Raw genomic sequence first — 144,179 nt, forward strand, 5'->3', positions numbered from 1 at the left:
TGGAAGTATGTATCTAACTCTGTGCAAGTCAGACTCTGGTATGGGAGTATATATCTATCTCTGTGCTGTCAGTTTCTGTTTTTTCTGGAATTTTCTAATTTACTGGCATTCTTTGATGATATAACGAGCATGGTGGATAGAGGTGTACCAATGGATGTGGTGTATTTAGATTTCCAAAAGGCATTTGGTAAGGTGCCACACAAAAGGTTACTGCAGAAGATAGAGTTACGCGGAGTCAGAGGAAATGTATTAGCATGGATAGAGAATTGTCTGACGAACAGAAAGCAGAGAGTCGGGATAAATGGGTCCTTTTCGGGTTGGAAATCGGTGGTTAGTGGTGTGCCACAGGGATCGGTGCTGGGACCACAACTGTTTACAATATACATAGATGACCTGGAAGAGGGGACAGAGTGTTGTGTAACAAAATTTGCAGATGACACAAAGATTAGTGGGAAAGCGGGTTGTGGAGAGGACACAGAGAGGCTGCAAAGAGATTTAGATAGGTTAAGCGAATGGGCTAAGGTTTGGCAGATGGAATACAATGTCGGAAAGTATGAGGTCATCCACCTTGGGGAAAAAAAACAGTAAAAGGGAATATTATTTCAATGGGGAGAAATTACAACATGCTGAGATGCAGAGGGACCTGGGGTTCCTTGTGCATGAATCCCAAAAAGTTAGTTTGCAGGTGCAGCAGGTAATCAGGAAGGCGAATGGAATGTTGGCCTTCATTGCGAGAGGGATGGAGTACAAAAGCAGGGAGGACCTACTGCAACTGTATAGGGTATTGGTGAGGCCGCACCTGGAGTACTGCGTGCAGTTTTGGTCCCCTTACTTAAGGAAGGATATACTGGCTTTGGAGCGGGTACAGAGACGATTCACTAGGCTGATTCCGGAGATGAGGGGGTTACTTTATGATGATAGATTGAGTAGACTGGGTCTTTACTCGTTGGAGTTCAGAAGGATGAGGGGTGATCTTATAGAAACATTTAAAATAATGAAAGGGATAGACAAGATAGAGGCGGAGAGGTTGTTTCCACTGGTCAGGGAGACTAGAACTTGGGGGCGCAGCCTCAAAATACGGGGGAGCCAATTTAAAACCGAGTTGAGAAGGAATTTCTTCTCCCAGAGGGTTGTGAATCTGTGGAATTCTCTGCCCAAGGAAGCAGTTGAGGCTAGCTCATTGAATGTATTCAAGTCACAGATAGATAGATTTTTAACCAATAAGGGAATTAAGGGTTTCGGGGAGCGGGCGTGTAAGTGGAGCTGAGTCCACGGCCAGATCAGCCATGATCTTATTGATTGGCGGAGCAGGCTCAAGGGGCTAGATGGCCTACTCCTGTTCCTAATTCTTATGTATTGGTCTGGGAGAATGCATCTATCTTGTGCCTGTCGGTCTTTGGTATGGGAGTTTGCATCTATCTGTGCTGTCAGTCTCTGGTATGGGAGTATGTATCTATCTGTGCCTGTCACTGTCTGATATGGGAGTATGTATCTATCTCTGTGCCCGGTGTGGGATTATGTATCTATCTCTGTGCTCGTCAGTGTCTGGTCTGGAAGTATATATCTATCTCTGTCCCTGTCAGTCTCTGGTATGGGATTATGTATCTATCTGTGTGCCTGTCCGTCTCTGGTATGGGAGTATTTATCTATCTGTGTGCAAGTCAGTCTCTGATATGGGAGTATGTATCTATCTTTGTTCCTGTCAGTCTTTGGTATAGAAACATAGAAAATTGGTGCAGGAGTAGGCCATTCAGCTCTTCGAGCCTGCACCGCCATTCAATGAGTTCATGGCTGAACATGCAACTTCAGTACCCCATTCCTGCTTTCTCGCCATACCCCTTGATCCCCCTAGTAGTAAGGACTACATCTAACTCCTTTTTGAATATATTTAGTGAATTGTCCTCAACAACTTTCTGTGGTAGAGAATTCCACAGGTTCACCACTCTCTGGGTGAAGAAGTTTCTCCTCATCTCAGTCCTAAATGGCTTACCCCTTATCCTTAGACTGTGACCCCTTGTTCAGGACTTCCCCAACATTGGGAACATTCTTCCTGCATCTACCCTGTCTAAACCCATCAGAATTTTAAACGTTTCTATGAGGTCCCCTCTCATTCTTCTGAACTCCAGTGAATACAAGCCCAGTTGATCCAGTCTTTCTTGATAGGTCAGTCCCGCCATCCCGGGAATCAGTCTGGTGAACCTTCGCTGCACTCCCTCAATAGCAAGAATGTCCTTCCTCAAGTTAGGAGACCAAAACTGTGCACAATACTCCAGGTGTGGCCTCACCAAGGCCCTGTACAACTGTAGCAACACTTCCCTGCCCCTGTACTCAAATCCCCTCGCTATGAAGGCCAACATGCCATTTGCTTTCTTAACCGCCTGCTGTACCTGCATGCCAACCTTCAATGACTGATGTACCATGACACCCACTTCTCGTTGCACCTCCCCTTTTCCTAATCTGTCACCATTCAGGTAATATTCTGCCTTCCTGTTTTTGCCACCAAAGTGGATAACGTCACATTTATCCACATTATACTGCATCTGCCATGCATTTGCCCACTCACCTAACCTGTCCAAGTCACCCTGCAGCCTCTTAGCTTCCTCCTCACAGCTCACACTGGCACCCAGCTTAGTGTCATCTGCAAATGTAGGGATATTACATTCAATTCCTTTGTCTAAATCATGAATGTATATTGTAAATAGCTGGGGTCCCAGCATAGAAACATAGAAAATAGGTGCAGGAGTAGGCCATTCGGACCTTCAAGCCTGCACCACCATTCAACAAGATCATGGCTGATCAGCCACCCCAGCACCAACCCCCCACGCCCCTTCCACAACCCCCGACCCCCCCCGGTTGCATGGACCCTTCCAGCACCCCACCAGTCACTGCCTGCCGTTCTGAAAATAACCCGTTTGATCCTACTCTTTGCTTCCTGTCTGCCAACCAGTTCTCTATCCATGTCAATACATTACCCCCAATACCATGTGCTTTAATTTTGCACATCTCTTGTGTGGGACCTTGTCAAAAGCCTTTTGAAATTCGAAATACACCACATCCACTGGTTCTCCCTTATCCACTCTATTAGTTACATCCTCAAAAAATTCTGGAAGATTGGTCAAGCATGACTAATCTCTCCACATAATTGAAGTCTCAGGTATCATCCTGGTAAACCTCCTCTGTACCCTCTCCAACACCTTGGCATTCTTCCTAATGTGTGTTGCTCAGAATTGTACACAATACTCCAGCCTCACCACTGATTTGTAATGGGTTAGCATTGAACTCCTTGTTTTTATGTTTAGTGCTCCATTTACAAAGTGAAAGATCCCATACACTCTCTTAAATGTCTTATCAGCTTACCCTTCCATCTTCAAACATTTGTGGATATTTACCCCCAGGTCTCTCTGCTCTTACATCCCCTCAAAATAGTACCGTCTACATTATACTGCCTCTCCATGTTGAACTTCCCAAAGTGTATCATTTCACACTGAGCTATAATAAATTGCATCTGCCATGTTTCAGTCCAGTTCACCAGTCTGTCTGTGCCTTTCTAAAGGCTGCTGCGATCCTGCTCACCATTTACTACAATCAACTTTCTTGCCCTCAGCAAACCTCGAAGGTCCACTCCCGATAGCGAAGACCAGGTCATTTTAAATATAACCAGAAAAGCAAAGGCATCAATTGTGACACCTGGTTGACCCAATGTAAACTTCTCCGCAGTTGGAGAAACATCGGTCCACCACTGCTCTCTGCCCCCTGTCCCTCAGCTAATGACAGATCCAATTTACCAGTCCCTTTAACACCATGTGCTTCAATTTTACAAACAAGTCCATTATGTGATACTTTATCAAATGGCTTTTGAAAGTCCATGTATACAACCTCTACTGCACTTACCTCAACACTGTGATACTTAATTTACTCTAAAAACACACACGATTCAATGTGACTGTGTGTTCAGAGACAGAAACTGATCTTATTTCATGTCCCACTGCACGACCTCCTGCTGGATAATTGTGCTCGGTGGTCAGACTCTCCCAATCTCATTCCCATCATTTCCTGCCTTACCTTGTAATCTTTGTGCACTTGTCTACAGGACCAGTGTGTATCTGAGTCAATGGGGCTCTCTCTGACCTTTCTCCCCAGTCCATCCCCAGGACCAGTGTGTATCTGAGTCAATGGGACTCTCTCTGACCTTTCTCCCCAGTCCATCCCCAGGACCAGGGTGTATCTGGGTCAAAGGGAATCTCTCTTACCTTTCGCCCCTGTCGATCTATGAAAGCTCTTTGAATCAGAAAGGTTATCTCTGGTCGGTGCTCTCACAATCCTGTGCTGGTTCACCGGCCATTGTTCCTCAGTCTACAGTCCCTGTTTCCTTCCACCTGTGGAACTTTCTCAATCACTCCATCATTCACCGGAAGATCTAATAATGGCAGGGCAGAAAATGAGACAAATATTGACGGTGTGCAGTGGAATGTAATATATATTTTTCTGATGCTTAATAAAACTGAAAGTTCAGGGTTGAGTATTCTTGTTGGAGTTTGTCATTTCCCCGGCAAGCCCACGGGAGCATCACACAAATTGCCAGAGTTCTTGACAAAACTGCGGAATTTACTGTCTATTGCTTAGACAAACCGGCACTGTGTGATCTCACTGAGTCCATCCTCCCCGGGTTACACACTGTCTGATCTCACTGGTTGCCGGGTTACACACTGTCTGATCTCACTGGACCCATCCTTCCCGGGTTACACACTGTCTGATCTCACTGGGCCCATCCTCCCCAGGTTACACACTGTCTGATCTCACTGGGCCCCCGGGTTACACACTGTCTGATCTCACGGGCCCATCCTCCCCGGGTTACACACTGTCTGAACTCACTGAGCCCATCCTCCCCGGGTGACACCAGTCTGATCTCACTGGGCCCCCGGGTTACACACTGTCTGATCTCACTGGGCCCATCCTCCCCGGGTTACACACTGTCTGATCTGACTGGGCCCTGGGGTTACACACTGTCTGATCTCACTGGGCCCCCGGGTTACACACTGTCTGATCTCACTGGGCCAACCCCCGGGTTACACACTGTCTGATCTCACTGGCCCCCGGGTTACACACTGTCATGATCTCACTGGGCCCCCGGGTTACACACTGTTTGATCTCACTGGGCCCCCGGGTTACACACTGTCTGATCTCACTGGGCCCCCGGGTTACACACTGTCTGATTTCACTGGCCCCCGGGTTACACACTGTCCGATCTGACTGGGCCCTGGGGTTACACACTGTCTGATCTCACTGGGCCCATACACCCTAGGTTACACACTGTCTGATCTCACTGGGCCCCCGGGTTACACACTGTCTGATCTCACTGGGCCCCCGGGTTACACACTGTCTGATTTCACTGGCCCCCGGGTTACACACTGTCTGATCTCACTGGGCCACTGGGTTACACACTGTCTGATCTCACTGGGCCACCGGGTAACACACTGTCTGATCTCAGTGGGCCCCCGGGTTACACACTGTCTGATCTCACTGGGCCCCCGGGTTACACACTGTCTGATCTCACTGGGCCAACCCCCGGGTTACACACTGTCTGATCTCACTGGGCCCCCGGGTTACACACTGTCTGATCTCACTGGCCCCCGGGTGACACACTGTCTGATCTCACTGGGCCCCCGGGTTACACACTGTCTGATCTCACTGGGCCCACGGGTTACACACTGTCTGATCTCACTGGGCCCCCGGGTTACACACTGTCTGATCTCACGGGCCCATCCTCCCCGGGTTACACACTGTCTGATCTGACTGGGCCCTGGGGTTACACACTGTCTGATCTCACTGGGCCCATACACCCCAGGTTATACACTGTCTGATCTCACTGGGCCCCCGGGTTACACACTGTCTGATCTCACTGGGACCCCGGGTTACACACTGTCTGATCTCACTGGGCCCCCGGGTTACACACTGTCTGATCTCACTGGGCCAACCCCCGGGTTACACACTGTCTGATCTCACTGGCCCCCGGGTTACACACTGTCATGATCTCACTGGGCCCCCGGGTTACACACTGTTTGATCTCACTGGGCCCCCGGGTTACACACTGTCTGATCTCACTGGGCCCCCGGGTTACACACTGTCTGATCTCACTGGGACCCCGGGTTACACACTGTCTGATCTCACTGGGCCCCCGGGTTACACACTGTCTGATCTCACTGGGCCAACCCCCGGGTTACACACTGTCTGATTTCACTGGCCCCCGGGTTACACACTGTCCAATCTGACTGGGCCCTGGGGTTACACACTGTCTGATCTCACTGGGCCCATACACCCCAGGTTACACACTGTCTGATCTCACTGGGCCCCCGGGTTACACACTGTCTGATCTCACTGGGCCCCCGGGTTACACACTGTTTGATTTCACTGGCCCCCGGGTTACACACTGTCTGATCTCACTGGGCCACAGGGTTACACACTGTCTGATCTCACTGGGCCACCGGGTAACACACTGTCTGATCTCACTGGGCCCCCGGGTTACACACTGTCTGATCTCACTGGGCCCCCGGGTTACACACTGTCTGATCTCACTGGGCCAACCCCCGGGTTACACACTGTCTGATCTCACTGGGCCCCCGGGTTACACACTGTCTGATCTCACTGGCCCCCGGGTGACACACTGTCTGATCTCACTGGGCCCCCGGGTTACACACTGTCTGATCTCACTGGGCCCACGGGTTACACACTGTCTGATCTCACTGGGCCCCTGGGTTACACACTGTCTGAGCTCACTGGGCCCCTGGGTTACACACTGTCTGATCTCACTGGCCCCCGGGTTACACACTGTCTGATCTCACTGGGCCCCCGGGTTACACACTGTCTGATCTCACTGGGCCCCTGGGTTACACACTGTCTTATCTCACTGGCCCCCGGGTTACACACTGTCTGATCTCACTGGGCCCACCCCCGGGTTACACACTGTCTGATCTCACTGGGCCCCCGGGTTACACACTGTCTGATCTCACTGGGCCCCCGGGTTACACACTGTCTGATCTCACTGGGTCCCCGGGTTACACACTGTCTGATCTCACTGGGCCCAGCCCCGGGTTACACACTGTCTGATCTCACTGGGCCCCCAGGTTACACACTGTCTGATCTCACTGGGCCCCCGGGTTACACACTGTCTGATCTCACTGGGCCCCCGGGTTACACACTGTCTGATCTCACTGGGCCCCCAGGTTACACAATGTCTGATCAAACTGGCCCCCGGGTTACACACTGTCTGATCTCACTGGGACCCCGGGTTACACACTGTCTGATCTCACTGGCCCCCGGGTTACACACTGTCTGATCTCACTGGGCCCACCCCCGGGTTACACACTGTCTGATCTCACTGGGCCCCCGGGTTACACACTGTCTGATCTCACTGGGCCCCCGGGTTACACACTGTCTGATCTCACTGGGCCCCCGGGTTACACACTGTCAGATCTCACTGGGCCCCCGGGTTACACACTGTCTGGTCTCACTGGGCCCCCGGGTTACACACTGTCTGATCTCACTGGGCCCCCGGGTTACACACTGTTTGATCTCACTGGGCCCCCAGGTTACACACTGTCTGATCTCACTGGGCCCCCGGGTTACACACTGTCTGATCTCACTGGGCCCACCCCCGGGTTACACAATGTCTGATCTCACTGGGCCCACCCCCGGGTTACACACTGTCTGATTTCACTGGGCCCCCAGGTTACACAATGTCTGATCAAACTGGCCCCCGGGTTACACACTGTCTGATCTCACTGGGACCCCGGGTTACACACTGTCTGATCTCACTGGCCCCCGGGTTACACACTGTCTGATCTCACTGGGCCCACCCCCGGGTTACACACTGTCTGATCTCACTGGGCCCCCGGGTTACACACTGTCTGATCTCACTGGGCCCCCGGGTTACACACTGTCTGATCTCACTGGGCCCCCGGGTTACACACTGTCAGATCTCACTGGGCCCCCGGGTTACACACTGTCTGGTCTCACTGGGCCCCCGGGTTACACACTGTCTGATCTCACTGGGCCCCCGGGTTACACACTGTTTGATCTCACTGGGCCCCCAGGTTACACACTGTCTGATCTCACTGGGCCCCCGGGTTACACACTGTCTGATCTCACTGGGCCCACCCCCGGGTTACACAATGTCTGATCTCACTGGGCCCACCCCCGGGTTACACACTGTCTGATTTCACTGGGCCCCCGGGTTACACACTGTCTGATCTCACTGGCCCCCGGGTTGCACACTGTCTGATCTCACTGGGCCCACCCCCGGGTTACACACTGTCTGATCTCACTGGACCCCCGGTTACACACTGTCTGATCTCACTGGGCCCCCGGGTTACACACTGTCTGATCTCACTGGGCCCACCCCCGGGTTACACACTGTCTGATCTCACTGGGCCCCCAGGTTACACACTGTCTGATCTCACTGGGCCCACTCCCGGGTTACACACTGTCTGATCTCACTGGGCCCCCGGGTTACACACTGTCTGATCTCACTGGGCCCCCGGGTTACACACTGTTTGATCTCACTGGGCCCCCGGGTTACACACTGTCAGATCTCACTGGGCCCCCGGGTTACACACTGTCTGGTCTCACTGGGCCCCCGGGTTACACACTGTCTGATCTCACTGGGCCCCCGGGTTACACACTGTTTGATCTCACTGGGCCCACCCCCGGGTTACACACTGTCTGATCTCACTGGGCCCCCGGGTTACACACTGTCTGATCTCACTGGCCCCCGGGTTACACACTGTCTGATCTCACTGGGCCCCCGGGTTACACACTGTCTGATCTCACTGGCCCCCGGGTTACACACTGTCTGATCTCACTGGGCCCCCGGGTTACACACTGTCTGATCTCACTGGGCCCCCGGGTTACACACTGTCTGATCTCACTGGGCCCCCGGGTTACACACTGTCTGATCTCACTGGGCCCCCGGGTTACACACTGTCTGATCTCACTGGGCCCACCCCCGGGTTGCACACTGTCTGATCTCACTGGGCCCACCCCCGGGTTACACACTGTCTGATCTCACTGGGACCCCGGGTTACACACTGTCTGATCTCACTGGGCCCACCCCCGGGTTACACACTGTCTGATCTCACTGGGACCCCGGGTTACACACTGTCTGATCTCACTGGGCCCACCCCCGGGTTACACACTGTCTGATCTCACTGGGCCCACCCCCGGGTTACACACTGTCTGATCTCACTGGGCCCACCCCCGGGTTACACACTGTCTGATCTCACTGGGACCCCGGGTTACACACTGTCTGATCTCAGTGGGCCCACCCCCGGGTTACACACTGTCTGATCTCACTGGGCCCACCCCCGGGTTACACACTGTCTGATCTCACTGGGCCCACCCCCGGGTTACACACTGTCTGATCTCACTGGGCCCACCCCCGGGTTACACACTGTCTGATCTCACTGGGCCCACCCCCGGGTTACACACTGTCTGATCTCACTGGGCCCCCGGGTTACACACTGTCTGATCTCACTGGGCCCACCCCCGGGTTACACACTGTCTGATCTCACTGGGCCCCCGGGTTACACACTGTCCGGGTCAGCACATTCCCCGGGACCTGATGATGACAGTAATCTAACCTCGGTTTCTGTGCTCACTTACAAACACTTTAATTTAAACTTTAAAGTCCCGCCCTGTGTGAGAGCAAACATCAGATCTGACACTTCCGCATTTTCCCTCATGTAGATGGCAATGCTCCATTTTCTGTGCACAGTTACAAAGCGGCACTGTTACACTTTAAAGTCCCTCCCGGTGTTTGTTCAGCTCTCGGGCTGAGCCGCCCGCTCTCAGTCCGTGAGCCCAGTTCCCCCAGTGACAGAGCGCGGCCCCGGTAACCCTGGCTGCACACAGGAGATTGACAGCCCCTTGCACCAATCCCAGTTCCGCTCCACCACAGAGCCCCGCCCAGAGGACTGCAGAAGATGCCGCGCGGGGTCACGTGGCTCCTGATTTGAACCCGGAGCAGTTGAACTGTCACTCCGCGAGCCCGGCAGCGCGCGGGACATGGCCCCGCCCGCCGTGTGTGACGTCAGGGCCCCGCCCACACAGCCCCTGAGCTCAGCAGCGGGAATGCTGCAATCTGAGAGAATAAAGACAGAAGGTGCTGGAAACACTCAGCCGCTCAGGCAGCTTGTGTGGGGGGATAGAGAGAGAATTAACCTGAGGGAAGCTCATTGTTATTGCCCTGACATTCAGGGGCACGCTGCTTTACCTGCTGTTGGGGGAAGTGCAGCTGAAAGATTTATTGACAATATACAGGACTGTTTCCTGACTCAACATGTTAATGAAGTAACTGGGGAAAGTTATATATTGGATCTGGTGCTTAGTAGTGAGCCTGACCTGGTGTGGGGGAACATCTGGGCAACACTGATCACATTATACGCTCCCAATTGGCCGGGAGAACCAAAGGGACTGAGAACCTGCGACTCGCGCCACATTTCAGACGGGCAAACTTCTCCAAAATGGCAGAGGACTTGCAACAGGTAAATTGGCCAACCCCCCTCGGTGCTGATGCGACCGATGTTGAATATAAATGGAAAGTTTTTCAGAATACGATTAAAAATGTTGAAAACCAACATGTAGACAAAATCAAAAGATAGACATGTGGTGAGAAAAAGCCAAGGTGGCCGACTGGCTCTGTACAAAGACAAATCAGATATAAACAGAAATGTCTCTATAAATTAAATCATTTAACACTCAAATAAATAGGGTGAATACAAGGAACAATTAAAGAAAACGAAGGCTGCTATTCGATCAGCAAAAAGGCTAATGGGAAAAAGGATTGTGGACAACTGTGGCAGTCATGGGAAGAGCTTTTTGAGTTATGTGAAGAGTCAGAGAACTATCAAAAACTGTTTTGGGCCACTGAAGGGTGTTCAAGGACAGGTTACAAAGGACTCACTGAGTATGGCGGAAATATTAAATGAGTACTTTGCATCAGTATTCACCCTTGAAAATCATGCTCAAATATTAGAATTTAATAATACTAGTTTTATCAGTAACATTAACTTATATAACCAGATTGTTTTAGAAAAAATTAAGAACTTGAAAATAGATCGAGCAGCAGGGCCGGATAATACCCCCCCGAGGGTCCTCCGGGAGATGGGACATGTGCTGTGCGAGCCCCTGGCCTGTATTTTAAATAGCTCACTGCAATCTGGAATGGTTCCTACAGACTGGAAGGAGGCTAAGGTAGTCCCCATTCAAAAAAATGTGACAAGGCAGACCCGGGTAACTATAGGCCCATCAGTTTAATATCAGCAATAGGCAAGATGCTTGAATCAGAAGGGATGCAAGATATGAATACTTGGATAGGGAGGGACAGATTGGGGACACCCAATATGGCTTCATAAAAAAAAGAGTTCATGTCTCACAATTTTAATTGTATTTTTTGAAAAAGTTACAAAGTTGGTGGATGAGGGAAGCCCAGTAGACATTGTCTACTTAGATTTGCAAAAAGCTTTTGACAGGATACCACACAAGAAGCTTCTCGATAAGATGGGAGCCTCTGGTATTAGTGGAAATATATTGAGCTGGATACAGATCTGGCTGGCAAGATGCAGGTAAAGAGCAGTTATAGATGGATTTGGATCTGTTTGGAGACCGCTCACCAGTGGTGTCCCGAAGGGATCAGTGCTGGGACCGTTGCTTTTCACTAATTATATTAAGGATCTGGATTTTGGGGTTGGGGGCACAGTTTGCAAATTTGGAAATGATACCAAGATCTGTGCAAGTGCTAGAACTGTGGAAGAGGCTCGTCTGATTCAGGCAGATCTTAAAGTGTTGGGAGTCTGGCCTCATGACTGGAAAATGATGCATAACTTAGATAAGTTCAGTGTTATGCATGTGGGCAGGGCAAATGCTCAACATTCGTAAACCCTCTCGGGAAAGGCATTAAAGATGGTGGAGATAGAAAGAGATTTGGGCATTCTAGTGCATACATCCTTAAATGTACATGAGCAATGCTGTGCAGCGATAGCTAGAGCAAATAGGGTGTTGGGTGTATCCATAGGACAATGGAGTATAAGACGAGGTGTACTGTTTTGTCCTGATACAACACCTTAGTCAGGCTGCACTTGGAAAACTGTGTCCAGTTTTGGTCTCCTCACATGGTGGGTGATATTGAGGCTCTGAAAAAGGTGCAGAAGAGGGCCACTAGACTAATTCCAAGTCTAAAGTATCTTAGTTATCAAGATAGGTTAAAAGAGTTGGGACTCTTTTCCTTAGATCAGCGTAGACTTAGGGGGATATGATTGAGGTTTATACGATAATGAACGTGAAAGTGTTCCAGCTGACTGTTTATTTCAATGAAGTAGGTTAGGCAGGACCAGGGGCACAAATTTAAGTTGTATAAGACTACATCTAGGTTAGATGTCAGGAGGTGCTTCTTTTCCCAGAGAACAGTAGACCTCTGCAACAAGCTGCCCTCTCATGTGGTGGATACAGACTCACTGAATTCCTTCAAGCAAAAGCTGGATTTGTTTGTGGATGCGGCGGAGATTAACACTTACAGAAGGTAGGTACTGCAGAGAATTTAATGGCCAGAGTGATCTCCTGGACTAGTTTCAATCGCTTAGATGGGTCGGAGAGGAATTTCCCATATTTTATTTTCCCAAATTGGCCTGGGTTTTTTAAATGTTTTTTTGCCTCTCCCAGGAGATCACATGGATTCGGGTGGAGTGGAATGTATATGCTGTGATATATCGCAATTGTGTGGGACAGGCTTGATGGACCAGATGGTCTTTCCCTGTCCGTCATTTTTCATATGTATTGAAACACTTCCTCGACACCTTCCTGTCGAAGATTACAAGAGCAGGTGCAGCACTGGTTAGATTCAGAGTAAAGCTCCCTCTACACTATCTCTTCAAACAATCCCAGGGCAGGTACAGCACGGTTTAGATACAGATAAATTCCAGACCCCAAATTAGAGCCCTCATGCCCCATGGTGACAGGCCCGGGTAAGCAGGGTCACTGGCCGCCATCTTGCACAGGGCGGGTTCAGGGCGCATGCATGGTTCAGCAACAGAGAATGGACGGGGCTTCAGGGTCTCTGTTCCCAACTGGGTCCCAGTGCCCGAGAGATGGAGCATCCTGGGTAACAGGTTTTTCATCATCTTAGAATCAGAGACTGGTTACAACACGGAAGGAGGCCGTTTTGCCCATCAAGCCCATGCCGGCTATCTGCAAGAGCGTCAGCTAATCCCACTCCATCTACTCTGTCCAGACCCTTCATGATTTTGAATACCTCTGTCAAATCTCCTCTCAATCTTCTCTGCCCTGAGGAGAACAACCCCAGCTTCTCCAGACTATCCACGTAACTGAAGTCCCTCATCCTTGAATCATTCTCATAAATCTTTTCTGCACCCTCTCCAAAGCCTTCGCATACTTGCTAAAATGCGGTACCCAGAATTGCCCCATCTCAGTCAACAAGCTCCTCGCTGGAGTGAAACTAAACTACAGAACCAGTGGGAACCTGTTCAACTTTCGTCGTCTCCAGGCCAGGTCCAAGACCACCCCAACCTCGGTCGTCGAGCTACCATACGCGGACGATGCCTGTGTCTGCGCACATACAGAGGCTGAACTTCCAAATCATAGTCAACGTATTTACTGAGGCGTACGAAAGCATGGGCCTTACGCTAAACATCCGTAAGACAAAGATCCTCCACAAACCTCCCCCCCCCCGCCCCCGCCCCCCAGTCATCAAGGATCCACGGCGCGGTCCTGGACAACGTGGACCATACGGGAACCTCTTATCAACAAGAGCAGACATTGACAACGAGATTCAACACTGCCTCCAGTGCACCAGTGCAGCCTTCGGCCGCCTGAGGAAAAGTGTGTTTGAAGACCAGGCCCTCAAATTTGTGACCTAGCTCATGGTCTACAGGGCTGTAGTAATACCTGCCCTCCTGTATGTCACAGAGACATGGACCATGTACAGTAGACACCTCAAGTTGCTGGAGAAATACCACCAACGATGTCTCCGCAAGATCCTACAATGCCCCTGGGAGGACAGATGCACCAACATTAGAGTCGTCGACCAGGCCAACATCCCTAACACTGAAGCATTGACCACACTTGATCAACTCCGCTGGGCAAGCCAGACATGAGACTCCCAAAGCAAGTGCTCTACTCGGAACTCCTTCACGGCAAACGAGCCAAAAGGTGGGCAGAGGAAATGTTACATGGACATCCTCAAAGCCTCCCGGAAAAAGTGCAACATCCCCACTGACACCTGGGAGTCCCTGGCCAAAGACCGCACTAAGTGGAGGGCATGCATCCGGGAGGGCACTGAGCACCTCGAGTCTCATCGCCGAGAGCACACAGAAATCAAACGCAGGCATGGGAAAGAGCGTGCGGCAAACCTGTCACACCCACCCTTTCCCTCAACGACTTATCTGTCCCACCTGTGACAGGGACTGTGGTTCTCATATTGGACTGTTCAGCCACCTAAGGATTAATTTTTAGAGTGGAAGCATGTCTGCCTCGATTCAGAGGGCTGCCTATGAAGATGACCCAGAATTGGACACAATATTCCAGTTGAGGCCGAACCAGTATTTTATGCAGGTTCAACATAATATCCACACTTCTGTACTCTATACTTCTATTCATGAAGCCTAGGATCCCATAAGCCTTTCTAACTGCTTTCTCAACCTGCACTGCCACCTTCAGCGATTGGTGCACATATACTCCTGGGTCTCTCTGTTCATGCACCCCTTTAAAATTGTATTCTTTAGTTTGTATTTCCACTCCTCTTTCTTCCGACCAAAATGTATCACTCTTGAACTTTTCTATGTTAAATTTCATCTGCCACATGTCCATCCATTCCACCAGCCTGTGTATGTCTTTCAAGATCTATCACTATCCTCCTCACTGTTCACTGTACTTCCAAGTTTTGTGTCATCTGCAAATTTGGAAATTGTGCCCTGTACACCCAAGTCTAAGTCATTAATATAGATCAAAAAAAGCAGTGGCCCCAGTACTGACCCCTGGGGAACACCACTTCCTCCAGTCTGAAAAACAACCGTTCACCACTACTCTGTTTGTGTCACTTAGCCATTTTCATATCCATGCTGCACTGTCCCGATTTTGCTGGTATTGGTAACACGCCCAGGCTCACTAAACACAAAACCTAGTCTGTTAATCACTTTCAGCTACTGAAAGTACCTCACAGCATCTCTTCTACCTCCAATATGTGAATAGAGCATCACGGCTGCAAACCTGGATAAGTTTATATCCACTCAGCAAATCTATTTAAGAAAAGCCTGTAGACCGATGAGACACTGTTAAGGTGCCAGTGTGCTGCTGGTTTGCTCGGCATTTTGCCTGTAATGGACTCTGTATTTTGGTCTCTGTATTTAAGGAAGGATATACTTGCATTGGAGGCTGTTCAGTGAAGGTTCACTAGGTTGATTCCAGAGATGAGGGGATTGACTTATCAAGAAAGGTTGAGTAGTTTGGGCCTATACAAATTGGAGTTCAGAAGAATGAGGTGATCTTATCAAAACATATAAGATGAGGAGGCTCAACAAGGTGGATGCAGAGAGGATAGTTCCACTCATATGGGAAACTAAAACTAGGGGACGTAGTCTTAGAATAAGGGGCCGCCCAATTAAAACTGAGGTGATGAATTTCTTCTCTGATGGTTGTAAATCTATGGAATTCTCTGCCCAAGAGAGCTGTGGAGGTTGGGTCTTTGAATATGTTAAGGCAGAGATAGACAGATTTTTGAGTGATAAGGGAGTAAAGGGTTATGGGGAGCGGGCAGGGAAGTATGGCTGAGTCCATGATCAGATCAGCCATGGTCTTATTGAATGGCGGAGCAGGCCTGAGGGGCCAAATGGCCTACTCCTGCTCCTATTTATTTTCTTATGTTCTAACTGAATATTTCTCCCAGTGTAACCTTGTCTGTAATGAAATGTGTCTTTTAATAAGCCTCAGGTCCTTGCTCATGTCTGCTGTAGATTCCGGAGTTGATTCCGGAGATGAGGGGGGTCGACTTATGACGATAGGTTGAGCCTATACACATTTGAGTTCAGAGGAATTAAGTGATCTTAGTGTGGCCCTGAAGGAATGTGACCAGGCTGAAATTCTGTTCCCCCTGTATGATCCTCCCACCAGATTGTCCTTTCTTAGCTCCAGCCAGGTGATGCAAAACATTCAGGGTGGGAAAGACAAAAATCCACAGCAATATGTTGAAAGCAACACTAATTTATCTGTCTATATATCAAATATTAAATTCCAGTTCAGCTACAGGAGTTATTAACATCAGCGTTACAAGAGATATAAACCCCAACTGTCAGAATGAACACAATTCAGTCCAGGATGTGATTAACAGCAGCAACAGCAGAATCCAACCCCTGCAGTCACTTGTGAACTCGCTGGTGTCTCAGCAGGTGGAATGACCGAGTGAATCTCATCCCACATTCAGAGCAGCTGAACGGCCTCTCCCCAGTGTGAAGTCGCTGGTGTATCAGCAGGTGCTGTTTGCTTTTAAAACTCTTCACACAGTTAGAACATTTAAAAGGTCTCTCCTCAGTGTGAACTCGCTGGTGTCTCAGCAGGGCGAATAACTGAGTGAATCCCTTCCCACAGTCGGAGCAGGTGAACGGCCTCTCCAGAGTGTGAACTCGCTGGTGTGTCAGCAGTCTGGATGATACAGTGAATCCCTTCCCACACTCCGTGCAGATGAACGGCCTCTCCCCAGTGGGAACTTGCTGGTGTCTCAGCAGGTGGGATGATGCAGTGAATCCTTTCCCACAGTCGGAGCAGGTGAACGGACTCTCCCGAGTGTTAACTCGCTGGTGTGTCAGCAGTCTGGATGATACAGTGAATCCCTTCCCACACTCCGTGCAGATGAACGGCCTCTCCCCAGTGGGAACTTGCTGTGTCAGCAGGTGGGATGATGCAGTGAATCCCTTCCCACAGTCGGAGCAGGTAAACGGCTGGTACATTTTCAGCTGGGACGGGTAGTTGAATCGTTTCCCACAGTCCTCACATTTACATGGTTTCTCCCCAATGTGACTGCGCTTGTGTCTCTCCAGGTTGGATGATTGGCTGAAGCCTTGTCCACACACAGAGCACGTGTACCGTTTCTCCCCACTGTGAACGGTGCCTTCTGCTTCCATGGTCAAAAGCTGATGATATTCCGGTCCCGATGTATTGAGTGACTGTCAGATCTTGAAGTGATGTTTGATTTGAGCTTCCAGTCGACAAATCCTCCCCTTTTAATACCCTATAAAGTGAATTTCAAACAGGAAAAACGGAGTGTGAGAGGGAACCCACAAAAACACAAAGGCAGGTTGTGAAATTGAGCTTGATGAATCTGGTCATTTGTGGGGCCGGCACTAAAAAAAAGTGACAGTGAAAGCTGCCGGATTGTCATAAAAACACATCTGGGTCACGACTGTCCTTCAGGGAAGGGAACCCACCTCCCGTGACAGTCCCACCTGGGAAATTGTTGGTCCCACTGGGCCCAGAAGTACTGGAGGTGAAACCCAGCAGCTTCTCCCTCCTCCCCACTCCAGCTCAAACTGATGCAACAAACAGACCCACACAGGAGGTCAGGGAGAGACTTCCACATCCAGCGCCCTCCCTGATAGAGCGACTGGGAATTGCTGGGCCTTCTGCATAAATGCAAGTGGTGTGCGGGTGGCACTGCCCCCGGGGTTTGCTGGTTCCAGGCTTGGCGACTCTGACTCAGGGCCTGAGAGCTGCACTCGATGTTGCCCGGGGCCTGAGAGCCGCACTGGATGTTGCCCGGGGCCCAAGAGCTGCACTCGATGTTATCCGGGGCCTGAGAGCCGCACTCGGTGAAAAAACAGGCAGACAAAAAGCAGGAAACTGTAGACCAATTAGCCTAACATCTGTTGTTGGGAAAATGTTGGAGTCTATTATTAAAGAAGCAGCAGCAGGACATTTGGAAAAGCAAAATTCGGTCAGGCAGAGTCAGCAAGGATTTATGAAGGGGAAGTTAAGTTTGACAAATTTGCTGGAATTCTTTGAGTATGTAATGAACAGGGTGGATAAAGTGGATGTGGTGTATTTGGATTTCCAGAAGACATTTGACAAGGTGCCACATAAAAGGTTACTGCACAAGATAAAAGTTCACGGGGTTGGGGGTAATATATTAGCATGGATTGAGGATTGGCTAACTAACAGAAAACAGAGAGTCGGGATAAATGGTTCATTCTCAGATTGGCAATCAGTAACTAGTGGGGTGCCACAGGGATCGGTGCTGGGGCCCCAACTATTTACAATCTATATTAACGACTTGGAAGAAGGGACCGAGTGTAACGTAGCCAAGTTTGCTGATGATATAAAGATGGGAGGAAAAGCAATGTGTGAGGAGGACACAAAGAATATGCAAAAGGACACAGTTAGGCTCAGTGAGTGGGCAAAAATTTGGCAGATGGAGTATAATGTTGGAAAGTGTGAGGTCATGCACTTTGGCAGAAAAAATATCAAAGAGCAAGTTATTATTTAAATGGAGAAAGATTGCAAAGTGCTGCACTACAGCGGGACCTGGGGGTACTTGTGCATGAAACACAAAAGGTTAGTATGCAGGTAAAGCAAGTGATCAGGAAGGCCAATGGAATCTTGACCTTTATTGCAAAGGGGCTGGAGTATAAAAGCAGGGAAGTCTTGCTACAGTTATACAGGTTATTGGTGAGGCCACACCTGGAATACTGCGTGCAGTTTTGGTTTCCATATTTATGAAAGGATATACTTGCTTTGGAGGCAGTTCAGAGAAGGTTCACTAGGTTGATTCCGGAGATGAAGGGATTGACTTATGAGAAGAGGTTGCGCCTCTACTCATTGGAATTCAGAAGAATGAATGAGAGGTGATTTATCGAAATGGATAAGATTATGAGGGGGCTTGACAAGGTGGATGAAGAGAGGATGTTTTCACTGATAGGGGAGACTAGAACTAGGGGGCATAATCTTAGAATAAGGGGCTACCCATTTAAAACTGAGAGGAGAAATTTCTTCTCAGAGGGTTGTAAATCTGTGGAATTCGCTGCCTCAGAGAGCTGTGGAAGCCAGGACATTGAATATATTTAAGATCGAGATAGACAGTTTACTAACCGATAAGGGAATAAGCGGTTATGGGGAGCGGGCAAGGAAGTGGACCCGAGTCCATGATCGGATCAGCCATGATCGTATTAAATGGCGGAGCAGGCTCGAGGAGCCATATGGCCAACTCCTGCTCCTACATTTTATGTTCTTATTTTCTTATATTGTGCGTGTCTGGTATATGAATGTGGATTGACTCTATCTGCCCATCTCTGGTATGTGGATGAGGGTTAACATAGAAACATCGAAAATAGGTGCAGGAGTAGGCCATTCGGCCCTTCAAGCCTGCACCGCCATTCAATGAGTTCATGGCTGAACGTGCAACTTCAGTACCCCATTTCTGCTTTCTCGCCATACCCCTTGATCCCCTTAGTAGTAAGGACTACATCTAACTCCTTTTTAAATATATTTAGTGAATTGGCCTCAACAACTTTCTGTGGTAGAGAATTCCACAGGTTCACCACTCTCTGGGTGAAGAAGTTTCTCCTCATCTCGGTCCTAAATGGCTTACCCCTTATCCTTAGACTGTGACCCCGGGTTCTGGACTTCCCCAACATTGGGAACATTCTTCCTGCATCTAAACTATCTAAACCCGTCAGAATTTTAAACGTTTCTATGAGATCCCCTCTCATTCTTCTGAACTCCAGTGAATACAAGCCCAGTTGATCCAGTCTTTCTTGATATGTCAGTCCCACCATCCCGGAAATCAGTCTGGTGAACCTTCGCTGCACTTCCCTCAATAGCAAGAATCTCCTTCCCCAAGTTAGGAGACCAAAACTGTACACAATACTCCAGGTGTGGCCTCACCAAGGCCCTGTACAACTGTAGTAACACCTCCCTGCCCCTGTACTCAAATCCCCTCGCTATGAAGGCCAACATGCCATTTGCTTTCTTAACCGCCTGCTGTACCTTCAATGACTGATGTACCATGACATCCAGGTCTCGTTGCACCTCCCCTTTTCCTAATCTGTCACCATTCAGATAATAGTCTGTCTCTCTGTTTTTACCACCAAAGTGGATAACCTCACATTTATCCACATTATACTTCATCTGCCATGCATTTGCCCACTCACCTAACCTATCCAAGTCACTCTGCAGCCTCACAGCATCCTCCTCACAGCTCACATTGCCACCCAATTTAGTGTCATCCGCAAATTTGGAGATACAACATTTAATCCCCTCGTCTAAATCATTAATGTACAATGTAAACAGCTGGGGCCCCAGCACAGAACCTTGCGGTACCCCACTAGTCACTGCCTCCCATTTTGAAAAGTACCCATTTACTCCTACTCTTTGCTTCCTGTCTGCCAACCAGTTCTCAATCCATGTCAGCACACTACCCCCAATCCCATGTACTTTAACTTTGCACATTAATCTCTTGTGTGGGACCTTGTCGAAAACCTTCTGAAAGTCCAAATATACATCAACTGGTTCTCCTTTGTCCACTTTACTGGAAACATCCTCAAAAAATTCCAGAAGATTTGTCAAGCATGATTTCCCTTTCACAAATCCATGCTGACTTGGACCTATCATGTCACCTCTTTCCAAATACGCTGCTATGACATCTTTAATAATTGATTCCATCATTTTACCCACTACCAATGTCAGGCTGACCGATCTATAATTCTCTGTTTTCTCGCTCCCTCCTTTTTTTTTGAAAAAAGTGGGGTTACATTGGCTACCCTCCACTCCATAGGAACTGATCCAGAGTCTATGGAATGCTGGAAAATGACTGTCAATGCATCCGCTATTTCCAAGGCCATCTCCTTAAGTACTCTGGGATGCAGTCCATCAGGCCCTGAGGATTTATCGACCTTCAATCCCATCAATTTCCCCAACACAATTTCCCGACTAATAAGGATTTCCCTCAGTTCCTCCTTCTTACTAGATCCTCTGACCCCTTTTATATCCGGAAGGTTGTTTGTGTCCTCCTTAGTAAATACCGAACCAAAGTACTTGTTCAATTGGTCTGCCATTTCTTTGTTCCCCGTTATGACTTCCCCTGATTCTGACTGCAGGGGACCTACGTTTGTCTTTACTAACCTTTTTCTCTTTACATATCTATAGAAGCTTTTGCAGTCCGTCTTAACGTTCCCTGCAAGCTTCCCCTCGTACTCTATTTTCCCTGCCCTAATCAAACCCTTTGTCCTCCTCTGCTGAGTTCTAAATTTCTCCCAGTCCCCGGTATTTCTGCTATTGCTGGCCAATTTGTATGCCACTTCCTTGGCTTTAATACTATCCCTGATTTCCCTTGATATCCACGGTTGAGCCACCTTCCCTTTATTTATTTTTATGCCAGACAGGGATGTACAATTGTAGTTCATCCATGCGGTTTCTAAATGTCTGCCATTGCCCATCCACTGTCAACCCCTTAAGTATCATTCGCCAATCTATCCTAGCCAATTCACGCCTCATATCTTCAAAGTTACCCTTCTTTAAGTTCTGGACCATGGTCTCTGAATTAACTGTTTCATTCTCCATCCTAATGCAGAATTCCACCATATTATGGTCACTCTTCCCCAAGGGGCCTCACACAACGAGATTGCTAATTAATCCTCTCTCATTACACAACACCCAGTCTAAGATGGCCTCCCCCCTAGTTGATTCCTCGACATATTGGTCTAGAAAACCATCCCTTATGCACTCCAGGAAATCCTCCTCCACCGTATTGCTTCCAGTTTGGTTAGCCCAATCTATTATGTATATTAAAGTCAACCATGATAACTGCTGCACCTTTATTGTATGCACCCCTAATTTCCTGTTTGATGCCTTCCTGTGTGTGTCAGTTTCTAATACAAGAATGTGGGTTTTATCCTGTACCTGTCAATTTCTGCTAATTGCCTGTGGGTTTCATTCTGTATCTTTCCATTCCTGGTGTGTGAGTGTGTGTTTTGTGCTGTATCTCTGTTCTGTGAATGTGAGCTCTACTCCACACCCGTCATTCTCCAGTATGTTCGTATTGTTTTATTGTGTACCACCAATTCCTGGTAGGGAATTCGTTTTACTTTCTGTCAATTTTTGTTGTGGAGGTGAGTGTTTATGCTGAATCTGTCGGTCTCTGGTAAATGAGTCTGAATTTCACTCTGTATCTATCTGTCTCTGGTATGTGAGTGTGGGACTTTCTCTGTATCTCTCCATTTCTGTTATGGGAGTCTGGGTTTTATTCTGTACCTGTCAAGTTCTGATATGTAATTGTGGGCCTTACTCTATACCTGCCAGTTTCTGCTTAATTGAGAGTGGGCTTTTCTTTGTACGTGTCAGTTTCTGGTATGGAAGAGAGGTCTTTACTCTGTACCTGTCAAGTACTAAGTGAGTATGGCATTTCACTGTGTCTGTCAATTTATGTTATGGGAATATGGATTTTAATATGTCAGCCTCTGATATGCGAGTGTGGGTTTTATACTGTATCATAGTCTCTGATATGTGTGTGTGGGTTTTATACTGTATCTCTCAGCCTCTGATCATGAGTGTGTGGGTTTTATACTGTATCTCAGTCGCTGATATGCGAGTGTGGGTTTTATACTGTATCTTCAGTCTCTGATCTGTGAGTGTGTGTATTATTTTGTACCTGTCAGGTTTTGGTATGTGTGTTAAGGTTTAATCTGTGCCTCTAAGTTTCTGCTGTGTTGGTCTGGGTTTAATCTGTACCTATTTGTTCCTATTACTTGATTGTGTGTTTTAGACTGTACCTGCCAGTTCCTGCTGTACGAGTGTGGAATTTGCTCTGTATCTGCCTGTCTCTGGTATGTGAACGTGAGTATCAATTTTACTTTTTACCTGTATTTCTCTGATATGGGAGTGAAGATTTTGCCTTCTACCTGTCATTTTTCTGGTGTGTGCGTGTGGGTTTTACTCTGCCCCTATCAGTTTCTGCGATGCAAGTACCAATTTTACTTATTGCCTTTCAGTTTTTGGATATGTGCACATGGGATTTACACTTTACCTGTCACTCTCTGGTGTGCAAGTGCGGATTTTATTCTGTTACTGTCACTTTCATAAATGTGTGTGTGTGTTGTATACTGTATCTGTCAGTCTATGGTACAGGAATGTGGGTTTTGTTCTGCACCTGTCGTCATCTGGTATGTTCGGGGGGTTAAATACTGAATCCGTCGGATTCTGAAACGTGAATATGGCTTTTGCTCTGTACCCGTCAGCTTCTGATATGCGAGTATGGTTTATACTATCTATTTGTTATTTTTTCCGATCGGTGTTTTATTCTCTACCTGCCAGTTTCTGGCAAGTGAGTGTGGGTGTTTTTAATGTACCTGCCAGTGAGATCGGTTTCAGTGGTGAAATAGCATCTGATTTTACTGCTCCTCGTGACTAAGATTCACAATGTAACTCTGCCACTTCGGATCACTGTGCGACTGACTGATTCTGCTGCCTGTGATAATAGGATTGAGGCCAGTTCTGTGTCCCTATGCTCTGTAAATGATAATATACTTACTGTATGGGAGAAGGAGCTGCCTGAACTGTTCCTCGTGTTCCGGGTGGAGGAACATTTGTTCTGGCTGGTTGAAGAATTTTGCTCTGAGAATAATAATACAAGAACAATATTAGTCATAAGATATAGATGCGGGTGAAGATTATGATGTATCTGAGGGAGCGACAATGTATCACTCGATCACCAGCAACACGGTTCTGGAGAAGTCAATGCACCAGACAATATAACCAGTTTTAAAATATCTTCTCCCACACTCCTCTCCTGCAATAGATGCACTTTGTGAAACTCCTCACATCCTCACTGCCAGGCTGTGTTTCCACTGTTCACTGTCCATGAACAACAGACACGGTGAGATTGGAACTGAATCAGGAACATTCACTGCTGCTTTCTTTCCCCAAATCAGTAATGATTTGAAAGAGCGAGGTGATTTACTTTCTCTGTTACCTTACACTGTCCAAACACAGCCCGAGAATGGCCTCTCCCTTCCCCCACTCACTCCATGTTCCGGAACTAGTTCCTGCTCCACTCTGCCTCTGACAAACAAACAGCCCCCGCCGGAACTAAACCAGGAACGTTCACTCCTGGTTAGGAGAGAGAAAGCAGCAAAGATTGTAAACAGCAGATTCTGCCCATTCTGTCTCCCTTCCCCCTGGACACACACTGTCCACACACAGCCCGAGAATGGCCTCTCCATCCCCCCACTCACACCACGCACTGACACTGGTTCTTGCTCCACTCCGCCCCTTACACACAGCCCCCGACTCCCGCTGAACTCTCCCCAGACTCAGTGCCGGTCTCTGAGCCCATCTGCGGACACGCTCCCAAAGCGCTGCGCTGCGCTGCTGTAAGGAGGCTGCTGCTCGCTGCCTTACCCCGGGGCCGCGGGCTCTCCATTTCCGGCTGTTTGAAACCATCTTCTTCCGCTCACTGAGTGAATGGTGATCACAGGCAGGATTGGGGGAGGGGACGGCGCATGCGCTCTTCTGCTCACTGGATATCGACACAGGGGGCGGGGCTAGACCGCGCATGCGCAGCTCTCTGCAATAATTCAGCCTGAAAAAATCAAAATGCACTTTTCCCAATTTACTTTTATCAAAATCTGACAAAGGAACTGGGCCTGGGGGGAAAGGACAGAGAATGATTAAAGCTGGGAGCCTTGCCCCTTGGAGATGCTCAATTTCGGATCATTCCGTGCAGGGTGTTTCTCTCTCCATGAGCCCATCTTCACAAAGCAATCCTGCAGAAACATCGGAGGGACGAGGGAGTGGGAGTGTTTGCTGGGACCGTGCAGGAGTTAATATCTGACAGAAAGAGTCCGAGATTAGTTTAAACACTCTCACTGTGAGTAATATCGAAGTGTACAATCAAGAGGTTATAGGTAGGGAGGAACTTATTACAATCACTGTCACTAATGAAGTAGTACTCGGTGAAATAATGGGACTAAAGGCGGACAGGTCCCCTGGACCTGATGGCTTACATCCTGTGGTCTTAAGAAATGTGGCTGTAGAGATAGTGGATGCATTGTTTGTAATCTACCAAAATTCCCTGGATTCTGGAGAGGTCCGAGCACAAATGTAACACCCTTATTTAAAAAAAGAGGCAGACAAAAAGCAGGAAACTATCGACCAGTTAACCTAACATCTGTCATTGGGAAATGCTGGAGTCCATTATTAAGATGGCAGTAGCAGGACATTTGGAAAAGCATGATTCAATCAAGCAGAGTCAGCATGGTTTTATGAAAGGGAAATGATTTTGACAAATTTGCTGGAGTTCTTTGAAGATGTAACAAGCAGGGTGGATATGGGGGAACCAGTGGATGTGGTGTATTTGGATTTTTAGAAGGCATTCGATAAAGTGCCACATAAGAGGTTACTGGACAAGATAAAAGCTCACGGGGTTGGGAATAATATATGCTTGGATAGTGGATTGGTTAACGAACAGAAAACAGAGAGTCGAGATGAATGGGTCATTTTTAAGTTGGCAAACAATAACTAGTGGGGTGCTGCAGGGATTGGTGCTGGGTACTCAACTATTTACAATCTATATTAATGACTTGGACGAAGGGACTGAGTTTAATGTAGCCAAGTTTACCGATGATACAAAGATGGGTGGGAAAGCAAATTGTGAGGAAGGCACAAAAAATCTGCAAAGGGATATAGACAGGCTAAGTGAGTGAGCATAAATGTGGCCCATAAGAACATAAGAAATAGGAGCAGGAGTAGAACATATAGTCCCTCGAGCCTGGTCCGCCATTTAGTGTGATCATGGCTGATCCGATCATGGACTCAGGTCCACTTCCAGATGGAGTACAATATTTTGAAAATGTGAGGTTATCCACTTTGGCAGAAATAATAGAAAAGCAAATTATAATTTAAATAGAGAAAAATTGCAAAGTGCAGCAGTACAAAGCGATCTGGGGGTCCTCGTGCATGAAGCACAAAAAGTTTGCATGCAGGTACAGCAAGTAATCAGGAAGGCAAATGGAATGTTGGCCTTTATTGCAAGGGGAATAGAGTATAAAAACAGAGAAGTCCTACTACAACTGTACAGGGTATTGGTGAGGCCACACCTGGAGTACTGTGTACAGTTTTGGTCTCCGTATTTAAGGAAGGATATACTTACAATGGAGGCTGTTCAGAGAAGGTTCACTCAGTTGATTCCGAAGATGAGGCGGTTGACTTATGAGGATAGGTTTGAGTAGATTGGGCCTAAAAACATTGGAGTTCAGAAGAATAAGAGGTGATCTTATTGAAACTTATAAGATAATGAGGGGACTTGACAAGGTGGATACAGAGAGGATATTTCCACTCATGGAGCAACTAAAACTAGGGGACATAATCTTAGAATTAGGGGCTGCCCATTTAAAACTGGGATGAGGAGGAATTTCTTCTCTCAGAGGGTTGTAAATCTATGGAATTATCTGTGCCAGAGAGCTGTGGAGTCTGTGTCATTGAATATATTTAAGGCAGAGACAGACAGATTTTTGAGCGATAATGGAGTAAAGGTGTTGTGTTTGGAGTAAGTGTGAACACTGTGAGCTCAAAGTAAAGTGTGACCTTAGTCTTTCATTGCAGGTCTCCAGAGTGCCTCTCCAACCTGGGAAGCCTCCTTAAATAATCGTGCTCCCAAAGGATTATGGGATCCTTGGGACTCCAGGGGATGAGCCCTCTGGTGGCTGTACAGAGTAAATACAAGTATACAGAGGAACAAAAGGTTTATGCGGAGCGGGCAGGGAAGTGGAGCTGAGTCCATGATCAGATCAGCCATGATCTTATTGAATGGCAGAGCAGGCTCGAGGGACCAAATGGCCTACTCCTGCTCTGATTTGTTATGTTCTTGTGGCCCTGAACGGCAAGATTGCAGACAGTACAACAGACAAGCGAGTGACAAATGTGAGACACTGTTTCTCTCACTCTCTGACACTGTCCCGCAGTGTGAGATTCATAACGTGTCTGTCTCTGGTACAATATCAGTGAGAGAGGAGACTGCATCTTCTGTCTCTCTGTTGCTATCACAGGTCAGTCTAGAACTGATACTGTGCATGTCTTTCTGTGCCTCACCGTCCTACCTCGCACGCTTCTGTCTCTCGCTCAGCTCTCTCCCCTCGCTCTGCCTCTCTGTTGCTATCCGCGCTCTCTTGTACTGGTTGTGAAGGCGGGATACTTTTATTTAGCGTGATGTGGAAACACTGTTGGAAGTGCAAGAAAGATAATGTCTCTGTTTCTCTCTCTGGTGCAATACGTGAAGGTGTGGCACTTTTACTGAGCGTATTATGGAAACATAAGAACATACGAACATAAGAATTAGGAACAGGAGTAGGCCATCTAGCTCCTCGAGCCTGCTCCGCCATTCAACAAGATCATGGCTGATCTGGCCGTGGACTCAGCTCCACTTACCCGCCCGCTCCCCGTAACCCTTAATTCCCTTATTGGTTAAAAATCTATCTATCTGGTACAAAGTGTAAAACTGATACTGTATCTGTCTCTGTGTCTTTTCCGCTGGTGCTGTACATTAATGTGTGATACTATTATTGAGCGTAATATGGAGACACAGTTCAGGAGTTTAAGATTGATACTGTGTCTGTCTCTCTGTTGCTCTCTCTGATAGCCATCTCTGGGTGTTGAGTATGGGATTGATAGGACACCAGTTACTCTTATATGTCCCTCATTTTCGGAGGAGAGAGACAAAGAGAGGCTGCAGGGGCGGTGAGCTCATAATTTGTATTTTCATGTTAGTCAAACATATTTCTGCATTCGAACAATAGCAACTTAAAAGCAGATATGGGTTAAGCTAGCCACAGCTGTGATTGGCTCCTGCCCCTGAATCTGGGAACAGACACTGTGAGGAGCGCCGGCCTCAGAGTGTTTAACAATTACCGAGCTGGGAAACTACAACTGACCCGAGAATCGGCAGCAAATCCGAGTGGAGAGGAAAACCTGTGCTGGGAACAGATTTCTCATTCCCAGAAAGTGCTGTGAATGTGCAGATTTCAACATTGTGTGAGCGAGAGTGTGTTAAAGGGACGGGCGGGTTAGACTAATGTCACTGTGTTTGTGTGTCCGCTCTCATCGCCGGATTTCAGAGTCCCTCTTGTGTAAAATTCAAAGATTTCCCTGTCACAGGATCGCCCTGCTGCCCTGCTCAGGCCTGAAGTGGGAATGAATCAGAAAGTTTGATTTGATTTCAAATTTCAGTCAAAAACAGAGAAAATATCCGCGATCGGCTGAGAGAGCGCGACCAGTGCAGCAATGAAATGGGTTTAAATCGAAATTGCTGCCTTCAATTCGGATGGAACTTTCTCGGCTGCAAACATCCCAGTCTTCGGGACAGAAAGAGGCCAGTCTGGGAATGTGGAGGGCTCGAGTTGAATTGGAATCGGAGAGTTAGTGAGGAGAGAGAAACACAGAGAGGCTGGAGGGGCCGGGAGCTGACAGCAGGATGTCTCCTCCCCGTCCGCTCGCTGCCTTTAAGTTGCTCTGTGTCGCCGCCTCTCGTTTCATTTCTGACCCAGTTCTGACTGTCAGAGAGATTTTCCAGAGTCGCGGACATGACTGATACTGCAGCCGCCGAAACGGCTCCTCCTGCCGCCGTCGCTCAAACCAAGGCTCCCAGCAAGAAGAAGAAGGCGGCTCCCCGCTCCGGGCCAGCTGGTCCCAGGTTGGGTGACCAGATCCTCAAGGTTGTGGCCGATGGCAAGGATCGCAGGGGAACGTCCCTGGCCGCGATAAAGAAGGCTCTGGCGGTCAAAGGCGTCGACGTTGAGAAGCGCGGCTTCCAGATCAGGTTCAGTATCAAGAAGAATGTGATGAATGGTTCCCTGAAGCAGATCAAGGGCACGGGCGCCTCGGGCTCATTCAAAATCGCAAAGACGGATCCCCAGGAAAAAGTGGGAAAGAAGGTGAAGAAGCCAACAGCCAAGAAATCTCCAGCAAAGAAAGCAGCAGCCAAGAAATCTCCAGCAAAGAAAGCAGCAGCCAAGAAATCTCCAGCAAAGAAAGCAACAGCCAAGAAATCTCCAACAAAGAAAGCAACAGCCAAGAAATCTCCAGCAAAGAAAGCAGCAGCCAAGAAATCTCCAGCAAAGAAAGCAGCAGCCAAGAAAACGAGCACCAAGAAGGCGCCAACTGCAAAAAAGACAGCGAAACGGCCGGCTGGGAAGAAGGCGGCGGCGAAGAAGCCCAAGAGCCCCAAGAAAGTGAAGGCGGCCAAAAAGGTGGAGAATCCGAGGCTGAAGGCCACGCCCAAATCAACAAAGGCCAAGAAAGCAGCGCACAAAAAGTAAATAAAAAGGCAACTTCTAAACGTTTAAACCCAAAGGCTCTTCTCAGAGCCACCCACGCCTCTCAGAAAAGAGCTGATCGCCTCCCCCAGTGTCTGAACCCACCCCTTCCCCAGTGTCTGCACCCACCCCTCCCCCAGTGCCCACAATAAAACACAGAGAATGGGATGTCCGGCCCGGGCCTCACTGTAACTGGGGTTTGAGTCCGGCTCCAGTCTCAGTTCCTGGTCACTGTCATTTCACAGATCAGGGGGAAGAGTCTCTGAGACAGTGGGACTGGCGGCGATACCCCGCTTCACAACTCAAACCCCAAACACCAGATTCTCCAAATCAGCTGGAATAAGGTGTTTGTAAAGTGCTGAACCGGTCTGTGAGAGGAGATGGAATAAGGTCTGAGATTGACAGGGAACGGAGTATATAGGCGGGAATATTTCTGATTGTTAATTGTACCGGGACCTTATTTAAAAGCTTCTAGTCCCTGGAAGCCTTGAATATGAATTCCGAGTCTGTAAGGGTTTGTGCAGAGCGCTGTGTATCGGTTGGCGGTTGCAGAAAGCTGGAGGTGGAGCTGGAAGATCAGAGGCGGCGCTCTGCTCTGTCTCTCAATCTTGATTCTGTCTCCTCCCCTGCCGCGCTCTCTGTTTAACCTCTCACTCTGTCTCCTCCCCTTCCCGCCTCTCTCACTGCGCTTTCTCAGTCAGGTCGGGGCCAGCCCTGTAACAAAGAAGCCAGGAGCAGTTGGTTCCTCATTCAGGAACAGTTTGAGTGAAGAATCATCATGTCTGGATGAGGTAGGATTGTGGGAGCAGCACTCCCTCTCCATTGCAGGAAAGAACCTGGTAATCAGGAGTGAGGTGCTCTCAGTGTTGTTGTACGTAGCGCAGGTCTGGCCCATCTCACGCTCCTGTGCCGCGGTAGTCACCCAGGCCGTCTTCAACTTTGTCTGGATGTCCAAAATAGACTGTCCGCAGAGACACGATGTAAAGTCTCTGGGCAGTGGAAGAAAGGATGTTCCGAAGTGGCCACCTTTGTGTGCGGCTGCATCAAGCTGTGCATGAACCCCCGGTACGCAAACACCAAGTGTTACTACGTGCTCAGGTTCTACCTGTTCCCGAAGGATGGGTCTGGCCATGCTGCTGCGAAATGCCCCCACCAGTTGGACCATGCCTGTCCACCTGTCCCGTGGAAAAGATTTTCAGAAAAAAAACCTTTGACCACATGGCCATAAAGCAGTAGTCAGCACATAAGGTCCTGGACACCCTATGAAAGAAGGAGAGGGTGGACCCTGTCGGGTGGTTCCCCGAGCAGACTGTCGAACTCGTTTGGCAGAACGTCTCATCACCGGAGCTTTCACACAAGCACCAAGATGTAGCTTGGTTGGCGGTGAGGAGAGCCCTACCCGTCAGATCCTTCATGCACAGCCGGCGTCTCAGCAGCACTGCATGGTGCCTCTGAGTCAGCTGCGGGACGGACGAAACTGTCACCCATCTCCTTCATGATTGCGCCTTTGCAAGGCAGGTCTCGAAAGAGATGCTGTGGTTGCTGTCGAGGTTCATCCCAAGCAGTTCCGTAACACAGATGGACTGTTCCCAGCGACACACACCGAGACAGACATCATCTGCTGCTGGAGGGTCATCAACTCGGTGAAAGACGCACTTTGATCTTACCGAAATTTGCTGGTCTTCTAGAGCAAGGAGATGTCCACGTCTGCGTTTTGCAGACTAGCGCACTCCAGGATCCAGGAGTACGTACTGAGGGACGCACTAAAAATTGGTACAGTCGCTGCAAAGGCACGTGGGGAAGAGCCACAGTTTAAAGCCCTTCTGCCACAGGGGCAGAAATCAGTATAAAACTCCCCTCGGGCTGTACTTGTAAACTTTCTGTATACATAGAGCACCATGATCTGAAAACACCTACCTAGTGCCATGTATAATGCAAGTTCTCTTTAGTAATGTATGTTGTAAAGAATTGTAACTGTACCCTCACTCATTCTGTGTACCGTATAGTGCCACATGTAACGTAACTTGATGACTGTATTACGGATTGCACTCAATTGTACCTTGTAATGTAAAGCAAGCAAATGTATTGAACGGAACTGCCGTCAGCATCTAAATGCATTGTATGGAATTGCTGACCGCATCCAAATGTACTGAACTGCTTTCCAATGTATAGTGCAATTTTTTATATGGATAAAGTATATTTTGAAATTAAAAAAATGTCTGGAGGAGGTAAAGGACTGGGCAAAGGCGGAGCCAAGCGGCACCGTAAAGTGCTCCGTGATAACATCCAGGGCATCACCAAACCCGCCATCCGCCGCCTGGCTCGCCGTGGCGGTGTCAAGCGGATCTCGGGTCTGATCTACGAGGAGACCCGCGGGGTGCTGAAGGTTTTCCTGGAGAATGTCATCAGGGACGCCATCACCTACACCGAGCACACCAAGCGCAAGACGGCCACTGCCATGGATGTGGTGTACGCTTTCAAACGGCAGGGCCGCACTCTCTATGGATTCGGCGGCTGAACAACTCCACCCTTTCCACCCAGCACAACACAAAGGCTCTTTCAAGAGCCACCCACCGCCTCACAGAGAGAGCAGTGAACTGGGGATGGGAGGGTGGACAGTTTGGTTGGGAAATTATTTCAGCTATTTAATTAAAGGAAAGAAACACTTGCATATATATAGCGCCTTACACGGCCATCGGACTTCTCAAAGCCAATGAAGTACTTTTGCAGTGTAGTCGCTGCAGGAATATGAGATTATTAAATATTTGAGAACGATATTTTTATATGAGATCAGAAACTCCTGGTGTCCCGGTCACAATCAGCGGGCGGGGATACACAGTCTCCCCTCACAGATAATCCTGTCATGTTGTGAACTTTGTGTGTGAGAATCGGTGAAACGGGACGGCACTGGCGGGATGGATGCGGGACTTTGTGTTTACAGGATGCAGTGACCGGGGAATTATTCCCGCCCGGTACTGGGAATGGGACAGAATTAAAACCGGAAAGTTAAAGAGAATGGGATTGGTGATTTATAATGGGGCACCATCGAGGTTATAAAGAGCCGGATTCTTAAATTGCTGGCGGGAAATTAGAGTTTCTTTAATCTCTGTTCGTTGAGACTCTGAAATTGGCGGGCTGTTTGAAATTGACGAACTGTCAGTTTCATTTCAGTCAATCATGGCCCAGTAATCCCCGCCCTTCCCTTTCGCTCTCGGTGATTGGTTGAAACATGATTGGCGGTCGGGTTATGACCAATCACAGCCCGGGGGCGGACCCTGACAGACACTTTAAAAGGACCATTCCCAGTCTGTGTGTCCCAGATTGTGCTGAGATCGGTTCAGAAGATGGCCAGGACCAAGCAGACAGCGCGCAAATCGACCGGAGGGAAAGCTCCTCGCAAACAGCTGGCGACCAAAGCAGCCCGGAAGAGCGCTCCGGCCACGGGCGGAGTGAAGAAGCCTCATCGCTACAGACCCGGCACCGTGGCTCTGAGGGAGATCCGCCGCTACCAGAAATCCACCGAGCTGCTCATCCGCAAGCTGCCCTTCCAGCGCCTGGTGCGGGAGATCGCTCAGGACTTCAAGACCGACCTGCGCTTCCAGAGCTCGGCCGTCATGGCCCTGCAGGAGGCCAGCGAGGCTTACCTGGTGGGGCTCTTTGAGGACACCAACCTGTGCGCCATCCACGCCAAGCGAGTCACCATCATGCCCAAAGATATCCAGCTGGCCCGCCGCATCCGCGGGGAGCGCGCCTAGACTCCCCCTGCCCGGGCTCCAAACTTTAGCACCAAGTGCAACAACGGCTCTTTTCAGAGCCACCAAATCAACAAAGGAAAGAACTGCGACCGTCTCCACGCAAACTGGCCTGTGTACACATCGTGCACGTCTTGTAGTGTTGCTATAACTGGGGCTTTATACAGTGCAGGCGGTGATCCAGGTATCGATGCGAGTCAGATGCCCAGTGTACCGACTACACCCGACCAATGGGGGGCGCTAACTATAAGTGGGAGATCTGATAGTGAATTGATCCCTTTGCACAGACCGGGATAGATTCCAGAGGGGACGAGCTTCCTGTAATCTGTATCTCACCTTTAACCCAGCTCTTCATGCGGGCACAGGTCGGATACTATTTGGGATATTTTAAATTAGCCATGAGCTGCAATTCCATCCTTTTGTACGCAAATTTAAAAAGGGTAAAAGTCCTCATGGATCAATGTGTTCAGAATGTACATATTTCTCCCTATGGAATTATTGCCCCTATAAAAGTCAGTGAGCCCATCAACCACTCATTCCTTTATACTCGGCTCTTATCAGCCGGTTCATATACGGCTGTGCCAACATGTTCAATGACTAGCGGTCTCACGTTCAGCTTCCGTCTATTTTGTATTAAATTAGGTCGGACAGTTGTGTTCCACAGAACAGAAAGCAGCCCTTTCACAGATAGTGTGGGTGGCTCTGAAAAGAGCCTTTGGGTTATTAGATTAAATCCTGTCCGCTTTACTTGCTCTTGGGCGCACTGGCGGTTTTCTTGGGCAGCAGCACAGCCTGGATATTAGGCAGCACCCCGCCCTGAGCGATGGTTACCTTTCCCAGCAGCTTGTTGAGCTCCTCGTCGTTGCGGATGGCCAGCTGCAGGTGTCTGGGGATGATGCGGGTCTTCTTGTTGTCGCGGGCCGCGTTGCCGGCCAGCTCCAGGATTTCAGCGGTCAGATACTCGAGCACAGCAGCCATGTAGACCGGGGCTCCGGCACCCACACGCTCAGCGTAGTTCCCCTTTCGCAGGAGCCTGTGAACACGGCCCACAGGGAACTGCAGTCCGGCCCGGGAGGAGCGAGACTTGGCCTTGGCCCGAACTTTACCGCCTGTTTTTCCTCTCCCAGACATTTCCACAATCCACACGTTCCGAAAATGAATGAGAAACTCCTCCCACATCTGCCTTTCTTGTACCTTCTGGAGGAATGCAGGGAGCGAATTTGTGATTGGTAGCTCGGTGGTGCATTTCATTGGTCTTTTCAGGTGACCAATCACAGTCTGTTTAGCCCACCAATGAAAGTAGGGCGGAAATTACTGTTTCCAACAGTCAGAATATCGATTTTAATTCAAAAACCCCGCCAAGAAATTTAAAACAGCGGATTATGTTAATATAAATCCACCATTCGTCAAAGATTTCCCAACACATTTTAATTAATTTTGTCTTTTACATATTCCCCTTGCAAGTTCCAGGCTGTTACAATCAGGATTAAATTCGGGTACTATTTCAAACTGTCTAATAGGCGGGAATCAATCCCCACCGATTCTGTAACGGGACACATTCCAACTCAATCTTTGTAAAAGTTGGGTTTCACAGATTATCGATCGATCCCTCGCAAAGGCGGGAGTGAGCCCAGAACTGGGTGTCCTTTTGTGAAAAGAAAAGAGAGATAGTGTTCAAACTGCCCCGGTTCTGGTCTCTAAGAACTCCCATTCTGGGTTGTTGCACTGCGGGGAGTGTCGGCTTAATAAAGAGACTGACCCGCAACAGGAATTGAAAAATAAACTGGAAAAGGGCTTGCGAGAGAGAATGTGTGACTGAAATCTGAGTCTCAGCCCCTCAACAAGCTCCTAATTCGGCAGGCGGTGTAAATGAACGGGTCTGAGAGCACAGGGAAACAGCGACCAGGGGCCGTGATGGTAGTTGGCGGAAAATTTCAGCGATGCTAAGGTGGAACCGGACAGTGAAACTGATATCTGAGAATTCAAAACTAAATCTGCAGCTGGATGTGTAAAAGTTCTCAAACATACTCGTTCTCTACCACAGAAAGTTGTTGAGGCCAATTCACTAAATATATTGAAAAAGGAGTTAGATGTAGTCCTTACTACTAGGGGGATCAAGGGGTATGGCGAGAAAGCAGGAATGGGGTACTGAAGTTGCATGTTCAGCCATGAACTCATTGAATGGCGGTGCAGGCTCGAAGGGCCGAATGGCGTACTCCTGCATCTATTTTCTATGTTTCTAGGAAATAATTACAGTAAACCGAGTCTAAAGGGAGATGCGTTTGTGCAGCTCTTTGAGAGGTTGTGGGTGGCTCTTAAAAGAGCCGTTGTGTTTGGGGTTTGATCTCTCAAGACAGCGGGCAGTCTCACTTGGAGCTGGTGTACTTGGTCACCGCCTTTGTCCCTTCCGACACGGCGTGCTTGGCCAGCTCCCCGGGCAGTAGCAGGCGCACGGACGTCTGGATCTCCCGGGAACTGATGGTGCGGCGCTTGTTGTAATGGGCCAGACGGGAAGCCTCACCCGCGATGCGCTCGAAAATTTCGCTCACAAACGAGTTCATGATGCCCATGGCCTTGGAGGAGATGCCGGTGCCGGGATGAACCTGCTTCATCACTTTGTAGATGTAGATGGCGTAATTCTCCTTCCTCGACTTTCTGCGCTTCTTGCCGCTCTTCGCTGGGGTTTTCTTGATTACTTTCTTGGCGCCTTTCTTGGCGGGACCTGTTATCTTTTCGTCTTTTTTAAAAATTTCAAAATATACTTTATTCATGTAAAAAATTTGTACAGTACATTCAAAAGCAGTTCAGTACGTTTAGCTGCGGTCAGCAATCCCACACACTACATTTGGGTGCTGACGGCAGTTCCGTTCGATGCATTTCCTTGCTTTTCATTTCAAGTACAATTTGGTACAATACGGGATACCTTGTAGTACATTCAACAAAATTACATTACATTAAACGGAATGGGTGACGGCACATTTACATTTTTTTTTCTTTCTTTTCAACGTGCATTACGAAACAGACCTTACATTGTACATGGCACTACATAGATGTTGACAGATCATGGTGCTCCATGTACATGAAAAAGAAGTTGCACGTACAGCCCGAGGGGAGTTTTGTACTGATTCCTGCCCCCGGGTTTACCATGGCAGAAGGGCTTTAAACTGTGGCCCTTCCACACCGTGCCTTTGCGGCGACTGCACCAATTTTAAGTGCATCCTTCAGCACGTAATCCTGGATATTGGATTGCGCCAGGTTCTCTTTTCGTCAGCCATCGACTCGTTCAGTCAGGCGCAGATTTGGGGAAACTCTGCTCCGAGCCCGTATTATATCGGCAGCCTCACACTCCGCCCACAGCCCTATGCTAATGAGGGATGGGTGAAGGCAATGGTTGTGATTGGCTTGTCAATATCCATTGTTCTGTATCTCTCTGGATGTTTAAAGAGACCAATCAAATTTGTTGCTCGCCACAATCTCAAATTCTTGAATGAGGTCATCAGTTGCAACACCTCCTGATTTATACTCTGTTCTTTATGTGTTTCTATTCTGCTATCAGGCAAAAATCTTACGAGGAAGGTCCATGCATTTTTTCCTTTTTTTATATATATATATTATATATATATATATAATATAATCTGAACAGCAAGCTCGCTGCTCTGTTTGCCGATCTAGATTTTTACATGTTCAACAGACATTGACCGGATAATACCCGAGATTGACTGAGGGTGACTTCTGGTCAGGAAACTCCCAGTTTATCAACCGTTGGGACTTAACATTATGTAGAAAAATACTGACTTGGATTGATATGGCACCTTTCACGACCTGCTTCACATCCAATGAAATACTTTTTGAAGTGTCGGCACTGATGTAATGTAACGCGGCAGCCATTTTGGGAACAGCAAGCTCCCACAAACAGCAACATGATAATGGTCAAATGATCTGTTGTGTTGTGTTGATCGAGGGATAAATATTGCCTATGACACGCGATAACTCCCCATATTGCTATGAGATGTTTTGCGTCCAGCTGAGAGAGCAGACGGTGGCTCGGTTTAACGTCTTATCCGATCGATGTCACCTCCGACAATGTAGCGCTCCCTCAACACTGCACTGGAGTTTCAGCCTAGATTTTTCTGCTCAAGACCCTGGAGTGGGACTTGAACCCACAACTTTCTGACTCAAAAGTGAGGGTGCTCCCAACTGAAGCACAGCTGATAAGATTGTGATCAATTGATCAGTTTCTTCAGACAGTAACCAGCCCTTTCACAGATAGAGTGGGTGGCTCTGAAAAGAACCAACGTGGTATTAGATTAAATCTTGTCCACTTTACTTGCTCTTGCTGAAACCAGCCTTGGATTTCTTTGTCAGAAGCACTGCCTGGATATTGGGCAGTTCAGCCATGATCCTATTGAATTGTGGAGCAGGCTCCAGAGTCCTTTTGGCCTTCTCCTATTTCTTATAGCTGTCAGTCACTGATATGTGAGTGTTGTTTTTTTACCTCAGTTACTGGCAGGCGAATTTGGGTTTTATTATACACCTGTCAAATTCTGGTATGTGATTATCATTCTGTTTCTGTGATATGTGTGTGGGTTTATTCTGCACTTTGTCAGTTTCTGTATGGGAGTGCGTGTTTTATTCTCTACCTGGCAGCCTCTGGTATGATAGTGTGGGATTTCATCTGTACCTGTCCATCTGTGGCTGGTATCTGAGTGGGGTTTAATCTGTCATTTCTGGTATGTGAGTGTTGGGTATAATCTGTACCTGTCATTTCTGGTATGTGATTGTGGGGTTTAATCTGTACCTGTCAGTTTCTGGTGTATGAGAGTGGGGTTTAATCTGTACCTGTCAGTTTCTGATATCTGACTGTGGAGTTTAATCTGTACCTATCTGTTTCTGGTATGTGAGTTGTGTGTTTTATTCTGTACTTGTCAATTTCTGGTATGCAAGTGTTGGATTTATTTTATACCCATCAGTCTCTAGTATGCGAGTGTGGAGTTTAATCTGCATCTGTCTGATTCTGGTATGTGAGAGTTGGGTTTCATCTGTACCTGGCAGGTTCTGATATGTAAGTGTGGGGTTTATTCTGTACCTTTCTGCCCAAGTATGTGAGTGTAATGTTTATTCTGTACCTGTCAGTGAGTGTGGGGGATATTCGGTACCTCTTTGTTTCAGGTGTGTGAGTGTTACATTTAGTCTGTACCTGGTTCTTTCTGGTATACAAATGTTGTGTTTAATCTGTACCTATCAGTTTCCACTTTGTGAGTGTGGGGTTATTCTGTAGCTGTCTGTCTCTGGTACATGAGTGTGGGATTTAATCTGTACCTGTTAGTTTCAGGTATGTGAGTGTAGGGATTAATCTGTATCTGTTAGTTTCAGGTATGTGAGTGTAGGGATTAAACTGTACCTGTCATTTCTGGTATGTGAGTGTGGGTTTAAACTGTACCTGTCATTTCTGGTATGTGAGTGTGGGTTTAAACTGTACCTGTCATTTCTGGTATGTGAGTGTGGGTTTAAACTGTACCTGTCATTTCTGGTATGCAAGCGTGGGTTTAATCAAAATCTGTACCTGTCAGATTCTGGTGTGTGAATATGGGTTTTATTCTGTATCTATCATTTTCTGGTATGTGTGGATGGGCTTTTCTCTATCTTTCTGGCCCTAGTATGTGAGGATGGGATTTCATCTGTACCTGCCAATCTATGGCTGGTATATGAGAGTGGAGTATAATCTGTACCTGTCACTTTCAGGGATGTGAGAGTGGGATTTAACCTGGACCTGTCGTTTCTGGTGAGTGTTGGGTATAATCTGTACCTATAGGATTTCCTCGCTTTCTGTCAACTTCTGCTTTTACCCTGAATTTGTCAGTTTCTGGTAGGGGAATGCGGGTTTCACTTTGTACCTGTCAGCATTTTATGTGTGAGAGTGGGATTTTCTTTGGAAATATCTGTCTCTGGTGTGTGAGGGTGGGATTTTCCCTGGAAATATCTGTCCTTGGTGTGTGAGGGTGGCATTTTCCCTGTATATATCTGTCTGGTATGTGAGGAGAGAATTTTCCCTGTATATATCTGTCTCTGGTATGTGAGGGTGGGATTTTCTCTGTAGATATCTATCTCTGGTGTGTGAGGGTGGGATTTTCTCTGTGCATATCTGTCTCTGGTGTGTGAGGGTGAGCTTTTCCCTGTATAGATCTGTCTCCGGTATGTGAGGGTGGGATTTTCCCTGTATAGTTCTGTCTCCAGTATGTGAGGGTGGTATTTTTGCTCTTTGTATCTGTCTAGTGTGTGAGGGTGGTACTTTTCCTGTATATCTATATATATATAATCTCCGGTATGTGAGGGTGGGATTTTCCCTGTATATATGTGTCTCTGGTGTGTGAAGGTGGTATTTTCTCTCTATATATCTGTCTCTGGTGTGTGAGGGTGGGATTTTCCCTGAATATGCTGTGCTGGGGCCCCAGCTGTTTACATTGTACATTAATGATTTGGACGAGGGGATTAAATGAAGTATCTCCAAATTTGCGGATGACACTAAGTTGGGTGGCAGTGTGAGCTGCGAGGAGGATGCTATGAGGCTGCACAGTGACTTAGATAGGTTAGGTGAGTGGGCAAATGCATGGCAGATGAAGTATAATGTGGATAAATGTGAGGTTATCCATTTTTGTGGTAAAAACTGAGACAGACTATTATCTGAATGGTGACAGATTAGGAAAAGGGGAGGTGCAACGAGACCTGGGTATCATGGTACATCAGTCATTGAAGGTTGGCATGCAGGGACAGCAGGCGGTGAAGAATGCAAATGGCATGTTGGCCTTCATAGCGAAGGGATTTGAGTACAGGGGCAGGGAGGTATTGCTACAGTTGTACAGGGCCATATCTGTCTCTGGTGTGTGAGGGTGGGCTTTTCCCTGTATATATCTGGCTCTGGTGTGTGAGGGTGGGATATTCCCTGGAAATATCTGTCTCTGGTGTGTGAGGGTGGGCTTTTCCCTGTATAGATCTGTCTCCGGTATGTGAGGGTGGGATTTTCCCTGTATAGGTCTGTCTCCAGTATGTGAGGGTGGTATTTTCGCTCTTTATATCTGTCTAGTGTGTGAGGGTGGTACTTTTCCTGTATATCTATATATATAATCTCCGGTATGTGAGGGTGGGATTTTTCCTGGATATATCTGTCTCTGGTGTGTGAGGGTGGGATATTCCCTGTATATATCTGTCTCTGGTGTGTGAGGCTGGGATTTTCCCTGTATATATCTGTCTCTGGTATGAAAGAGTGGGATTTTCTCTCTATATATCTGTCTCTGTTGTCAGGGTGGGATTTTCTCTGGAAATATCTGTCTCTGGTCTGTGTGGGTGGAATTTTCCCTGTATAAATCTGTCTCTGGTGTGTGAGGGTGGGATTTTCCTTGTATATATCGTCTCTGGTGTGTGAGGGTGGGATTTTCTCTGTATATAATCGGTCTCTGGTATGTGAGGGTGGGATTTTCTCTGTGCATATCTGTCTCTGGTATGTGATGGTGCGATTATCCCTGTATATATCTGTCTCTGGTATGTGATGGTGGGATTTTCCCTGTATATATGTCTCTGGTGTGTGAGGGTTAGATTTTCTCTGTATTTTTCTGTCTCTGGTATGTGAGGGTGGGATTTTCTCTATATATCTGTCTCTGGTGTGAGGGTGGGATTTTCTCTGTATATATCTGGCTCTGGTGTGTGAGGATGGAATTTTCCCTGAATATATCTGTCTCTGGTGTGTGAGGGTCGGCTTTTCCCTGTATATATCTGTCTCGGGTGTGTGAGAGTGGGATTTTCCCTGTATATACCTGTCTCTGGAATGTGAGGGTGGGATTTTCTCTGTGCATATCTGTCTCTGGTATGTGATGGTGGTATTTTCACTGTATATATCTCTCTCTGGTGTGTGAGGTTCGGATTTTCTCTGTATATATCTGTCTCTAGTGTGTGAGGGTGGGATTTTCTCTATATATCTGTCTCTGGTGTGAGGGTGGGATTTTCTCTGTATATATCTGGCTCTGGTGTGTGAGGATGGAATTTTCCCTGAATATATCTGTCTCTGGTGTGTGAGGGTGGGATTTTCCCTGTATATATCTGTCTCTGGTGTGTGAGGGTGGGATTTTCCCTGTAGAGACCTGTCTCTGGTATGTGATGGTGGGATTTTCACTGTATATATCAGTCTCTGGTGTGAGGGTGGGATTTTCTCTGTATATATCTCTCTCTGGTGTGTGAGGTTCGGATTTTCTCTGTATATATCTGTCTTTAGTGTGTGAGGGTGGGATTTTCTCTGTATATATCTGTCTCTGGTGTGTGAAGGTGGGATATTTACTGTATATATCAGTCTCTGGTGTGAGGATGGAATTTTCCCTGTATATATCGGTCTCTGGTATGTGAGGGTGGGATTTTCCATGCTTATATTGGTCTCTGGTATGTGAGGGTGGGATTTTCCCTGAATATGCTGTGCTGGGGCCCCAGCTGTTTACATTGTACATTAATGATTTGGACGAGGGGATTAAATGTAGTATCTCCAAATTTATGGATGACACTAAGTTGGGTGGCAGTGTGAGCTGCGAGGAGGATGCTATCAGGCTGCAGAGTGACTTGGATAGGTTTGGTGAGTGCGCAAATGCATGGCAGATGAAGGATAATGTGGATAAAGTTGAGGTTATCCACTTTGGTGGTAAAAACAGAGAGACAGACTATTATCTGAATGGTGACAGATTAGGAAAAGGGGATATGCAACGAGACCTGGGTGTCATGGTACATCAGTCATTGAAGGTTGGCATGCAGGTACAGCAGGCGGTTAAGAAAGCAAATGGCATGTTGGCCTTCATAGCGAGGGGATTTGAGTACAGGGGCAGGGAGGTATTGCTACAGTTGTACAGGGCCTTGGTGAGGCCACACCTGGAGTATTGTGCACAGTTTTGGTCTCCTAACTTGAGGAAGGACATTCTTGCTATTGAGGGAGTGCAGCGAAAGTTCACCAGACTGATTCCCGGGATGGCGGGACTGACATATCAAGAAAGACTGGATCAACTGGGCTTGTATTCACTGGAGTTCAGAAGAATGAGAGGGGATCTCATAGAAACGTTTAAAATTCTGACGGGTTTAGACAGGTTAGATGCAGGAAAAATGTTCCCAATGTTGGAAGGCCAGAACCAGGGGTCACAGTCCAAGGATAAGGGGTAATCCATTTAGGACTGAGATGAGGAGAAACTTCTTCACCCAGAGAGTGGTGAACCTGTGGAATTCTCTACCACAGAAAGTTGTTGTGGCCAATTCACTAAATATATTCAAAAAGGAGTTAGATGAAGTCCTTACTACTCGGGGGATCAAGGGGTATGGCGAGAAAGCAGGAATAGGGTACTGAGGTTGCATGTTCAGCCATGAACTCATTGAATGGCGCTGCAGGCTCGAAGGGCCGAATGGCCTACTCCTGCACCTATCTTCTGTGTTTCTGTGTTTCTGTATATCTGTCTCTGGTGTGTGAGGGTGGGATTTTCCCTGAATACATCTGTCTCTGGTATGAGAGAGTGGGATTTTCTCTCTATATATCTGTCTCTGGTGTGTCAGGGTGGGATTTTCACTGGAAATATCTGTCTCTGGTCTGTGTGGGTGGGATTTTCCCTGTATAAATCTGTCTCTGGTGTAAGGGTGAGATTTTCCTTGTATATATCTGTCTCTGGTCTGAGGGTGGAATTTTCCCTGTATATATCTGTCTCTGGTGTGTGAGGGTGGAATGTTCCCTGTATTTCATCGGTCTCCGGTGTGTGAGGGTGGGATTTTATTTGAATATATCTGTCTCTGGTGTCTGAGCATGGGATTTTCCCTGTATATATCTGTCTCTGGTATGAGAGAGTGGAATTTTATCTCTATATATCTGTCTCTGGTGTGTCAGGGTGGGAGTTTCACTGGAAATATCTGTCTCTGGTCTGTGTGGGTGGGATTTTCCCTGTATAAATCCGTCTCTGGTGTGTGAGGGTGGGATTTCCTCTGTATATAATCGGTCTCTGGTATGTGAGGGTGGGATTTTCCCTGTATATATCTGTCTCTGGTGTGTGAGGGTGGGATTTTCCCTGTATATACCTGTCTCTGCAATGTGAGGGTGGGATTTTCTCTCTCTATATATGTCTCTGGTGTGTGAGGGTAGGATTTTCTCTGTATTTTTCTGTCTCTGGTATGAGAGAGTGGGATTTTCTCTCCATATATCTGTCTCTGGTGTGTCAGGGTGGGATTTTCTCTGGAAATATCTGTCTCTGGTCAGTGTGGGTGGGATTTCCCCTGTATAAATCTATCACTGGTACGTGAGGGTGGGATTTTCCCTGTATAGAATCGGTCTCTGGTGTTTGAGGGTCGGATTTTCTCTGTATATATCTGTCTGGTGTGTGAGGGTGGGATTTTTTCTCTATATATCTGTCTCTGGTATGTGATGGTGGGATTTTCCCTGTAGAGACCTGTCTCTGGTATGTGAGGGTGGGATTTTCTCTGTATATATCTGTCTCTGGTACGTGATGGTGGGATTTTCCCTGTATATATCTGTCTCTGGTGTGAGGGTGGGATTTTCTCTGTATATATCTGTCTCTGGTATGTGAGGGTGGGATTTTCCTTGTATATATCTGGCTCTGGTGTGTGAGGATGGAATTTTCCATGAATATATCTGTCTCTGGTATGTGCGGGTGGGATTTTCTCTGTATAGAAACATAGCAACATAGAAAATAGGTGCAGGAGCAGGCCATTCAGCCCTTCTAGCCTGCACCGCCATTCAATGAGTTCATGGCTGAACATGAAACTTTAGTACCCCTTCCTGCTTTCTCGCCATACCACTTGATCCCCCGAGTAGTAAGGACTTCATCTAACTCCCTTTTGAATATATTTAGTGAATTGGCCTCAACTACTTTCTGTGGTAGAGAATTCCACAGGTTCACCACTCTCTGGGTGAAGAAGTTTCTCCTCATCTCGGTCCGAAATGGCTTACCCCTTATCCTTAGACTGTGACCCCTGGTTCTGGACTTCCCCAACATTGGGAACATTCTTCCTGCATCCAACCTGTCCAAACCCGTCAGAATTTTAAACATTTCTATGAGGTCCCCTCTCACTCTTCTGAACTCCAGTGAATACAAGCCCAGTTGATCCAGTCTTTCTTGATAGGTCAGTCCCATCATCCCGGGAATCAGTCTGGTGAATCTTCGCTGCACTACCTCAATAGCAAGAATGTCCTTCCTCACGTTAGGAGACCAAAACTGTACACAATTCTCCAGGTGTGGCCTCACCAAGGCCTCGTACAACTGTAGCAATACCTCCCAGCCCCTGTACTCAAATCCCCTCGCTATGAAGGCCAACATGACATTTGCTTTCTTAACCGCCTGCTGTACCTGCATGCCAACCTTAAATACTGATGTACCATGACACCCAGGTCTCGTTGCACCTTCCCTTTTCCTAATCTGTCACCATTCAGATAATAGTCTGTCTCTCTGTTTTTACCACCAAAGTGGATAACCTCATATTTATCCACATTATACTTCATCTGCCATGCATTTGCCCACTCACCTAACCTATCCAAGTCACTGTGCAGCCTCATAGCATCCTCCTCGCAGCTCACACTGCCACCCAACTTAGTGTCATCCGCAAATTTGGAGATACTACATTTAATCCTCTCGTCTAAATCATTAATGTACAATGTAAACAGCTGGGGCCCCAGCACAGAACCTTGCGGTACCCCACTAGTCACTGCCTGCCATTCTGAAAAGTACCCATTTACTCCTACTCTTTGCTTCCTGTCTGACAACCAGTTCACAATCCACGTCAGCACACTACCCCCAATCCCATGTGCTTTAACTTTGCACATTAATCTCTTGTGTGGGACCTTGTCGAAAGCCTTCTGAAAGTCCAAATATACATCAACTGGTTCTCCTTTGTCCACTTTACTGGAAACATCCTCAAAAAATTCCAGAAGATTTGTCAAGCATGATTTCTCTTTCACAAATCCACGCTGACTTGGACCTATCATGTCACCATTTTCCAAATGCGCTGCTATGACATTCTGAATAATTGATTCCATCATTTTACCCACTACTGAGGTCAGGCTGACCGGTCTATAATTCCCTGCTTTCTCTCTCCCTCCTTTTTTAAAAAGTGGGGTTACATTGGCTACCCTCCACTCGATAGGAACTGATCCAGAGTCAATGGAATGTTGGAAAATGACTGTCAATGCATCCGCTATTTCCAAGGCCACCTCCTTAAGTACTCTGGGATGCAGTCCATCAGGCCCTGGGGATTTATCGGCCTTCAATCCCATCAATTTCCCCAACACAATTTCCCGACTAATAAAGATTTCCCTCAGTTCCTCCTCCTTACTAGACCCTCTGACCCCTTTTATATCCGGAAGGTTGTTTGTGTCCTCCTTAGTGAATACTGAACCAAAGTACTTGTTCAATTGGTCTGCCATTTCTTTGTTCCCCGTTATTACTTCCCCTGATTCTGACTGCAGGGGACCTACGTTTGTCTTTACTAACCTTTTTCTCTTTACATATCTATAGAAACTTTTACAATTGGCCTTAATGTTCCCTGCAAGCTTCTTCTCGTACTCCATTTTCCCTGCACTAATCAAACCCTTTGTCCTCCTCTGCTGAGTTCTAAATTTCTCCCAGTCCCCAGGTTCGCTGCTATTTCTGGCCAATTTGTTTGCCACTTCCTTGGCTTTAATACTATCCCTGATTTCCCTTGATAGCCACGGTTGAGCCACCTTCACTTTTTTATTTTTACGCCAGACAGGAATGTACAATTGTTGTAATTCATCCATGCGGTCTCTAAATGTCTGCCATTGCCCATCCACAGTCAACCCCTTAAGTATCATTCGCCAATCTATCCTAGCCAATTCACGCCTCATACCTTCAAAGTTACCCTTCTTTCAGTTCTGGACCATGGTCTCTGAATTAACTGTTTCATTCTCCATTCTAATGCAGAATTCCACCATATTATGGTCACTCTTCCCCAAGGGGCCTCGCACAATGAGATTGCTAATTAATCCTCTCTCATTACACAACACCCAGTCTAAGATGGCCTCCCCCCTAGTTGGTTCCTCGACATATTGGTCTAGAAAACCATCCCTTATGCACTCCAGGAAATCCTCCTCCACCGTATTGCTTCCAGTTTGGCTAGCCCAATCTATGTGCATATTAAAGTCATCCATTATAACTGCTGCACCTTTATAGCATGCACCCCTAATTTCCTGTTTGATGCCCTCCCCAACATCACTACTACTGTTTGGAGGTCTGTACACAACTCCCACTAACGTTTTTTGCCCTTTGGTGTTCTGCAGCTCTACCCATATAGATTCCACATCATCCAAGCTCATGTCTTTCCTAACTATTGCATTAATCTCCTCTTTAACCAGCAATGCTACCCCACCTCCTTTTCCTTTTATTCTATCCTTCCTGAATGTTGAATACCCCTGGATGTTGAGTTCCCAGCCCTGATCATCCTGGAGCCACGTCTCCGTAATCCCAATCACATCATATTTGTTAACATCTATTTGCACAGTTAATTCATCCACCTTATTGCGGATACTCCTTGCATTAAGACACAAAGCCTTCAGGCTTGCTTTTTTAACACCCTTTCTCCTTCTAGAATTTTGCTGTACAGTGGCCCTTTTTGTTCTTTGCCTTGAGTTTCTCTGCCCTCCACTTTTCCTCATCTCCTTTCTGTCTTTTGCTTTTGCCTCCTTTTTGTCTCCCTCTGTCTCCCTGCATTGGTTCCCATCCCCCTGCCATATTAGTTTAACTCCTCCCCAACAGCACTAGCAAACACTCCCCCTAGGACATTGGTTCCGGTCCTGCCTGTATATATCTGTCTCCGGTATGTGAGGGTGGGATTTTCCCGGTATATAAATATATAGTCTCGAGTATGCGAGGGTGGGATTTTCCCTGTATACATCTGTCTCTGGTGTGTGAGGGTCGGCTTTTCCCTATATATATCTGTCTCTGGTATGTGATGGTGGGATTTTCCCTGTATATATGTCTCTGGTGTGAGAGGGTAAGATTTTCTCTGTATTTTTCTGTCTCTGGTATGTGAGGGTGGGATTTTCTCTGTTTATATCTGTCTCTGGTGTGAGGTTCAGATTTTCTCTGTATATATCTGTCTCTGGTATGTGAGGGTGAGATTTTCGCTGTATAAATCTGTCTCTGGTGTGTGAGGATGGAATTTTCACTGAATATATCTGTCTCTGGCATGTGCGGGTGGGATTTTCTCTGTGTCTATCTGTCTCCGGTATGTGAGGGTGGAATTTTCCCGGTATATAAATATATAGTCTCCAGTATGCGAGGGTGGGATTTTCCCTGTATGTATCTGCCTCTGGTGTGTGATGGTGGGATTTTCCCTGTATACATCTGTCTCTGGAGTGTGAAGGTGGGATTTTTACTGTATATATCTGTCTCTGGTGTGTGAGGGTGGGATTTTCCCTGAATATATCTGTCTCTTGTGTGTGAGGGTGGGATTTTCCCTGTATATATCTGTCTCTGGTATGTGAGCGTGGGATTTTCCATGCTTATATCGGTCTCTGGTATGTGAGGGTGGGATTTGTCCTTTATATATCTGTCTCTGGTGTGTGAGGGTCGGCTTTTCCCTGTATATATCTGTGTCGGGTGTGTGAGAGTGGGATTTTCTCTGTATATATCTGTCTCTAGTGTGTGAGGGTGGGAATTTCCCTGAATATGCTGTGCTGGGGCCCCAGCTGTTTACATTGTATATTAATGATTTGGACGAGGGGATTAAATGCAGTATCGGCAAATTTGCAGATGACACTAAGTTGGGTGGCAGTGTGAGCTGCGAGGAGGATGCCATCAGGCTGCAGAATGACTTGGATAGGTTTGGTGAGTGCGCAAATGCATGGCAGATAAAGTATAATGTGGATAAATGTGAGGTTATCCACTTTGGTGGTAAAAACAGAGAGACAGACTATTATCTGAATGGTGACAGATTAGGAAAAGGGGATGTGCAACGAGACCTGGGTGTCATGGTACATCAGTCATTGAAGGTTGGCATGCAGATACAGCAGGCAGTTAAGAAAGCAAATGGCATGTTGGCCTTCATAGCGAGGGGATTTGAGTACAGGGGCAGGGAGGTATTGCTACAGTTGTACAGGGCCTTGGTGAGGCCACACCTGGAGTATTGTGTACAGTTTTGGTCTCCTAACTTGAGGAAGGAAATTCTTGCTATTGAGGGAGTGCAGCGAAGGTTCACCAGACTGATTCCCAGGATGCCGGGACTGACATATCAAGAAAGACTGGATCAACTTGGCTTGTATTCACTGGAGTTCAGAAGAATGAGAGGGGATCTCATAGAAACGTTTAAAATTCTGACGGGTTTAGACAGGTTAGATGCAGGAAGAATGTTCCCAATGTTGGGGAAGTCCAGAACCAGGGGTCACAGCCCAAGGATCAGGGATAATCCATTCAGTACTGAGATGAGGAGAAACTTCTTCACCCAGAGAGTGGTGAACCTGTGGAATTCTCTACCACAGAAAGTTGTTGAGGCCAATTCACTAAATATATTCAAAAAGGAGTTAGATATAGTCCTTACTACTCGGGGGTTCAAGGGGTATGGCGAGAAAGCAGGAATGGGGTACTGAGGTTGCATGTGTGAATGTTTCAAATGTATAGAGACATTGAAGTTGAGAATGTGGGAATTGTAAAGGGCCAGTATAAGCTAACAAAGAATTCATGGAGGAATAGCCATGACATCTCGGACTCGAGACTGCGAAATGTTACAACACTAACACATATTGAAACAAAACCCACAGCTTGCAGAAAAACCTCAAGGTCTTATTAAATCATGTTATTAACCTGAAACATTAACAGAAGGTCTTTGTTTAAAATAAGACCATACTTATGTCGGCTTATGAGTGGACAAAGGGAAAGAGGGACCAAAAGAGATAGGTTGAACTAGGATGTCACTCTAGCCCTATCTTGTTATCTTTTGCCGAGAATGTATAACTGTTGTCGCTTTACGATGTAACTTCACTTATCCGTAGGGAGTGTGTACGCTCGATCGAGAATGTATATCCCCTGTCTGATACGTCTTGCCGGCCGGTAAAATAAAGACTGCTTTGTTCAAATCACAAGAGGTATTCGACTCAGTAATTTTACTGAACCAGATTGAGAGAAAAGAATCCACATTTACACATGTTCAGCCATGAACTCATTGAATGGCCTACTCCTGCACCTATCTTCTGTGTTTCTGTATATCTGTCTCTGGTGTGTGAGGGTGGGATTTTCCCTGAATATATCTGTCTCTGGTATGAGAGAGTGGGATTTTCTCTCTATATATCTGTCGCTGGTGTGTGAGGGTGGGATTTTCCCTGTATATATCTGTCTCTGGTGTGTGAGGGTAGGATTTTCTCTGTATATATCTGTCTCTGGTATGTGAGGGTGGATTTTTTCTGTATATATCGGTCTCTGGTATGTGAGGGTGGAATTTTCCCTGTATATATCTGTCTCGGGTGTGTGAGAGTGGGATTTTCTCTATATATATCTGTCTCTGGTGTGTGAGGGTCGGCTTTTCCCTGTATATATCTGTCTCGGGTGTGTGAGAGTGGGATTTTCTCTATATATACCTGTCTCTGGTGTGTGAGGGTGGGAGTTTCTCTGTATATATCTGTCTCTGGTGTGTGAGGGTGGGATTTTCCCTGAATATGCTGTGCTGGGGCCCCAGCTGTTTACATTGTACATTAATGATTTGGACGAGGGGATTAAACGTAGTATCTCCAAATTTGCAGATGACACCAAGTTGGGTGGCAGTGTGAGCTGCGAGGAGGATGCTATGAGACTGCAGAGTAACTTGGATAGGTTAGGTGAGTGGGCAAATGCATGGCAGATGAAGTATAATGTGGATAAATGTGAGGTTATCCACTTTGGTGGTAAAAACAGAGAGACAGACTATTATCTGAATGGTGACAGATTAGGAAAAGGGGAGGTGCAACGAGACCTGGGTGTCATGGTACATCAGTCATTGAAGGTTGGCATGCAGATACAGCAGGCAGTTAAGTAAGCAAATGGCATGTTAACCTTCATAGCGAGGATTTTTGAGTACAGGGGCAGGGAGGTATTGCTACAGTTGTACAGGGCCTTGGGAGGTATTGCTACAGTTGTACAGGGCCATATCTGTCTCTGGTGTGTGAGGGTGGGCTTTTCCCTGTATAGATCTGTCTCCGGTATGTGAGGGTGGGATTTTCCCTGTATAGGTCTGTCTCCGGTATGTGAGGGTGGGATTTTCTCTGTATATATCTGCCTCTGGTATGAGGGTGGGATCTTGTCTGTATATATCTGTCTCTGGTATGTGAGGGTGGTATTTTCGCTCTTTGTATCTGTCTGGTGTGTGAGGGTGGGATTTTCTCTGTATATATCTATCTCTGGTATGTGAGGGTGGGATTTGTCCTGCATATATCTGTCTCTGGTATGTGAGGGTGGTATTTTCACTGTATATATCTGTCTCTGGTATATGAGGGTGGGATTTTGTCTGTATATATCTGTCTCTGGTATGTGAGGGTGGTATTTTCTCTGTATATATCTGTCTCTGGTATATGAAGGTGGGATCTTGTCTGTATATATCTGTCTCTGGTATGTGAGGGTGGTATTTTCGCTCTTTATATCTGTCTGGTGTGTGAGGGTGGGATTTACTCTGTATATATCTGTCTCTGGTGTGTGAGGGTGGGATTTTTCCTGTATATAAATATATAGTCTCCACTATGTGAGGGTGGGATTTTCCCTGTATGTATCTGTCTCAGGTGTGTGAGGGTGGGATTTTCTCTGTATATATCTGTCTCTGGTGTGTGAGAGTGGGATTTTCCCTGAATATGCTGTGCTGGGGCCCCAGCTGTTTACATTGTACGTTAATGATTTGGACAAGGGGATTAAATGTAGTATCTCCAAATCTGCAGATGACACCAAGTTGGGTGGCAGTGTGAGCTGCGAGGAGGATGCTATGAGGCTGCAGAGTGACTTGGATAGGTTAGGTGAGTGGGCAAATGCATGGCAGATGAAGTATAATGTGGCTAAATGTGAGGTTATCCACTTTGGTGGTAAAAACAGAGAGACAGACTATTATCTGAATGGTGACAGATTAGGAAAAGGGGAGGTGCAACGAGACCTGGGTGTCATGGTACATCAGTCATTGAAGGTTGGCATGCAGATACAGCAGGCAGTTAAGAAAGCAAATGGCATGTTGGCCTTCATAGCGAGGATTTTTGAGTACAGGGGCAGGGAGGTATTGCTACAGTTGTACAGGGCCTTGGGAGGTATTGCTACAGTTGTACAGGGCCATATCTGTCTCTGGTGTGTGAGGGTGGGCTTTTCCCTGTATATAGCTGTCTCTAGTATGTGAGGGTGGGATTTTCCCTGTATATATCTGTCTGATATGTGAGGGTGGGATTTTCTCTCTATATATCTGTCTCTGGTATATGAGGGTGGGATTTTGTCTGTATATTTCTGTCTCTGGTATGTGAGGGTGATATTTTCGCTCTTTGTATCCGTCTGGTGTGTGAGGGTGGTATTTTTCATGTATATCTATATATATATATAATCTCCGGTATGTGAGGGAGGATTTTCCCTGTATATATCTGTTTCTGCTATGTGAGGGTGGGATTTTCCCTGTATGTATCAATCTCTGGTATGTGAGGATGGAATTTTCCCTGTATATATCTGTCTCTGGTGTGTGAGAGTGGGATTTTTTCTGTATATACCTGTCTCTGGTGTGTGAGGGTGGTATTTTCCCGGTATATATCTGTCTCTGGTATGTGAGGGTCGGCTTTTCCCTGTATATACCTGTCTCTGGTGTGTGAGGGTGGTATTTTCCCGGTATATATCTGTCTCTGGTGTGTGAAGGTGGGATTTTCCCTGTATATATATCGTCTCCGGAATGTGAGAGTGGGATTTTCCCTGTATATATCTGTCTCTGGAATCGGAGGGTTGGATTTTCCCTGTATATATCTGTCTCCGGTATGTGAGGGTGGGATTTTCGCTGTATATATCTGTCTCTCGTATGTGAGGTTGGAATTTTCCCTGTATATATCTGTCTCTGGTATGTGAGGGTTGGCTTTTCCCTGTATATATCTGTCTCCGGTGTGTGTGAGTGAGAATTTCTCTGTATATACCTGTGTCTGGTGTGTGAGGGTGGGATATTCTCTGTATATATCTGTCTGGTGTGTGAGGGAGAGATTTTCCCTGAATATGCTGTGCTGGGGCCCCAGCTGTTTACATTGTACATTAATGATTTAGCCGAGGGGATTAAATGTAGTATCTCCAAATTTGTGGATAACACTAAGTTGGGTGGCAGTGTGAGCTGCGAGGAGGATGCTATCAGGCTGCACAGTGACTTGGATAGGTTAGGTGAGTGGGCAAATGCATGGCAGATGAAGTATAATGTGGATAAATGTGAGGTTATCCACTTTGGTGGTAAAAACAGAGAGACAGACTATTATCTGTATGGTGACAGATTAGGAAAAGGGAAGGTGCAACGAGACCTGGGTGTCATGGTACATCAGTCATTGAAGGCTGGCATGCAGGTACAGCAGGCGGTTAAGAAAGAAAATGGCATGTTGGCCTTCATAGCGAGGGGATTTGAGTACAGGGGCAGGGAGGTATTGCTACAGTTGTACAGGGCCTTGGTGAGGCCACACCTGGAGTATTGTGTCCAGTTTTGGTCTCCTAACTTGAGGAAGGACATTCTTGGTATTGAGGGAGTGCAGCGAAGGTTCACCAGACTGATTCCCGGGATGGCGGGACTGACATATCAAGAAAGACTGGATCAACTGGGCTTGTATTCACTGGACTTCAGAAGAATGAGAGGGGATCTCATAGAAACGTTTAAAATTATGACGGGTTTAGACAGGTTAGATGAAGGAAGAATGTTCCCAATGTTGGGGAAGTCCAGAACCAGGGGTCACAGTCCAAGGATAAGGGGCAATCCATTTAGGACTGACATGAGGAGAAACTTCTTCACTCAGAGAGTGGTGAACCTGTGGAATTCTCTACCACAGAAAGTTGTTGAGGCCAATTCACTAAATATATTCAAAAAGGAGTTAGATATAGTCCTTACTACTCGGGGGATCAAGGGGTATGGCGAGAAAGCAGGAATGGGTTACTGAGGTTGCATGTTCAGCCATGAATTCATTGAATCGCGGTGCAGGCTCGAAGGGCCGAATGGCCTACTCCTGCACCTATCTTTTGTGTTTCTGTATATCTGTCTCTGGTGTGTGATGGTGGGATTTTTCCTGAATATATCTGTCTCTGGTGTGTGAGGGTGGGATTTTCCCTGTATATATCTGTCTCTGGTATGTGAGGGTGGAATTTTCCCTGTATATATCTGTCTCTGGTGTGTGAGGGTGGAATTTTCCCTGTATATAAATCGGTCTCTGGTGTGTGAGGGTGGGATTTTCTCTGTATATAATCGGTCTCTGATATGTGAGGCTGGGATTTTCCCTGTTTATATCTGTCTCTGGTGTGTGAGGGTGGGATTTTCCCTGTATATACCTGTCTCTGCAATGTGAGGGTGGGATTTTCTCTGTGCATATCCGTCTCTGGTATGTGATGGTGGGATTTTCCCTGTATATATCTGTCTCTGGTATGTGAGGGTGGGATTTTCCCTGTATATATCTGTCTCTGGTGTGTGAGGGTGGGATTTTCCCTGTATATATCTGTCTCTGGTATGTGATGGTGGGATTTTCCCTGTATATATCTGTCTCTGGTGTGAGGGTGGGATTTTCTCTGTATATATCTGTCTCTGGTATGTGAGGGTGGGATTTTCCTTGTATATATCTGGCTCTGGTGTGTGAGAATGGAATTTTCCGTGAATATATCTGTCTCTGGTATGTGCGGGTGGGATTTTCTCTGTATATATCTGTCTTTGGTGTTTGAGGGTGGGATTTCCTCTGTATATATGTCTCTGGTATGTGAGGGTGGGATTTTCCCGGTATATATCTGTCTCTGGTATGTGAGTTTGGGATTCTCTCCATTTATCTGCCAGTTTCTGAAATGTGAGTGTGGGTCTTGCTCTGTACCTGACAGTTTCTGCTTAATTGAGAATTGATGCCGCCTATCTCATACCGTTTAATTCAACACCTTTCTTGTCTGTCACTGCTGCTGTAACTACATTCGTTGTTTTACTATTACTTTCACTTGGAGTATCCTTGGCACTGTTTGGGACCCGAACTCTGCTCTTCCCCCAATGTTTTGGACATTTAACTACCATTTTTACTGTAGTTTTTCACTGAGTACTCATTTATTAGTTTGAAGTCCCTTTTAGTTTAATTTTGTTAATTTTAATTTACAAATGGGATTGACAATTGTCTTGTTGTAAAATCCTGCTGCAAGATCCCATAATTCAGTTCTGACCTGCGACGGATATTAAAAGTACCTCTGTTGAGATGGCGAAGAATCGAACCTGGGTCAACTGCTTGAAAGGCAGCTATGCTCAGCACTATACCACCATTGCCCACACATCAGTCATTTTGTATTTGCAGACAAACTGCTTCTTACGGGTCTTCAGCGGGACAAATAAATTGCTGTGCAATCATTTTAATCAGAATGTAAGCACGGTGCTGGGACACCTTCCCTCCAATTACAAATGGTCACTGTCAATAGTAATCTTGCTTGGACTGAGCCCTCACCCCATTTATTAGTTTAAAGTCTGGACTGAGTCCTCACCCCAGTTACTTTTTCTTCAGTCCCCTCTAGATTAAACAATAGTTATCACCAAAAATAAATGAAACCTCAATTTTATGTGATAAATAAATGGATGATGAATGTGCTTTGTAAATGTTAGAGAAATGGCATTTGCTGGAAGGCACTCGTGTTCGGTTCTAAACTGCGACATGGTGACATAAACTGTATTAAATGGAGCCTGTTTGTGCTGGCCGAGAATGAAACCCGAGTCAACCCCTGGGAAGGCAGCTATGCTCAGCACTATAGCACCATCACACTAAGTTTAACATGTAAACCTCTGTATTGACAGACCACTCACCATGGGTCTTTGGAGCTTTAGTCAGGACTAACTGCAATCATTGTAATCTGAACGTAAACAAGGTGTTCAGGTTATTTGTCTCCAGCTTAAAACAGTTACTGATGAATGGTTATCTTGTTGCACTACTGGCTGGCAGCCAGGAGATGGCACCAGCCTCCAATAGTTTGGCTGTTGTGGATTGTGTACACACCCAGACCGCTGTGAGTCTGGTGCTGCCCGGGGAGCTGGCCAAGCACGCCGTGTCGGAATGGGACAAAGGCGGTGACCATTGCAAATAAATTCACAACACAGGAAAAAGCATTAAAAAAGCAACGGCTCTTTTAAGAGGAAACCGCAGTGTTAATTTAGTCGATTTATTCATTCTGCTATCGTCCTTTTATAAAATAATGGTACAACACAGAGTGTGTGAGTTTCACCCTGTATCTATCTGTCTCTGATATGTGAGTGAGTTTCACTCTGCACCAGTTCTGGTGTGTGAGTGTGTATTTTATTATGTAACAGCTGATTTCAGCGAAGTGGGTGTGTGGCTTACACTGTATGTATCAGTTTCTGTTTGTGAATGTGGGACTTAATCTACCTGTCAGTTTCTGATATGCAAATCTGTGTTTTACTCTAACTGTCAGGTTGTGAAAAGTGAGAGCGGGTTTTATGCTGTAACTGTCAGTTTCTAGTTTGTGAATGTGGTTCCACTCTGTATCTGTCAGTTTCTGATGTGTGAGTGAGTTTTACTCTGTACCATTCATTTACCACTACATGAGTGTGGGTTTTCCTTTCTACCTGTCAATTTCTGCTGTGGAAGAGAGGGGTTTACGTGAGTGTGGGTTTTAGTCTTTATCCGTCAGTCCCTGTTTTGTGTGTGTTATTTTTTTCCAGTATCTTCTCTTTCTGGTCTGTGAATGTGGGTTTTATTATGTACCTGTCAGTGTCTGAAATGAGAATGTGGGTTTTACTCTGTACCTGTCAGTCTCTGGAATTACATTTGTGGGTTTTATTCTGTAACTCTCATTTTCTGGTCCGCGAGTGTGGGTATTCCTCTGTATCTGCCAGTTTCTGGTGTGAGTGGAGGTTTTACTTTATATGAATAGAAAACCAGAATATTGTTTAAAACCTGAGAGATTAGTAAATGTTGCAATTCAGGGGGATTTGAGAGTCATTGTACGTGAAACATTGAAAGTTAACATGTAGGTACAGCAAGCACTTAGGAAGGTGAAAGGTGTAGGTCTATACACTTGGAGATGAGAAGAATGAGAGGTGATCTTATTGAAACATACAAGACCCTGAGGGGGATTGACAGGGTAGATGCTGAGAGGTTGCTTCCACTGGATGGACAGTCCAGAACTAGGAGTGTTAGACTCACAATAAGGGCTCAGCCATTTAGATCTGAGATGAGGAGAAATGTCTTCACTGAGAGGGTTGTGAATCTTTGGAATGCTCTATCCCAGAGGGATGTGGATGCTCAGGTGATGAGTGTATTCAAGACTGAGATTGACATTTTGTTTGATACTAAGGGAATCAAGGGATATGGGGATAGTGCGGGCAACGGGAGTTGAGGTAGAAGATCAGCCATGATCTAATTCAATGGCGGAGCAGGCTCGAGGGGCAAATCATAGAATCATAGAAATTTACAGCATGGAAGGAGGCCATTTTGGCCCATTGCGTCCGCGCCGGCCGACCAAGAGCTATCCTGCCTAATCCCATTTTCCAGCTCTTGGTCCGTAGCCCTGAAGGTTACGGCACTTTAAGTGCACATCCAAGTATTAAATGTCGTGAGGATTTCTGCCTCTACCACCCTTTCGGGCAGTGTGTTCCAGACCCCCACTACCAGCTGGGTGAAGACATTTCCCCTCGTATCTCCTCTAAACCTCCCCCCAATTACATTAAATCTATGTCCCCTGGCTGTTGACCCCTCTGCCAAGGGAAACAAGTCCTTCCTTTCCACTCTATCCAGAACTCTCATAATTTTATCCACCTCAATCAGGTCTCTCCTCAGCCTCCTCTCTCCAATCTTTCCCCATTGCCAATATTCTCCAGTCCAGGCAACATTCTTGTAAATCTCCTCTGCACCCTTTCCAGTGCCATCACACCTTACTGTAATGTGGTGACCAGAACTACACACAGTACTCCAGCTGTGGCCTAACCAGTGTTTTATACAGTTCAAGCACAACCTCCTTGGCTCTTGTATTCTATACCTCGACTAATAAAGGCAAGTATTCCACATGCCTTCTTAACCACCTTATCTACCTGGCCTGATACCTTCAGGGATCCGTGGACATGTACTCCAAGGTCCCTTTGTTCCTCTACACTTTTCAGTGGCGTACCATTTAATGTGTATTCCCTTGCCTCGTTAGCCCTCCCCAAATGCATGACCTCACATTTCTCTGGATTGAATCCATTTGGCACTGTTCCACCCACCTGACCAGTACATTGATATCTTCCTGCAATCCACAGCTTTCTTCTTCATTATTAACCACACAGTCTATTTTACTGTCAGCTGTAAACTTCTTAATCATACCCACAACATTCCAGTCCAAGTCATTGATATATAGACCCAGCACTGAGCCCTTCGGAACCCCACTGGATACACCCTTCCAGTCACAAAAACACCTATCAACCATTACCCTTTGCTTTCTGCCTCTGAGCCAATTTTGGATCCAACTTGCCACTTTGCCCTGGATCCCATCGGCTTTTACTTTCGTGACCAGTTGGCCATGTTGGACCTTATCAAAAGCTTTGCTAAAATCCATAAACACTACATCACATGCACTGCCCTCATCGATCCTCCTGGTTACCTCCTCGAAAAATTCAATCAAGTTAGTCAGACATGACCTTCCCTTCACAAATCCATGCTGACTGTCCTTGATTAATCCCTGTCTTTCCAAATGAAGCTTTATCCTGTTCCTCAAATGGCCAACTCCTGCTCCAATTGCTTATGTTCTTATATGAGTGTGAGTTCATTCTGCACCTATCTGTCTCTGGTATGTGAGTGGGAGTTCACACTGTACCTATCTGTCTCTGGTATGTGAGTGTGAGTTCATTCTGTATCTATCTGTCTCTGGTATGTGAGTGTGAGTTCACACTGTACCTATCTGTCTCTGGTATGTGAGTGGGAGTTCACACTGTACCTATCTGTCTCTGGTATGTGAGTGGGAGTTCACACTGTATCTATCTGTCTCTGGTATGTGAGTGGGAGTTTCACTCTGTACCTATCTTTCTCTGGAATGTGAGTGTGAGTTCACACTGTATCTATCTGTCTCTGGTATTGAGTGTGAGTTCACTCTGTACCTATCTGTCTCTGGTATGTGAGTGTGAGTTCACACTGTATCTATCTGTCCCTGGTTTGTGAGTGTAAGTTCACTCTGTATCTATCTGTCCCTGGTTTGTGAGTGTGAGTTCACTCTGTATCTATCTGTCTCTGGTATGTGAGTGTGAGTTCACTCTGTATCTATCAGTCTCTGATATGTGAGTGTGAGTTCACTCTGCACCTATCTGTCTCTGGTATGTGAGTGTGAGTTTCACTCTGTATCTATGTTTCTCTGGTATGTGAGTGTGAGTTCACTCTGTATCTATCTGTCTCTGGTATGTGAGTGTGAGTTCATTCTGTACCCATCTGTCTCTGGTATGTGAGTGGGAGTTTCACTCCGTATCTATCTGTCTCTGGTTTGTGAGTGTGTGTTCACTCTGTATCTATCTGTCTCTGATATGTGAGTGTGAGTTCATTTTGCACCTATCTGTCTCTGGTATGTGAGTGGGAGTTTCACTCCGTATCTATCTGTCTCTGGTATGTGAGTGTGAGTTCATTCTGCACCTATCTGTCTCTGGTATGTGAGTGTGAGTTTCACTCTGTATCTATGTGTCTCGGGTATGTGAGTGTGAGTTCATTCTGTATCTATCTGTCTCTGGTATGTGAGTGTGAGTTCACACTGTATCTATCTGTCTCTGGTATGTGAGTATGAGTTCATTCTGTATCTATCTGCCTCTGGTATGTGAGTGTGAGTTTCACTCTGTACCTTTCTGTCTCTGGTATGTGAGTGGGAGTTCACTCTGTACCTATCTGTCTCTGGTATGTGAGTGGGAGTTCACACTGTATCTATCTGTCTCTGGTATGTGAGTGTGAGTTCATTCTGTATCTATCTGTCTCTGGTATGTGAGTGGGAGTTTCACTCTGTACCTATCTGTCTCTGGTATGTGAGTGTGAGTTCACACTGTATCTATCTGTCTCTGGTATTGAGTGTGAGTTCACTCTGTACCTATCTGTCTCTGGTTTGTGAGTGTAAGTTCACTCTGTATCCATCTGCCCCTGGTTTGTGAGTGTGAGTTCACTCTGCATCTATCTGTCTCTGGTATGTGAGTGTGAGTTCAGTCTGTATCTATCTGTCTCTGGTATGTGAGTGAGTTTCACTCTGTATCTATTTGTCTCTGGTTTGTGAGTGTGAGTTCACTCTGTATCTATTTGTCTCTGATATGTGAGTGTGAGTTTCACTCTGTATCTATTTGTCTCTGGTTTGTGAGTGTGAGTTCACTCTGTATTTATCTGTCTCTGGTATGTGAGTGTGAGTTTCACTCTGTATCTATGTGTTTCTGGTGTGAGTGGGAGTTTCATTCCGTATCTATCTGTCTCTGGTATGTGAGTGTGAGTTCATTCTGTACCAATCTGTCTCTGGTGTGAGTGTGAGTTAATTCTGTATCTATCTGTCTCTGGTATGCGAGTGTGAGTTTCACTCTGTATCTATCTGTCTCTGGTATGTGAGTGTGAGTTCATTCTGTACCTATCTGTCTCCGGTATGTGAGTGTGAGTTTCACTCTGTATCTATGTGTCTCTGGTATGTGAGTGTGAGTTCACTCTGTATCTATCTGTCTCTGGTATGTGAGTGTGAGTTCATTCTGTATCTAACTGTCTCTGGTCTGTGAATGTGAGTTCATTCTGTATCTATCTGTCTCTGGTATGCTAGTGTGAGTTCACACTGTATCTGTCTGTCTCTGGTATGTGCGTATATGCTTTTCTCTGTATCTATTATGGGAGTCTGGGTTTTATTCTTTCCTTGTTCTGTTCTGATATGTTAGTGAGTGTCCTACTCTATAACTGCCAGTTTCTGCTTAATTGGAAGTTGCTTTTCCTTTGTATCTGCCAGTTTCAGGTATGGGCGAGACGTTATAACCCTGTTCCAGTCAATAACTGGGAAGTGAGGATGGTCTTTACTCTATCTGTCAGTATCTGTTCGGTGAGTGTGGGTTTTACTTTGTACATGTCACTTTCTGGTATGTGATTGGGTACTTTATTCTGCACCTGTTGATTTCAAGTTAGTGGGTTAGTAATTTACACTGTATGTATCTTTCGCTAGAACATGAATGTGGCATTTACTCTGTATCTGTCAGTATCTAAGTGTAGGTTTTATTTTACCTGTCAGTTTCTGATATGTGAGATTCAATAGATGAGTGTGGTGCTTAATCTCTGCCAGTCAGTTTCTGATTTATGAGGGTGTGTTTTATTCTGTACTTATCAGTCTATTGTATGTGAATGTGCGTTATGATCTGTATTTGTCAGTTTCTGGTATGTGAGAGTGGGGTTTATTCTGTACCTGTCAGTTTCTGATATGTGAGTGTTGGTTTAATCTGTACCTGTCAGTTTCTGGTACGTGAGAGTGGGGTTTATTCTGTACCTGTCAGTTTCTGATATGAGTGTGTTGGTTTAATCTGTACCTGTCAGTTTCTGGCTTATGAGTGGTAGTTTAACTTGTAACTGTCAGCTTTTATGTATGATACATGAATATGGGCTTTATACTGTATGTGTCTCTCATATGCGAGTCTGTGTATATTTCTGTAACTGTCAGATTTAGGTATGTGTGTGGGGGTTTAATCTGTGCCTCTCAGTTTCTGGTGTATTTGTCTGGGTTTAATCAGCACCTATTAGCTTCTGCAATTTGGGTGTATGTTTTAGACTGTACCTGTCAGTTCCTGCTATATGAGCGGAGATTGACTCTGTATCTGCCCGTCTCTGGTATGTGAACGTGAATATCTGTTTTATGTTCTACCTGAATTTGTCTGATATGTGAGTAAAGGTTTTACCTTTCTGATAGGTGTGTGTGGGTTTCACTCTGCATCTGCCAGTTTATGAGATGGCAATATGTCTTTAGCTCAGAAACTGTCAGATTCTGCAATGCAAGTATCAGTTTTATTTTTTACCTCTGTTTTCTGACATGTGACTCTGGGATTTACACTCTACCTGTCACTCTCTGGTGTGGAGTTTACTCTGTGCGTGTCACTTTCATCTATGTGGGTGTGGGTTGTAGATTGTATCTGTCAGTCTATGGTACGGGAGTGTGGGTTTTATTCTGCACCTGTCATTTTCTGGTATATTCGAGATGGCTTAATACTGAATCTCTCCTTTCCTGATACGTGATTATTGCTTTTGCTCTGTACCCGTCAGCTTCTGATATGAGAGTATGGTTTTTACTTTCTAACTTATATATTAAGGTATGTGATTGTGTGTTTTATTCTCTACCTGCCAGTTTCTGGCAAGTGAGTGCGGGTGTTTAATCTACATGTCAGTTTGATCTGTTTCAATGGTGAAACAGCGTCTGATTCTACTGCTCCTTGTAAGATTCACAATGTAACTCTTGTACTGTGGATTACTGTGGGACTGACTGCTTCTGCTGCCTGTGATAATAGGATTGAGGCCAGTTCTGTGTCTCTGCGCTCTGTGAGTGATAATGTACTTACTGTGTGTGGGAAGGAGCTGCCTGCACTGGTTGACAGTCCGTGTATGCCAGCAGTGTGGATTGACACTGTGTCAGTGTCTATCTGTTCCTGTGTTTGTGAGTAAGTGAGTGAAATGGATCTGTCTCTCAGTGTGATATGTTTGGACTTTAAAACAACATCTTATTGTACTGCTCCAAGTGACTGTGGGATTCATAATGTAACTCTGGAAATTCGGATCACTGTGGGACTGACAGCTTCTGCTGCCTATGACAATAGGATTGAGACCAGTTCTGTGTCTCTGCGTTCTGTAAGTGATAATATACTTACTGTGAGTGAGAAGGAGCTGACAGCACTGTTCCTTGTGTTCCGGGTGGAGGAAAGATCACATTTATTCAGGCTCAGTGAAGTACTTCTCTCTGAGAATAATAATACGAGAACAATATTAGTTATGATATGGACAGGTGAGTGAGAGAATAAAAAAAGTAAAGTTATAATTAACATGTTTGTTTATAATAAAGTAAAGTATCTGGAGAGGGGAAACCACGATACAAACAGCACTGGTCCATGAATAGGACCACCCGATTGGAACAGTTCAGGTTTAAATCTCCCACGGGACTACTTGTAAAATTCTGAATCTCTTCCTGGAATATAACTATAGTACCTGGGCTGTACAACACTTGTTTTCAGACTTTTGAAACCGAGTTGAGGGCCTGTGTAGTTAACAGAATGTCACAGAGCCCAGATCCTGATGTATCTGAGGGAGCGACAGGCTCTCGATCACCAGCAACACGGTTCTAGACAACTCAATGCACCAAAACAAAATAACCGATGCTTGAAATGTCTTCTCCCACACTCCTCACCTGGTGTCTGCAATAGATACACTTTGTGACACTCCTCACATCCTCACCGTCAGGCTGTGTTTCCACTGTTCACTGTCGAAGAACAACAAACACGGTGAGATTGGGATTGAATCAGGAACATTCACTACTGATTTGGGGAAAGAAAGCAGCAATGATTTGAAAGAGCGAGGTGACTTACTTTCACTGTTACCCCACACTGTATACACAACTATTTTCATAAAACATTAAATCAAGTGCCCCCTTATTAAAGGGGCATTAAAACAGACAAATTTAACTTTGGCATTAAATGGATCAAATTAAAATTTGGTTTCCGGGAGTGATGATGCACTCCAGTCCCTCCGGCGCCCACCTCTCACAGAAGGCCGCGAGCGTACCGGTGAACACCGCGTGCTCCATCTCCAGGGACACCCTGGCTCGAACATAACCGTGGAAGAGAGGCAGGCAGTCAGACTGAACACCCCCTCGACCGCCCGTGGCCTGGACCGGTTAATGGCTACCTTGGCCATGCCCAGGAGCAGTCCTACGAGGAGGCCTTCCAATCTGCCTGCTCCCCTCCGCACAGGGGGCCCAAAGATCAGGAGCGGGGGACTGAAGTGCAAATGATTAACGAGTGTCATCCTTATGCAGGAGCATTAAGCAAACTCTACCAAGTAACGTTCATTGGTTCATGTGCAACGGCCTGCGGAGAATCATGAGATGCTACTGTAAGAACTGCTTACAACCAGAGTCATCAGAGGACCATTTTATCCTCAAGTAGAAAGTAAGAGACTGTCCACACACAGCCCGAGAATGGCCTCTCCCTTCCCCCACTCACTCCATGTTCCGGAACTAGTTCCTGCTCCACTCTGCCTCTGACAAACAAACAGCCCCCGACGGAACTAAACCAGGAACGTTCAGTCCTGGTGAGGAGAGAGAAAGCAGCAATGATTGTAAACAGCAGATTCTGCCCATTCTGTCTCCCTTCCCCCTGGACACACACTGTCCACACACAGCCCGAGAATGGCCTCTCCCTCCCCCGACTCACACCACGCACTGACACTGGTTCTTGCTCCACTCCGCCCCTTACACACAGCCCCCGACTCTCCCCGGACTCAGTGACGGTCTCTGAGCCCATCTGCGGACACGCTCCCAAAGCGCTGCGCTGCTGTAAGGAGGCTGCTGCTCGCTGCCTTACCCCGGGGCCGCGGGCTCTCCATTCCCGGCTGTTTGAAACCATCTTCTTCCGCTCACTGAGTGAATGGCGATCACAGGCAGGGCTGGGGGAAGGGAGGGCGCATGCGCTCTTCTGCTCACTGGGAATCGACACAGGGGGCGGGGCTAGACCGCGCATGCGCAGCTATCTGCAATAATTCAGCCTGAAAAAATCAAAATGCACTTTTCCCAATTTACTTTTATCAGAATCTGACAAAGGAACTGGGCCTGGGGGGAAAGGACAGAGAATGATTAAAGCTGGGAGCCTTGTCCCTTGGAGATGCTCAATTTGGGATCATTCCGTGCAGGGTGTTTCTCTCTCCATGAGCCCGTCTTCACAAAGCAATCCTGCAGAAACATCGGAGGGACGAGGGAGTGGGAGTGTTTGCTGGGACCGTGCAGGAGTTAATATCTGACAGAAAGAGTCCGAGATTAGTTTAAACACTCTCACTGTGAGTAATATCGAAGTGTACAATCAAGAGGTTATAGGTAGGGAGGAACTTATTACAATCACTGTCACTAATGAAGTAGTACTCGGTAAAATAATGGGACGAAAGATGGACAAGTCCCCTGGACCTGATGGCTTACATCCTTTGGTCTTAAGAAATGTGGCTGTAGAGATAGTGGATGCATTGTTTGTAATCTACCAAAATTCCCTGGATTCTGGAGAGGTCCGAGCAGATTAGAAAACCACAAATGTAACACCCTTATTTAAAAAAGGAGGCAGACAAAAAGCAGGTGTATTTGGATTCTCAGAAGGCATTCGATAAAGTGCCACCTAAGAGGTTACTGCACAAGATAAAAGCTCACGGGGTTGGGAATAATATATGCTTGGATAGAGGATTAGTTAACAAACAGAAAACAGAGAGTCGAGATGAATGGGTCATTTTTCAGTTGGCAAACAATAACTAGTGGGGTGCTGCAGGGATTGGTGCTGGGTACTCAACTATTTACAATCTATATTAATGACTTGGACGAAGGGACTGAGTTTAATGTAGCCAAGTTTACCGATGATACAAAGATGGGTGGGAAAGCAAATTGTGAGGAAGGCACAAAAAATCTGCAAAGGGATATAGACAGGCTAAGTGAGTGAGCATAAATGTGGCCCATAAGAGCATAAGAAATAGGAGCAGGAGTAGACCATATAGTCCCTCGAGCCTGGTCCGCCATTTAGTGTGATCATGGCTGATCCGATCATGGACTCAGGTTCACTTCCAGATGGAGTACAATGTGGGAAAATGTGAGGTTATCTACTTTGGCAGAAATAATAGAAAAGCAAATTATAATTTAAATAGAGAAAAATTGCAAAGTGCAGCAGTACAAAGTGATCTGGAGGTCCTCGTGTATGAAGCACAAAAAGTTTGCATGCAGGTACAGCAAGTAATCAGGAAGACAAATGGAATGTTGGCCTTTATTGCAAGGGGGATAGAGTCTAAAAACAAAGAAGTCCTACTACAACTGTACAGGGTATTGGTGAGGCCACACCTGGAGTACTGTGTACAGTTTTGGTCTCTGTATTTAAGGAAGGATATACTTGCAATGGAGGCTGTTCAGAGAAGGTTCACTTAGTTGATTCCGAAGATGAGGCGGTTGACTTATGAGGATAGGTTTGAGTAGATTGGGCCTAAAAACATTGGAGTTCAGAAGAATAAGAGGTGATCTTATTGAAATTTATAAGATAATGAGGGGACTTGACAAGGTGGATACAGAGAGGATATTTCCACTCATGGGGCAACTAAAACTAGGGGACATAATCTTAGAATTAGGGGCTGCCCATTTAAAACTGGGATGAGGAGGAATTTCTTCTCTCAGAGGGTTGTAAATCTATGGAATTATCTGTGCCAGAGAGCTGTGGAGTCTGTGTCATTGAATATATTTAAGGCGGAGACAGACAGATTTTTGTGCGATAATGGAGTAAAGGTGTTGTGTGTGGAGAAAGTGTGAACACTGAACTCAAAGTAAAGTGTGACCTTAGTCTTTCATTGCAGGTCTCCAGAGTGCCTTTCCAACCTGGGAAGCCTCCTTAAATACCTGTGCTCCCAAAGGATTATGGGATCCTTGGGACTCCAGGGGATGAGCCCTCTGGTGGCTGTACAGAGTAAATACAAGTATACAGAGGAACAAAAGGTTTATGCGGAGCGGGCAGGGAAATGGAGCTGAGTCCATGATCAGATCAGCCATGATCTTATTGAATGGCAGAGCAGGCTCGAGGGACCAAATGGCCTACTCCTGCTCTGATTTGGTATGTTCTTGTGGCCCTGAACGGCAAGATTGCAGAGAGTACAACAGCCAAGCGAGTGACAAATGTGGGACACTGTTTCTCTCACTCTCTGACACTGTCCCGCAGTGTGGGATTCATAACGTGTCTGTCTCTGGTACAATATCAGTGAGAGAGGAGACTGCATCTTCTGTCTCTCCAGAATAAAACGGGACTTCACAGGTCAGTCTGGAACTGATACTGTGTATGTCTTTCTGTGCCTCGCCGCCCTACCTCGCACGCTTCTGTCTCTCGCTCAGCTCTCTCCCCTCGCTCTGCCTCTCTGTTGCTATCCGCTCTCTCTTGTACTGGTTGTGAAGGCGAGATACTGTTATTTAGCGTGATGTGGAAACACTGTCGGAAGTGCAAGACGGATAATGTCTCTGTTTCTCTCTCGGTGCAATACGTGAAGGTGTGGCACTGTTACTGAGCGTATTATGGAAACATAAGAACATAAGAACATAAGAATTAGGAACAGGAGTAGGCCATCTAGCTCCTCGAGCCTGCTCCGCCATTCAACAAGATCATGGCTGATCTGGCCGTGGACTCAGCTCCACTTACCCGCCCGCTCCCCGTAACCCTTAATTCCCTTATTGGTTAAAAATCTATCTATCTGGTACAAAGTGTAAAACTGATACTGTATCTGTGTCTTTTCCGCTGGTGCTGTACATTAATGTGTGATACTATTATTGAGCGTAATATGGAGACACAGTTCAGGAGTTTAAGATTGAAACTGTGTCTGTCTCTCTGATAGCCGTCTCTGGGTGTTGAGTATGGGATTGATAGGACACCAGTTACTGTTACATGTCCCTCAATTTCGGAGGAGAGAGACAAAGAGAGGCTGCAGGGGCGGTGAGCTCATAATTTGTATTTTCATGTTAGTCAAACATATTTCTGCATTCGAACAATACAACAACTTAAAAGCAGATATGGGTTAAGCCAGCCACAGCTGTGATTGGCTCCTGCCCCTGAATCTGGGAACAGACACTGTGAGGAGCGCCGGCCTCACTGACTGAGCTGGGAAACTACAACTGACCCGAGAATCGGCAGCAAATCCGAGCGGAGAGGAAAACCTGTGCTGGGAACTGTAAATCTGGGAACAGTTTGTGCTGTGAATGTGCAGATTTCAACATTGTGTGAGCGAGAGTGTGTTAAAGGGACGGGCGGGTTAGACTAATGTCACTGTGTTTGTGTGTCCGCTCTCATCGCCGGATTTCAGAGTCCCTCTTGTGTAAAATTCAAAGATTTCCCCGTCACAGGATCGCCCTGCTGCCCTGCTCAGGTCTGAAGTGGGAATGAATCAGAAAGTTTGATTTGATTTCAAATTTCAGTCAAAAACAGAGAAAATATCCGCGATCGGCTGAGAGAGCGCGACCAGTGCAGCAATGAAACGGGTTTAAATCGAAATTGCTGCCTTCAATTCGGATGGAACTTTCTCGGCAGCAAACATCCCGGTCTTCGGGACAGAAAGAGGCCAGTCTGGGAATGTGGAGGGCCCGAGTTGAATTGGAATCGGAGAGTTAGTGAGGAGAGAGAAACACAGAGAGGCTGGAGGGGCCGGGAGCTGACAGCAGGATGTCTCCTCCCCGTCCGCTCGCTGCCTTTAAGTTGCTCTGTGTCGCCGCCTCTCGTTTCATTTCTGACCCAGCTCTGACTGTCAGAGAGATTTTCTAGAGTCGCGGACATGACTGATACTGCAGCCGCCGAAACGGCTCCTCCTGCCGCCGTCGCTCAAACCAAGGCTCCCAGCAAGAAGAAGAAGGCGGCTCCTCGCTCCGGGCCAGCCGGTCCCAAGTTGGGTGACCAGATCCTCAAGGTTGTGGCCGATGGCAAGGATCGCAGGGGAACGTCCCTGGCCGCGATAAAGAAGGCTCTGGCGGCCAAAGGCGTCGATGTGGAGAAGCGCGGCTTCCAGATCAGGTCCAGTATCAAGAAGAATGTGATGAATGGCTCCCTGAAGCAGATCAAGGGCACGGGCGCCTCGGGCTCATTCAAAATCGCTAATATTGATCCCCAGGGGAAAGTGGGAAAGAAGGTGAAGAAGCCAGCAGCCAAGAAAGCAGCAGCCAAGAAATCTCCAGCAAAGAAAGCAGCAACCAAGAAATCTCCAGCAAAGAAAGCAGCAGCCAAGAAATCTCCAGCAAAGAAAGTAGCAGCCAAGAAAACGAGCACCAAGAAGGCGCTAACGGCAAAAAAGACAGCGAAAGGACCGGCTGGGAAGAAGGCGGCGGCGAAGAAGCCCAAGAGCCCCAAGAAAGTGAAGGCGGCCAAGAAGGTGGAGAACCCGAGGGTCAAGGCCACGTCCAAATCAGTAAAGGCCAAGAAAGCAGCGCCCCCCCAAAAATAAAAAGGCAACTTCTAAACATTTCAACCCAAAGGCTCTTCTCAGAGCCACCCACGCCTCTCAGAAAAGAGCTGATCCCGGAATCAATTAATCCCTGTCTCGGGCTCAGATTCCAGATAGAAATCATTGAAAATGACCTCGGGATCCCTCGTGACTCGTTGGCATTGGCTGCAACCCACCGCGTCCACAGTGTTTGCACCCACCCCTCCCTCAGTGTCTGCACCCGTCCCTCCCTCAGTGTCTGCACCCGCCCCTCTCCCAGCGTCTGCACCCACCCCTGCCCCAGTGTCTGCACCCACCCCCCCCCCCCAGTGTCTGCACCCATCCCTCCCCCAGTGTCTGCACCCACCCCTCCCCCAGTGTCTGCACCCACCCCTCCCCCAGTGTCTGCACCCACCCTCCAGTGTCTGCACACACCCCTCCCCCAGTGCCTACAATAAAACACAGAGAATGGGATGTCCGGCCCGGGCCTCACTGCAACTGGGGATTGAGTCCGGCTCCAGTCTCAGTTCCTGGTCATTGTCATTTCACAGATTCAGGGGGAAGAGTATCTGTGAGACGATAGGACTGGCGGCGATACCCCGCCTCACAACTCAAACCCCAAACTCCAGATTCTCCAAATCAGCTGGAATAAGGTGTTTGTAAACTGCTGAACCGGTCTGTGAGAGGAGATGGAATAAGGTCTGAGATTGACAGGGAACGGACTATATAGGCGGGAATATTTCTGATTGTTAATTGTACCAGGACCTTATTTAAAAGCTTCTGGTCCCTGGAAGCCTTGAATATGAATTCAGAGTCTGTAAGGGTTTGTGCGGAGCGCTGTGTATCGGTTGTATTGTGGAGAAAACAATTTGAAATTGGCGGTTGCAGAAAGCTGGAGGTGGAGCTGGAAGATCAGAGGCGGCGCTCTGCTCTGTCTCTAAATCTTGATTCTGTCTCCTCCCCTACCGCGCTCTCTGTTTAATCTCTCACTCTGTCTCCTGCCCTTCCCGGCTCTCTCACTCTGCGCTTTCTCAGTCAGGTCGGGGCCTGCTCGATAAAAAAGGAGCCAAGAGGAGTTGGTTCCTCATTCAGCGACAGTTTGAGTGAAGAATCATCATGTCTGGACGAGGTAAAGGAGGCAAAGGACTGGGCAAAGGCGGAGCCAAGCGGCACCGTAAAGTGCTCCGTGATAACATCCAGGGCATCACCAAACCCGCCATCCGCCGCCTGGCTCGCCGTGGCGGTGTCAAGCGGATCTCGGGCCTGATCTACGAGGAGACCCGTGGGGTGTTGAAGGTTTTCTTGGAGAATGTCATCAGGGACGCCGTCACCTACACCGAGCACGCCAAGCGCAAGACGGTCACTGCCATGGATGTGGTGTACGCTCTCAAACGGCAGGGCCGCACTCTCTATGGATTCGGCGGCTGAACAACTCCACCCTTTCCACCCAGCACAACACAAAGGCTCTTTTAAGAGCCACCCACCGCCTCACAGAGAGAGCAGTGACCTGGGGATCGAAGTGTGGTCAGTTTGGGTGGGAAATTATTTTAGTTATTTATTTAATGGAAAGTAACACGCTGAGTTATGTAGCGCCTTACACGGCCGTCGGACTTCTCAAAGCCAATAAAGTACTTTTGCAGTGTAGTCGCTTTAGGAATATGGGAATTATTAAATATTTTAGAACAATAGTTTAATATGAGACCAGAAACTCCGCGTGTCCCAGTCACAATCAGCGGGCGGGGATACACAGTCTCCCCTCACAGATAATCCTGTTATGTTGTGAGCTTTGTGTGAGAATCGGTGAAACGGGACGGCACTGGCGGGATGGATGCGGGACTTTGTGTTTACAGGATGCAGTGACCGGGGAATTATTCCCGCCCGCTGCAGACCCATCAGGGAATGGGACAGAATTCAAACCGGAATGTTAAAGAGAATGGGATTGGTGATTTATAATGGGGCACAATCGAGGTTATAAAGAGCCGAATTCTTAAATTGCTGGCGGGAAATTAGAGTTTCTTTAATCTGTTCGTTGAGACTCTGAAATTGGCGGGCTGTTTGAAATTGAGGAACTTGTCAGTTTCATTTCAGTCAATCATGGCCCAGTAATCCCCGCCCTTCCCTTTCGCTCTCGGTGATTGGTTGAAACATGATTGGCGGTCGGGTTATGACCAATCACAGCCCAGGGGCGGGCCCTGATAGACACTTTAAAAGGACCATATCCAGTCTGTATTTCCCAGATTGTGCTGAGATTCGTTCAGAAGATGGCCAGGACCAAGCAGACAGCGCGCAAATCGACCGGAGGGAAAGCTCCTCGCAAACAGCTGGCGACCAAAGCAGCCCGGAAGAGCGCTCCGGCCACGGGCGGAGTGAAGAAGCCTCATCGCTACAGACCCGGCACCGTGGCTCTGAGGGAGATCCGCCGCTACCAGAAATCCACCGAGCTGCTGATCCGCAAGCTGCCCTTCCAGCGCCTGGTACGGGAGATCGCTCAGGACTTCAAGACCGACCTGCGCTTCCAGAGCTCGGCCGTCATGGCCCTGCAGGAGGCCAGCGAGGCTTACCTGGTGGGGCTCTTTGAGGATACTAACCTGTGCGCCATCCACGCCAAGCGAGTCACCATTATGCCCAAAGATATCCAGCTGGCCCGCCGCATCCGGGGGGAGCGCGCCTAGACTCCTCCTGCCCGGGCTCCAAGCTTTAGCAGCAAGTGCAACAACGGCTCTTTTCAGAGCCACCAAATCAGCAAAGGAAAGGGCTGCGACCTCCTCCAGACAAATTGTCCTGTATGTACGTCTTGTGTTATTATAACTGGGGCTTTATGTAGTGCAGGCGGTGATTATCTGACGGTGCGGCTTTGATTCAGGTATCAATGCAAGTCAGATGCCCAATATACCGACTACACCCGCCCAATGTGGGGCGCTAACTGTAAGTGGGATATCTGATAGTGAATTAATCCCACTGCACAGACCGGAATAGATTCCAGAGAGGGGACGAGCTGCCTGTAATCTGTATCTCACCTTTAACCCAGCTCTTAATGCGGGCACAGGTCGGATACTATTTGGGATATTTTAAATTAAACATGAGCTGCAATTCCATCCTTCTGTTCGCAAATTTTAAAAATGGGTAAAAGTCCGCATGGATCAATGTGTTCAAATGTATATATTTCTCCCTGTGGAATTATTGCCCCTATAAAAGTCAGTGAGCCTATCAACCGCTCATTGCTTTATACTCGGCTCTTATCATCCGGTTCATATTCGGCTGTCCCAACATGTTCAATGACTAGCGGTCTCACGTTCAGCTTCCGTCTGTTTTTGTATTAAATTAGACGAGGGAGAATTGTGTTCCACAGAACAGAAAGCAGCCCTTTCACAGAGAATGTGGGTGGCTCTGAAAAGAGCCGTTGGGTTATTAGATTAAATCCTGTCCGCTTTACTTGCTCTTGGGCGCACTGGCGGTTTTCTTGGGCAGCAGCACAGCCTGGATATTAGGCAGCACTCCACCCTGAGCGATGGTCACCTTTCCCAGCAGCTTGTTGAGCTCCTCGTCGTTGCGGATGGCCAGCTGCAGGTGTCTGGGGATGATGCGGGTCTTCTTGTTGTCGCGGGCCGCGTTACCGGCCAGCTCCAGGATTTCAGCGGTCAGATACTCGAGCACAGCAGCCATGTAGACCGGGGCTCCGGCACCCACACGCTCAGCGTAGTTTCCCTTTCGCAGATGCCTGTGAACACGGCCCACAGGGAACTGCAGTCCGGCCCGGGAGGAGCGAGACTTGGCCTTGGCCCGAACTTTACCGCCGCTTTTTCCTCTCCCAGACATTTCCGCAATCCACACGTTCAGAGAAAGAATGAGAAACTCCTCCCACATCTGCCTTTCTTGTACCTTCTGGAGGAATGCAGGGAGCGAATTTGTGATTGGTCGCTCGGTGGTGAATTTCATTGGTCTTTTCAGGTGACCAATCACAGTCTGTTTAGCCCACCAATGAAAGTAGGGCGGAAATTACTGTCTCCAACAGTCAGAATATCGATTTTTAATTCAAAAACCCCGCCAAGAAATTTTTAAATAGCGGATTATGTTAATATAAATTCACCATTAGTCAAAGATTTCCCAACACGTTTTAATTAATTTTGTCTTTTACATATTCCCCTTGCAAGTTCCAGGCTGTTACAATCAAGATTAAATTCGGGTACTATTTCAAACTGTCTAATGGGCGGGAATCAATCTCCACCGATTCTGTAACGGGACACATTCCAACTCAATCTTTGTAAAAGTTGGGTTTCACAGATTATCGATCCCCCCCAAAGACGGGAGTGAGCCCAGAACTGGGGGTCCTTCTGTGAAAAGAGAAGAGGGACAGAGTGTTCAAACTGCCCCGGTTCTGGTCTCTGGAAGAACTCCCATTCTGGGTTGTTACACTGCGGGGAGTGTCGGCTTAATAAACGGACTGACCCGCAACAGGAATTGAAAAATAAACTTGAAAAGGGCTTGCGAGAGAGAATGTGTGACTGAAATTTGAGTCTCAGCCCCTAAACAAGCTCTTAATTCGGCAGGCGGTGTAAATGAACGGGTCTGAGAGCAAAGGGAAACAGCGACCAGGGACCGTGTTTGTAGTTGGCGGAAAATTCCAGCGACGCTAAAGTGGAACCAGACAGTGAAACTGATATCTGAGAATTCAAAACTAAATCTACAGCTGGAAGTGTAAAAGTTCTCAAATATACTTGTTCAGGAAATAATTACAGTAAACAGAGTGTAAAGGGAGATGTGTTTGTGCAGCTCTTTCAGAGAGGTTGTGGGTGGCTCTTAAAAGAGCCGTTGTGTTTGGGGTTTGATCTCTCAGGACAGCGGGCAGTCTCACTTGGAGCTGGTGTACTTGGTCACCGCCTTTGTCCCTTCCGACACGGCGTGCTTGGCCAACTCCCCGGGCAGTAGCAGGCGCACGGCGGTCTGGATCTCCCGGGAACTGATGGTGCGGCGCTTGTTGTAATGGGCCAGGCGGGAAGCCTCACCCGCGATGCGCTCGAAAATATCGCTCACAAACGAGTTCATGATGCCCATGGCCTTGGAGGAGATGCCGGTGTCGGGGTGAACCTGCTTCATCACTTTGTAGATGTAGATGGCGTAACTCTCCTTCCTCGACTTTCTGCGCCTCTTGCCGCTCTTCGCTGGGGTTTTCTTGATTACTTTCTTGGCGCCTTTCTTGGCGGGACCTGTTTTCTTTTCGTCAGCCATCGTCTCGTTCAGTCAGGCGCAGATTTGGGGAAATTCTGCTCCGAACCCGTATTATATCGGCAGCCCCCACACTCCGCCCACAGCCCTATGCTAATGAGGGACGAGCGAAGGCAATGGTTGTGATTGGCTTGTCAATATCCATTGTTCAGTATCTCTCTGATTGGATGTTTAAAGAGACCAATCAAATTTGTTGCTCGCCACAATCTCAAATTCTTGAATGAGGTCATCAGTTGCAACACCTCCTGATTTATATCTGTTCTTTGTGCTTCTGTTCTGCTTTCAGGCAAAAATCTTACGAAGAAGGTTCATGCATTTTTTCCTATAATATATATATTTTAGAATCTGAACAGCAAACTCGCTGCTCTGTTTGCCGATCTCGATTTCTACATGTTCAACAGACAATGACCGCTTTATACCCGAGATTGACTGAGGGTGACTTCTGGTCAAGAATCTCCCAGTTTATCAACCGTCGGGATTTAATATTAAGTAGAAAAATACTGAATTGGATTTATATAGCGCCTTTCATGACCTGCTTCACATCCAACGAAATACTTTTTGAAGAGTAGGCACTGATGTAATGTAACGCGGCAGCCAATTTGGGAACAGCAAGCTCCCACAAACAGCAACATGATAATGGTCAAATGATCTGTTGTGTTGTGTTGATCGAGGGATAAATATTGCCTATGACACGCGATAACTCCCCATATTGCTATGAGATGTTTTGCGTCCAGCTGAGAGAGCAGACGGTGGCTCGGTTTAACGTCTTATCCGATCGATGTCACCTCCGACAATGTAGCGCTCTCTCAACACTGCACTGGAGTTTCAGCCTAGATTTTTCTGCTCAAGACCCTGGAGTGGGACTTGAACCCACAACTTTCTGACTCAAAAGTGTGGGTGCTCCCAACTGAAGCACAGCTGATAAGATTGTGATCAATAGATCAGTTTCTTCAGACAGTAACCAGCCCTTTTACAGATAGAGTGGGTGGCTCTGAAAAGAACCAACGTGGCATTAGATTAAATCTTGTCCACTTTACTTGTTCTTGCTGAACCCAACCTTGGATTTCTTTGTCAGAAGCACTGCCTGGATATTGGGCAGTTCAGCCATGATCCTATTGAATTGTGGAGCAGGCTCCAGAGTCCTTTTGGCCTTCTCCTGTTTCTTATAGCTGTCAGTCGCTGATATGTGAGTGTTTTTTTTACCTCAGTTACTGGCAGACGAATTTGGGTTTTATTATACACCTGTCAAATTCTGGTATGTGATTATCATTCTATTTCTGTCTGTCTCTGTGATATGTGTGTGGGTTTATTCTGCACTTTGTCTGTTTCTGTATGGGAGTGCGTGTTTTATTCTCTACCTGGCAGCCTCTGGTATGATTTCATCTGTACCTGTCCATCTGTGGCTGGTATCTGAGTGGGCTTTAATCTGTCATTTCTGGTATGTGAGTGTTGGGTATAATCTGTACCTGTCATTTCTGGTGTATGAGAGTGGGGTTTAATCTGTACCTGTCAGTTTCTGATATCTGACTGGAGTTTAATCTGTACCTATCTGTTTCTGGTATGTGAGTTGTGTGTTTTATTCTGTACTTGTCAATTTCTGGTATGCAAGTGTTGGATTTATTTTATACCCATCAGTCTCTAGTATGCGAGTGTGGAATTTAATCTGCATCTGTCTGATTCTGGTATGTGAGAGTTGGGTTTCATCTGTACCTGGCAGGTTCTGATATGTAAGTGTGGGGTTTATTCTGTACCTTTCTGCCCAAGTATGTGAGTGTAATGTTTATTCTGTACCTGTCAGTGAGTGTGGGGGATATTCGGTACCTCTTTGTTTCAGGTGTGTGAGTGTTAGATTTAGTCTGTACCTGGTTGTTTCTGGTATACAAATGTTGCGTTAAATCTGTACCCATCAGCTTCCACTTTGTGAGTGTGGGATTTAATCTGTACCTGTCATTTCTGGTATGCGAGTGTGGGTTTAATCAAAATCTGTACCTGTCAGATTCTGGTGTGTGTGAATATGGGTTTTATTCTGTACCTGTCATTTTCTGGTATGTGAGGGTGGGCTTTTCTCTATTTTTCTGGCCTTGGTATGTGAGGATGGGATTTCATCTGTACCTGCCAATCTGTGGCTGGTATATGAGAGTGGAGTATAATCTGTACCTGTCACTTTCAGGGATGTGAGAGTGGGATTTAATCTGCACCTGTCGTTTCTGGTGAGTGTTGGGTATAATCTGTACCTGTAGGATTTCCTTGCTTTCTGTCAACTTCTGCTACAAAGTTTTTACCATGAATTTGTCAGTTTCTGGTAGGGGAATGCGGGTTTCACTTTGCACCTGTCAGCATTTTATGTGTGAGTATCAGTGTTTCCCTGTATATATCTGTCTCTGGTGTGTGAGAGTGGGATTTTCTCTGGAAATATCTGTCTCTGATGTGTGAGGGTGGGATTTTCTCTGCATATATCTGTGTCTGGTGTGTGAGGGTGGGCTGATCCCTGTATATATCTGTCTCTGGTATGTGAGGGTGGGATTTTCTCTGTATATATCTATGTCTGGTGTGTGAGGGTGGGATTTTCTCTGCATATATCTGTGTCTGGTGTGTGAGGGTGGGATTTTCTCTGTATATATCTGTCTCTGGTATGTGAGGGTGGGATTTTCCCTGCATATATCTGTCTGGTATGTGAGGGTGGGATTTTCCCTGCATATATCTCTGTCTCTAGTGTGTGAGGGGAGAATTTTCCCTGCATATATCTGTCTCTGGTATGTGAGGGTGGGATTTTCTCTGTAGATATCTGCCTCTGGTGTGTCAGGGTGGGATTTTCTCTGTGCATATCTGTCTCTGGTGTGTCAGGGTGGGATTTTCTCGATATATATCTGTCTCTGGTGTGTGAGGGTGGGATTTTCTCTGTATATAATCGGTCTCTGATGTGTGAGGGTGGGATTTTCCCTGTATATATCTGTCTCTCGTGTGTGAGGGTGGGATTTTCCCTGTATATATCTGTCTCTGGTATGTGAGGGTGGGATTTTCCCTGTATATATCTGTCTACTGTGTGGGAGTGAGATTTTCCCGATATATATCTGTCTCTGGTGTGTGAGGGTGGGATTTTCCCTGTATATACCCGTCTCTGGTGTGAGGGTGGGATTTTCTTTGTATATATCTGTCTAGTATGTGAGGGTCAAATTTTCTCTGTATATATCTGTCTCTGGACGTGAGGGTGAGATTTTCCTTGTATATATCTGGCTCTGGTATGTGAGGATGGAATTTTCCCTGAATATATCTGTCTCTGGTGTGTGAGGGTGGGCTTTTCTCTGTATATATCTGTCTCTGGTATGAGAGAGTGGGATTTTCTCTCTATATATCTGTCTCTGGTGTGTGAGGGTGGGATTTTCTCTGGAAATATCTGTGTCTGGTCTGTGTGGGTGGGATTTTTCCTGTATAAATCTGTCTCTGGTGTGTGAGGGTGGGATTTTCCCTGTATATAATCGGTCTCCGGTGTGTGAGGGTGGGACTTTCCCTGTATATAATCAGTCTCTGGTGTGTGAGGGTGGGATTTTCCCTGTATATATCTGTCTCTGGTGTGTGAGGGTGGGATTTTCTCTGGAAATATCTGTCTCTGGTGTGTGAGGGTGGGATTTTCCCTGTATATACCCATCTCTGGTACATGAGGGTCGGATTTTCCCTGTATATATCTGTCTCTGGTGTGAGGGTGGGATTTTCTCTGTATATATCTGTCTCTGGTATGTGAGGCTGAGATTTTCCTTGTATATATCTGGCTCTGTTGTGTGAGGATGCAATTTTTCCTGAATATATCTGTCTCTGGTGTGTGAGGTTGGGATTTTCCCTGTATATATATCTGTCTCGTGTGTGAGCGTGTGATTTTCTCTGTATATATCTGTCTCTCGTGTGTGAGGGTGGGATTTTCTCTGTATGTATCTGTCTCTGGTATGTGAGGGTGCGATTTTCTCTGTGCATATGTCTCTGGTATGTGGGAGTGCGATTTTCTCGGTATATACCTGTCTCTGGTGTGTGAGGATGAGATTTTCCCTGTATATACCCGTCCCTGGTGTGAGGGTGGGATTTTCTCTGTACATATCTGTCTAGTATGTGAGGGTTGGATTTTCTCTGTATATATCTATCTGTCCCTGCTATGTGAGGGTGAGATTTTCCTTGTATATATCTGGCTCTGGTATGTGAGGATGGAAATTTCCCTGAATATATCTGTCTCTGGTGTGTGAGGGTGGGATTTTCCCTGTATATATTAGTCTCTCATGTGTGATGGTCGGATTTTCTCAGCATATATCTGTCTCTGGTATGTGAGGATGAGATTTTCTCTGTATATATCTGTCTCTGGTATGAGAGAGTGGGATTTTCTCTCTATATATCTGTCTCTGGTGTGTGAGGGTGGGATTTTCTCGGTATATATCTGTCTCTGGTGTGAGGGTGGGATTTTCTCTGTATATATCTGTCTAGTATGTGAGGGCCGGATTTTCTCTGTATATATCTGTCTCTGGTATGTGAGGGTGAGATTTTCCTTGTAGATATCTGTCTCTGGTGTGTGAGGGTGGGATTTTCCCGGTATATATCTGTCTCTGGTGTGAGGGTGGGATTTTCTCTGTATATATCTGTCTCTGATGTGTGAGGGTGGGCTTTTCTCTGTATATATCTGTCTCTGGTATGTGAGGGTGAGATTTTCCTTGTATATATCTGTCTCTGGTGTGTGAGGGTGTGATTTTCCCGGTATAGTTCTGTCTCTGGTGTGTGAGGGAGGGATTTTCCCTGTATATATACAGTCTCCGGTAGGTGAGGGTGGGATTTTCACAATACATATCAATCTCTGGTATGTGAGGATGGAATTTTCCCAGTAAATATCTGTCTCTGGTGCTTGAGGGTGGGATTTTCTCTGTATATAATCGGTCTCTGGTGTGTGAGGATGGAATTTTCCCTGAATATATCTGTCTCTGGTGTGTGGGAGTGGGATTTTCTCAATATATATACTGTCTCCGGTATGTGAGGGTGGAATTTTCCCTGTATATATCGGTCTCCGATATGTGCGGGTGGAATTTTCTCTGTATATAATCGGTCTCTGGTATGTGAGGGTGGGATTTTCCCTGTATATATCTGTCTGGTGTGTAAGGGTGGGATTTATTCTCTATATATCTGTCTCTGTATGTGAGGGTGTGATTTTCCCTGTACATATCTGTCACTGGCACGTGAGGGTGGGATTTTCCCTGTATATACCTGTCTCTGGTATGTGAGGGTGCGATTTTCTCTGTGCATATCTGTCTCTGGTATGTGATGGTCGGATTTTCCCTGTACATATCTGTCAATGGTACGTGAGGGTGGGATTTTCTCTGTGAATACCTGTCTCTGGTATGTGAGGGTGGGATTTTCTCTGTGCATACCTGTCTCTGGTATGTGATGGTGGGATGTTCCCTGCATATATGTCTCTGGTGTGTGAGGGTGGGATTTTCCCTGTATATAATCTGTCTAGTGTGTGAGGGTGGGATTTTTCCTGTATATACCTGTCTCTGGCATGTGAGGGTGGGATTTTCTCTGCGCATATCTGTTATGGTCTGTGATGGTGGGACTTTCCCTGTCTGTATCTGTCTCTGGTGTGTGAGGGTAAGATTTTCTCTGTATATATCGGTCTCTGATATGTGAGGGTGGGATTTTCCCTGTATATATCTGTCTGGTGTGTGAGGGTGTGATTTTCTCTGTATATATCTGACTGTCGTGTGTGAGAGTGGGATTTTCCCGGTATATAAATATATAGTCTCCAGTATGCGAGAGTGGGATTTTCCCTGTATGTATTTGCCTCTGGTGTGTGATGGTGGGATTTTCCCTGTATACATCTGTCTCTGGTGTTTCAGGCTGGGATTTTCCCTGAATATATCTGTCTCTGGTGTGTGTGGGTGGGATTTTCCATGCTTAAATCGGTCTTTGGTGTGTGAGGGTGGGATTATCCATGCTTAAATCGGTCTCTGGTATGTGATGGTGGTATTTTCCCTGTATACATCTGTCTCTGGTGTTTCAGGCTGGGATTTTCCCTGAATATATCTGTCTCTGGTGTGTGAGGGTGGGATTTTCCCTGAATATATCTGTCTCTGGTGTGTGAGGGTGGGATTTTCCATGCTTAAATCGGTCTCTGGTGTGTGAGGGTGGGATTATCCATGCATAAATCGGTCTCTGGTGTGTGAGGGTGGGATTTTCTATGTATATATCTGTCTGGTGTGTGAGGGTAGGATTTTCCATGCTTAAATCGGTCTCTGGTGTGTGAGGGTGGGATTTTCCCTGTATAAATCTGTATCTGGTGTGTGAGGGTGGGATTTTCCTTGTACATGTCTGTCTCTGGTATGTGATGGTGGGATTTTCCTTGTCTCTATCTGTCTCGTGTGTGAGGGTGGGATTTTCCCTGAATATATCTGTCTCTGGTGTGTGAGGGTGGGATTTTCCATGCTTAAATCGGTCTCTGGTGTGTGAGGGTGGGATTATCCATGCATAAATCGGTCTCTGGTGTGTGAGGGTGGGATTTTCTATGTATATATCTGTCTGGTGTGTGAGGGTGGGATTTTCCATGCTTAAATCGGTCTCTGGTGTGTGAGGGTGGGATTTTCCCTGTATAAATCTGTATCTGGTGTGTGAGGGTGGGATTTTCCTTGTACATGCCTGTCTCTGGTATGTGATGGTGGGATTTTCCTTGTCTCTATCTGTCTCGTGTGTGAGGGTGGGATTTTCCCTGTATATATCTGTCTCTGGTGTGTGAGAGTGAGATTTTCTCTGTATATATCGGTCTCTGGTATGTGAGGCTGGGATTTGTCCTGTGTATATCTGGTGTGTGATGGTCGGCTTTTCCCTGTATATATCTGTCTCGGATGTGTGAGAGTGGGATTTTCTCTGTATATACCTGTCTCTGCTGTGTGAGGGTGCGATTTTCTCTGCATATATCTGTCTCTGGTGTGTGAAGGTGGGATTTTCCCTGTATATATCTGTCTCTGGTATGTGAGGGTGGGATTTTCCCTGAATATGCTGTGCTGGGGCCCCAGCTGTTTACATTGTACATTAATGATTTGGACGAGGGGATTAAATGTAGTATCTCCAAATTTGTGGATGACACTAAGTTGGGTGGCAGTGTGAGCTGCGAGGAGGATGCTATGAGGCTGCAGAGTGACTTGGATAGGTTAGGTGAGTGGGCAAATGCATGGCAGATGAAGTATAATGTGGATACATGTGAGGTTATCCACTTTGGTGGTAAAAACAGAGAGACAGTCTATTATCTGAATGGTGACAGATTAGGAAAAGGGGAGGTGCAACGAGACCTGGGTGTCATGGTACATCAGTCATTGAAGGTTGGCATGCAGGTACAGCAGGCGGTGAAGAAAGCAAATGGCATGTTGGCCTTCATAGCGAGGGGATTTGAGTACAGGGGCAGAGAGGTATTGCTACAGTTGTACAGGGCCTTGGGAGGTATTGCTACAGTTGTACAGGGCCATATCTGTCTCTGGTGTGTGAGGGTGGGCTTTTCCCTGTATAGATCTGTCTCCGGTATGTGAGGGTGGGATTTTCCCTGTATAGGTCTGTCTCCAGTATGTGAGGGTGGGATTTTCTCTGTATATATCTGTCTCTGGTATGTGAGGGTGGGATTGTGTCTGTATATATCTGTCTCTGGTATGTGAGGGTGGGATTTCGCTCTTTGTATCTGTCTGGTTTGTGAGGGAGGTATTTTTCCTGTATATTTATAGATATAATCTCCGTTATGTGAGGGTGGGATTTTCCCTGTATGTATCTGCCTCTGGTGTGTGAGAGTGTAATTTTCTCTGTGTATACCTGTCTCTGGTGTGAGACGGTGGGAATTTCTCTGTATATATCTGTCTGGTGTGTGATGTTGGGATTTTTCCTGTATATATCTGTCTCTGGTGTGTGAGGGTGGGATTTTCCCTGTATATATCTGTTTCCGGTATGTGAGGGTGGGATTTTCCCGGTATATATCTGTCTCTGGTGTGTGAGGGTGGGATTTTCCCTGAATATATCTGTCTCTGGTGTGTGATGATGGGATTTTCCCTGAATATATCTGTCTCTGGTAGTTGAGGATGGAATTTTCCCTCTGTATATCTGTCTCTGGTATGTGAGGGTGGGATTTTGTTTGTATATATCTGTCTCTGGTATGTGAGGGTGGGATTTTCGCTCTTTGTATCTGTCTGGTGTGTGAGGGTGATATTTTTCCTGTATATTTATATATATAATCTCCAGTATGTGAGGGTGGGATTTTCACTGAATATATCTGTCTCTTGTGTGTGATGGTGGGATTTTCCCTGTATATATCTGTCTCTGGTGTGTGAGGGTGGGATTTTGCTTGTCTCTATCTGTCTCGTGTGTGAGGGTGGGATTTTCCCTGTATATATCTGTCTCTGGTGTGTGAGAGTGGGATTTTCTCTGTATATATCGGTCTCTGGTATGTGAGGCTGGGATTTGTCCTGTGTATATCTGGTGTGTGATGGTCAGCTTTTCCCTGTATATATCTGTCTCGGATGTGTGAGAGTGGGATTTTCTCTGTATATACCTGTCTCTGCTGTGTGAGGGTGCGACTTTCTCTGTATATATCTGTCTCTGGTGTGTGAAGGTGGGATTTTCCCTGTATATAATCGGTCTCTGATATGTGAGGGTGGGATTTTCCCTGTATATATCTGTCTCTGGTGTGTGAGGGTGGGATTTCCTCTCGTATATATATATATATATAATGTCTCTGGTATGTGAGTTTGGGATTTTCCCTGTACATATCTGTCTCTGGTGTGAGGGTGGGATTTTCCCGGTAGATATCTGTCTCTGGTATGTGAGGGTGGGATTTTCTCTATTTATCTGCCAGTTTCTGAAATGTGAGTGTGGGTCTTCCTCTGTACCTGACAGTTTCTGCTTAATTGAGAATTGATGCCGCCTATCTCATACCGTTTAAATCAACACCTTTCTTGTCTGTCACTGCTGCTGTAACTACATTCGTTGTTTTACTATTACCTTCACTTGGAGTATCCTTGGCACTGTTTGGGACCCGACCTCTGCTCTTCACCCATTTTTTGGACATTTAACCACCATTTGTACTGTAGTTTTTCACTGAGTACTCATTTATTAGTTTGAAGTCCCTTTTAGTTTAATTTTGTTAATTTTAATTTTCAAATGGCATTGACAGTTGTCTTGTTGTAAAATCCTGCTGCAAGATTCCATAATTCAGTTCTGACCTGCGACGGATATTAAAAGTACCTCGGTTGAGATGGCCAAGAATCAAACCCGGGTCAACTGCTTGAAAGGCAGCTATGCTCGGCACTATACCACCATCGCCCACACATCAGTCATTTTGTATTTGCAGACAAACTGCTTCTTACGGGTCTTCAGCGGGACAAATAAATTGCTGTGCAATCATTTTAATCAGAATGTAAGCACGGTGCTGGGACACCTTCCCTCCAATTACAAATGGTCACTGTCAATAGTAATCTTGCTTGGACCGAGCCCTCACCCCATTTATTAGTTTAAAGTCTGGACTGAGTCCTCACCCCAGTTACTTTTTCTTCAGTCCCCTCTAGATTAAACAATAGTTATCACCAAAAATGAATGAAACCTCAATTTTATGTGATAAATAAATGGATGATGAATGTGCTTTGTAAATGTTAGAGAAATAGCATTTGCTGGAAGGCACTCGTGTTCGGTTCTAAACTGCGACATGGTGACATAAACTGTATTAAATGGAGCCTGTTTGTGCTGGCCGAGAATGAAACCTGAGTCAACCCCTGGGAAGGCAGCTATGCTCAGCACTATAGCACCATCACACTAAGTTTAACATGTAAACCTCTGTATTGACAGACCACTCATCATGGGTCTTTGGAGCTTTAGTCAGGACTAACTGCAATCATTGTAATCTGAACGAAAACAAGGTGTTCAGGTTATTTGTCTCCAGCTTATAACAGTTACTGATGAATGGTTATAGAAAGATAGAAACATAGAAAATAGGTGCAGGAGTCGGCCATTCGGCCCTTCTAGCCTGCACCGCCATTCAATGAGTTCATGGCTGAACATGCAACTTCAGTACCCCATTCCTGCTTTCTCGCCATACCCCTTGATGCCCTTAGTAGTAAGGACTTCATCTAACTTGTTTTTGAATATATTTAGTGAATTGGCCTCAACAACTTTCTGTGGTAGTGAATTCCACAGGTTCACCACTCTCTGGGTGAAGAAATTCCTCCTCATCTCGGTCCTATGTTTGGAAAGTTCTGTTCGAGAGCAAAGGTATCCTCTTCGAAACAGAAAACAAGTGCTTAAGTTTGAGTTGTGAATATGGCAAAATAAGTCCATATTTTTTGATGTGTATAACCATGCAAGTATGGAGAATGATTTATTTTGTTATGATTACTTCTTCATGAAGGAGGGAGAAGCTCCCCCCAGTGGACTACTGCTCCACCTAGTGGACTACTCTGGCAATGCAACTAACAATGTATGTAATAAAAGGACCATGTGACAAGGTCACATGACAAGTTCCTGTAGAGCCATCTTGTGTATGTGTGTGTTTCTGATGTCGTAACATCACACTCCTGACTTGTGTCTTGTAGATGGTGGAAAGGCTTTGGGGAGTCAGGAGGTGAGACACTGGCCACAGAATACCCAGCCTCTGACCCGCTCTTGTTGCCACAGTATTTATGTGGCTGGTCCAGTTAAGTTTCTGGTCAATGGTGACCCCCAGGATGTTGATGGTGGGGGGATTCGGTGATGGTAATGACTAGGCTTATATTCCCTCGAGTTTAGAAGAATGAGAGGTGATCTCATTGAAACATATAAGATTTTGAGGGGTAGGCATTGACAGGGTAGATACAGGGAGGGTGTTTCCCCCCCGGGCTGGGGAGTCTAGAACCAGGGGTCACAGTCTCAGGATAAGGGCTCAGCCATTGAGGACTGAGATGAGGAGAAACTTCTTCACTCAGAGGGGGGTGAATCTTTGGAATTCTCTGCCCCCAGAGGGCTGTGGAGGTTCAGTCGTTGAGTATATTCCAGGCTGAGATCGGTAGATTTTTAGACTTGCGTGGAATCGAGGGATATGGGGATCAGGCGGGAAAGTGGACTTAGGGTCGACGGTCAGCCGTGATCTCGTTGAAGGGCCGAGCAGGCTCAAGGGGCCGAATGGCCGACTCCTGCTCCTAATCCTTGAACTGCATAAAGCACTGGGTTAGGCCACAGCTGGAGTACTGCGTTAAGTTCTGGTCACCACATTACAGCAAAGATGTGATTGCACTGGAGAGGGTGCAGAGGAGATTTACTAGGCTGTTGCCGGGACTGGAGAATTTTAGCGATGAGGAAAGATTGGATAGGCTGGGGTTGTTTTCTTTGGAACAGACGAGGCTGAGGGGAGACCTGATTGAGGTGTATAAAATGATGAGGGGCCTGGATAGAGTGGATAGGATGGACCTGTTTCCCCTTAGCAGAGGGGTCAACAACCAGGGGTCATGGATTTAAAGTAAATGAGGGGAGGTTTAGAGGGGATTTGAGGGGAAATGTCTTCACCCAGAGGGTGGTGAGGGTCTGGAACTCACTGCCTGAAAGGGTGGTAGAGGTAGAAACCCTCACCACATTTAAAAAGTACTTGGAGGTGCACTTGAAGTGCCGTAACCTACAGGGCTACGGACCCAGAGCTGGAGAGTGGGATTAGGCTGGGTAGCTCTTGGTCAGCCGGCACGGACACAATGGACCGAAATGAATGCTAATGTTCTTAAGTATTCTCAGAAACTCCTGAGATCTGTAGATCCACCTCGCTGGCGAGATCATGAGACTGAACCATAACTCTGTCACTCTCTCCCCGGATAGGGACTGGAAAATCCAGGGGACAGAGCTCGTTTCAGCTGGAGTTGGCCCAAACAGGCTTCAGTGCTCTTTTCATGTCAGTAATTACCGAACTTTCGAATTGGATGCCACAAATGACTGAGTCGCATGGAGCAGGAACTGCCCAGCTTCCATTCTCTACCTGAGTATCAATCCCAAACTAATCCCACTGCCCCGCTCTCTCCCCATAGCCCTGTAAAAATCCCAAACTAATCCCACTACCCCGCTCTCTCCCCATGGCCCTGTAAAAATCCCAAACTAATCCCACTGCCCCGCTCTCTCCCCATAGACCTGTATCAATCCCCAAACTAATCCCACTGCCCCGCTCTCACCCCATAGCCCTGCATCAATCCCCAAACTAATCCCACTGCCCCACTCTCTCCCCATAGACCTGTATCAATCCCCAAATTAATCCCACTGCCCCGCTCTCTCCCCATAGCCCTGTATCAATCCCCAAACTAATCCCACTGCCCCACTCTCTCCCCATAGACCTGTATCAATCCCAAAACTAATCCCACTGCCCCGCGCTCTCCCCATAGCCCTGTATCAATCCCAAACAAATCCCACTGCCCCGCTCTCTCCCCATAGCCCTGTATCAATCCCCAAACTAATCCCACTGCCCCACTCTCTCCCCATAGACCTGTATCAATCCCAAAACTAATCCCACTGCCCCGCGCTCTCCCCATAGCCCTGTATCAATCCCAAACTAATCCCACTGCCCCGCTCTCTCCCCATAGCCCTGTATCAATCTCCAAACTAATCCCACTGCCCTCTCTCCCCATAGCACTGTATCAATGCCCAAACTAATCCCACTGCCCCGCTCTCTCCATAGCCCTGTATCAATGCTCAAACTAATCCCACTGCCCCGCTCTCGCTCCCCATAGCCCTGTATCAATCCCCAAACTAATCCCACTGCCCCGCTCTCTGGCCATAGCCCTGTATCAATCCACAAACTAATCCCACTGCACCGCTCTCTCCCCATAGCCCTGTATCAATCCCAAACTAATCCCACTGCCCCGCTCTCTCCCCATAGCCCTGTAAGAATCCCAAACTAATTCCACTGACCCGCTCTCTCCACATAGCCCTGTATCAATCCACAAACTAATCCCACTGCCCCGCTCTCTCCCCATAGCCCTTTATCAATCCACAAACTAATGCCACTGCCCCGCTCTCTCCCCATAGCCCTGTACCAATCCCCAAACTAATCCCACTGCCTCGCTCTCTCCCCATAACCCTGTAACAATCCCAAACTAATCCCAATGCCCCGCTTTCTCCACATAGCCCTGTAAGAATCCCAAACTAATCCCACTGCCCCGCTCTCTCCCCATAGCCCTGTATCAATCCCCAAACTAATCCCACTGCCTGCTCTCTCTCCCCATACCCCTTTATCAATCCACAAACTAATGCGACTGCCCCGCTCTCTCCCCATAGCCCTGTATCAAACCCCAAAGTAATCCCACTCGCAGCGCTCTCCCCATACCCCTGCATCAATCCCCAAACAAATCCCATCGCCCTGTATCAATCCCTAAAATAATCCCAATGCCCCGCTCTTGCCCCAGAACCCTGCATCAATCCCCAAATTAATCCTACTGCCCAGTCTCCCCATAGCCCTGTATCAATCCCCAAACTAATCCCGCTGCCCCGCTCTCTGCCCATAGCCCTGTATCAATCCACAAACTAATCCCACTGCCCCGCTCTCTCCCCATAGCCCTGTACCAATCCCAAACTAATCCCACTGCCCTCTCTCCCCATAGCCCTGTATCAATCCCCAAACTAATCCCACTGACCCGCTCTCGCTCCAGAGTCTTGTATCAATCTCCAAACTAATCCCACTGCCCCGCTCTCTCTCCCCATAGCCCTGTATCAATCCCAAACTAATCCCACTGCCCAACTCTCTCCCCATAGCCCTGTATCAATCCCCAAATTAATCCCACTGCCCCGCTCTCTCCCCATAGCCCTGTAACAATCCCAAACTAATCCCACTGCCCTCTCTCCCCATAGCCCTGTATCAATCCCCAAACTAATCCCACTGCTCCGCTCTCTCCCCATAGCCCTCTATCAACCCCCAAACTAATCCCACTGACCCGCTCTCTCTCCATAGCTCTGTATCAATCCCAATCTAATTCCACTGCCCCGCTCTCTCCCCATAGCGCTGTATCAATCTCCAAAAAACACCCACTGCCCCGCTCTCTCTCCCCTAAGACCTGGATCAATCCCAAACTAATCCCACTGCCCCACTCTCTCCCCATACCTCTGTATCAATCCCCAAACTAATCCCACTGCCCTGTCTCCCCATAGCCCTGTATCAATCCCCAAACGAATCCCACTGCCCCGCTCTCTACCCATACCCCTGGATCAATCCACAAACTAATCCCACTGCCCCGCTCTCTCCCCATAGCCCTGTAAGAATCCCAAACTAATCCCACTGCACCGCTCTCTCCCCATAGCCCTGTATCAATCCACAAACTAATCCCACTGCCCCGCTCTCTCCCCATAGCCCTGTATCAATCCCAAACTAATCCCACTGCCCCGCTCTCTCCCCATAGCCCTGTAAGAATCCCAAACTAATCCCACTGTCCCGCTCTCTGCCCATAGCCCTGTATCAATCCCCAAATTAATCCCACTGCCCCGCTCTCTCCCCATAGCCCTGTATCAATCACAAACTAATCCTACTGCCCCGCTCTCTCCCCATAGCCCTGTAAGAATCCAAAACTAATCCCACTGACCCGCTCTCTCCCCACAGCCCTGTATCAATCACAAACTAATCCTACTGCCCCGCTCTCTCCCCATAGCCCTGTAAGAATCCCAAACTAATTCCACTGCCCCGCTCTCTCCCCATAGCCCTGGAAGAATCCCAAACTAATTCCACTGACCCGCTCTCTCCCCATAGCCCTGTATCAATCCACAAACTAATCCCACTGCCCCGCTCTCTCCCCCATAGCCCTGTATCAATCCACAAACTAATTCCACTGCCCCGCTCTCTCCCCATAGCCATGTAAGAATCCCAAACTAATTCCACTGACCCGCTCTCTCCACATAGCCCTGTATCAATCCACAAACTAATCCCACTGCCCCGCTCTCTCCCCATAGCCCTTTATCAATCCACAAACTAATGCCAATGCCCCGCTCTCTCCCCATAGCCCTGTACCAATCCCCAAACTAATCCCACTGCCCCGCTCTCTCCCCATAGCCCTGTAACAATCCCCAAACTAATCCCACTGCCCCGCTCTCTCCCCATAGCCCTGTATCAATCCCCAAACTAATCCCACTGCCCCGCTCTCTCCCCATAGCCCTGTAAGAATCCCAAACTAATTCCACTGACCAGCTCTCTCCACATAGCCCTGTATCAATCCCCAAACTAATCCCACTGCCCTGCTCTCTCTCCCCATAGCCCTTTATCAATCCACAAACTAATGCCACTGCCCCGCTCTCTCCCCATAGCCCTGTATCAATCCCCAAAGTAATCCCACTCCCAGCGCTCTCCCCATACCCCAATCCCCAAACGAATCCCATCGCCCTGTATCAATCCCGAAAATAATCCCAATGCCCCGCTCTCGCCCCAGAGCCCTGTATCAATCCCCAAATTAATCCTACTGCCCAGTCTCCCCATAGCCCTGTATCAATCCCCAAACTAATCCCGCTGCCCCGCTCTCTGCCCATAGCCCTGTATCAATCCACAAACTAATCCCACTGCCCCGCTCTCTCCCCACAGCCCTGTAACAATCCCAAACTAATCCCACTGCCCTCTCTCCCCATAGCCCTGTATCAATCCCCAAACTAATCCCACTGCCCCGCTCTCTCTCCATAGCCCTGTATCAATCCCAATCTAATTCCACTGCCCCGCTCTCCCGCCATAGCCCTGTAACGATCCCAAACTAATCCCAATGCCCCGATCTCTCCCCATAGCCCTGTATCAATCCCAAACTAATCCCACTGGCCCGCTCTCTCCCCATAGCCCTGTATCAGTCCCAAACTAATCCCACTGCCACACTCTCTCCCCATAGCCCTGTATCAATCCCCAAACTAATCCCACTGCCCTGTCTCCCCATAGCCCTGTATCAATCCCAAAACTAATCCCACTGCCCCGCTCTCTCCCCATACCTCTGTATAAATCCACAAACTAATCCCACTGCCCCGCTCTCTCCCCACAGCCCTGTAAAAATCCCAAACTAATCCCACTGCCCCGCTCTCTCCCCATAGCACTGTATCAATCCCCAAACTAATCCCACTGCCCCACTCTCTCCCCATAGACCTGTATCAATCCCCAAACTAATCCCACTGCCCCGCTCTCTCCCCATAGCCCTGTATCAATCCCCAAACTAATCCCACTGCCCCACTATCTCCCCATAGCCCTGTATCAATCCCAAACAAATCCCACTGCCCCGCTCTCTCTCCATAGCCCTGTATCAATCCCAATCTAATTCCACTGCCCCGCTCTCCCGCCATAGCCCTGTAACGATCCCAAACTAATCCCAATGCCCCGATCTCTCCCCATAGCCCTGTATCAATCCCAAACTAATCCCACTGCCCCACTCTCTCTCTCCCCATAGACCTGTATCAATCCCCAAACTAATCCCACTGCCCCGCGCTCTCCCCAGAGCCCTGCATCAATCCCAAACTAATCCCCCTGCCCCGCTCTCTCCCCATAGCCCTGTATCAATACCAAACTAATCCCACTGCCCCGCTCTCTCCCCATAGCCCTGTATCAATCCCCAAACTAATCCCACTGCCCCACTCTCTCCCCATAGACCTGTATCAATCCCCAAACTAATCCCACTGCCCCGCGCTCTCCCCATAGCCCTGTATCAATCCCCAAACTAACCTCACTGCCCCGCTCTATCCCCATACTAATCCCACTGCCCCGCTCTCTCCCCACAGCCCTGTATCAATCCCAAACTAATCCCACTGCCCCGCTCTCTCCCCATAGCCCTGTATCAATCTCCAAACTAATCCCACTGCCCTCTCTCCCCATAGCACTGTATCAATCCCAAACTAATCCCACTGCCTCGCTCTCTCCCCATAGCCCTGTAACAATCCCAAACTAATCCCACTGTCCTCTCTCCCCATAGCCCTGTATGAATCCCCAAACTAATCCCACTGCCCCGCTATCTCCCCATAGCCCTGTTTCAATCTCCAAACTAAACCCACTGCCCCGCTCTCTCTCCCCAAAGCACTGCATCAATCCCAAACTAATCCCACTGCCCCACTCTCTCCCCATACCCCTGTATCAATCCCCAAACTAATACCACTGCCCTGTCTCCCCATAGCACTGTATCAATCCCCAAACTAATCCCACTGCCCCGCTCTCTCCCCATACCATTGTATCAATCCACAAACTAATCCCACTGCCCCGCTCTCTCCCCATAGCCCTGTAAGAATCCCAAACTAATCCCTCTCCCAGCGCTCTCCCCATACCCCTGTATCAATCCCCAAACGAATCCCATCGCCCTGCATCAATCCCTAAAATAATCCCAATGCCCCGCTCTCGCCCCAGAGCCCTGTATCAATCCCCAAATTTATCCTACTGCCCAGTCTCCCCATAGCCCTGTATCAATCCCCAAACTAATCCCGCTGCCCCGCTCTCTGCCCATAGCCCTGTATCAATCCACAAACTAATCCCACTGCCCCGCTCTCTCCCCATAGCCCTGTAACAATCCCAAACTAATCCCACTGCCCTCTCTCCCCATAGCCCTGTATCAATCCCCAAACTAATCCCACTGCCCCGCTCTCGCTCCAGAGCCCTGTATCAATCTCCAAACTAATCCCACTGCCAGCTCTCTCTCCCCATAGCCCTGTATCAATCCCAAACTAATCCCACTGCCCAACTCTCTCCCCATAGCCCTGTATCAATCCCCAAACTAATCCCACTGCCCCGCTCTCTCCCCATAGCCCTGTAACAATCCCAAACGAATCCCACTGCCCTCTCTCCCCATAGCCCTGTATCAATCCCCAAACTAATCCCACTGCTCCGCTCTCCCGCCATAGACCTGTAACGATCCCAAACTAATCCCACTGCCCCGATCTCTCCCCATAGCCCTGTATCAATCCCAAACTAATCCCACTGGCCCGCTCTCTCCCCATAGCCGTGTATCAGTCCCAAACTAATCCCACTGCCCCACACTCTCCCCATAGCCCTGTATCAATCCCCAAACTAATCCCATTGCCCTGTCTCCCCATAGCCCTGTATCAATCCCAAAACTAATCCCACTGCCCCGCTCTCTCCCCATACCCCTGTATAAATCCCCAAACTAATCCCAGTGCCCCGCTCTCTCCGCATAGCCCTGTATCTATCCCCAAACTAATCCCACTTCCCCGCTATCACCCCATAGCCCTGTAACAATCCCCAAACTAATCCCACTGCCCTGTCTTCCCACAGCCCTGTATCAATCCCCAAACTAATCCCACAGCCCCGCTCTCTCCCCATACCCGTGTATCAATCTACAAACTAATCCCACTGCCCCGCTCTCTCCCGATAGCCCTGTAACAATCCCAAACTAATCCCACTGCCCTGCTCTCTCCCCATAGCCCTGTACCAATCTCCAAACTAATCCCACTGCCCCGCTCTCTCCCCATAGCCCTGTAACAATCCCAAACTAATCCCACTGCCCCGCTCGCTCTCCCCATAGCCCTGCATCAATCCCCAAACTAATCACACTGCACTCTCTTCCCATAGCCCTGTATCAATCACCAAACTAATCCCACTGCCCTCTCTCCCCATAGCCCTGTATCAATCCCCAAACTAATCACACTACCCTCTCTCCCCATAGCCCTGTATCAATCACCAAACTAATCCCACTGCCCTCTCTCCCCATAGCCATGTATCAATCCCAATCTAATTCCACTGCCCCGCTCTCCCGCCATAGCCCTGTAACGATCCCAAAGTAATCCCACTTCCCCGCTCTCTCCCCATAGCCCTGTAATAATCCCAAACTAATCCCACTGGCCCGCTCTCTCCCCATAGCCCTGTATCAATCCCAAACTAATCCCACTGCCCCACTCTCTCCCCATAGCCCTGTATCAATCCCCAAACTAATCCCACTGCCCTGTCTCCCTATAGCCCTGTATCAATCCCCAAACGAATCCCACTGGCCCGCTCTCTCCCCATAGCCCTGTAACAATCCCAAACTAATCCCACTGTCCTTCTCTCTATCCATAGCTCTATATCAATCTCAAACCAATCCCACTTCCACAGACTCTCCCGCCATAGCCCTGTATCAATCCCAAACTAATCCCACTGCCCCGCTCTCTCCCCATAGCCCTGTAACAATCCCAAACTAATCCCACTGTCCTTCTCTCTCTCCACAGCTCTATATCAATCTCAAACCAATCCCACTTCCACACTCTCTCCCCATAGCCCTGTATCAATCCCCAAACTAATCACACTACCCTCTCTCCCCATAGCCCTGTATCAATCCCCAAACTAATCCCACTGCCCCGCTCTCTCCCCAGAGACCTGTATCAATCCCGAAACTAATCCCACTGCCCCGCTCTCTCCCCAGAGCCCTGTATCAATCACGAAACTAATCCCACTGCCGCACTCTCTCCCCATAGCCCTGTACCAATCCCAAACTAATCTCACTGCCCCGCTCTCTACCCGTAGCCCTGTATCAATCCCCAAACTAATCCCACTGCCCCGCGCTCTCCCCAGAGCCCTGTATCAATTCCGAAACTAATCCCACTGCCCCGCTCTCTCCCCATAGCCCTGTACCAATCCCAAACTAATCCCACTGCCCCGCTCTCAACCCGTAGCCCTGTATCAATCCCCAAACTAATCCCACTGCCCTGTCTCCCCATAGCACTGTATCAATCCCCAAACTAATCCCACTGCCCCGCTCTCTCCCCATAGCCGTGTAACAATCCCAAACTAATTCCACTGCCCTGCTCTCTCCCCATAGCCTGTAACAAACCCAAACTAATCCCACTGTCCTTCTCTCTCTCCATAGCCCTATATCAATCACAAACCAATCCCACTTCCCCACTCGCTCCTCATACCCCTGTATCAATCCCCAAACTAATCCCACTGCCCCGCTCTCTCCCCATAGCCCTGTATCAATCCCCAAACTAATTCCACTGCCCCGCTCTCTCCCCATAGCCCTGTAACAATCCCAAACTAATCCCACTGCCCCGCTCTCTCCCCATAGCCCTGTAACAATCCCAAACTAATCACACTGCCCCGCTTTCTCCCCATAGCCCTGTAAGAATCCCAAACTAATCCGACTGCCCCACTCTCTCCCCATAGTCCTGTATCAATCCCCAAACTAATCCCACTGCCCCGATCTCCCCCCATCGCCCTGTATCAATGCACAAACTACTCCCACTGCCCCGCTCTCTCCCCATAGCCCTGTATCAATCCCAAACTAATCCCACTGCCTCGCTCTCTCCCCATAGCCCTGTAACAATCCCAAACTAATCCCTCTGTACTCTCTCCCCATAGCCCTGTATCAATCTCCAAACTAATCCCACTGCCCCGCTCTCTCCCCAGAGCCCTGTATCAATCCCCAAACTAATCCCACTGCCCCGCTCTCTCCCCAGAGCCCTGTATCAATCCCCAAACTAATCCCACTGCCCCGCTCTCTCCCCATAGCCCTGTAAAAATCCCAAACTAATCCCACTGCCCCGCTTTCTCCCCATAGCCCTGTAAGAATCCCAAACTAATCCCACTGCCCCGCTCTCTCCCCATAGCCCTGTATCAATCCCAAACCAATCCCACTGCCCCGCACTCTCCCCATAACCCTGTATCAATCCCCAAACTAATCCCACTGCCCCACTCTCTCCCCATAGCCCTGTATCAATCCCCAAACTAATCCCACTGCCCCGCTCTCTCCCCATAGCCCTGTAGCAATCCCAAACTAATCCCACTGCCCCGCTCTCTACCCATAGCCCTGTATCAATCCCCAAAGTCATCCCACTCCCAGCGCTCTCCCCGTAGCCCTGTATCAATCCCCAAACGAATCCCATCGCCCTGTATCAATCCCTAAAATAATCCCACTGCCCCGCTCTCGCCCCAGAGCCCTGTATCAATCCCCAAACTAATCCTACTTCCCAGTCTCCCCATAGTCCTGTATCAATCCCCAAACTAATCCCGCTGACCCGCTCTCTGCCCATAGCCCTGTATCAATCCACAAACTAATCCCACTGCCCCGCTCTCTCCCCATAGCCCTGTAACAATCCCAAACTAATCCCACTGCCCTCTCTCCCCATAGCCCTGTATCAATCCCCAAACTAATCCCACTGTCCCGCTCTCGCCCCAGAGCCCTGCATCCATCTCCAAACTAATCCCACTGCCCCGCTCTCTCTCCCCATAGCCCTGTATCAATCCCCAAACTAATACGACTGCCCCGCTCTCTCCCCATAGCCTTGTAACAATCCCAAACTAATCCCACTGCCCCGCTCTCTCCCCATAGCCCTGTATCAATCCCAAACTAATCCCACTGCCCCACTCTCTCCCCATAGCCCTGTAACAATCCCAAACTAATCCCACTGTCCTTCTCTCCCCATAGCCCTGTATCAATCACCAAACTAATCCCACTGCCCTCTCTCCCCATAGCACTGTATCAATCCCCAAACTAATCCCACTGCCCCGCTCTCTCCCCATAGCCCTGTAACAATCCCAAACTAATCCCACTGTCCTTCTCTCTCTCCATAGCCCTGTAACAATCCACAAACTAATCTCACTGACCCGCTCTCTCCCCATAGCCCTGTATCAATCCCAATCTAATTCCACTGCCCCGCTCTCCCGCCATAGCCCTGTAACGATCCCAAACTAATCCCACTTCCCCGCTCTCTCCCCATAGCCCTGTAACAATCCCAAACGAATCCCACTGCCCCACTCTCTCCCCATAGCCCTGTATCAATCCCCAAACTAATCCCACTGCCCTGTCTCCCCATAGCCCTGTATGAATCCCAAACTAATCCCACAGCCCCGCTCTCTCCCCATAGCCCTGTAACAATCCCAAACTAATCCCACTGTCCTTCTCTCTCTCCATAGCTCTATATCAATCTCAAACCAATCCCACTTCCACACTCTCTCCCCATAGCCCTGTATCAATCCCCAAACTAATCACACTACCCTCTCTCCCCATAGCCCTGTATCAATCCCCAAACTAATCCCACTGCCCCGCTCTCTCCCCATAGCCCTGTAGCAATCCCAAACTAATCCCACTGCCCCGCTCTCTCCCCATAGCCCTGTATCAATCCCCAAACTAATCCCACTGCCGTCTCTCCTCATAGCCCTGTAGCAATCCCAAACTAATCCCACTGCCCCGCTCTCTCCCCATAGCCCTGTATCAATCCCCAAACTAATCCCACTGCCCCACTCTCTCCCCATAGACCTGTATCAATCCCAAAACTAATCCCACTGCCCCGCGCTCTCCCCATAGCCCTGTATCAATCCCAAACTAATCCCACTGCCCCGCTCTCTCCCCATAGCCCTGTATCAATCTCCAAACTAATCCCACTGCCCTCTCTCCCCATAGCACTGTATCAATGCCCAAACTAATCCCACTGCCCCGCTCTCTCCATAGCCCTGTATCAATGCTCAAACTAATCCCACTGCCCCGCTCTCGCTCCCCATAGCCCTGTATCAATCCCCAAACTAATCCCACTGCCCCGCTCTCTGGCCATAGCCCTGTATCAATCCACAAACTAATCCCACTGCACCGCTCTCTCCCCATAGCCCTGTATCAATCCCAAACTAATCCCACTGCCCCGCTCTCTCCCCATAGCCCTGTAAGAATCCCAAACTAATTCCACTGACCCGCTCTCTCCACATAGCCCTGTATCAATCCACAAACTAATCCCACTGCCCCGCTCTCTCCCCATAGCCCTTTATCAATCCACAAACTAATGCCACTGCCCCGCTCTCTCCCCATAGCCCTGTACCAATCCCCAAACTAATCCCACTGCCTCGCTCTCTCCCCATAACCCTGTAACAATCCCAAACTAATCCCAATGCCCCGCTTTCTCCACATAGCCCTGTAAGAATCCCAAACTAATCCCACTGCCCCGCTCTCTCCCCATAGCCCTGTATCAATCCCCAAACTAATCCCACTGCCTGCTCTCTCTCCCCATACCCCTTTATCAATCCACAAACTAATGCGACTGCCCCGCTCTCTCCCCATAGCCCTGTATCAAACCCCAAAGTAATCCCACTCGCAGCGCTCTCCCCATACCCCTGCATCAATCCCCAAACAAATCCCATCGCCCTGTATCAATCCCTAAAATAATCCCAATGCCCCGCTCTTGCCCCAGAACCCTGCATCAATCCCCAAATTAATCCTACTGCCCAGTCTCCCCATAGCCCTGTATCAATCCCCAAACTAATCCCGCTGCCCCGCTCTCTGCCCATAGCCCTGTATCAATCCACAAACTAATCCCACTGCCCCGCTCTCTCCCCATAGCCCTGTACCAATCCCAAACTAATCCCACTGCCCTCTCTCCCCATAGCCCTGTATCAATCCCCAAACTAATCCCACTGACCCGCTCTCGCTCCAGAGTCTTGTATCAATCTCCAAACTAATCCCACTGCCCCGCTCTCTCTCCCCATAGCCCTGTATCAATCCCAAACTAATCCCACTGCCCAACTCTCTCCCCATAGCCCTGTATCAATCCCCAAATTAATCCCACTGCCCCGCTCTCTCCCCATAGCCCTGTAACAATCCCAAACTAATCCCACTGCCCTCTCTCCCCATAGCCCTGTATCAATCCCCAAACTAATCCCACTGCTCCGCTCTCTCCCCATAGCCCTCTATCAATCCCCAAACTAATCCCACTGACCCGCTCTCTCTCCATAGCTCTGTATCAATCCCAATCTAATTCCACTGCCCCGCTCTCTCCCCATAGCGCTGTATCAATCTCCAAAAAACACCCACTGCCCCGCTCTCTCTCCCCTAAGACCTGGATCAATCCCAAACTAATCCCACTGCCCCACTCTCTCCCCATACCTCTGTATCAATCCCCAAACTAATCCCACTGCCCTGTCTCCCCATAGCCCTGTATCAATCCCCAAACGAATCCCACTGCCCCGCTCTCTACCCATACCCCTGGATCAATCCACAAACTAATCCCACTGCCCCGCTCTCTCCCCATAGCCCTGTAAGAATCCCAAACTAATCCCACTGCACCGCTCTCTCCCCATAGCCCTGTATCAATCCACAAACTAATCCCACTGCCCCGCTCTCTCCCCATAGCCCTGTATCAATCCCAAACTAATCCCACTGCCCCGCTCTCTCCCCATAGCCCTGTAAGAATCCCAAACTAATCCCACTGTCCCGCTCTCTGCCCATAGCCCTGTATCAATCCCCAAATTAATCCCACTGCCCCGCTCTCTCCCCATAGCCCTGTATCAATCACAAACTAATCCTACTGCCCCGCTCTCTCCCCATAGCCCTGTAAGAATCCAAAACTAATCCCACTGACCCGCTCTCTCCCCACAGCCCTGTATCAATCACAAACTAATCCTACTGCCCCGCTCTCTCCCCATAGCCCTGTAAGAATCCCAAACTAATTCCACTGCCCCGCTCTCTCCCCATAGCCCTGGAAGAATCCCAAACTAATTCCACTGACCCGCTCTCTCCCCATAGCCCTGTATCAATCCACAAACTAATCCCACTGCCCCGCTCTCTCCCCCATAGCCCTGTATCAATCCACAAACTAATTCCACTGCCCCGCTCTCTCCCCATAGCCATGTAAGAATCCCAAACTAATTCCACTGACCCGCTCTCTCCACATAGCCCTGTATCAATCCACAAACTAATCCCACTGCCCCGCTCTCTCCCCATAGCCCTTTATCAATCCACAAACTAATGCCAATGCCCCGCTCTCTCCCCATAGCCCTGTACCAATCCCCAAACTAATCCCACTGCCCCGCTCTCTCCCCATAGCCCTGTAACAATCCCCAAACTAATCCCACTGCCCCGCTCTCTCCCCATAGCCCTGTATCAATCCCCAAACTAATCCCACTGCCCCGCTCTCTCCCCATAGCCCTGTAAGAATCCCAAACTAATTCCACTGACCAGCTCTCTCCACATAGCCCTGTATCAATCCCCAAACTAATCCCACTGCCCTGCTCTCTCTCCCCATAGCCCTTTATCAATCCACAAACTAATGCCACTGCCCCGCTCTCTCCCCATAGCCCTGTATCAATCCCCAAAGTAATCCCACTCCCAGCGCTCTCCCCATACCCCAATCCCCAAACGAATCCCATCGCCCTGTATCAATCCCGAAAATAATCCCAATGCCCCGCTCTCGCCCCAGAGCCCTGTATCAATCCCCAAATTAATCCTACTGCCCAGTCTCCCCATAGCCCTGTATCAATCCCCAAACTAATCCCGCTGCCCCGCTCTCTGCCCATAGCCCTGTATCAATCCACAAACTAATCCCACTGCCCCGCTCTCTCCCCACAGCCCTGTAACAATCCCAAACTAATCCCACTGCCCTCTCTCCCCATAGCCCTGTATCAATCCCCAAACTAATCCCACTGCCCCGCTCTCTCTCCATAGCCCTGTATCAATCCCAATCTAATTCCACTGCCCCGCTCTCCCGCCATAGCCCTGTAACGATCCCAAACTAATCCCAATGCCCCGATCTCTCCCCATAGCCCTGTATCAATCCCAAACTAATCCCACTGGCCCGCTCTCTCCCCATAGCCCTGTATCAGTCCCAAACTAATCCCACTGCCACACTCTCTCCCCATAGCCCTGTATCAATCCCCAAACTAATCCCACTGCCCTGTCTCCCCATAGCCCTGTATCAATCCCAAAACTAATCCCACTGCCCCGCTCTCTCCCCATACCTCTGTATAAATCCACAAACTAATCCCACTGCCCCGCTCTCTCCCCACAGCCCTGTAAAAATCCCAAACTAATCCCACTGCCCCGCTCTCTCCCCATAGCACTGTATCAATCCCCAAACTAATCCCACTGCCCCACTCTCTCCCCATAGACCTGTATCAATCCCCAAACTAATCCCACTGCCCCGCTCTCTCCCCATAGCCCTGTATCAATCCCCAAACTAATCCCACTGCCCCACTATCTCCCCATAGCCCTGTATCAATCCCAAACAAATCCCACTGCCCCGCTCTCTCTCCATAGCCCTGTATCAATCCCAATCTAATTCCACTGCCCCGCTCTCCCGCCATAGCCCTGTAACGATCCCAAACTAATCCCAATGCCCCGATCTCTCCCCATAGCCCTGTATCAATCCCAAACTAATCCCACTGCCCCACTCTCTCTCTCCCCATAGACCTGTATCAATCCCCAAACTAATCCCACTGCCCCGCGCTCTCCCCAGAGCCCTGCATCAATCCCAAACTAATCCCCCTGCCCCGCTCTCTCCCCATAGCCCTGTATCAATACCAAACTAATCCCACTGCCCCGCTCTCTCCCCATAGCCCTGTATCAATCCCCAAACTAATCCCACTGCCCCACTCTCTCCCCATAGACCTGTATCAATCCCCAAACTAATCCCACTGCCCCGCGCTCTCCCCATAGCCCTGTATCAATCCCCAAACTAACCTCACTGCCCCGCTCTATCCCCATACTAATCCCACTGCCCCGCTCTCTCCCCACAGCCCTGTATCAATCCCAAACTAATCCCACTGCCCCGCTCTCTCCCCATAGCCCTGTATCAATCTCCAAACTAATCCCACTGCCCTCTCTCCCCATAGCACTGTATCAATCCCAAACTAATCCCACTGCCTCGCTCTCTCCCCATAGCCCTGTAACAATCCCAAACTAATCCCACTGTCCTCTCTCCCCATAGCCCTGTATGAATCCCCAAACTAATCCCACTGCCCCGCTATCTCCCCATAGCCCTGTTTCAATCTCCAAACTAAACCCACTGCCCCGCTCTCTCTCCCCAAAGCACTGCATCAATCCCAAACTAATCCCACTGCCCCACTCTCTCCCCATACCCCTGTATCAATCCCCAAACTAATACCACTGCCCTGTCTCCCCATAGCACTGTATCAATCCCCAAACTAATCCCACTGCCCCGCTCTCTCCCCATACCATTGTATCAATCCACAAACTAATCCCACTGCCCCGCTCTCTCCCCATAGCCCTGTAAGAATCCCAAACTAATCCCTCTCCCAGCGCTCTCCCCATACCCCTGTATCAATCCCCAAACGAATCCCATCGCCCTGCATCAATCCCTAAAATAATCCCAATGCCCCGCTCTCGCCCCAGAGCCCTGTATCAATCCCCAAATTTATCCTACTGCCCAGTCTCCCCATAGCCCTGTATCAATCCCCAAACTAATCCCGCTGCCCCGCTCTCTGCCCATAGCCCTGTATCAATCCACAAACTAATCCCACTGCCCCGCTCTCTCCCCATAGCCCTGTAACAATCCCAAACTAATCCCACTGCCCTCTCTCCCCATAGCCCTGTATCAATCCCCAAACTAATCCCACTGCCCCGCTCTCGCTCCAGAGCCCTGTATCAATCTCCAAACTAATCCCACTGCCAGCTCTCTCTCCCCATAGCCCTGTATCAATCCCAAACTAATCCCACTGCCCAACTCTCTCCCCATAGCCCTGTATCAATCCCCAAACTAATCCCACTGCCCCGCTCTCTCCCCATAGCCCTGTAACAATCCCAAACGAATCCCACTGCCCTCTCTCCCCATAGCCCTGTATCAATCCCCAAACTAATCCCACTGCTCCGCTCTCCCGCCATAGACCTGTAACGATCCCAAACTAATCCCACTGCCCCGATCTCTCCCCATAGCCCTGTATCAATCCCAAACTAATCCCACTGGCCCGCTCTCTCCCCATAGCCGTGTATCAGTCCCAAACTAATCCCACTGCCCCACACTCTCCCCATAGCCCTGTATCAATCCCCAAACTAATCCCATTGCCCTGTCTCCCCATAGCCCTGTATCAATCCCAAAACTAATCCCACTGCCCCGCTCTCTCCCCATACCCCTGTATAAATCCCCAAACTAATCCCAGTGCCCCGCTCTCTCCGCATAGCCCTGTATCTATCCCCAAACTAATCCCACTTCCCCGCTATCACCCCATAGCCCTGTAACAATCCCCAAACTAATCCCACTGCCCTGTCTTCCCACAGCCCTGTATCAATCCCCAAACTAATCCCACAGCCCCGCTCTCTCCCCATACCCGTGTATCAATCTACAAACTAATCCCACTGCCCCGCTCTCTCCCGATAGCCCTGTAACAATCCCAAACTAATCCCACTGCCCTGCTCTCTCCCCATAGCCCTGTACCAATCTCCAAACTAATCCCACTGCCCCGCTCTCTCCCCATAGCCCTGTAACAATCCCAAACTAATCCCACTGCCCCGCTCGCTCTCCCCATAGCCCTGCATCAATCCCCAAACTAATCACACTGCACTCTCTTCCCATAGCCCTGTATCAATCACCAAACTAATCCCACTGCCCTCTCTCCCCATAGCCCTGTATCAATCCCCAAACTAATCACACTACCCTCTCTCCCCATAGCCCTGTATCAATCACCAAACTAATCCCACTGCCCTCTCTCCCCATAGCCATGTATCAATCCCAATCTAATTCCACTGCCCCGCTCTCCCGCCATAGCCCTGTAACGATCCCAAAGTAATCCCACTTCCCCGCTCTCTCCCCATAGCCCTGTAATAATCCCAAACTAATCCCACTGGCCCGCTCTCTCCCCATAGCCCTGTATCAATCCCAAACTAATCCCACTGCCCCACTCTCTCCCCATAGCCCTGTATCAATCCCCAAACTAATCCCACTGCCCTGTCTCCCTATAGCCCTGTATCAATCCCCAAACGAATCCCACTGGCCCGCTCTCTCCCCATAGCCCTGTAACAATCCCAAACTAATCCCACTGTCCTTCTCTCTATCCATAGCTCTATATCAATCTCAAACCAATCCCACTTCCACAGACTCTCCCGCCATAGCCCTGTATCAATCCCAAACTAATCCCACTGCCCCGCTCTCTCCCCATAGCCCTGTAACAATCCCAAACTAATCCCACTGTCCTTCTCTCTCTCCACAGCTCTATATCAATCTCAAACCAATCCCACTTCCACACTCTCTCCCCATAGCCCTGTATCAATCCCCAAACTAATCACACTACCCTCTCTCCCCATAGCCCTGTATCAATCCCCAAACTAATCCCACTGCCCCGCTCTCTCCCCAGAGACCTGTATCAATCCCGAAACTAATCCCACTGCCCCGCTCTCTCCCCAGAGCCCTGTATCAATCACGAAACTAATCCCACTGCCGCACTCTCTCCCCATAGCCCTGTACCAATCCCAAACTAATCTCACTGCCCCGCTCTCTACCCGTAGCCCTGTATCAATCCCCAAACTAATCCCACTGCCCCGCGCTCTCCCCAGAGCCCTGTATCAATTCCGAAACTAATCCCACTGCCCCGCTCTCTCCCCATAGCCCTGTACCAATCCCAAACTAATCCCACTGCCCCGCTCTCAACCCGTAGCCCTGTATCAATCCCCAAACTAATCCCACTGCCCTGTCTCCCCATAGCACTGTATCAATCCCCAAACTAATCCCACTGCCCCGCTCTCTCCCCATAGCCGTGTAACAATCCCAAACTAATTCCACTGCCCTGCTCTCTCCCCATAGCCTGTAACAAACCCAAACTAATCCCACTGTCCTTCTCTCTCTCCATAGCCCTATATCAATCACAAACCAATCCCACTTCCCCACTCGCTCCTCATACCCCTGTATCAATCCCCAAACTAATCCCACTGCCCCGCTCTCTCCCCATAGCCCTGTATCAATCCCCAAACTAATTCCACTGCCCCGCTCTCTCCCCATAGCCCTGTAACAATCCCAAACTAATCCCACTGCCCCGCTCTCTCCCCATAGCCCTGTAACAATCCCAAACTAATCACACTGCCCCGCTTTCTCCCCATAGCCCTGTAAGAATCCCAAACTAATCCGACTGCCCCACTCTCTCCCCATAGTCCTGTATCAATCCCCAAACTAATCCCACTGCCCCGATCTCCCCCCATCGCCCTGTATCAATGCACAAACTACTCCCACTGCCCCGCTCTCTCCCCATAGCCCTGTATCAATCCCAAACTAATCCCACTGCCTCGCTCTCTCCCCATAGCCCTGTAACAATCCCAAACTAATCCCTCTGTACTCTCTCCCCATAGCCCTGTATCAATCTCCAAACTAATCCCACTGCCCCGCTCTCTCCCCAGAGCCCTGTATCAATCCCCAAACTAATCCCACTGCCCCGCTCTCTCCCCAGAGCCCTGTATCAATCCCCAAACTAATCCCACTGCCCCGCTCTCTCCCCATAGCCCTGTAAAAATCCCAAACTAATCCCACTGCCCCGCTTTCTCCCCATAGCCCTGTAAGAATCCCAAACTAATCCCACTGCCCCGCTCTCTCCCCATAGCCCTGTATCAATCCCAAACCAATCCCACTGCCCCGCACTCTCCCCATAACCCTGTATCAATCCCCAAACTAATCCCACTGCCCCACTCTCTCCCCATAGCCCTGTATCAATCCCCAAACTAATCCCACTGCCCCGCTCTCTCCCCATAGCCCTGTAGCAATCCCAAACTAATCCCACTGCCCCGCTCTCTACCCATAGCCCTGTATCAATCCCCAAAGTCATCCCACTCCCAGCGCTCTCCCCGTAGCCCTGTATCAATCCCCAAACGAATCCCATCGCCCTGTATCAATCCCTAAAATAATCCCACTGCCCCGCTCTCGCCCCAGAGCCCTGTATCAATCCCCAAACTAATCCTACTTCCCAGTCTCCCCATAGTCCTGTATCAATCCCCAAACTAATCCCGCTGACCCGCTCTCTGCCCATAGCCCTGTATCAATCCACAAACTAATCCCACTGCCCCGCTCTCTCCCCATAGCCCTGTAACAATCCCAAACTAATCCCACTGCCCTCTCTCCCCATAGCCCTGTATCAATCCCCAAACTAATCCCACTGTCCCGCTCTCGCCCCAGAGCCCTGCATCCATCTCCAAACTAATCCCACTGCCCCGCTCTCTCTCCCCATAGCCCTGTATCAATCCCCAAACTAATACGACTGCCCCGCTCTCTCCCCATAGCCTTGTAACAATCCCAAACTAATCCCACTGCCCCGCTCTCTCCCCATAGCCCTGTATCAATCCCAAACTAATCCCACTGCCCCACTCTCTCCCCATAGCCCTGTAACAATCCCAAACTAATCCCACTGTCCTTCTCTCCCCATAGCCCTGTATCAATCACCAAACTAATCCCACTGCCCTCTCTCCCCATAGCACTGTATCAATCCCCAAACTAATCCCACTGCCCCGCTCTCTCCCCATAGCCCTGTAACAATCCCAAACTAATCCCACTGTCCTTCTCTCTCTCCATAGCCCTGTAACAATCCACAAACTAATCTCACTGACCCGCTCTCTCCCCATAGCCCTGTATCAATCCCAATCTAATTCCACTGCCCCGCTCTCCCGCCATAGCCCTGTAACGATCCCAAACTAATCCCACTTCCCCGCTCTCTCCCCATAGCCCTGTAACAATCCCAAACGAATCCCACTGCCCCACTCTCTCCCCATAGCCCTGTATCAATCCCCAAACTAATCCCACTGCCCTGTCTCCCCATAGCCCTGTATGAATCCCAAACTAATCCCACAGCCCCGCTCTCTCCCCATAGCCCTGTAACAATCCCAAACTAATCCCACTGTCCTTCTCTCTCTCCATAGCTCTATATCAATCTCAAACCAATCCCACTTCCACACTCTCTCCCCATAGCCCTGTATCAATCCCCAAACTAATCACACTACCCTCTCTCCCCATAGCCCTGTATCAATCCCCAAACTAATCCCACTGCCCCGCTCTCTCCCCATAGCCCTGTAGCAATCCCAAACTAATCCCACTGCCCCGCTCTCTCCCCATAGCCCTGTATCAATCCCCAAACTAATCCCACTGCCGTCTCTCCTCATAGCACTGTATCAATCCCCAAACGAATCCCACTGCCCCGCTATCACCCCATAGCCCTGTAACAATGCCAAACTAATTCCACTGACCCGCTCTCTCCCCATAGCCCTGTAAGAATCCCAAACTAATTCCATTGACCCGCTCTCTCCACATAGCCCTGTATCAATCCCCAAACTAATCCCACTGCCCTGCTCTCTCTCCTCATAGCCCTTTATCAATCCACAAACTAATGGCACTGCCCCGCTCTCTCCCCATAGCCCTGTATCAATCCCCAAAGTAATCCCACTCCCAGCGCTCTCCCCATACCCCAATCCCCAAACGAATCCCATCGCCCTGTATCAATCCCGAAAATAATCCCAATGCCCCGCTCTCGCCCCAGAGCCCTGTATCAATCCCCAAATTAATCCTACTGCCCAGTCTCCCCATAGCCCTGTATCAATCCCCAAACTAATCCCGCTGCCCCGCTCTCTGCCCATAGCCCTGTATCAATCCACAAACTAATCCCACTGCCCCGCTCTCTCCCCACAGCCCTGTAACAATCCCAAACTAATCCCACTGCCCTCTCTCCCCATAGCCCTGTATCAATCCCCAAACTAATCCCACTGCCCCGCTCTCTCTCCATAGCCCTGTATCAATCCCAATCTAATTCCACTGCCCCGCTCTCCCGCCATAGCCCTGTAACGATCCCAAACTAATCCCAATGCCCCGATCTCTCCCCATAGCCCTGTATCAATCCCAAACTAATCCCACTGGCCCGCTCTCTCCCCATAGCCCTGTTTCAGTCCCAAACTAATCCCACTGCCACACTCTCTCCCCATAGCCCTGTATCAATCCCCAAACTAATCCCACTGCCCTGTCTCCCCATAGCCCTGTATCAATCCCAAAACTAATCCCACTGCCCCGCTCTCTCCCCATACCTCTGTATAAATCCACAAACTAATCCCACTGCCCCGCTCTCTCCCCACAGCCCTGTAAAAATCCCAAACTAATCCCACTGCCCCGCTCTCTCCCCATAGCACTGTATCAATCCCCAAACTAATCCCACTGCCCCACTCTCTCCCCATAGACCTGTATCAATCCCCAAACTAATCCCACTGCCCCGCTCTCTCCCCATAGCCCTGTATCAATCCCAAACTAATCCCACTGCCCCACTCTCTCCCCATAGCCCTGTAACAATCCCAAACTAATCCCACTGTCCTTCTCTCCCCATAGCCCTGTATCAATCACCAAACTAATTCCACTGCCCTCTCTCCCCATAGCACTGTATCAATCCCCAAACTAATCCCACTGCCCCGCTCTCTCCCCATAGCCCTGTAACAATCCCAAACTAATCCCACTGTCCTTCTCTCTCTCCATAGCCCTGTAACAATCCACAAACTAATCTCACTGACCCGCTCTCTCCCCATAGCCCTGTATCAATCCCAATCTAATTCCACTGCCCCGCTCTCCCGCCATAGCCCTGTAACGATCCCAAACTAATCCCACTTCCCCGCTCTCTCCCCATAGCCCTGTAACAATCCCAAACGAATCCCACTGCCCCACTCTCTCCCCATAGCCCTGTATCAATCCCCAAACTAATCCCACTGCCCTGTCTCCCCATAGCCCTGTATGAATCCCAAACTAATCCCACAGCCCCGCTCTCTCCCCATAGCCCTGTAACAATCCCAAACTAATCCCACTGTCCTTCTCTCTCTCCATAGCTCTATATCAATCTCAAACCAATCCCACTTCCACACTCTCTCCCCATAGCCCTGTATCAATCCCCAAACTAATCACACTACCCTCTCTCCCCATAGCCCTGTATCAATCCCCAAACTAATCCCACTGCCCCGCTCTCTCCCCATAGCCCTGTAGCAATCCCAAACTAATCCCACTGCCCCGCTCTCTCCCCATAGCCCTGTATCAATCCCCAAACTAATCCCACTGCCGTCTCTCCTCATAGCACTGTATCAATCCCCAAACGAATCCCACTGCCCCGCTATCACCCCATAGCCCTGTAACAATGCCAAACTAATTCCACTGACCCGCTCTCTCCCCATAGCCCTGTAAGAATCCCAAACTAATTCCATTGACCCGCTCTCTCCACATAGCCCTGTATCAATCCCCAAACTAATCCCACTGCCCTGCTCTCTCTCCTCATAGCCCTTTATCAATCCACAAACTAATGGCACTGCCCCGCTCTCTCCCCATAGCCCTGTATCAATCCCCAAAGTAATCCCACTCCCAGCGCTCTCCCCATACCCCAATCCCCAAACGAATCCCATCGCCCTGTATCAATCCCGAAAATAATCCCAATGCCCCGCTCTCGCCCCAGAGCCCTGTATCAATCCCCAAATTAATCCTACTGCCCAGTCTCCCCATAGCCCTGTATCAATCCCCAAACTAATCCCGCTGCCCCGCTCTCTGCCCATAGCCCTGTATCAATCCACAAACTAATCCCACTGCCCCGCTCTCTCCCCACAGCCCTGTAACAATCCCAAACTAATCCCACTGCCCTCTCTCCCCATAGCCCTGTATCAATCCCCAAACTAATCCCACTGCCCCGCTCTCTCTCCATAGCCCTGTATCAATCCCAATCTAATTCCACTGCCCCGCTCTCCCGCCATAGCCCTGTAACGATCCCAAACTAATCCCAATGCCCCGATCTCTCCCCATAGCCCTGTATCAATCCCAAACTAATCCCACTGGCCCGCTCTCTCCCCATAGCCCTGTTTCAGTCCCAAACTAATCCCACTGCCACACTCTCTCCCCATAGCCCTGTATCAATCCCCAAACTAATCCCACTGCCCTGTCTCCCCATAGCCCTGTATCAATCCCAAAACTAATCCCACTGCCCCGCTCTCTCCCCATACCTCTGTATAAATCCACAAACTAATCCCACTGCCCCGCTCTCTCCCCACAGCCCTGTAAAAATCCCAAACTAATCCCACTGCCCCGCTCTCTCCCCATAGCACTGTATCAATCCCCAAACTAATCCCACTGCCCCACTCTCTCCCCATAGACCTGTATCAATCCCCAAACTAATCCCACTGCCCCGCTCTCTCCCCATAGCCCTGTATCAATCCCCAAACTAATCCCACTGCCCCACTATCTCCCCATAGCCCTGTATCAATCCCAAACAAATCCCACTGCCCCGCTCTCTCCCCATCGCCCTGTATCAATCCCCAAACTAATCCCACTGCCCCACTCTCTCTCTCCCCATAGACCTGTATCAATCCCCAAACTAATCCCACTGCCCCGCGCTCTCCCCAGAGCCCTGCATCAATCCCAAACTAATCCCCCTGCCCCGCTCTCTCCCCATAGCCCTGTATCAATACCAAACTAATCCCACTGCCCCGCTCTCTCCCCATAGCCCTGTATCAATCCCCAAACTAATCCCACTGCCCCACTCTCTCCCCATAGACCTGTATCAATCCCCAAACTAATCCCACTGCCCCGCGCTCTCCCCATAGCCCTGTATCAATCCCAAACAAATCCCACTGCCCCGCTCTCTCCCCATAGCCCTGTATCAATCCCCAAACTAACCTCACTGCCCCGCTCTATCCCCATACTAATCCCACTGCCCCGCTCTCTCCCCACAGCCCTGTATCAATCCCAAACTAATCCCACTGCCCCGCTCTCTCCCCATAGCCCTGTATCAATCTCCAAACTAATCCCACTGCCCTCTCTCCCCATAGCACTGTATCAATCCCAAACTAATCCCACTGCCTCGCTCTCTCCCCATAGCCCTGTAACAATCCCAAACTAATCCCACTGTCCTCTCTCCCCATAGCCCTGTATGAATCCCCAAACTAATCCCACTGCCCCGCTATCTCCCCATAGCCCTGTTTCAATCTCCAAACTAAACCCACTGCCCCGCTCTCTCTCCCCAAAGCACTGGATCAATCCCAAACTAATCCCACTGCCCCATTCTCTCCCCATACCCCTGTATCAATCCCCAAACTAATACCACTGCCCTGTCTCCCCATAGCACTGTATCAATCCCCAAACTAATCCCACTGCCCCGCTCTCTCCCCATACCATTGTATCAATCCACAAACTAATCCCACTGCCCCGCTCTCTCCCCATAGCCCTGTAAGAATCCCAAACTAATCCCTCTCCCAGCGCTCTCCCCATACCCCTGTATCAATCCCCAAACGAATCCCATCGCCCTGCATCAATCCCTAAAATAATCCCAATGCCCCGCTCTCTCCCCATAGCCCTGTAACAATCCCAAACTAATCCCACTGCCCTCTCTCCCCATAGCCCTGTATCAATCCCCAAACTAATCCCACTGCCCCGCTCTCGCTCCAGAGCCCTGTATCAATCTCCAAACTAATCTCACTGCCCGCTCTCTCTCCCCATAGCCCTGTATCAATCCCAAACTAATCCCACTGCCCAACTCTCTCCCCATAGCCCTGTATCAATCCCCAAACTAATCCCACTGCCCCGCTCTCTCCCCATAGCCCTGTAACAATCCCAAACTAATCCCACTGCCCTCTCTCCCCATAGCCCTGTATCAATCCCCAAACTAATCCCACTGCTCCGCTCTCCCGCCATAGACCTGTAACGATCCCAAACTAATCCCACTGCCCCGATCTCTCCCCATAGCCCTGTATCAATCTCAAACTAATCCCACTGGCCCACTCTCTCCCCATAGCCGTGTATCAGTCCCAAACTAATCCCACTGCCCCACACTCTCCCCATAGCCCTGTATCAATCCCCAAACTAATCCCATTGCCCTGTCTCCCCATAGCCCTGTATCAATCCCAAAACTAATCCCACTGCCCCGCTCTCTCCACATACCCCTGTATAAATCCCCAAACTAATCCCAGTGCCCCGCTCTCTCCGCATAGCCCTGTATCTATCCCCAAACTAATCCCACTTCCCCGCTATCACCCCATAGCCCTGTAACAATCCCCAAACTAATCCCACTGCCCTGTCTTCCCACAGCCCTGTATCAATCCCCAAACTAATCCCACAGCCCCGCTCTCTCCCCATACCCGTGTATCAATCTACAAACTAATCCCACTGCCCCGCTCTCTCCCGATAGCCCTGTAACAATCCCAAACTAATCCCACTGCCCCGCTCGCTCTCCCCATAGCCCTGCATCAATCCCCAAACTAATCACACTACACTCTCTCCCCATAGCCCTGTATCAATCACCAAACTAATCCCACTGCCCTCTCTCCCCATAGCCCTGTATCAATCCCCAAACTAATCACACTACCCTCTCTCCCCATAGCCCTGTCAATCACCAAACTAATCCCACTGCCCTCTCTCCCCCTAGCCCTGTATCAATCCCAATCTAATTCCACTGCCCCGCTCTCCCGCCATAGCCCTGTAACGATCCCAAAGTAATCCCACTTCCCCGCTCTCTCCCCATAGCCCTGTAATAATCCCAAACTAATCCCACTGGCCCGCTCTCTCCCCATAGCCCTGTATCAATCCCAAACTAATCCCACTGCCCCACTCTCTCCCCATAGCCCTGTATCAATCCCCAAACTAATCCCACTGCCCTGTCTCCCTATAGCCCTGTATCAATCCCCAAACGAATCCCACTGGCCCGCTCTCTCCCCATAGCCCTGTAACAATCCCAAACTAATCCCACTGTCCTTCTCTCTATCCATAGCTCTATATCAATCTCAAACCAATCCCACTTCCACACACTCTCCCGCCATAGCCCTGTATCAATCCCAAACTAATCCCACTGCCCCGCTCTCTCCCCATAGCCCTGTAACAATCCCAAACTAATCCCACTGTCCTTCTCTCTCTCCACAGCTCTATATCAATCTCATGGGAACCAATGCAGGGAGACAGAGGGAAACAAAAAGGAGCCAAAAGCAAAAGACAGAAAGGAGATGAGGAAAAGTGTAGGGCAGAGAAACCCAAGGCAAAGAACAAAAAGGGCCACTGTACAGCAAAATTCTAAAAGGACAAAGGGTGTTAATAAAACAAGCCTGAAGGCTTTGTGTCTTAATGCAAGGAGTATCCGCAATAAGGTGGATGAATTAATTGTGCAAATAGATGTTAACAAATATGATGTGATTGGGATTACGGAGACGTGGCTCCAGGATGATCAGGGCTGGGAACTCAACATTCAGGGGTATTCAACATTCAGGAAGGATAGAATAAAAGGAAAAGGAGGTGGGGTAGCATTGCTGGTTAAAGAGGAGATTAATGCAATAGTTAGGAAAGACATTAGCTTGGATGATGTGGAATCTATATGGGTAGAGCTGCAGAACACCAAAGGGCAAAAAACGTTAGTAGGAGTTGTGTACAGACCTCCAAACAGTAGTAGGGATGTTGGGGAGGGCATCAAACAGGAAATTAGGGGTGCATGCAATAAAGGTGTAGCAGTTATAATGGGTGACTTTAATATGCACATAGATTGGGCTAGCCAAACTGGAAGCAATACGGTGGAGGAGGATTTCCTGGAGTGCATAAGGGATGGTTTTCTAGACCAATATGTTGAGGAACCAACTAGGGGGGAGGCCATCTTAGACTGGGTGTTGTGTAATGAGAGAGGATTAATTAGCAATCTCATTGTGCGAGGCCCCTTGGGGAAGAGTGACCATAATATGGTGGAATTCTGCATTAGGATGGAGAATGAAACAGTAATTTCAGAGACCATGGTCCAGAACTTAAAGAAGGGTAACTTTGAAGGTATGAGGCGTGAATTGGCTAGGATAGATTGGCGAATGATACTTAGGGGGTTGACTGTGGATGGGCAATGGCAGACATTTAGAGACCGCATGGATGAAGTACAACAATTGTACATTCCTGTCTGGCGTAAAAATAAAAAGGGGAAGGTGGCTCAACCGTGGCTATCTAGGGAAATCAGGGATAGTATTAAAGCCAAGGAAGTGGCATACAAATTGGCCAGAAATAGCAGCGAACCTGGGGACTGGGAGAAATTTAGAACTCAGCAGAGGAGGACAAAGGGTTTGATTAGGACAGGGAAAATGGAGTACGAGAAGAAGCTTGCAGGGAACATTAAGGCGGATTGCAAAAGTTTCTATAGGTATGTAAAGAGAAAAAGGTTGGTGAAGACAAACGTAGGTCCCCTGCAGTCAGAATCAGGGGAAGTCATAACGGGGAACAAAGAAATGGCGGATCAATTGAACAAGTACTTTGGTTCGGTATTCACTAAGGAGGATACAAACAACCTTCCGGATATAAAAGGGGTCAGAGGGTCTAGTAAGGAAGAGGAACTGAGGGAAATCTTTATTAGTCGGGAAATTGTGTTGGGGAAATTGATGGGATTGAAGGCCGATAAATCCCCAGGGCCTGATGGCCTGCATCCTAGAGTACTTAAGGAGGTGGCCTTGGAAATAGCGGATGCATTGACAGTCATTTTCCAACATTCCATTGACTCTGGATCAGTTCCTATGGAGTGGAGGGTAGCCAATGTAACCCCACTTTTTAAAAAAGGAGGGAGAGAGAAAACAGGGAATTATAGACCGGTCAGCCTGACCTCAGTAGTGGGTAAAATGATGGAATCAATTATTAAGGATGTCATAGCAGTGCATCTGGAAAATGGTGACATGATAGGTCGAAGTCAGCATGGATTTGTGAAAGGGAAATCATGCTTGACAAATCTTCTGGAATTTTTTGAGGATGTTTCCAGTAAAGTGGACAAAGGAGAACCAGTTGATGTGGTATATTTGGACTTTCAGAAGGCTTTCGACAAGGTCCCACACAAGAGATTAATGTGCAAAGTTAAAGCACATGGGATTGGGGGTAGTGTGCTGACGTGGATTGAGAACTGGTTGTCAGACAGGAAGCAAAGAGTAGGAGTAAACGGGTACTTTTCAGAATGGCAGGCAGTGACTAGTGGAGTGCCGCAAGGTTCTGTGCTGGGGCCCCAGCTGTTTACATTGTACATTAATGATTTAGACGAGGGGATTAAATGCAGTATCTCCAAATTTGCGGATGATACTAAGTTGGGTGGCAGTGTGAGCTGCGAGGAGGATGCTATTAGGCTGCAGAGTGACTTGGATAGGTTAGGTGAGTGGGCAAATGCATGGCAGATGAAGTATAATGTGGATAAATGTGAGGTTATCCACTTTGGTGGTAAAAACAGAGAGACAGACTATTATCTGAATGGTGACAGATTAGGAAAAGGGAAGGTGCAACGAGACCTGGGTGTCATGGTACATCAGTCATTGAAGGTTGGCATGCAGGTACAGCAGGCGGTTAAGAAAGCAAATGGCATGTTGGCCTTCATAGCGAGGGGATTTGAATACAGGGGCAGGGAGGTGTTGCTACAGTTGTACAGGGCCTTGGTGAGGCCACACCTGGAGTATTGTGTACAGTTTTGGTCTCCTAACTTGAGGAAGGACATTCTTGCTATTGAGGGAGTGCAGCGAAGGTTCACCAGACTGATTCCCGGGATGGCGGGACTGACCTATCAAGAAAGATTGGATCAATTGGGCTTGTATTCACTGGAGTTCAGAAGAATGAGAGGGGACCTCATAGAAACGTTTAAAATTCTGACGGGTTTAGACAGGTTAGATGCAGAAAGAATGTTCCCAATGTTGGGGAGGTCCAGAACCAGGGGTCACAGTCTGAGGATAAGGGGTAAGCCATTTAGGACCGAGATGAGGAGAAACTTCTTCACCCAGAGAGTGGTGAACCTGTGGAATTCTCTACCACAGAAAGTAGTTGAGGCCAATTCACTAAATATATTCAAAAGGGAGTTAGATGAAGTCCTTACTACTCGGGGGATCAAGGGTTATGGCGAGAAAGCAGGAAGGGGGTACTGAAGTTTCATGTTCAGCCATGAACTCATTGAATGGCGGTGCAGGCTAGAAGGGCTGAATGGCCTGCTCCTGCACCTATTTTCTATGATTCTATGTCTATGTAATCCCACTTCCACACTCTCTCCCCATAGCCCTGTATCAATCCCCAAACTAATCACACTACCCTCTCTCCCCATAGCCCTGTATCAATCCCCAAACTAATCCCACTGCCCCGCTCTCTCCCCAGAGACCTGTATCAATCCCGAAACTAATCCCACTGCCCCGCTCTCTCCTCATAGCCCTGTATCAATCACGAAACTAATCCCACTGCCGCACTCTCTCCCCATAGCCCTGTACCAATCCCAAACTAATCTCACTGCCCCGCTCTCTACCCGTAGCCCTGTATCAATCCCCAAACTAATCCCACTGCCCCGCGCTCTCCCCAGAGCCCTGTATCAATTCCGAAACTAATCCCACTGCCCCGCTCTCTCCCCATAGCCCTGTACCAATCCCAAACTAATCCCACTGCCCCGCTCTCAACCCGTAGCCCTGTATCAATCCCCAAACTAATCCCACTGCCCTGTCTCCCCATAGCACTGTATCAATCCCCAAACTAATCCCACTGCCCCGCTCTCTCCCCATAGCCGTTTAACAATCCCAAACTAATTCCACTGCCCTGCTCTCTCCCCATAGCCTGTAACAAACCCAAACTAATCCCACTGTCCTTCTCTCTCTCCATAGCCCTATATCAATCACAAACCAATCCCACTTCCCCACTCGCTCCTCATACCCCTGTATCAATCCCCAAACTAATCCCACTGCCCCGCTCTCTCCCCATAGCCCTGTATCAATCCCCAAACTAATTCCACTGCCCCGCTCTCTCCCCATAGCCCTGTAACAATCCCAAACTAATCCCACTGCCCCGCTGTCTCCCCATAGCCCTGTAACAATCCCAAACTAATCACACTGCCCCGCTTTCTCCCCATAGCCCTGTAAGAATCCCAAACTAATCCCACTGCCCCACTCTCTCCCCATAGTCCTGTATCAATCCCCAAACTAATCCCACTGCCCCGATCTCCCCCCATCGCCCTGTATCAATGCACAAACTACTCCCACTGCCCCGCTCTCTCCCCATAGCCCTGTATCAATCCCAAACTAATCCCACTGCCTCGCTCTCTCCCCATAGCCCTGTAACAATCCCAAACTAATCCCTCTGTCCTCTCTCCCCATAGCCCTGTATCAATCTCCAAACTAATCCCACTGCCCCGCTCTCTCCCCAGAGCCCTGTATCAATCCCCAAACTAATCCCACTGCCCCGCTCTCTCCCCAGAGCCCTGTATCAATCCCCAAACTAATCCCACTGCCCCGCTCTCTCCCCATAGCCCTGTAAAAATCCCAAACTAATCCCACTGCCCCGCTTTCTCCCCATAGCCCTGTAAGAATCCCAAACTAATCCCACTGCCCCGCTCTCTCCCCATAGCCCTGTATCAATCCCAAACCAATCCCACTGCCCCGCACTCTCCCCATAGCCCGGTAACAATCCCAAACTAATCCCACTGTCCTTCTCTCTCTCCATAGTTCTATATCAATCTCAAACCAATCCCACTTCCCCACTCTCTCCCCATAGCCCTGTATCAATCCCCAAACTAATCCCACTGCCCCACTCTCTCCCCATAGCCCTGTATCAATCCCCAAACTAATCCCACTGCCCCGCTCTCTCCCCATAGCCCTGTAGCAATCCCAAACTAATCCCACTGCCCCGCTCTCTACCCATAGCCCTGTATCAATCCCCAAAGTCATCCCACTCCCAGCGCTCTCCCCGTAGCCCTGTATCAATCCCCAAACGAATCCCATCGCCCTGTATCAATCCCTAAAATAATCGCACTGCCCCGCTCTCGCCTCAGAGCCCTGTATCAATCCCCAAACTAATCCTACTTCCCAGTCTCCCCATAGTCCTGTATCAATCCCCAAACTAATCCCGCTGCCCCGCTCTCTGCCCATAGCCCTGTATCAATCCACAAACGAATCCCACTGCCCCGCTCTCTCCCAATAGCCCTGTAACAATCCCAAACGAATCCCACTGCCCCACTCTCTCCCCATAGCCCTGTATCAATCCCCAAACTAATCCCACTGCCCTGTCTCCCCATAGCCCTGTATGAATCCCAAACTAATCCCACTGCCCCGCTCTCTCCCCATAGCCCTGTAACAATCCCAAACTAATCCCACTGTCCTTCTCTCTCTCCATAGCTCTATATCAATCTCAAACCAATCCCACTTCCACACTCTCTCCCCATAGCCCTGTATCAATCCCCAAACTAATCACACTACCCTCTCTCCCCATAGCCCTGTATCAATCCCCAAACTAATCCCACTGCCCCGCTCTCTCCCCATAGCCCTGTAGCAATCCCAAACTAATCCCACTGCCCCGCGCTCTCCCCATAGCCCTGTATCAATCCCCAAACTAATCCCACTGCCGTCTCTCCCCATAGCACTGTATCAATCCCCAAACGAATCCCACTGCCCCGCTATCACCCCATAGCCCTGTAACAATGCCAAACTAATTCCACTGACCCGCTCTCTCCCCATAGCCCTGTATCAATCCACAAACTAATCCCACTGCCCCGCTTTCTCCCCATAGCCCTGTAAGAATCACAAACTAATCCCACTGCCCCGCTCGCTCTCCCCATAGCCCTGTGTCGATCCCCAAACTAATCCCACTGCCCCGCTCCCGCTCCAGAGCCCTGTATCAATCTCCAAACTAATCCCACTGCCCGCTCTCTCTCCCCATAGCCCTGTATCAATCCCAAACTAATCCCACTGCCCAACTCTCTCCCCATAGCCCTGTATCAATCCCCAAACTAATCCCACTGCCCCGCTCTCTCCCCATAGCCCTGTAACAATCCCAAACTAATCCCACTGCCCTCTCTCCCCATAGCCCTGTATCAATCCCCAAACTAATCCCACTGCCCCGCTCTCTCCCCATAGCCCTGTATCAATCCCCAAACTAATCCCACTGCCCTCTCTCCCCATAGCCCTGTATCAATCCCCAAACTAATCCCACTGACCCGCTCTCTCCTTATAGCCCTGTATCAATCCCAATCTAAATCCACTGCCCCGCTCTCCCGCCATAGACCTGTAACGATCCCAAACTAATCCCACTGCCCCGATCTCTCCCCATAGCCCTATATCAATCCCAAACTAATCCCACTGGCCCGCTCTCTCCCCATAGCCCTGTATCAGTCCCAAACTAATCCCACTGCCCCACACTCTCCCCATAGCCCTGTATCAATCCCCAAACTAATCCCATTGCCCTGTCTCCCCATAGCCTTGTATCAATCCCAAAACTAATCCCACTGCCCTGTCTTCCCACAGCCCTGAATCAATCCCCAAACTAATCCCACAGCCCCGCTCTCTCCCCATACCCGTGTATCAATCTACAAACTAATCCCACTGCCCCGCTCTCTCCCGATAGCCCTGTAACAATCCCAAACTAATCCCACTGCCCCGCTCTCTCCCCATAGCCCTGTATCAATCCACAAACTAATCCCACTGCCCCGCTCTCTCCCCATAGCCCTGTATCAATCTCCAAACTAATCCCACTGCCCCACTCTCTCCCCATAGCCCTGTATCAATCCCAAACTAATCCCACTGCCCCGCTCTCTCCCCATAGCCCTGTAACAATCCCAAACTAATCCCACTGTCCTTCTCTCTCTCCATAGCCCTATATCAATCTCAAACCAATCCCACTTCCCCACTCTCTCCCCATAGCACTGTATCAATCCCCAAACTAATCACACTGCCCTCTTGCCCCATAGCCCTGTATCAATCCCCAAACTAATCCCACTGCCCCGCTCTCTCCCCATAGCCCTGTAGCAATCCCAAACTAATCCCACTGCCCCGCTCTCTCCCCATAGCCCTGTATCAATCCCCAAACTAATCCCACTGCCCTGTCTCCCCATAGCACTGTATCAATCCCCAAACGAATCCCACTGCCCCGCTATCACCCCATAGCCCTGTAACAATGCCAAACTAATTCCACTGACCCGCACTCTCCCCAAAGCCCTGCATCAATCCACAAACTAATCCCACTGCCCTGCTCTCTCCCCATAGCCCTGTACCAATCTCCAAACGAATCCCACTGCCCCGCTCTCTCCCCATAGCCCTGTAACAATCCCAAACTAATCCCACTGCCCCGCTTTCTCCCCATAGCCCTGTAAGAATCCCAAACTAATCCCACTGCCCCGCTCGCTCTCCCCAGAGCCCTGTATCGATCCTCAAACTAATCCCACTGCCCCACTCTCTCTCCATAGCCCTGTATCAACCTCAAACTAATCCCACTGCCCCACTCTCTCCCCATAGCCCTGTAACAATCCCAAACTAATCCCACTGCCCCACACTCTCCCCATAGCCCTGTATCAATCCCCAAACTAATCCCATTGCCCTGTCTCCCCATAGCCCTGTATCAATCCCAAAACTAATACCACTGCCCCGCTCTCTCCCCATACCCCTGTATAAATCCCCAAACTAATCCCAGTGCCCCGCTCTCTCCGCATAGCCTTGTATCTATCCCCAAACTAATCCCACTTCCCCGCTATCACCCCATAGCCCTGTAACAATCCCCAAATTAATCCCACTGCCCCGTCTTCCCACAGCCCTGTATCAATCCCCAAACTAATCCCACAGCCCCGCTCTCTCCCCATACCCGTGTATCAATCTACAAACTAATCCCACTGCCCCGCTCTCTCCCGATAGCCCTGTAACAGTCCCAAACTAATCCCACTGCCCCGCTCTCTCCCCATAGCCCTGTATCAATCCCCAAACTTATCCCACTGCCGCGCTATCACCCCATAGCCCTGTATCAATCCCAAACTAATTCCACTGCCCCGCTCTCTCCCCATAGCCCTGTATCAATCCGCAAACTAATCCCACTGCCCCGCTCTCTCCCCATAGCCCTGTATCAATCTCCAAACTAATCCCACTGCCCCGCTCTCTCCCCATAGCCCTGTATCAATCCCAAACTAATCCCACTGCCCCGCTCTCTCCCCACAGCCCTGTAACAATCCCAAACTAATCCCACTGTCCTTCTCTCTCTCCATAGCCCAATATCAATCTCAAACCAATCCCACTTCCCCACTCTCTCCCCATAGCACTGTATCAATCCCCAAACTAATCCCACTGCCCCGCTCTCTCCCCCTAGCCCTGTAGCAATCCCAAACTAATCCCACTGTCCCGCTCTCTCCCCATAGCCCTGTATCAATCCCCAAACTAATCCCACTGCCCTGTCTCCCCATAGCACTGTATCAATCCCCAAACGAATCCCACTGCCCCGCGATCACCCCATAGCCCTGTAACAATGCCAAACTAATTCCACTGACCCGCTCTTTCCCCATAGCCCTGTATCAATCCACAAACTAATCCCACTGCCCTGCTCTCTCCCCATAGCCCTGTACCAATCTCCAAACTAATCCCACTGCCCCGCTCTCTCCCCATAGCCCTGTAACAATCCCAAACTAATCCCACTGCCCCGCTTTCTCCCCATAGCCCTGTAAGAATCCCAAACTAATCCCACTGCCCCGCTCGCTCTCCCCATAGCCCTGTATCGATCCCCAAACTAATCCCACTGCCCCGCTCTCTCCCCATAGCCCTGTAAGAATCCCAAACTAATCCCACTGCCCCGCTCTCTGCCCATAGCCCTGTATCAATCCCCAAATTAATCCCACTGCCCCGCTCTCTCCCCATAGCCCTGTATCAATCACAAACTAATCCTACTGCCCCGCTCTCTCCCCATAGCCCTGTAAGAATCCCAAACTAATCCCACTGACCCGCTCTCTCCCCATAGCCCTGTATCAATCACAAACTAATCCTACTGCCCCGCTCTCTCCCCATAGCCCTGTAAGAATCCCAAACTAATTCCACTGCCCCGCTCTCTCCCCATAGCCCTGTAAGAATCCCAAACTAATTCCACTGACCCGCTCTCTCCCCATAGCCCTGTATCAATCCACAAACTAATCCCACTGCCCCGCTCTCTCCCCATAGCCCTGTATCAATCCACAAACTAATTCCACTGCCCCGCTCTCTCCCCATAGCCCTGTAAGAATCCCAAACTAATTCCACTGACCCGCTCTCTCCACATAGCCCTGTATCAATCCACAAACTAATCCCACTGCCCCGCTCTCTCCCCATAGCCCTTTATCAATCCACAAACTAATGCCAATGCCCCGCTCTCTCCCCATAGCCCTGTACCAATCCCCAAACTAATCCCACTGCCCCGCTCTCTCCCCATAGCCCTGTAACAATCCCCAAACTAATCCCACTGCCCCGCTCTCTCCCCATAGCCCTGTATCAATCCCCAAACTAATCCCACTGCCCCGCTCTCTCCCCATAGACCTGTAAGAATCCCAAACTAATTCCACTGACCCGCTCTCTCCACATAGCCCTGTATCAATCCCCAAACTAATCCCACTGCCCCGCTCTCTCTCCATAGCCCTGTATCAATCCCAATCTAATTCCACTGCCCCGCTCTCCCGCCATAGCCCTGTAACGATCCCAAACTAATCCCAATGCCCCGATCTCTCCCCATAGCCCTGTATCAATCCCAAACTAATCCCACTGGCCCGCTCTCTCCCCATAGCCCTTTATCAGTCCCAAACTAATCCCACTGCCCCGCTCTCTCTCCATAGCCCTGTATCAATCCCAATCTAATTCCACTGCCCCGCTCTCCCGCCATAGCCCTGTAACGATCCCAAACTAATCCCAATGCCCCGATCTCTCCCCATAGCCCTGTATCAATCCCAAACTAATCCCACTGGCCCGCTCTCTCCCCATAGCCCTGTATCAGTCCCAAACTAATCCCACTGCCACACTCTCTCCCCATAGCCCTGTATCAATCCCCAAACTAATCCCACTGCCCTGTCACCCCATAGCCCTGTATCAATCCCAAAACTAATCCCACTGCCCCGCTCTCTCCCCATACCCCTGTATAAATCCACAAACTAATCCCACTGCCCCGCTCTCTCCCCACAGCCCTGTAAAAATCCCAAACTAATCCCACTGCCCCGCTCTCTCCCCATAGACCTGTATCAATCCCCAAACTAATCCCACTGCCCCACTCTCTCCCCATAGACCTGTATCAATCCCCAAACTAATCCCACTGCCCTGCTCTCTCCCCATAGCCCTGTATCAATCCCCAAACTAATCCCTCTGCCCCACTATCTCCCCATAGCCCTGTATCAATCCCAAACAAATCCCACTGCCCCGCTCTCTCCCCATCGCCCTGTATCAATCCCCAAACTAATCCCACTGCCCCACTCTCTCTCTCCCCTTAGACCTGTATCAATCCCCAAACTAATCCCACTGCCCCGCGCTCTCCCCAGAGCCCTGCATCAATTCCAAACTAATCCCCCTGCCCCGTTCTCTCCCCATAGCCCTGTATCAATACCAAACTAATCCCACTTCCCCGCTCTTTCTCCATAGCCCTGTATCAATCCCCAAACTAATCCCACTGCCCCACTCTCTCCCCATAGACCTGTATCAATCCCCAAACTAATCCCACTGCCCTGCGCTCTCCCCATAGCCCTGTATCAATCCCAAACAAATCCCACTGCCCCGCTCTCTCCCCATAGCCCTGTATCAATCCCCAAACTAATCTCACTGCCCCGCTCTATCCCCATACTAATCCCACTGCCCCGCTCTCTCCCCACAGCCCTGTATCAATCCCCAAACTAATCCCACTGCCCCGCTCTCTCCCCATAGCCCTGTATCAATCTCCAAACTAATCCCACTGCCCTCTCTCCCCATAGCATTGTATCAATCCCAAACTAATCCCACTGCCTCGCTCTCTCCCCATAGCCCTGTAACAATCCCAAACTAATTCCACTGTCCTCTCTCCCCATAGCCCTGTATGAATCCCCAAACTAATCCCACTGCCCCGCTATCTCCCCATAGCCCTGTTTCAATCTCCAAACTAAACCCACTGCCCCGCTCTCTCTCCCCATAGCACTGGATCAATCCCAAACTAATCCCACTGCCCCACTCTCTCCCCATACCCCTGTATCAATCCCCAAACTAATACCACTGCCCTGTCTCCCCATAGCACTGTATCAATCCCCAAACTAATCCCACTGCCCCGCTCTCTCCCCATACCCCTGTATCAATCCACAAACTAATCCCACTGCCCCGCTCTCTCCCCATAGCCCTGTAAGAATCCCAAACTAATCCCACTCCCAGCGCTCTCCCCATACCCCTGTATCAATCCCCAAACGAATCCCATCGCCCTGCATCAATCCCTAAAATAATCCCAATGCCCCGCTCTCGCCCCAGAGCCCTGTATCAATCCCCAAATTTATCCTACTGCCCAGTCTCCCCATAGCCCTGTATCAATCCCGAAACTAATCCCGCTGCCCCGCTCTCTGCCCATAGCCCTGTATCAATCCACAAACTAATCCCACTGCCCCGCTCTCTCCCCATAGCCCTGTAACAATCCCAAACTAATCCCACTGCCCTCTCTCCCCACAGCCCTGTATCAATCCCCAAACTAATCCCACTGCCCCGCTCTCGCTCCAGAGCCCTGTATCAATCTCCAAACTAATCCCACTGCCCGCTCTCTCTCCCCATAGCCCTGTATCAATCCCAAACTAATCCCACTGCCCAACTCTCTCCCCATAGCCCTGTATCAATCCCCAAACTAATCCCACTGCCCCGCTCTCTCCCCATAGCCCTGTAACAATCCCAAACTAATCCCACTGCCCTCTCTCCCCATAGCCCTGTATCAATCCCCAAACTAATCCCACTGCTCCGCTCTCCCGCCATAGACCTGTAACGATCCCAAACTAATCCCACTGCCCCGATCTCTCCCCATAGTCCTGTATCAATCCCAAACTAATCCCACTGGCCCGCTCTCTCCCCATAGCCGTGTATCAGTCCCAAACTAATCCCACTGCCCCACACTCTCCCCATAGCCCTGTATCAATCCCCAAACTAATCCCATTGCCCTGTCTCCCCATAGCCCTGTATCAATCCCAAAACTAATCCCACTGCCCTGCTCTCTCCCCATACCCCTGTATAAATCCCCAAACTAATCCCAGTGTCCCGCTCTCTCCGCATAGCCCTGTATCTATCCCCAAACTAATCCCACTTCCCCGCTATCACCCCATAGCCCTGTAACAATCCCCAAACTAATCCCACTGCCCTGTCTTCCCACAGCCCTGTATCAATCCCCAAACTAATCCCACAGCCCCGCTCTCTCCCCATACTCGTGTATCAATCTACAAACTAATCCCACTGCCCCGCTCTCTCCCGATAGCCCTGTAACAATCCCAAACTAATCCCACTGCCCTGCTCTCTCCCCATAGCCCTGTACCAATCTCCAAACTAATCCCACTGCCCCGCTCTCTCCCCATAGCCCTGTAACAATCCCAAACTAATCCCACTGCCCCGCTTTCTCCCCATAGCCCTGTAAGAATCCCAAACTAATCCCACTGCCCCGCTCGCTCTCCCCATAGCCCTGTATCGATCCCCAAACTAATCCCACTGCCCCGCTTTCTCCCCATAGCCCTGTAAGAATCCCAAACTAATCCCACTGCCCCGCTCGCTCTCCCCATAGCCCTGCATCAATCCCCAAACTAATCACACTACACTCTCTCCCCATAGCCCTGTATCAATCACCAAACTAATCCCACTGCCCTCCCTCCCCATAGCCCTGTATCAATCCCCAAACTAATCACACTACCCTCTCTCCCCATAGCCCTGTATCAATCACCAAACTAATCCCACTGCCCTCTCTCCCCATAGCCCTGTATCAATCGCAATCTAATTCCACTGCCCCGCTCTCCCGCCATAGCCCTGTAACGATCCCAAAGTAATCCCACTTCCCCGCTCTCTCCCCATAGCCCTGTATCAATCCCCAAACTAATCCCACTGGCCCGCTCTCTCCCCATAGCCCTGTAACAATCCCAAACTAATCCCACTGTCCTTCTCTCTATCCATAGCTCTATATCAATCTCAAACCAATCCCACTTCCACACTCTCTCCCGCCATAGCCCTGCATCAATCCCAAACTAATCCCACTGCCCCGCTCTCTCCCCATAGCCCTGTAACAATCCCAAACTAATCCCACTGTCCTTCTCTCTCTCCACAGCTCTATATCAATCTCAAACCAATCCCACTTCCACACTCTCTCCTCATAGCCCTGTATCAATCCCCAAACTAATCACACTACCCTCTCTCCCCATAGCCCTGTATCAATCCCCAAACTAATCCCACTGCCCCGCTCTCTCCCCAGAGACCTGTATCAATCCCGAAACTAATCCCACTGCCCCGCTCTCTCCCCAGAGCCCTGTATCAATCCCGAAACTAATCCCACTGCCCCGCTCTCTCCCCATAGCCCTGTACCAATCCCAAACTAATCCCACTGCCCCGCTCTCTACCCGTAGCCCTGTATCAATCCCCAAACTAATCCCACTGCCCCGCTCTCTCCCCAGAGCCCTGTATCAATCCCGAAACTAATCCCACTGCCCCGCTCTCTCGCCATAGCCCTGTACCAATCCCAAACTAATCCCACTGCCCCGCTCTCTCCCCATAGCCCTGTATCAATCCCCAAACTAATCCCACTGCCCCGATCTCCCCCCATCGCCCTGTAACAATCCCAAACTAATCCCTCTGTCCTCTCTCCCAATAGCCCTGTATGAATCCCCAAACTAATCCCACTGCCCCGCTCTCTCCCCATAGCCCTGTATCAATCTCCAAACTAATCCCACTGCCCCGCTCTCTCCCCAGAGCCCTGTATCAATCCCCAAACTAATCCCACTGCCCCGCTCTCTCCCCAGAGCCCTGTATCAATCCCCAAACTAATCCCACTGCCCCGCTCTCTCCCCATAGCCGTGTAAAAATCCCAAACTAATCCCACTGCCCCGCTTTCTCCCCATAGCCCTGTAAGAATCCCAAACTAATCCCACTGCCCCGCTCTCTCCCCATAGCCCTGTATCAATCCCAAACTAATCCCAATGCCCCGCTCTCTCCCCATAGCCCTGTATCAATACCAAACTAATCCCACGGCCCCGCTCTTTCCCCATAGCCCTGTATCAATCCCCAAACTAATCCCACTGCCCCACTCTCTCCCCATAGACCTGTATCAATCCCCAAACTAATCCCACTGCCCGCGCTCTCCCCATAGCCCTGTATCAATCCCAAACAAATCCCACTGTCCCGCTCTCTCCCCATAGCCCTGTATCAATCCCCAAACTAATCTCACTGCCCCGCTCTATCCCCATACTAATCCCACTGCCCCGCTCTCTCCCCACAGCCCTGTATCAATCCCAAACTAATCCCACTGCCCCGCTCTCTCCCCATAGCCCTGTATCAATCTCCAAACTAATCCCACTGCCCTCTCTCCCCATAGCACTGTATCAATCCCAAACTAATCCCACTGCCTCGCTCTCTCCCCATAGCCCTGTAACAATCCCAAACTAATCCCACTGTCCTCTCTCCCCAGAGCCCTGTATGAATCCCCAAACTAATCCCACTGCCCCGCTATCTCCCCATAGCCCTGTTTCAATCTCCAAACTAAACCCACTGCCCCGCTCTCTCTCCCCATAGCACTGGATCAATCCCAAACTAATCCCACTGCCCCACTCTCTCCCCATACCCCTGTATCAATCCCCAAACTAATACCACTGCCCTGTCTCCCCATAGCACTGTATCAATCCCCAAACTAATCCCACTGCCCCGCTCTCTCCCCATACCCCTGTATCAATCCACAAACTAATCCCACTGCCCCGCTCTCTCCCCATAGCCCTGTAAGAATCCCAAACTAATCCCACTCCCAGCGCTCTCCCCATACCCCTGTATCAATCCCCAAACGAATCCCATCGCCCTGCATCAATCCCTAAAATAATCCCAATGCCCCGCTCTCGCCCCAGAGCCCTGTATCAATCCCCAAATTTATCCTACTGCCCAGTCTCCCCATAGCCCTGTATCAATCCCCAAACTAATCCCGCTGCCCCGCTCTCTGCCCATAGCCCTGTATCAATCCACAAACTAATCCCACTGCCCCGCTCTCTCCCCATAGCCCTGTAACAATCCCAAACTAATCCCACTGCCCTCTCTCCCCATAGCCCTGTATCAATCCCCAAACTAATCCCACTGCCCCGCTCTCGCTCCAGAGCCCTGTATCAATCTCCAAACTAATCCCACTGCCCGCTCTCTCTCCCCATAGCCCTGTATCAATCCCAAACTAATCCCACTGCCCAACTCTCTCCCCATAGCCCTGTATCAATCCCCAAACTAATCCCACTGCCCCGCTCTCTCCCCATAGCCCTGTAACAATCCCAAACTAATCCCACTGCCCTCTCTCCCCATAGCCCTGTATCAATCCCCAAACTAATCCCACTGCTCCGCTCTCCCGCCATAGACCTGTAACGATCCCAAACTAATCCCACTGCCCCGATCTCTCCCCATAGCCCTGTATCAATCCCAAACTAATCCCACTGGCCCGCTCTCTCCCCATAGCCGTGTATCAGTCCCAAACTAATCCCACTGCCCCACACTCACCCCATAGCCCTGTATCAATCCCCAAACTAATCCCATTGCCCTGTCTCCCCATAGCCCTGTATCAATCCCAAAACTAATCCCACTGCCCTGCTCTCTCCCCATACCCCTGTATAAATCCCCAAACTAATCCCAGTGCCCCGCTCTCTCCGCATAGCCCTGTATCTATCCCCAAACTAATCCCACTTCCCCGCTATCACCCCATAGCCCTGTAACAATCCCCAAACTAATCCCACTGCCCTGTCTTCCCACAGCCCTGTATCAATCCCCAAACTAATCCCACAGCCCCGCTCTCTCCCCATACCCGTGTATCAATCTACAAACAAATCTCACTGCCCCGCTCTCTCCCGATAGCCCTGTAACAATCCCAAACTAATCCCACTGCCCTGCTCTCTCCCCAGAGCCCTGTACCAATCTCCAAACTAATCCCACTGCCCCGCTCTCTCCCCATAGCCCTGGAACAATCCCAAACTAATCCCACTGCCCCGCTTTCTCCCCATAGCCCTGTAAGAATCCCAAACTAATCCCACTGCCCCGCTCGCTCTCCCCATAGCCCTGTATCGATCCCCAAACTAATCCCACTGCCCCGCTTTCTCCCCATAGCCCTGTAAGAATCCCAAACTAATCCCACTGCCCCGCTCGCTCTCCCCATAGCCCTGCATCAATCCCCAAACTAATCACACTACACTCTCTCCCCATAGCCCTGTATCAATCACCAAACTAATCCCACTGCCCTCTCTCCCCATAGCCCTGTATCAATCCCAATCTAATTCCACTGCCCCGCTCTCCCGCCATAGCCCTGTAACGATCCCAAAGTAATCCCACTTCCCCGCTCTCTCCCCATAGCCCTGTAATAATCCCAAACTAATCCCACTGGCCCGCTCTCTCCCCATAGCCCTGTATCAATCCCAAACTAATCCCACTGTCCTTCTCTCTATCCATAGCTCTATATCAATCTCAAACCAATCCCACTTCCACACTCTCTCCCGCCATAGCCCTGTATCAATCCCAAACTAATCCCACTGCCCCGCTCTCTCCCCATAGCCCTGTAACAATCCCAAACTAATCCCACTGTCCTTCTCTCTCTCCATAGCTCTATATCAATCTCAAACCAATGCCACTTCCACACTCTCTCCCCATAGCCCTGTATCAATCCCCAAACTAATCACACTACCCTCTCTCCCCATAGCCCTGTATCAATCCCCAAACTAATCCCACTGCCCCGCTCTCTCCCCAGAGACCTGTATCAATCCCGAAACTAATCCCACTGCCCCGCTCTCTCCCCAGAGCCCTGTATCAATCCCGAAACTAATCCCACTGCCCCGCTCTCTCCCCATAGCCCTGTACCAATCCCAAACTAATCCCACTGCCCCGCTCTCTAACCGTAGCCCTGTATCAATCCCGAAACTAATCCCACTGCCCCGCTCTCTCCCCATAGCCCTGTACCAATCCCAAACTAATCCCACTGCCCCGCTCTCAACCCGTAGCCCTGTATCAATCCCCAAACTAATCCCACTGCCCTGTCTCCCCATAGCACTGTATCAATCCCCAAACTAATCCCACTGCCCCGCTCTCTCCCCATAGCCGTGTAACAATCCCAAACTAATTCCACTGCCCTGCTCTCTCCCCATAGCCTGTAACAAACCCAAACTAATCCCACTGTCCTTCTCTCTCTCCATAGCCCTATATCAATCACAAACCAATCCCACTTCCCCACTCGCTCCTCATACCCCTGTATCAATCCCCAAACTAATCCCACTGCCCCGCTCTCTCCCCATAGCCCTGTATCAATCCCCAAACTAATTCCACTGCCCCGCTCTCTCCCCATAGCCCTGTAACAATCCCAAACTAATCCCACTGCCCCGCTCTCTCCCCATAGCCCTGTAACAATCCCAAACTAATCACACTGCCCCGCTTTCTCCCCATCGCCCTGTAAGAATCCCAAACTAATCCCACTGCCCCACTCTCTCCCCATAGTCCTGTATCAATCCCCAAACTAATCCCACTGCCCCGATCTCCCCCCATCGCCCTGTATCAATGCACAAACTACTCCCACTGCCCCGCTCTCTCCCCATAGCCCTGTATCAATCCCAAACTAATCCCACTGCCTCGCTCTCTCCCCATAGCCCTGTAACAATCCCAAACTAATCCCTCTGTCCTCTCTCCCAATAGCCCTGTATGAATCCCCAAACTAATCCCACTGCCCCGCTCTCTCCCCATAGCCCTGTATCAATCTCCAAACTAATCCCACTGCCCCGCTCTCTCCCCAGAGCCCTGTATCAATCCCCAAACTAATCCCACTGCCCCGCTCTCACCCCGGAGCCCTGTATCAATCCCCAAACTAATCCCACTGCCCCGCTCTCTCCCCATAGCCCTGTAAAAATCCCAAACTAATCCCACTGCCCCGCTTTCTCCCCATAGCCCTGTAAGAATCCCAAACTAATCCCACTGCCCCGCTGTCTCCCCATAGCCCTGTATCAATCCCAAACTAATCCCACTGCCCCGCACTCTCCCCACAGCCCGGTAACAATCCCAAACTAATCCCACTGTCCTTCTCTCTCTCCATAGTTCTATATCAATCTCAAACCAATCCCACTTCCCCACTCTCTCCCCATAGCCCTGTATCAATCCCAAACGAATTCCACTGCCCCGCTCTCTCTCCATAGCCCTGTATCAATCCCAAACTAATACCACTGTCCCGCTATCTCTCCATAGCCCTGTATCAATCCCCAAACTAATCCCACTGCCCCTCTCTCCCCATAGCCCTGTATCAATTCCCAAACTAATCCCACTGCCCCGCTCTCTCCCCCTCGCCCTGTATCGATCCCCAAACTAATCCCACAGCCCCACTCTCTCCCCATAGCCCTTTATCAATCCCAAACTTATCCCACTGCCCCACTCTCTCCCCATAGCCCTGTATCAATCCCAAACTAATCCCACTGCCCTACTCTCTCCCCATAGCCCTGTAACAATCCCAAACTAATCTCACTGCCCCGCTCAGTCTCCCCATAGCCCTGTATCAATCCCCAAACTAATCCTACTTCCCCGCTCTCTCCCCATAGCACTGTATCAATCCCAAACTAATCCCACTGCCCCGCTCTCTCCCCATAGCCCTGTATCAATCCCAATCTAATCCCACTGCCCCGCTCTCTCCCCATAGCCCTGTATCAATCCCCAAACTAATCCCACTTCCCCGCTCTCTCTCCATAGCTCTGTATCAATCCCAAACTAACCCCAATGCCCCGCTCTCTCCCCATAGCCCTGTATCAATCCCAAACGAATTCCACTGCCCCGCTCTCTCTCCATAGCCCTGTATCAATCCCAAACAAATCCCACTGCCCCGCTCTCTCCCCATAGCCCTGTATCAATCCTCAAACTAATCCCACTGCCCCGCTCTCTCCCCATAGCCCTGTTTCAATACCCAAACTAATCCCACTGCCCCGCTCTCTCTCCATAGCCCTGTATCAATCCCAATCTAATCCCACTGCCCCGCTCTCTCTCCATAGCCCTGTACCAATCCCAAACTAATCCCACTGCCCCGCTCTCTCTCCATAGCCCTGTATCAATCCCAATCTAATACCACTGCCCCGCGCTCTCCCCATAACCCTGTATGAATCGCCAAACTAATCCCACTGCCCCGCTCTCTCCCCATAGCCCTGTTTCAATCCCCAAACTAATCCCACTGCCCCGCTCTCACTCCATAGCCCTGTATCAATCCCAATTGAATCCCACTGCCCCGCTCTCTCCCGATAGCCCTGTATCAATCCCAAACTAATCCCAATGCCCCGCTCTCTCCCCATAGCCCTGTATCAATCCCAAACGAATTCCACTGCCCCGCTCTCTCTCCATAGCCCTGTATCAATCCCAAACGAATCCCACTGCCCCGCTCTCTCCCCATAGCTCTGTATCAATCCCCAAACTAATCCCACTGCCCCGTTCTCTCTCCAAAGCCCTCTATCAATCCCAAACGAATCCCACTGCCCGCTCTCTCCCCATAGCCCTGTATCAATCCCCAAACTAATCACACTGCCCCGCTCTCTCCCCATAGCCCTGTTTCAATCCCCAAACTAATCCCACTGCCCCGCTCTCTCTCGATACCCTGTATCAATCCCAATCTAATCCCACTGCCCCGCTCCCTCTCCATAGCCCTGTATCAATCCCAAACTAATCCCACTGCCCTACTCTCTCCCCATAGCCCTGTAACAATCCCAAACTAATCACACTGCCCCGCTCTCTCCCTATAGCCCTGTCTCAATCCCAATCTAATCCCACTGCCCCGCTCTCTCCCCCTCGGCCTGTATCGATCCCCAAACTAATCCCACTGCCCCGCTCTCTCCCCATAGCCCTGTATCAATCCCCAAACTAATCCCACTGCCCCGCTCTCTCCCCATACCGCTGTATCAATCCCAAACGAATTCCACTGCCCCTCTCTCTCTCCATAGCCCTGTATCAATCCCAAACTAATCCCACTGCCCCGCTCTCCCCCCATAGCCCTGTATCAATCCCAAACTAATCTCACTGCCCCGCTCTCTCCCCCTCGCCCTGTATCAATCCCCAAACGAATCCCACTGCCCCGCTCTCTCCCCATAGCCCTGTCTCAATCCCAAACTAATCCCAGTGCCTCGCTCTCTCCCCATTGCCCTGTAACAATCCCAAACTAATCCCACTCTCCTCTCTCCCCATAGCCCTGTATGAATCCCCAAACTAATCCCACAGCCCCGCTCTCTCTCCCCATAGCCCTGTATCAATCCCCAAACTAATCCCACTGCCCCGCTCTCTCCATAGCCCTGTTTCAATCCCAATCTAATTCCACTGCCCCGCTCTCTCTCCATAACCCTGTATCGATCCCCAAACTAATCCCACTGCCCCACTCTCTCCCCATAGCCCTGTATCAGTCCCAAACTAATCCCACTGCCCCGCTCTCTCCCCATAGCCCTGTATCAATCCCAAACTAATCCCACTGCCCCGCTCTCTCCCCATTGCCCTGTATCAATCCCCAAACTAATCCCACTGCCCCGCTCTCTCCCCATAGCCCTGTATCAATCCCAAACTAATCCCACTGCCCTGCTCTCTCTCGATAGCCATCAATCTCAATCTAATTCCACTGCCCCGCTCTCTCTCCATAGGCCTGTATCTATCCCAATCTAATTGCACTGCCTCGCTCTCTCCCCATAGCCCTGTATCAATCCCAAAAGAATTCCACTGCCCCACTCTCTCTCCATAGCCCTGTATCAATCCCAATCTAATTCCACTGCCCCGCTCTCTCCCCATCGCCTTGTTTCCATCCCAAACTAATCCCACTGCCCCGCTCTCTCCCCATCGCCCTGTATCGATCCCCAAACGAATCCCACTGCCCCGCTCTCTCCCCATAGCCCCGTATCAATCCCAAACGAATTCCACTGCCCCGCTCTCTCTCCATAGCCCTGTATCAATCCCAAACAATTCCCACTGTCCCGCTCTCTCCCCATAGCCCTGTAACAATCCCAAACTAATCCCACTGCCTCGCTCTCTCCACATAGCCCTGTAACAATCCCAAACTAATCCCAGTCCTCTCTCCCCATAGCCCTGTATCAATCTCCAAACTAAACCCACTGCCCCGCTCTCTCTCCCCATAGCCCTGTATCAATCCCCAAACTAATCCCACTGCCCCGCTCTCTCTCCATAGCCCTGTATCAATCCCAATCTAATCCCACTGCCCCGCTCTCTCTCCATAGCCCTGTATCAATCCAAAACTAATCCCACTGCCCCGCTCTCTCCATAGCGCTGTATCAATCCCAATCTAATTCCACTGCCCCGCTCTCTCCCCATAGCCCTGTATCAATCCCAAACTAATCCCACTGCCCCGCTCTCTCCCCATAGCCCTGTATCAATACTAAACGAATTCCACTGCCCCGCTCTTTCTCCATAGACCTGTATCAATCCCAATCTAATTCCACTGCCCCGCTCTAGCCCCATAACCCTGTATAAATCCCAATCTAATTCCACTGCCCCGCTCTCTCCCCATAGCCTTCTTTCATTCCCAAACTAATCCCACTGCCCCGCTCTCTCCCCATAGCCCTGTAACAATCCCAAACTAATCCCACTGCCCCGCTCTCTCCCCATAGCCCTGTATCAATCCCAAACTAATCCCACTGCCTCGCTCTCTCCCCATATCCCTGTAACAATCCCAAACTAATCCCAGGCCTCTCTCCCCATAGCCCTGTATCAATCTCCAAACTAAACCCACTGCCCTGCTCTCTCCCCATATCCCTGTATCAATACCCAAACTAATCCCACTGCCCCGCTCACTCTCCATAGCCCTGTATCAATCCCAATCTAATTCCACTGCCCCGCTCTCTCCCCATAGCCCTGTATCCATCCCAAACTAATCCCACTGCCCCGCTCTCTCCCCATAGCCCTGTATCAATCCCAAACGAATTCCACTGCCCCGCTCTCTCTCCATAGCCCTCTATTAATCCCAAACTAATCCCACTGCCCCGCTCTCTCCCCATAGCCGTGTATCAATCTCAAAACTAAACCCACTGCCCCGCTCTCTCTCCCCATAGCCGTGTATCAATCTCCAAACTAATCCCATTGCCCCGCTCTCTCCCCATAGCCCTGTATCAATCCCCAAACTAATCCCACTGCCCCGCTCTCTCTCCATAGCCCTGTATCAATCGCAATCTAATTCCACTGCCCCGCTCTCTCCCCATAGCCTTGTTTCAATCCCAAACTAAACCCACTGCCCCGTTCTCTCCCCAGAGCCCTGTATCAATCCCAAACTAATCCCACTGCCTCGCTCTCTCCCCATAGCCCTGTAACAATCCCAAACTAATCCCACTCTCCTCTCTCCCCAAGCCCTGTATGAATCCACAAACTAATCCCACTGCCCCGCTCTCTCCCCATAGCCCTGTATCAATCCCCAAACTAATCCCACTGCCCCGCTCTCTCCCCCTTGCCCTGTATCGATCCACAAACTAATCCCACTGCACCGCTCTCTCCCCATAGCCCTGTATCAATCCCAAACGAATTCCACTGCCCGGCTCTCTCTCCATAGCCCTGTATCAATCCCAATCTAATTCCACTGCCCGCTCTCTCCCCATAGCCCTGTATCAATCCCAAATGAATTGCACTGCCCCGCTCTCTCTCCATGGCCCTGTATCAAACCCAATCTAATTCCACTGCCCCGCTCTCTCCCCATAGCCTTGTTTCAATCCCCAAACTAATCCCACTGCCCCGCTCTCTCTCCATAGCCCTGTATCAATCCCAATCTAATCCCACTGCCCCGCTCTCTCTCCATCGCCCTGTTTCAATCCCAAACTAATCCCACTGCCCCGCTCCCTCTCCATAGTCCTGTATCAATCGCCAAACTAATCACACTGCCCCGCTCTCTCCCCCTCGCCCTGTATCGATCCCCAAACTAATCTCACTGCCCCGCTCTCTCCCCATAGCCCTGTATCAATCCCAAATGAATTGCACTGCCCCGCTCTCTCTCCATTGCCCTGTATCAATCCCAAACTAATCCCACTGCCCCGCTCTCTCCCCATAGCCCTGTATCAATCCCAAATTAATCCCACTGCCTCACTCTCTCCCCATCGCCCTGTAACAATCCCAAACTAATCCCAGTCCTCTCTCCCCATAGCCCTGTATGAATCCCCAAACTAATCCCACTGCCCCGCTCTCTCACCATAGCCCTGTATCAATCCCAATCTAATTCCACTGCCCCGCTCTCTCCCCATAGCCTTGTTTCAATCGCAAACTAATCCCACTGCCCCGCTCTCTCCCCATAGCCCTGTATCAATACCAAACTAATACCACTGCCCCGCTCTCTCTCCATAGCCCTGTATCAATCCCCAAACTAATCCCACTGCCCCACTCTCTCCCCATAGCCCTGTATCAATTCCCAAACTAATCCCACTGCCCCGCTCTCTCCCCCTCGCCCTGTATCGATCCCGAAGCTAATCCCACTGCCCCACTCTCTCCCCATAGCCCTGTATCAATCCCAAACTAATCCCACTGCCCCACTCTCTCCCCATAGCCCTGTATCAATCCCAAACTAATCCCACTGCCCCACTCAGTTTTCCCATAGCCCTGTATCAATCCCCAAGCTAATCTTACTGCTCCGCTCTCTCTGCATAGCCCTGTATCAATCCCCAAAGTAATCCTACTGCCCCGCTCTCTCCCCATAGCCCTGTATCAATCCCCAAACTAATCCCACTGCCCCGCTCTCTCCCCATAGCCCTGTATCAATCCCAAACTAATCCCACTGCCCCGCTCTCTCTCGATAGCCATCAATCTCAATCTAATTCCACTGCCCCGCTCTCTCTCCATAGCCCTGTATCAATCCCAAAAGAATTCCACTGCCCCACTCTCTCTCCATAGCCCTGCAACAATCTCAAACTAATCCCACTTTCCTCTCTCCCCATAGCCCTGTATGAATCCACAAACTAATCCCACTGCCCCGCTCTCTCCCCATAGCCCTGTATCAATCCCCAAACTAATCCCACTGCCCCGCTCTCTCCCCCTTGCCCTGTATCGATCCACAAACTAATCCCACTGCACCGCTCTCTCCCCATAGCCCTGTATCAATCCCAAACTAATCCCACTGCCCCGCTCTCTCTCCATAGCCCTGTATCAATCCCAATCTAATTCCACTGCCCCGCTCTCTCTCCATCGCCCTGTTTCAATCCCAAACTAATCCCACTGCCCCGCTCCCTCTCCATAGTCCTGTATCAATCGCCAAACTAATCACACTGCCCCGCTCTCTCCCCCTCGCCCTGTATCGATCCCCAAACTAATCTCACTGCCCCGCTCTCTCCCCATAGCCCTGTATCAATCCCAAATGAATTGCACTGCCCCGCTCTCTCTCCATTGCCCTGTATCAATCCCAAACTAATCCCACTGCCCCGCTCTCTCCCCATAGCCCTGTATCAATCCCAAATTAATCCCACTGCCTCACTCTCTCCCCATCGCCCTGTAACAATCCCAAACTAATCCCAGTCCTCTCTCCCCATAGCCCTGTATGAATCCCCAAACTAATCCCACTGGCCCGCTCTCTCACCATAGCCCTGTATCAATCCCAATCTAATTCCACTGCCCCGCTCTCTCCCCATAGCCTTGTTTCAATCGCAAACTAATCCCACTGCCCCGCTCTCTCCCCATAGCCCTGTATCAATACCAAACTAATACCACTGCCCCGCTCTCTCTCCATAGCCCTGTATCAATCCCCAAACTAATCCCACTGCCCCACTCTCTCCCCATAGCCCTGTATCAATTCCCAAACTAATCCCACTGCCCCGCTCTCTCCCCCTCGCCCTGTATCGATCCCGAAGCTAATCCCACTGCCCCACACTCTCCCCATAGCCCTGTATCAATCCCAAACTAATCCCACTGCCCCACTCTCTCCCCATAGCCCTGTATCAATTCCAAACTAATCCCACTGCCCCACTCAGTTTTCCCATAGCCCTGTATCAATCCCCAAGCTAATCTTACTGCTCCGCTCTCTCTGCATAGCCCTGTATCAATCCCCAAAGTAATCCTACTGCCCCGCTCTCTCCCCATAGCCCTGTATCAATCCCCAAACTAATCCCACTGCCCCGCTCTCTCCCCCTTGCCCTGTATCGATCCACAAACTAATCCCACTGCCCCACTCTCTCTCCATAGCCCTGCAACAATCTCAAACTAATCCCACTTTCCTCTCTCCCCATAGCCCTGTATGAATCCACAAACTAATCCCACTGCCCCGCTCTCTCCCCATAGCCCTGTATCAATCCCCAAACTAATCCCACTGCCCCGCTCTCTCCCCCTTGCCCTGTATCGATCCACAAACTAATCCCACTGCACCGCTCTCTCCCCATAGCCCTGTATCAATCCCAAACGAATTCCACTGCCCCGCTCTCACTCCATAGCCCTGTATCAATCCCAATCTAATTCCACTGCCCCGCTCTCTCCCCATAGCCCTGTATCAATCCCAAATGAATTGCACTGCCCCCCTCTCTCTCCATGGCCCTGTATCAATCCCAATCTAATTCCACTGCCCCGCTCTCTCCCCATAGCCTTGTTTCAATCCCCAAACTAATCCCACTGCCCTGCTCTCTCTCCATAGCCCTGTATCAATCCCAATCTGATCCCACTGCCCCGCTCTCTCTCCATCGCCCTGTTTCAATCCCAAACTAATCCCACTGCCCCGCTCCCTCTCCATAGTCCTGTATCAATCGCCAAACTAATCACACTGCCCCGCTCTCTCCCCCTCGCCCTGTATCGATCCCCAAACTAATCTCACTGCCCCGCTCTCTCCCCATAGCCCTGTATCAATCCCAAATGAATTGCACTGCCCCGCTCTCTCTACATTGCCCTGTATCAATCCCAAACTAATCCCACTGCCCCGCTCTCTCACCATAGCCCTGTATCAATCCCAATCTAATTCCACTGCCCCGCTCTCTCCCCATAGCCTTGTTTCAATCACAAACTAATCCCACTGCCCCGCGCTCTCCCCATAGCCCTGTATCAATACCAAACTAATACCACTGCCCCGCTCTCTCTCCATAGCCCTGTATCAATCCCCAAACTAATCACACTGCCCCACTCTCTCCCCATAGCCCTGTATCAATTCCCAAACTAATCCCACTGCCCCGCTCTCTCCCCCTCGCCCTGTATCGATCCCCAAGCTAATCCCACTGCCCCACTCTCTCCCCATAGCCCTGTATCAATCCCAAACTAATCCCACTGCCCCACTCTCTCCCCATAGCCCTGTATCAATCCCAAACTAATCCCACTGCCCTACTCTCTCCCCATAGGCCTGTAACAATCCCAAAATAATCCCACTGCCCCACTCAGTTTTCCCATAGCCCTGTATCAATCCCCAAGCTAATCTTACTGCTCCGCTCTCTCTCCATAGCCCTGTATCAATCCCCAAAGTAATCCTACTGCCCCGCTCTCTCCCCATAGCCCTGTATCAATCCCCAAACTAATCCCACTGCCCCGCTCTCTCCCCATAGCCCTGTATCAATCCCAAACTAATCCCACTGCCCCGCTCTCTCTCGATAGCCATCAATCTCAATCTAATTCCACTGCCCCGCTCTCTCTCCATAGCCCTGTATCAATCCCAAACTAATCCCACTGCCCTACTCTCTCCCCATAGCCCTGTAACAATCCCAAACTAATCACACTGCCCTGCTCTCTCCCCATAGCCCTGTCTCAATCCCAATCTAATCCCACTGCCCCACACTCTCCCCCTCGGCCTGTATCGATCCCCAAACTAATCCCACTGCCCCGCTCTCTCCCCATAGCCCTGTATCAATCCCCAAACTAATCCCACTGCCCCGCTCTCTCCCCATAGCGCTGTATCAATCCCAAACGAATTCCACTGCCCCTCTCTCTCTCCATAGCCCTGTCTCAATCCCAAACTAATCCCAGTGCCTCGCTCTCTCCCCATTGCCCTGTAACAATCCCAAACTAATCCCACTCTCCTCTCTCCCCATAGCCCTGTATGAATCCCCAAACTAATCCCACAGCCCCACTCTCTCCCCATAGCCCTGTATCAATCTCCAAACTAAACCCACTGCCCCGCTCTCTCTCCCCATAGCCCTGTATCAATCCCCAAACTAATCCCACTGCCCCGCTCTCTCCATAGCCCTGTTTCAATCCCAATCTAATTCCACTGCCCCGCTCTCTCTCCACAACCCTGTATCGATCCCCAAACTAATCCCACTGCCCCACTCTCTCCCCATAGCCCTGTATCAATCCCAAACTAATCCCACTGCCCCGCTCTCTCCCCATAGCCCTGTATCAATCCCAAATTAATCCCACTGCCCCGCTCTCTCCCCATAGCCCTGTATGAATCCCCAAACTAATCCCACAGCCCCACTCTCTCCCCATAGCCCTGTATCAATCTCCAAACTAAACCCACTGCCCCGCTCTCTCTCCCCATAGCCCTGTATCAATCCCCAAACTAATCCCACTGCCCCGCTCTCTCCCCATTGCCCTGTATCAATCCCAAACTAATCCCACTGCCCCGCTCTCTCCCCATTGCCCTGTATCAATCCCAAATTAATCCCACTGCCCCGCTCTCTCCCCATTGCCCTGTATCAATCCCCAAACTAATCCCACTGCCCCGCTCTCTCCCCATAGCCCTGTATCAATCCCAAACTAATCCCACTGCCCTGCTCTCTCTCGATAGCCATCAATCTCAATCTAATTCCACTGCCCCGCTCTCTCTCCATAGCCCTGTATCTATCCCAATCTAATTGCACTGCCTCGCTCTCTCCCCATAGCCCTGTGTCAATCCCAAAAGAATTCCACTGCCCCACTCTCTCTCCATAGCCCTGTATCAATCCCAATCTAATTCCACTGCCCCGCTCTCTCCCCATCGCTTTGTTTCCATCCCAAACTAATCCCACTGCCCCGCTCTCTCCCCATCGCCCTGTATCGATCCCCAAACGAATCCCACTGCCCCGCTCTCTCCCCATAGCCCCGTATCAATCCCAAACGAATTCCACTGCCCCGCTCTCTCTCCATAGCCCTGTATAAATCCCAAACAATTCCCACTGTCCCGCTCTCTCACCATAGCCCTGTAACAATCCCAAACTAATCCCACTGCCTCGCTCTCTCCCCATAGCCCTGTAACAATCCCAAACTAATCCCAGTCCTCTCTCCCCATAGCCCTGTATCAATCTCCAAACTAAACCCACTGCCCCGCTCTCTCTCCCCATAGCCCTGTATCAATCCCCAAACTAATCCCACTGCCCCGCTCTCTCACCATAGCCCTGCATCAATCCCAATCTAATCCCACTGCCCCACTCTCTCTCCATAGCCCTGTATCAATCCAAAACTAATCCCACTGTCCCGCTCTCTCCATAGCCCTGTATCAATCCCAATCTAATTCCACTGCCCCGCTCTCTCCCCATAGCCCTGTATCAATCCCAAACTAATCCCACTGCCCCGCTCTCTCCCCATAGCCCTGTATCAATACTAAACGAATTCCACTGCCCCGCTCTTTCTCCATAGACCTGTATCAATCCCAATCTAATTCCACTGCCCCGCTCTAGCCCCATAACCCTGTATAAATCCCAATCTAATTCCACTGCCCCGCTCTCTCCCCATAGCCTTGTTTCATTCCCAAACTAATCCCACTGCCCCGCTCTCTCCCCATAGCCCTGTAACAATCCCAAACTAATCCCACTGCCCCGCTCTCTCCCCATAGCCCTGTATCAATCCCAAACTAATCCCACTGCCTCGCTCTCTCCCCATATCCCTGTAACAATCCCAAACTAATCCCAGTCCTCTCTCCCCATAGCCCTGTATCAATCTCCAAACTAAACCCACTGCCCTGCTCTCTCCCCATATCCCTGTATCAATACCCAAACTAATCCCACTGCCCCGCTCACTCTCCATAGCCCTGTATCAATCCCAATCTAATTCCACTGCCCCGCTCTCTCCCCATAGCCCTGTATCCATCCCAAACTAATCCCACTGCCCCGCTCTCTACCCATAGCCCTGTATCAATCCCAAACAAATTCCACTGCCCCGCTCTCTCTCCATAGCCCTGTATTAATCCCAAACTAATCCCACTGCCCCGCTCTCTCCCCATAGCCGTGTATCAATCTCCAAACTAAACCCACTGCCCCGCTCTCTCTCCCCATAGCCGTGTATCAATCTCCAAACTAATCCCATTGCCCCGCTCTCTCCCCATAGCCCTGTATCAATCCCCAAACTAATCCCACTGCCCCGCTCTCTCTCCATAGCCCTGTATCAATCGCAATCTAATTCCACTGCCCCGCTCCCTCCCCATAGCCTTGTTTCAATCCCAAACTAAACCCACTGCCCCGCTCTCTCCCCATAGCCCTGTCTCAATCCCAATCTAATCCCACTGCCCCGCTCCCTCCCCCTCGGCCTGTATCGATCCCCAAACTAATCCCACTGCCCCGCTCTCTCCCCATAGCCCTGTATCAATCCCCAAACTAATCCCACTGCCCCGCTCTCTCCCCATAGCGCTGTATCAATCCCAAACGAATTCCACTGCCCCTCTCTCTCTCCATAGCCCTGTCTCAATCCCAAACTAATCCCAGTGCCTCGCTCTCTCCCCATTGCCCTGTAACAATCCCAAACTAATCCCACTCTCCTCTCTCCCCATAGCCCTGTATGAATCCCCAAACTAATCCCACAGCCCCACTCTCTCCCCATAGCCCTGTATCAATCTCCAAACTAAACCCACTGCCCCGCTCTCTCTCCCCATAGCCCTGTATCAATCCCCAAACTAATCCCACTGCCCCGCTCTCTCCATAGCCCTGTTTCAATCCCAATCTAATTCCACTGCCCCGCTCTCTCTCCATAACCCTGTATCGATCCCCAAACTAATCCCACTGCCCCACTCTCTCCCCATAGCCCTGTATCAATCCCAAACTAATCCCACTGCCCCGCTCTCTCCCCATAGCCCTGTATCAATCCCAAATTAATCCCACTGCCCCGCTCTCTCCCCATTGCCCTGTATCAATCCCCAAACTAATCCCACTGCCCCGCTCTCTCCCCATAGCCCTGTATCAATCCCAAACTAATCCCACTGCCCTGCTCTCTCTCGATAGCCATCAATCTCAATCTAATTCCACTGCCCCGCTCTCTCTCCATAGCCCTGTATCTATCCCAATCTAATTGCACTGCCTCGCTCTCTCCCCATAGCCCTGTGTCAATCCCAAAAGAATTCCACTGCCCCACTCTCTCTCCATAGCCCTGTATCAATCCCAATCTAATTCCACTGCCCCGCTCTCTCCCCATCGCTTTGTTTCCATCCCAAACTAATCCCACTGCCCCGCTCTCTCCCCATCGCCCTGTATCGATCCCCAAACGAATCCCACTGCCCCGCTCTCTCCCCATAGCCCCGTATCAATCCCAAACGAATTCCACTGCCCCGCTCTCTCTCCATAGCCCTGTATAAATCCCAAACAATTCCCACTGTCCCGCTCTCTCACCATAGCCCTGTAACAATCCCAAACTAATCCCACTGCCTCGCTCTCTCCCCATAGCCCTGTAACAATCCCAAACTAATCCCAGTCCTCTCTCCCCATAGCCCTGTATCAATCTCCAAACTAAACCCACTGCCCCGCTCTCTCTCCCCATAGCCCTGTATCAATCCCCAAACTAATCCCACTGCCCCGCTCTCTCACCATAGCCCTGCATCAATCCCAATCTAATCCCACTGCCCCACTCTCTCTCCATAGCCCTGTATCAATCCAAAACTAATCCCACTGTCCCGCTCTCTCCATAGCCCTGTATCAATCCCAATCTAATTCCACTGCCCCGCTCTCTCCCCATAGCCCTGTATCAATCCCAAACTAATCCCACTGCCCCGCTCTCTCCCCATAGCCCTGTATCAATACTAAACGAATTCCACTGCCCCGCTCTTTCTCCATAGACCTGTATCAATCCCAATCTAATTCCACTGCCCCGCTCTAGCCCCATAACCCTGTATAAATCCCAATCTAATTCCACTGCCCCGCTCTCTCCCCATAGCCTTGTTTCATTCCCAAACTAATCCCACTGCCCCGCTCTCTCCCCATAGCCCTGTAACAATCCCAAACTAATCCCACTGCCCCGCTCTCTCCCCATAGCCCTGTATCAATCCCAAACTAATCCCACTGCCTCGCTCTCTCCCCATATCCCTGTAACAATCCCAAACTAATCCCAGTCCTCTCTCCCCATAGCCCTGTATCAATCTCCAAACTAAACCCACTGCCCTGCTCTCTCCCCATATCCCTGTATCAATACCCAAACTAATCCCACTGCCCCGCTCACTCTCCATAGCCCTGTATCAATCCCAATCTAATTCCACTGCCCCGCTCTCTCCCCATAGCCCTGTATCCATCCCAAACTAATCCCACTGCCCCGCTCTCTACCCATAGCCCTGTATCAATCCCAAACAAATTCCACTGCCCCGCTCTCTCTCCATAGCCCTGTATTAATCCCAAACTAATCCCACTGCCCCGCTCTCTCCCCATAGCCGTGTATCAATCTCCAAACTAAACCCACTGCCCCGCTCTCTCTCCCCATAGCCGTGTATCAATCTCCAAACTAATCCCATTGCCCCGCTCTCTCCCCATAGCCCTGTATCAATCCCCAAACTAATCCCACTGCCCCGCTCTCTCTCCATAGCCCTGTATCAATCGCAATCTAATTCCACTGCCCCGCTCCCTCCCCATAGCCTTGTTTCAATCCCAAACTAAACCCACTGCCCCGCTCTCTCCCCATAGCCCTGTCTCAATCCCAATCTAATCCCACTGCCCCGCTCTCTCCCCCTCGGCCTGTATCGATCCCCAAACTAATCCCACTGCCCCGCTCTCTCCCCATAGCCCTGTATCAATCCCCAAACTAATCCCACTGCCCCGCTCTCTCCCCATAGCGCTGTATCAATCCCAAACGAATTCCACTGCCCCTCTCTCTCTCCACAGCCCTGTCTCAATCCCAAACTAATCCCAGTGCCTCGCTCTCTCCCCATTGCCCTGTAACAATCCCAAACTAATCCCACTCTCCTCTCTCCCCATAGCCCTGTATGAATCCCCAAACTAATCCCACAGCCCCACTCTCTCCCCATAGCCCTGTATCAATCTCCAAACTAAACCCACTGCCCCGCTCTCTCTTCCCATAGCCCTGTATCAATCCCCAAACTAATCCCACTGCCCCGCTCTCTCCATAGCCCTGTTTCAATCCCAATCTAATTCCACTGCCCCGCTCTCTCTCCATAACCCTGTATCGATCCCCAAACTAATCCCACTGCCCCACTCTCTCCCCATAGCCCTGTATCAATCCCAAATTAATCCCACTGCCCCGCTCTCTCCCCATAGCCCTGTATCAATCCCAAATTAGTCCCACTGCCCCGCTCTCTCCCCATTGCCCTGTATCAATCCCTAAACTAATCCCACTGCCCCGCTCTCTCCCCATAGCCCTGTATCAATCCCAAACTAATCCCACTGCCCTGCTCTCTCTCGATAGCCATCAATCTCAATCTAATTCCACTGCCCCGCTCTCTCTCCATAGCCCTGTATCTATCCCAATCTAATTGCACTGCCTCGCTCTCTCCCCATCGCCTTGTTTCCATCCCAAACTAATCCCACTGCCCCGCTCTCTCCCCATCGCCCTGTATCGATCCCCAAACGAATCCCACTGCCCCGCTCTCTCCCCATAGCCCCGTATCAATCCCAAACGAATTCCACTGCCCCGCTCTCTGTCCATAGCCCTGTATCAATCCCCAAACTAATCCCACTGCCCCGCTCTCTCCCCATAGCGCTGTATCAATCCCAAATGAATTCCACTGCCCCTCTCTCTCTCCATAGCCCTGTCTCAATCCCAAACTAATCCCAGTGCCTCGCTCTCTCCCCATTGCCCTGTAACAATCCCAAACTAATCCCACTCTCCTCTCTCCCCATAGCCCTGTATTAATCCCCAAACTAATCCCACAGCCCCACTCTCTCCCCATAGCCCTGTATCAATCTCCAAACTAAACCCACTGCCCCGCTCTCTCTCC

The 144,179-nt window shown here is 49.2% G+C and overlaps 9 protein-coding genes and 2 long non-coding RNA genes across 11 annotated transcripts in view; 6 read left to right on the top strand and 5 right to left on the bottom strand.

The window, feature by feature from the left end:
* Positions 1-9,732, bottom strand: part of LOC139248214 (uncharacterized) — a 13,300-nt gene extending 3,568 nt beyond the window's left edge. Inside the window, exons 1-3 of the long non-coding RNA XR_011591005.1 lie at positions 9,658-9,732; positions 4,251-4,417; positions 2,564-2,638 (exon numbers count right to left, since the gene is read on the bottom strand). This is a non-coding gene — a long non-coding RNA (uncharacterized lncRNA). The remainder of the gene's footprint in view (positions 1-2,563; positions 2,639-4,250; positions 4,418-9,657) is intronic.
* A 6,515-nt stretch (positions 9,733-16,247) lies between these two features.
* LOC139248207 (zinc finger protein 239-like) lies at positions 16,248-24,528 on the bottom strand. Its single transcript, XM_070871961.1, has 3 exons — positions 24,445-24,528; positions 23,576-23,658; positions 16,248-17,287 (listed from the first exon to the last, which is right to left on the bottom strand). The coding sequence occupies exon 3, from the start codon at positions 17,178-17,180 to the stop codon at positions 16,419-16,421; it is 762 nt and encodes a 253-aa protein (XP_070728062.1). The 5' UTR covers positions 17,181-17,287; positions 23,576-23,658; positions 24,445-24,528; the 3' UTR covers positions 16,248-16,418.
* A 4,075-nt stretch (positions 24,529-28,603) lies between these two features.
* On the top strand, positions 28,604-29,354 carry LOC139248121 (histone H1-like). Its single transcript, XM_070871870.1, has one exon. It carries the CDS (start codon positions 28,620-28,622, stop codon positions 29,352-29,354), a length of 735 nt encoding a protein of 244 aa, XP_070727971.1. The 5' UTR covers positions 28,604-28,619.
* A 2,212-nt stretch (positions 29,355-31,566) lies between these two features.
* Positions 31,567-31,869, top strand: LOC139248343 (histone H4-like). Its single transcript, XM_070872136.1, has one exon. The coding sequence runs from the start codon at positions 31,567-31,569 to the stop codon at positions 31,867-31,869; it is 303 nt and encodes a 100-aa protein (XP_070728237.1).
* Positions 31,870-32,695: 826 nt separating this feature from the next.
* Positions 32,696-33,106, top strand: LOC139248091 (histone H3). The gene has a single exon (XM_070871841.1). It carries the CDS (start codon positions 32,696-32,698, stop codon positions 33,104-33,106), a length of 411 nt encoding a protein of 136 aa, XP_070727942.1.
* Positions 33,107-33,847: 741 nt separating this feature from the next.
* Positions 33,848-34,234, bottom strand: LOC139248296 (histone H2A type 2-A-like). The gene has a single exon (XM_070872077.1). The coding sequence runs from the start codon at positions 34,232-34,234 to the stop codon at positions 33,848-33,850; it is 387 nt and encodes a 128-aa protein (XP_070728178.1).
* Positions 34,235-34,511: 277 nt separating this feature from the next.
* LOC139248183 (uncharacterized) lies at positions 34,512-62,732 on the bottom strand. Its single transcript, XR_011590999.1, has 3 exons — positions 62,668-62,732; positions 62,135-62,223; positions 34,512-35,840 (listed from the first exon to the last, which is right to left on the bottom strand). It is a non-coding gene; the product is annotated as an uncharacterized lncRNA (long non-coding RNA).
* A 5,067-nt stretch (positions 62,733-67,799) lies between these two features.
* Positions 67,800-68,462, top strand: LOC139248122 (histone H1-like). The gene has a single exon (XM_070871871.1). The coding sequence runs from the start codon at positions 67,800-67,802 to the stop codon at positions 68,460-68,462; it is 663 nt and encodes a 220-aa protein (XP_070727972.1).
* A 1,095-nt stretch (positions 68,463-69,557) lies between these two features.
* Positions 69,558-69,869, top strand: LOC139248090 (histone H4). Its single transcript, XM_070871840.1, has one exon. The coding sequence runs from the start codon at positions 69,558-69,560 to the stop codon at positions 69,867-69,869; it is 312 nt and encodes a 103-aa protein (XP_070727941.1).
* Positions 69,870-70,702: 833 nt separating this feature from the next.
* LOC139248299 (histone H3) lies at positions 70,703-71,113 on the top strand. The gene has a single exon (XM_070872080.1). The coding sequence runs from the start codon at positions 70,703-70,705 to the stop codon at positions 71,111-71,113; it is 411 nt and encodes a 136-aa protein (XP_070728181.1).
* A 757-nt stretch (positions 71,114-71,870) lies between these two features.
* On the bottom strand, positions 71,871-72,257 carry LOC139248297 (histone H2A type 2-A-like). The gene has a single exon (XM_070872078.1). The coding sequence runs from the start codon at positions 72,255-72,257 to the stop codon at positions 71,871-71,873; it is 387 nt and encodes a 128-aa protein (XP_070728179.1).
* Between the last annotated feature and the right edge of the window lie 71,922 nt (positions 72,258-144,179).

This window comes from Pristiophorus japonicus, unplaced genomic scaffold (assembly GCF_044704955.1).
Source record: "Pristiophorus japonicus isolate sPriJap1 unplaced genomic scaffold, sPriJap1.hap1 HAP1_SCAFFOLD_29, whole genome shotgun sequence".
NCBI classification, from domain to species: Eukaryota; Metazoa; Chordata; class Chondrichthyes; family Pristiophoridae; genus Pristiophorus; species Pristiophorus japonicus.

Excerpts from the sequence above, each read along its gene's own strand:
- LOC139248207 (XM_070871961.1), bottom strand. The coding sequence starts at position 17,180 with ATGGAAGCAGAAGGCACCGTTCACAGTGGGGAGAAACGGTACACGTGC.
- LOC139248121 (XM_070871870.1), top strand. The coding sequence starts at position 28,620 with ATGACTGATACTGCAGCCGCCGAAACGGCTCCTCCTGCCGCCGTCGCT.
- LOC139248343 (XM_070872136.1), top strand. The coding sequence starts at position 31,567 with ATGTCTGGAGGAGGTAAAGGACTGGGCAAAGGCGGAGCCAAGCGGCAC.
- LOC139248091 (XM_070871841.1), top strand. The coding sequence starts at position 32,696 with ATGGCCAGGACCAAGCAGACAGCGCGCAAATCGACCGGAGGGAAAGCT.
- LOC139248296 (XM_070872077.1), bottom strand. The coding sequence starts at position 34,234 with ATGTCTGGGAGAGGAAAAACAGGCGGTAAAGTTCGGGCCAAGGCCAAG.
- LOC139248122 (XM_070871871.1), top strand. The coding sequence starts at position 67,800 with ATGACTGATACTGCAGCCGCCGAAACGGCTCCTCCTGCCGCCGTCGCT.
- LOC139248090 (XM_070871840.1), top strand. The coding sequence starts at position 69,558 with ATGTCTGGACGAGGTAAAGGAGGCAAAGGACTGGGCAAAGGCGGAGCC.
- LOC139248299 (XM_070872080.1), top strand. The coding sequence starts at position 70,703 with ATGGCCAGGACCAAGCAGACAGCGCGCAAATCGACCGGAGGGAAAGCT.
- LOC139248297 (XM_070872078.1), bottom strand. The coding sequence starts at position 72,257 with ATGTCTGGGAGAGGAAAAAGCGGCGGTAAAGTTCGGGCCAAGGCCAAG.